Source organism: Triturus cristatus, chromosome 7 (genome assembly GCF_964204655.1).
Source record: "Triturus cristatus chromosome 7, aTriCri1.1, whole genome shotgun sequence".
NCBI lineage: Eukaryota > Metazoa > Chordata > Amphibia > Caudata > Salamandridae > Triturus > Triturus cristatus.
Genome location: NC_140590.1, coordinates 1,692,101,754 through 1,692,212,200, shown reverse-complemented (window position 1 = coordinate 1,692,212,200; position 110,447 = coordinate 1,692,101,754). Strand labels below are relative to the sequence as shown.

The window sequence follows — 110,447 nt, the reverse complement described above, 5'->3', positions numbered from 1 at the left end:
GGGGAGGGCAGGGCCCCTCCCTCTGCTTTGAAGCACTCGCTCTTCGTGCCTACGCCCCCAGCGCTCCAGACAAGTGTGCCGCTCACAGCCCTACTGCCATCACCAGCCACGACACCAGCGAAGCCAGAGGCTGTGGTCCACTGCCCTGGCAACAAGCATTGGCACCTGCAAATTCATAAAGCAGGCCCTACACCTGTCCCCTGGCTGCAAGGGGAGACGGAACTCTGCCCTCGGTGGGTTGTGGAAGGAGGCCTCCAGTCATATATCACCTAGGGAAGACACCAGAAGCTTGGAGTCCCCGCAGCTGCCCTAGCACAGCAAACACTGAAGTATCACCCTAGTGGTCTGAGCAGTTGAGCCACAGGTCTAGTGACGACCGCACATACGCACGTGCTCTAGAAGGAAGTAGCATGCAGAACCCGGATGGGGCGGGTACCCCAGTGCCGATCCAGCAAGCCCCGCAGACTGCGCAACAGCAAGCCCCACAACTGGCTCAACAGTATGCCCCGCAGCCGCCAGGCCACACTACTGCAGCGCCCCTGCCACCCTTCAGCGAGTTGGCCGACCCTGCCACGGCTGCATCAAGATGGAAATCGTGAATCGGCCGCATAGATCATTACATAGGGATGAGGGAAACAGATGGAAGAGTAAAAAGATCCCTACTGATATGCTATGGGGACGGTGAGCTCTAGGACCTGTTCGAAACCCTTCCCAACACCGGGGCAGATGACAACTATGATGCAGCGGTGGCAGCTCTCAATAGACATTTTGACTCTCAGATCAACTCTGATTTCGAGAGGTTCAAACTCCGCCAGGCGAGACAAGGAGAGACTGAGTCGATAGATGTCTTCTATGCACGATTGAAGTGCATAGAAGCGGAAACTGGCACGTTCCTGTACGGATCCTGACCGGAGGGAAGAGATTAGAGTGCAGATCATCCAGGGCTACAAGTCAGTGACTCTGCGCCACCTCATACTCAGGCAACCCGGAATCACCCTGGACGAGATCCTGGTGCTCGCAAGATCTCATGAGTTGTCAAATGCTCAAACAGATGAGATGGAAGCAGCCCTCCACCGTCACCCAAACACAGCAGGCTCACCGCCGCCGCCTGTGATCAAAGAGGAGAGAATAGACGCCCTTCAGAGACGACCATCAGCACCTCGTGGGACGGGGAGACCGTCGTGCAGCAGCACATGTGGCAACTTTGGCCTTGAGCACTCCCCATCAGGACACTGTTTTACAAGGGGAAAGCCCTGTTCACGGTGCAGAAAACTAAATCACGTTGTGAAGGTGTACCGCAGCGAGAGAACTGGAACCTCCACCCCGGGATAGTGAGGGGCATCGGCGGCCATGAAGCAGCTATCGTTAGATGAGCCGCAGGAACAGACGGACACCGCCCTGCCAGGATTCGGACAGGGAGCAGACAAAAATGACGTCTTCATAGTTTCCTTCATGAGCCGGGATGGCCTGCGGCACCGGCCCCCACCTATGTGCTCCGTAATGGTGGCGGGGGCCACCGTCCAGGCGCTCATAGACACCGGAGCCTTGGTAAACGTCATGGACAGCGACCAGTATAAGCAGCTATCGCCGCAGCCACCGCTGTCGCCCTCGAAGGCTAAGATATACACCTATGGAGGTACCGAGTCACTTCCCCTGTGAGGGGTCATCGAGGTTGAGGTGGCCACTGAAGGACACTGCCTTCAAACGCAGTTTCACGTCACCGAAGGGAGAAGAGGAACACTTCTCAGCTGTCACACAGCGGAGGATTTGGAGTTGGTGTTATCTGCCAACCAGGTGCACGATCTCCATGGTCATGATATTCTCAAGGACTTCCCCATGCTGTTCAAGGGTCTAGGATGCCTAAAGGAGAAACTTCACACTGCAAATCGACCCCACTGTTAGACCGACTGCGCTCCGGCATCGGAGAGTGCTGTTCCATCTGCGCCCTCAGGTCGAGGAAGAGTTGCGAAAGCTTGAACAGCCTGGGGTGATCGAGAAAGTTTCTAGCCCCACCCCATGGGTATCGCCCCTGGTCCTTGCTCCCAAGTCAAAGCAGCCCGGAGCCATCCAACTGTGTATGGACATGCGGCTCCCTGATCTGGCAGTGAAGCAGAAACGACATCTCACACCTACCATGGATGACAAAGTGGCAGACCTCAACGGAGCCAAGTGGTTCACGAAATTGGACCTCAACGCGGATTACCATTAATTGGAACTACACCCGGAGAGCAGGTACGTCATGACGTTCTCCATGCACGTCGGACTGCGAAGGTACAAGAGGCTGAGTTTCGGGGTGCCGTCAGCCGCTAAGGTGTTTCAAATTGCCATCCGTGAGACACTCTCAGGGCTCCCGGGGGTCATCAACCTGAGCGACAACATCCTGGTGTTCTCCAAAACTCTGGAAGACCATCACGTCCATTTGAGAAGCATGCTCCAGCGGCTAGCTGACAGCTGACTGACCCTCCATCGTGCCAAGTGCTCATTCTATCAGGAGTTAGTGGAATTCTTTGGCTATATCTTTTCACAGAATGGCCTCCTGGTCGACCCCAAGAAGGCTACCTCTATACGCTCTGCTCCGTGGTCGACGTCCCCCACAGAGGTCCGCAGTTTCCCGGGGATGGCCACGTACTGTGGGCGCTTCATCCCCAACTTGGTGTCGCTCTCTGAGCCCCTCAGGAGGCTGATGAAGACCGGTAACTCGTGGGAGTGGACGGGAAAAGAAGATGCAGCCTTCCACGCCATCAAAGGAGCTCTCATGGATAAGACGATCATGGCCTACTTTCAGCCCAACAGACGTACCGAGGTGGTAGTCGACGCCACCTGGTGGGGCTAGGAGCTGTCCTTCTCCAAGAGACATCCGCCAAGGAGTGGGTCCCGGTATCCTACGCCAGTCGAGCCCTGACGGACACCGAGATGCGGTATGCCCAGATTGAAAGGGAGGCACTGGCGATAAAGTGGGCATGTCACCACTTCCATTTGTACCTCTTCGGTCATAAATTTCGAGTGGTGACCGATCACAAGCCTCTAATACCTCTCTTTGCAGGCACAGCCCGGCTAGCACCTCCCCACATCGAGAGATGGGCAGTCCAGTTGCAAGCTTACCAGTTCAAAGTGGTGTTTCATCCCGGTGTCAAAAACCCCACCAACTTCCTGTCGCGACATCCTGTCAGGACTGCTCCGGCCGGGCAGTCTCCTGATGAAGAACACACCAAGGAATTTGTGAGGATGGTGTCTCAAGAGGCGTGCCCAATAGCGCTCACGTTGGATGAAGTAGGGAATGCCACTAGAAACGATGAAAGCCTGGCTAAAGTGGTCGACGCTGCTCGAACGCAGTTGGCAGCTCTTCCTGGATGAGTCCAGAGGTCTGCGAGAAGAGGAAAAAATGACGTGCCAACACCTCTGGAGAGTTCGAAGCGAGCTAAGTGAAGGATCGCATGGAGTTGTTTTATGAGTGTCCACGATAGTGATTCCTAGAAGCCTGCAGGAGAGAGTCGTTGACCTTGCGCACACAGAACATCAGGGGATTGCTAAAACGAAGGCATGTCTCCGCAGCAAGGTGTGGTTTCCCGGCATGGACACCCTGTTACAAGACACCATTTGCACCTGTCACTCATGCAACATCACCAGCAGCGACCCAAGTCCTCACCCCGTCATATCGTAAGACCCGTGCCATGACCCATGGACTCAAGTCAGCATCGACTTTGGGTCGTTTCCGGATGGGCGGAGCACACTTGTCCTCGTTGACTCTCACTCAAAATTCCCAGTCGTGGAGATAATGGAGTCCACTGCTTTTCCTCAGGTCAATACCGCCCAAGGTAAGATCCTCGCGATGATGGGGCTTCCGACAGAGGTTCGGTCAGATAATGGGCCTCCCTTCCAGGGCAGAGATTTTCAACAGTACCTGATGTCTCATGGTATCAAGCACCGGAAGATCACGCCGCAGTGGCCCCAGGCTAACGGCGAGGTAGACCGTTTTATGCAGACCTTGAACAGGGCCCTGCGGATTGTAGTAGAGAAGGGTGAGGATGCAGGGCAGTGCCTGCATTAGTTTCTGAGAGCCTATCGTCAAACACCTCACTGTATGACCCAGTGTGCCCCATCGCACCTGCTATTCCGGAGGGCTCCCAAGGATTCTATTCCCTCTGACTCATCGTGGCGTCCCGCGGATCTGGGTCCAGCAGATGCGCAGGCCAGGAGGGAGGTTACCAATGAAAAGGCGAGCCAGGTGCGATGAGCACAGGTGATGGACGTCCGAGTGGGAGACCATGACATAATGAAGGACCGACATCTCGGTTGGAAATATCGCACTCCATATGAACTGGAGGTATGGGGAGTCACGGAGGTGAAAGGAACCATGGTTTCCGCTAGATGTGGGCATCGCACTGTTGCCAGGAATGTTTCCTGGTTCAAGAAAGTGGAAGGTGAAGGCATCGCTGAGAGTGAGAGAATCATTGAGGAAGAAGCGGCATCACCGGGCACCCCAGTGAGGAATGCTGACGACATCTCAGGGAGTCCGGAGGGGATCGTACCCCCAGCTGGAGAATCACCAACAAGCATCATGAACCCGCCATCGAATGCAGAAGACACGGCTGGGACAGGGAATGTTACCACCTCCCAGAGCCAGAAGTATGGTCTCCGGCCAAACACAGCTCCCAGTCAGAGACTCCGAGACTTTGTATGTTGTGTGCCCAAATAAGCCAAGCAGAGACTATGCACCTTTGCATCTAAAGGAAAGGAGGGATGTAGTGATGGAGCCACCCGGCCCGCATTATACATAGTTGCTATAACAGGCATCCGGAGGGCGGGCACGCCCAATGGAATAAATAAAAGGGCGCATGACCGCACGGGGTGTTGGCCCATACTACAGCAGTGAGTTGTGGTGTCGCATTATTTATATCCAGTAATAAAGGCCTACCTTGTATTCCTGTGTGTCGGCCTGGCCAAGGTCGATCACCACAATAAAGTATGAAATATATAACTACAAGCTCCACAATGCAATGGGAAGCCAGAAAGCGAGGAAGGACTATTATGGATGCTAGTTTTTGGGCTGACGTCTTTGCTACCTAGTAGCTGGTGTCTACACGCTGCTTTAGATGTTCCTTTACAACACTATCGTCCAGGTACTAAATCACTATGCTTTATGAATCCTTAATCACTTATGAATTTGCAATGCTTGAGTGACTTTTCTTATAGGTTGAAATCTGAAACGTTGAAACTTGCAATCAGCGAAAGCGGGACATGTCCTGGTAGTGACAAACAGCCATATTGGTTTCTCACTGCTGTAAGGCTGCCCTCTCATAGGAACGCATTGGGGATTCCCTGATAAGTGTTTCAGTGGTAATTCCTGATATGAGAGGAGCAGCGTGGTCAAGTTTGGCATGGTTGGAATAGTAATAATAAATGCTGCGCAATAGCGTGTGCAGATTTATTATCACTATTATAGAAATGCCACTTTTAGTTGGCATTTCTGTGTGCTATGTGTCTACCTGCCTGATCTGTATTGCATGTCTGGCTCTGGAGGGACAGGGGCTGGTGAGGTGTGTTTGGCTCCAGGGAGGGCAGGGTGAGTCAGCGCTAGGCTGAATAGGGGATCTGCATTTGGAGTAGTGGGAGGAGTAGTCCCCTGACCCTGAATAGGTCTGGGCCTGCCTGGGTGAATGCTGGCTCCGCCCCCTTTGGAGTGTCTGATGACTGAGCCCCTACCTGACAAAGGGGAAGAGGAGCCCTGTAAACAAAGTGCTCCAATACCCCCCCGAACCAGTTGGGACTGGTTGCCCCAGACCTGTGCCAGGGCAGAACAAGGGAAAATCTTGTATATATACTGGGGATGTGACCCATGTTGTTGTGCTTCCTTGTGCTTTTGGGGACTTGCTGCTGCTGGGCTCCAGGAGGTACCGCCACATGGGACTACCTCCCTGCTGGAGGGCCCTGTGTGCTGGCCTGCCTGGGCCCAGCCTTGTGCCCCTGAAACTTTGCCTAAGTGCCTTGTACGCGCTATATCTCTCCCAGGATGGGGAGAGTGATGGGGCTATCCACCCTGAGCTGGGACATATTCCAAGGGAATCCCGACGTGGGGATTCCCCTGCATCTCTCCTCAGAGTGGGAGCCCACCCTGCATTGGTGTGCCTTCCAGGAAAGGCAGGAGCCTACCCCGCATTGTGCGCTCCTTGGGAAGTGGGAGCCTACACCGCATTAGTATCCTTTAAGCAAAAGACACACAATTGATGGATGGAATGCAGAACAAATCAAAACATTCACCCCCAGTCAAGAGATCTGGGTTAAATCCATCATTCTTTTGCTCACCATGCCACCACAGATTAGACCTGGCCATATGCAAATCAGTCTTGACCCTGTGCCTCATGGGAACAGTACAGCCCGAACTGCCAAACCAGGTCCTCCCTGGACCGGAAACAAGCATCCTAGGACCAGTTTCGGGGTTTCACCCTTCTTCAGCCAGGATAGCTTGATTCCAGTGGCACAGTGAGCCCAGGACCCACGTCTGGGCATGCCTGGTGCACTTAGGGTGAGAAAGCAAAAGACATACAATTAATGGACGGAATGCAGAACAAATCAAAATATTCACCCCCAGTCAAGAGATCTGGGTTAAGTCCATCATTCTTTTGCTCACCATGCCACCCCAGATTAGACCTGGCCACATGCAAATCAGTCTTGTCCCTGTGCCTCATGGGAACAGTCCAGCCCGAACTGCCAAACCAGGTCCTCCCTGGACCGGAAATAAGCATCCTAGGACCGGTTTCGGGGTTTCACCCCTCTTCAGCCAGAACAGCTTGATTCCAGTGGCACAGTGAGGCCAGGACCCACGTCTGGGCATACCTGGCGCACTTAGGGTAAACTGTTGTTTTTGCATTTGTGTCCTTTAAAGCGGGAGCCCACCCCGCACTTGTAAGACTGGAGAGGCGGAAGCCTACCCCGTGTTTGTACTGGAGCCGCCGAGAAGAAGAGCCACCACAGCCGCAAAGCGACCCGCAAGCCAGGCAAGATCTGCCTGGTTGTGGGCGGAGCCTCACGCAGCTGAAAAGGGAGTCACGCCAAAGCAGGAAGTCGGGCGACGGAAGCCTGACCCAGGGCATGCTTTGGGCCGAAGAGACCCAAGGCGGGAGCCCACCCGGAGCTGGTGGATGCCCGAGATCGACAGAGATACCGCTCCGTGCTGCGGGACCCCGTGTGCCTATATCTGGAGGCGGAGCCCCGCAAGAGTGTCCCACGTGGTCGGCAGCGTGGTTACCTGGCCAAGAAGAAAACCGTAGGAGTCCCATTAGAGCCCTGGTGAGTGGGGGCCTACGGGGCACTGTTAGTGCCGAGTGCGGGCACAAGGAGGAGCCCGGTGAACGGGGCTTCCCAGGCACGTTGGTGCGGGTTCTTTGTCTTTCCAGCTGCATCGCTGAGCGCAGGCAGCTGCAACATTGAGCCATTTCGCTTTAGTCCCGGAGGGGGGCTAAAGAGGCACAGTTGTGCCAGGGCTAATTCTGCACAGCTGGCCCGCCTGGTGGAGGGCAACTGCAACTTGGGGGACAGTTCTTTATGGTGATAAGGAAGGGGTGAGACACGCCCCATGCCCCAAGCACATTGTGCACAGTGGGTTTTGCTGCATTGGCAGCCAAGGGGCCAGTGGAAGGTCCCAGTTACGCCCTGACATTTTGGACCAAGGGCATTTGAGCCACAGATGAAGGCCAATTGGCCTGGGGTCAGTGTTGGTAGTGCACAAAGCCCTAATGTGATGCCTACAGAAGTTATATAATGTGTTTATGTTTATGAGATTTGTGCTTAATCTGTTTATGCCTACTGTGATGCAGACATAATGCGTTTATGTTGCTAGATATAATACTGAGGTCTTTATTGTACCAGTAGTTACTGGTGGTCTTTTATTTTTACTACTTGTGCTTGTGATAGTTCTGACAGTGGCCCGATTGGCCGTGTCATGTATATAATCCCCTGTGAATATTACCTAGTGCCAGTTGACACTGTTTATGTGTGATTATGATTCTAATGTGTTGTGGATAATTCAAAGGCTATTTTTTATATAGCCTTGTGTGGAGTTTCTTTTGTGGTGTACCTAGTGTGTTGCTGTTGTGTGTGTGTGTTGCACAAACGCTTTACACATTGCTTCTGGGATAAGCCTGACTGCTCGTGCCCAGCTACCAAGGGCATGAGCAGGTGTTATCTTCAGCGTGTAACTCCCTTGCCCTGACTAGAGTGGTGGGTTCTGCCTGGCTTAGGCTCAAGTCGTAGCCAACCAGAAATCCCATTTCTAACAATGCCTCACTGGATATCCTGCGACTTTCAGTAAGCAAGACAGACTTCTGACCCTCTTCCAGCCTGCAGTGCTGTAGCCAGTGAATACTACGGGATAAGATGCTCATTGAAAGGCTAGCAATAAGGATATGAAGAGGCGGGTGTGCCTAGATGTCCCATAAGGGGCAGTTAGGAAAAGGGTTTCATCATTCCTGAAGAGATCCAGTGGTGGGACAGTCAAGTCTTGCTGAACCTTTGTTAAGACTGACCAGTTCTCAAGATCGTACTACCATAATATTGAGTTTGTTTGTTGACTTCCAAAAATATTAACTCCAGAGTATCGGCTGGCACTACATTGCCAAAGTAACTATATTTTGATATAGATTTACAATTCTTAACTCCACATCTACCTACCATGACAATATCTATAAAGTTTCAGGGACTCGTTCACAACGGGTCTCGGCACTTGTGATGGAGGCCCTGCAGTCGTAAGGAAGTCTTCGCGCCCGGGTCGGAATCTCAGCGATGAGATGCTTCTGAAAATGTAGCTGTTAACTCAATCGTAAGTGTTTCTTTTCTGGAGGGACAGGTTACTTTCTTTTGTTTCAGTGTTGTTAGCAACAAGATGCCTCTCAAGGTGGGTGTTGTACTTTATAATTGCCAAGTTCATTCATTCAAATCCACCATGCATAATCGGAGAACTATGTTTGCCGTGCTGCACCAAATTAATACCAACACCCAGGCAGCAGCATTACCACTCGACACCACTAAGGTATTTGATTCACTGGAATGTAGTAATTTGATGACATTGCTGGTCACATGAGTATTCATCCACAGTTTCTGGTACTACTAAGGTTGTTGTACACATTCCAATTGGCGAGACTCTATATAAACCGCGGGCTGTTCCCATCATTTGAGATAGCATGGAGAACCTGGCAGGAGTACGCCCTCTCAGGCGCTCTGTTTGTGCTGGCGATGGAGCCCCTAGCTGCCAAGCTGGGGCAGCATCATGAGAGTTCTGCGCTGCGAGTCCGTGATCTACCCCTATTACTAGTGATGTATGTGGATGATCTTACTCTATTTGTCAGGGACCCATACATCAATCTTGACCCTATTTTAAGGGAGTTTTTCAGAATCAGCCGTCTCCCCAGATTGACAATAAACTGGCACAAATCTTCACTTATCCTGCTGACGAAGAGTACCACTAGAGTCACTTTGGAAAACCCCCGGAGTATTTTGATCAAATACTTGGGGATTTGGATCAACCAATGATATGTAGGAAATCCTGGCCCTGAATTATGGTAAATCAGTTATCTCCATGGAAGAACGGATTGATTGCTGGCTAACCTGCTGTTGTCTATGGTTGGCAAAATCAACCTCAACAGAATGGTGGTATTTTCGAAGCACCTATACTACTTTGTAAATATCCAAATTAAGCTGAAAAGCTGCTTTTTGTACATTGGCCTTTCTCTTAATTAGTCTCATAAGGGTAGGCTGGAAGCGAAGGTAAGCCTGGGACATCCTCATCCTGCCGTACCACAGTGGAGGGTTCACCCAAACCAATATGGAGCTATATTATCTACATGCCCAAACACACTATGTGGATTTTTGCTTTCACCCCCCAAACGTACATGGCTCACCTAGATGTTGAAAATGGTGTTGCATCCCCTACGCCCCTACAGACCAGACTATGGGAGAAGAGGCTGACTATTAGTGGGGAAACCCTGGCTTTCAAATGCAGATTGGGAAGGGGTGAGAAGAAAGTCTAACACAACACCACTGTACACCCCTCTTGCCCCACTGGTCAGGTACCCACTTTTCCCTGCTATGTCTGAAAGGTTGGCACAGGCTCAGTTGCGGAAACTCATCCTCAAGATATGGGGCAACCTGTATCCTCAGGGCATGTTTCTTACTCTGGAGTGCCTCTGATAGCACTCTCAAATTACCCCCCTGGACACACTTCTATATTACAGACAGAAGGCCGCAACCAAATAAATGAAGCCTATTGTCAAGAGCAGAAGTGAGTACATTGAAGGATGAAGAAGTGGGAGTCAGGTGACATCCAGACTTGTTCAAGGAACATAGTGCCAAGGTAGAGGAAGAAACTGACCCCTCGGAATATTTCCAGTCATCTCAAAGTTCAGAGGAGTTTTTCTCCTTAGATTCGGGGGAGGAAGAGCAACAAGATCCAGGTGCCTCACAACCCCAAGTTAAGAACTTGAGTGTAAGTACCAAAAAATACATGAGACTAGCAGGACAGCCTTGAGCCAAAACAAAGTAGTATCCCTGAAGGAATCGGGCCTGAAGCCTGGTGATTGCCAAACACTGCATTCGGGCTATTGTCGGCATCAACTAAAGACTTTGGAGTTGAGACCACTCAAAAATACATGTATTAAACCAGCTCAATCACTGGGCAAGCTTCTGAAGCAGAACGTTGCACCAGCACTGAAGTCAGGCTCAGCATGGAGAACACCATTGATGTCGAGGCCTCACTCGCCTTAGAAAACACCACTGGTATCAAAAGAACAGTTGGCGCAGAGAGTACCCTCAAAGTGGTCAATATTATCAGTTCTAGGTTCTTTCCACTTCTCCAAAGGTCTTCATCAAGTGCCTAGCAGTGGTTGCTACCCACTTAAGAAGAGGGAACATATATGTTTTCCCATATCTCGACAACTGGCTACACAAGTTTGCAACAGCCAGCTGTGCCTCCAGCACACACAGGCAACTATCTCACTTCTTCACAATCTGAGTTTCACCACAATTCAAAAAAGGTTCCATTTGCAACCCCTGCAAAATCAGCCCTACCTAGCCTACACAACCCCCCAAAGGGTGGCAGCTTTTGGGCAGCTTGTACCTCTTTTTCAGACACAATGTCAACTCACAGTCGAGACAGGTATGCGCCTTCTGGGAATGATGGCCTCATGCATAGCTATTGTATCACAAGCCAGATTACACATGCGTCGCCTACAGCAGTGCCTCTAAGCACAATGGTCACAAGCAGACGGTCCAGCTTTGTCGGTTTCACAAGTCTCTGGGTGGGGGACACCATAAGACACTCTTAATCCTTCTCTGACCAATGGAGTAAACACTGCCAGGCCCAGGCTTAGCTCATTTAGTAGTAGTTTGTAGTATCCTCAGGTCATGTTAATATGTCCCCCTTCATCCTGTACCTAGCTGCTCAGCCAGTGTGAGTGCTCCGCGTAGAATGTTAGTGTGAGTGGAATGCTTGGGTGCCTGTGTGTGTGAGAGACAGTTGGGAAGATGGGCTGAGCAGCTAGGAGGCTGCTCCTGGTGGGGCTTGTTCTAGCTTGCTGTAACTACTACCTATAGACTTAATAAGCTACATAAAATCATCTCGGCTACGTCTACTTCATCACCTGAACATGTGGGACCACCCACTACATAGTTCCTTTTTGTCTTACTACAAACAGTTAATGCACAAAAGCCTGGTTACAGTTGAAATATAAACATTTTTAACCTGTAAGGGAAAGTCACACCTCAAAGCAGGCAAGAAACCCACAGAACTTTGACAACTAAGTGGGTAAAAAAGTGAAATGAATCATGAAAGTGCTTCACGTAAACTACTCCAGGGGAGCTGCTGGTAGGTATTCACCAGTTAGCTCACAGTGTCATCATCAGCACTTTCATGATACAAAAGGAAACGCTACCAAATTCCCAACTGTGTGTCATTTAAAGAAAAAGGTGCATCAAGAGAAGAAATATCAAACCACTACTTGAAACCTACACATCCCCGTTATACAAAGGAGGCTAACAGTGCTCTCCTATAAGCTTAAAATTGAGCTACAGAAAACACATTACTCTTATTTTAATTTTTAGTGTCCATACTTGTTTAAAACCACAATCTCATGTTTAGACCATTTTAACCTGAACAGCCAACATGTTTCATTGCCAGTGACTTTGTGGCAATTTCATCAGGGCACGAGGACCCAATTCCACCTCAGGAATGCACCGTACCAGGTAGTTGCCTGGTGGAATCCTACCAGCAAGCCACCAATAAAAATCACAGGAGACCCACAACCAGGTCCCAAACACCACCGGGCCAAGCGTCCACACCAATTCCGCACCTATTCAGCACCCTTTCATGCACCGCCCTGACTGCCGGACATGAGGTGAAGAGCTGCTTTCTTCCTGGAGAACCCTGGCACATGGTGGTGAGCGCTTCTGGGGTTTTGCTGCCTGTCTTCCAGTGAGGACACTACTATGAGGAAAAGGCGCACCAATAGGGTAGACATGCCTAAGACGGCTGATTTGGAGTCGGTGCTGGAGACTGCATCCGGTTCCAGTCACCTATTTAGGCCGATCCTGGGGTGAGTACCACAAAGGGGTGGATGAGCTGCATTTGCTAAACCATGGTGCGGTTTGTGTCTTGTGCCTTCCTCTATCCTTGGTGATGTGCAGCCCTGTGCTACTTGCGTAATGGTGAAACATGCCAGCAAACATAAGTATTTGGAGGTCTCTTCCTCCTCAGTTTCCTCTTCTTCTTTGCCTTTACCACCTAGGTCAAAATGCTGCAGGGAAGGCGAGGATGCCAGACTGCGGTGCCTGATTCAGGAGACCTTGCAAGAGATGGGCAGTGGGGGCAAGCCCAAAGATTCTTTCCCAGTTCAGGCCTCTCATTCCTCAGATTCAGGGGTGGAAAGTCTGGGGGGCGGAGGAGCATAAAGGCAAATATATTGACAGAGTTTGTAAAGAAAAAAAAGAAAAGAAAAGAAAAGGAAAAAATGAGATATCAATGATTACGCGGGTATTGCACCAGAAAGTGGTTGTTACTATGATATTAGGTGTCATTCCCGGTTATTACTGCACTAACATTTTCTCTGTTTGTGATAAATATCATAGCCTTTCTTTAGTGTATCTACCACTAGTGCTACACTAAGTTATGAGCCCTGAAATTATCTCCCTAGCTTCAAAATGCCCATTGTATTAATGAGTCATTTACGCTCTTTTAATATTATTATGAACTTTAGATCAATTTATTTATTCAATCGCAATTTTTAATGTTTGGATTTTTAACTTGACTGATTTTATTATAAGCACTTACTGTACTTAGATTGTAGCATTTTATGGAAGGATAACTGCTTTTTTACTGTACGTTGTCTTTTATGATCTTAACTGATCGAAATAAAGATTAATTGATTGATTGACAAGGATATGTTGCCTGAACTGTTAAAACATGTGAAGTCCAATATGGTGTTTCCTGATGAGGAGGTTCCAGGCACTTTTCAGGGATCCCTGCTTCGCCAGTTCCAGAGTACGGCCACAGTGGATGTTCCTGTCCATCCTTACATCTATGAAGTGTTGAAGCGGGAATGGAAGGACCTAATAGGCTTATGCTTCCTCGCTTCAAGGTTAAGTTGTACCCTGCTCAGGATATGGCCATGAATACATTTGTGGCCTATCTGGTGGGGAGGATGTTGCTGACTAAGGAGGCTATTATGAAGGTTTCAGTCCACAAAAAAGTGGATGCTTCCCTTAGTAAAGTGTACTCGGCGCTCATTTGGCTTGGCGTGCTGGCATTTATGGGACATATGTTGCTCAATTCTTAATTTCAGATGTCAAAGCCCTATATTGGTCCCTGGGTGACACTTCTGACTGCTCTGGGCTGTTGGAACACAACAGGTGCCAGGTTGAGTTTCTTTCCGATGTGTCCTTTGATGTGGTGCAGGCCTCGCCCCCTGTTTCGTGGGGCTTGTGTAGCAGCTAGCCACAATCTGGTTTTGAAGGACTGAAAAACGTATTCTACCCATAAGGCCTCAGCCCTGAGGTTGTCTTTCCAGGGGAGTTTGATGTTTGGCGGGGAATTGGAGGGTAAATTGCACAAGCTTTTTAAGAAGAAGAAGCAATCATCTTACCCACTACCAGCAGTTCCTATGATTTTGCATTCAAGGAGATCACTATCAGTTTCATGTCCGGTCCTTTCGCCTTCGGTCTGCCCGAGGATTTACAACAAAGTAGTGGCTCAGTTGGTGGCTTCTTTACATCTCCAGGGCATTCAACTGTATCCCTCATTAGACAAATGGCTGATCTATGCTCCCAGGAGTGACTTCTGCTCTTTCAGCAAGTGGATTGTTCGGACCTGTCGAGATATGGTTTCCAGCTGAACCATACCAAGAGTCAACGGATCCCTTCTCAGGAAATGACATTTATAGGGGCCAGATTTCGCACTGACCTGAACACTCCATTTTTAAATGGACGGAAAATAAAGAGTGTGGAATGACCCATGTGTTCTTGGCACTGATTTTTCCACCTCGGAGGCCAGGGGTCACAAAGGCAGCACCAGGGGTTGCAAAGGACATGCCAGTGGTCACAGCTACGAATCCTGGTAAACCTTAAATGACATCCATGGGTTTTAACTGTGGAACTTCAGTCTCTGCCAATCTGGCCCTGTCAAAGCACACATAATATAGATGGCCCAGTGGTGTGAGTACGTAAGAAAGTAGTACACGTGCATAGAACACTTAAAGACAGAAGTCCTTGAAGGCATTTGGGTACCTACCCAAAGCTTTGGGGTTATTCAAGTAAAATAGTTGACTATTGGGTTGGATGGTAAAGACTGTGTCTATTATGTACTGGAGTCAGTGACATTTAAGGCCTTTTCAATTTGGCATAAACATTTGACAGTGATCCTTCGTCATCTACTTTAAACCACTGGAGTAAGGCACAAGGCACCAGATGTGCAAAGCATTTTCGTAGTCGCAAACGGTCCAAATCAGAGTTTGAGGCCACATAAAACGTTTTATGAAATGTACTAAACCCATTTTAGGGGTCTGTACCTTTTTCCATCTCCTAAAGTGGTTTTAGAACTGGATAAAGAATCGCTATTAGGAAGGGAATGTTGTAGGTGGTCCTTCCAAATAGCAATTCCAATCCATATGTATCAATCTTTTATATGCCGTGCATAAGTTATAAACCACTAAAAAGTAAATGACCCCCAAGTTGTGGTGTGTTAGACCTATCAGCTTTTGGTGTGGTCTCCTTCCAAGTGTTTTGCATTTTCCCCTCCTGGTTGCTGGAATTCGTTTTTGTTGGCCTCTTGGACTCTGTGCACTTTACCCGTGTTAACCATTGCTAAAGTGCTTGTGCTCACCCCCTAAACATGGTAAAATTGGTTTACACCCAATTGGCACATTTAATTTGCTTATAAGTCCCTAGTAGAGTAGCACTCCATTTACCTTGGGCCTGTAAATTAAATGCTACTAGTGGCTCTGCGCACCTATTGTTCCACCCACTTAATTAGCCCTTTAAATTATGACTCAGTCCTGCCATTGCAGCCTGTGTGCAGTTTTCATTTTCCAATTCGACTTTGCAAAATAAACCCTTTGCCAAGCCTAAATATTCCTTTCTAATACATATAAGACACCCCTAAGATATGCCGTAAACAGATCTTAGGGCAGGGTGCAGTGTATTAAAAAAGTTGGACATGTACTTTTAAGTTTTACATTCCCTGGTAGGGAAAAACACACAAATTAAATGTTCACTTCTGCAAGGCCTACCTCTCCCAAAGTTTAACAAATGGTTACTGTATTACATTTAATAAGTCACAACTTTTGTTTGGTAACAGGTAGCAATGTCATGTTTGGTCTATAATGAATTGTAATTTAAAATCCTCTTTAATGGTAAAGTCAGATTTGAAGTCACAATTCTGAAACTGCCACTTTTAGAAAGTTGGTATTTTCTTGTCATAACCATTTCACACATGCAGCCTACGTCCGGGGTCACAGGATTAGGTTTAGTTGGCAGTTGGTCTTTTTGTATTTCTCCCAAACAGTGAGACAAAGGTGGACTATGTTTTGGCAGGATGGCCATCTTGTCAGAATGGGAGGGGCAGAGCTGCTCGCTGCCCCACTTACATTTCAAAAGAGTTGCCTCAGCACACTCACAAAGAAACTGACCCCAGGCTTTTGTCATACCAGACATTTTGTGACCTGGGCAGGGAGGAAGGAAATTACAGAACCAACTATGGGGGGGAACTCCAGACATTTCTCCCACTTCAAAGATGGCAACAGGCATACAATTAGGACTCTCAGACCCACTCTTCAGTTCACTTCTGGACCTATGGAGGACACTCAGAATGACTGCCTTGTAATTCAAAGGTCTGCTCTGCTACTTTAGACCTGCCTTGCAGCTTGAACCCAGGACTACCAGAGTGACTACAATGGCTAGTTGGCTGGTTTCCTGTTCAAGATAAAGGGACTCATAAAGCTCCAACAACTTGAACCCTGCACCTGGACCTTCTTCTGAATTGATTCCTACCCTCCAAGTGGTGCCCACCCAGTCCTTGACACTTGAAAGCGGTGCAAAAGGAGCCCAAACAGCATAAGACGAAAACAGAAAAATTCCAGTCAAAAAGTGCTCTCAGAACTGACAAGAGACCAGGACCTATCTGCAGCTCCCAAGGTGCATCACCAGTCAACCTGACTCTGCGGTAACTCCCACTATGGTCTTCTCTGCAGCAGCAAATCCTGTTCAGTGGCTCCTCTTCAAAAGAGTATCTGGCCTTGCGGAGTCTTCTTGGTTACAGCCTGTAGCATCATCTCGCTGAAGATTTACAACTTTAAAAAAGAGACAAAGCACCAAAATAGAAATCATCACTGCGACTTTGTCCAGCGCCTCCCTGAAGTCGGTGCCTCCTCCTCAGACATCATTAGCTGCCTTCCCCCTCTGAACTTTACCTTCTCAGACATTTGTCTTCAAATTTTCATCTAGGTCCGAAGGTAAGTCAAGACCGGGCCCAATCACTTCTTGTATTCAAACCATGCTCCATTGTGGTTGGCCATAACTTTCGAATTTGTCCTGGTCTCACGCAACTAGATGTCTGCGGTTGCAACTTTGATCTTTTAGGCATTTTTTTCACTAAAAAGTTTAAAAATCCATTGCTCCAGTTCTATTGATTGGATTTTTCTTGTTTTGATCTCAAATGATTTATTACATTTTATTCTAGTCTTCTACATTGGAGATTCCACTCCACACCCAAAGAGTACACCGCAGGGCGGAGATTCATGCCCGAGTGCGGATGTAAAGATACTACTCGTAACTTACCTCTGTGAATACCGAAAGTCGGGCCTTTTCACTTTGTGTGTATTATTGGGGAGTCGACAGTGGTCTACAGGACCACTTCCAACTATCAAACAATTATTTTTAAAAATACAACTTTTCTTTTTTAAATGCAGTCCCTTTTCTTTTAAGGAAAATAGGCTTTATTTTTTTTAAAAAAGTACTTTACTGAAAGATAACTACAGACATGTTGATCTGCTGATAACCATCTCAGTGATTACCTTCAATCGGAGTGAGTCACAATTTGTGACTGACCAAATCTGAATATTCCAAACCAACCTATTTGTACATAGGTCATTCACAAACTTATTCAATGGTCATAAAAATATGTGTCCCACCAAATTCTAATGTCAAGTGGATGTGTTGTTGTGAGTGGTCTGACATACACCTGTTTTGTGATTCCTGTTTAAGTTAACCTATTATTCCGGGCATAGAGGACCGCACTAGACTGTATAATTTTTGAAGCAGTTGTTGGGTTGAGGTAAATACCTCCTGACTTCGGTCCTACTAAAAGAAGTGAAGAGTGCCCCGATAGCCAGATTCTTGTTGTATGAATAGTTGATGGGTGGAGGGTGATCTGGCTTGAAATTGTCCCTCTATAGCTCCTTGTTGTTTAGGCAAAGTAGATATTTAGTCAAGAGAAAACTAGCCCTGTAGCCGCGGGTTCTTACAGTCTTATATCCATTTACCGTAAGAGTTGCAATGTGCCAATGTTTCATTTTCTGATGAGTAGGTGGTCATGTTCTTGTAGTAGTTGAGTGAGATGCTTACCTCAGTTATCCATTGGGATTGTTTTGCAGCTCTTTCTGCTGGACCACTGATAATAATGGCCTCAGCATCAAAAGAGGACTGTACTCTTGACTGATGACTGTCCAATGCATAAGTGTTATCTGAGGTAAGATTATTTTCCAGGGGTTCAGTGTGTTTTTTGAGAGACCTGGAATTGGTCTATGTTTCTCTGTATAGTTTTTATCTAAATATATTTTATTTTCAGAAGTAGTGTAGTAATAACTTGTTTCAGTGGATCTGGAATGATTCCCTGTGTCAAAGATGAATTTGAAGTGCTCAACAGGCAGGGCGTGAAAGAATAATACAGGGAAGCAATCAGCAAGGAGCACTGCCAAGTGCCACATTGGTGGTTTCAAATGTGCAAGTAAAGGCATCAATCGACCCATAGTTATAGGGCAAATACGAATTTAGGAGTGAGGTGTGAGATCCTGGTTTGCTGATCTGGGCATATGTTTTCAAGGGTTGACCTGGGAAAATAGGAAGCATCATTATATTTAGTAATGCCTCAATGGTGCCCCTAATTTTCAATATTCGTTTAGGAAAAGCTGTAGTCGTCCTATCACAGGACACTTGAATGCCGACCAACTTAGGATTTGAAGCCTTCAGATTCTAAAGGGCTTCACAATTCAGAACATTTCGTTTGAGGAATTTTTGCTGAGAAAGTTGATTCACTTGAATGCAAGGTGTGGTGGAAGTGACCTTTTGACCATTGATAAAATCAATCCCCTTCTCGCTGGTGCAGGGAAAGAGGACTGGCAACATGCAAATTAAAGAAATGTCAGCCATGTTTGCTTTCCTACACCTGTCTCTTGACCCCTAAGAACGAAAGTAGGAAGTAAGGTGCCAGAGATGAAGAGCAAGCCCAGGGGAGCAAGTGCCAGCCCAAGCTATCCCTATTTGAAGCCCATGTGCCCACTGGGTAAGATTTAGCAACATACAAAATACACATAAGAAAGACAAAATTGTGTTTGAAACCTCTATCATGATGAAATACGTGTTCTCTCACCTAATAACTTATAATTCACCAGTGTCATCTCTTACCTTATCAGAAGCTGGTCTTCTGCACCTATTTACCTAGGACAAGCATCCCATCCCAATGCACTTTGTAACTTGTTATAGAGTCTGTGACGTCACAGCAAAGGCTGGCGAAGAACTATTGACAGCTTTCTGTGATTGGCTGATCCACAGTCAAGACCTAAAGAAGAAGCCAACGTTAACTGCTGGTGGATACACGAGTGACAGCAAACCTCGTATTTCAGAATGTGTTATTTATTGTTGCAATAGCAATTTTCGTGTTAACTTTAGAGGCAAGGACACTCAACATAAAAGAATGTCAAGCACCAATAAATCTTGGCTTAAGTGCTTCCCTAGCAGCGGGAATGAGGAATCTGGCGGTGCAGAACTACAAAGCAAGATATTACCTGGCTGCAAGGATTTAGCACAATTGCTGGGGCTTCCCCTTTTCTTAAAATGAATATCTGATTTTTTTTGCAGAAGCAGGGACTGAGGAAGTTGGGAGGGTTTCTCGCCTTGGGAAAGCCTCAGGCGATGCTGGCATAGCTTCTCTTCCAAATATGGAATCTGAAGTGGCTGGAAACTGGGTAGAGTGCGCTAATGCAGAATACCTTTATTTGCCCAGGGGTTGGATACTACTCCGTCAGTGGAATCAGAGGACTGGAGGTGCCCCCTTCATCACCTCCTCAATCCAGTGCTTGTAGTTGTTAACCTTGGTAGAGAAGCCGTAGCCACGGCCGCATTCGATACCCCAGGACTCAATCCCTGTGGCGACCCAACGTTCTGCTTCCTGGTCCCAGACAGTGAAGGCTCCTCCGTTGTCACCCTGGCACGAGTCCTTATTCTTCTTCCTCTTATCCGGTGGGAAGCCTGCACAGAACATGTTGTCAGAGAACACCGGGGGTTGACCGTCTACTTTCTTCCCTTTGAGGAAATCCTTGCACTTGTCATTCCTAGCTACTGGAAGTTTGACATATCTTAGGTGGCTAGGTAGTGTATTGTTCTCAGTGGTACCAAATCCACTGACATAGCCCAGGTGGCCATCTTCATAAAAAGCCTGGCTGTTGTTCTTCCAGGGCAGACAGATGGGCATGATGTCAGCACTCATGGTCACACTTTTGCTCAGCTTGATCAGGGCAATGTCATTATCAAAGTTGTGCTGTACAGGGATAAATTTAGGGTGAAAGAATACGCTTTCTACAGGGTATGGGCCCAGATCAATCTGCTTGTACACATCAATATCGCCCATGAAGACGTTCACATCAGTCACATCGCTCACTTCTTTCTCTTTATCATTGTCCCCTTTGAAGACTAGCACATGAGCAGCGGTGAGAATCCAGCGGTCGCTGATCAATGCACCAGCACCTGGGCCTTTTGTGGTCAGATACACCTGCCAAGGAAAATTTCCAGCCTTTGCTTTGTCCCCGCCAATAATTTTCCCGGTGTGCTCCACAGGGTGCTTCGGGTTCCCACACACTATAAAATAAGGAGAAATACATTATCTTTCCCAGCTCCCTTCCAGTCTGTTCCAGTATGTCTGTCTTCTCTCATCACCCAGACAGGATTCAGGCTGGTGGAATGAGCACAACTCAAGAATGCAAAACATGACATCTCCTCCTCCTTTCTCTTTGTCTCCGTCTCCCACTCTGTCTCCATCTCACTCTTTTAGTATCTATTTGCGTCTCTCTCTCGCTCTATCTCTTTGCCGACATTCCTACACAACGCATTCAAGTATTTACAGTCATCATCACAATGGAGCCTACTTGACCTCTTGTTTCCCTTGACAGGTCTGTCTTTGCCTCTCCTGGCTCTTTCTAAATTCAGGTATTATTTCTGTCACCACTCCTTACATGCCTCTCCCCCCCGGAATTAAGGTCCCAGTATGCATGTATCCAATATCTGTATAACGCAAACAGAGCCAAAAGGCTGCAGATTGCTGAACAGGGTGAAGGCAAGAAATACAGTCATTGAGTGTTTGAGAAGAAGTTGGGTTCTGAGAGTGGAGGTGGACTCTTGCTTCAAAGGGATATAAAGGTCTTTGCAGAAGTGTGCTCTCAGCTCTTTCCTGAATCGGAGCAGAGGGGGACGCATTCCTGATAGCTACAGGCCTGCCTTTTCAGATCCAGGGTGCACTGACTGTTACCTTGATGAGATGTATATATTTCTATGCATGCATGTATGTATGTTTGTATGTATGTGGTTTCTGTAGAGCAGAAGCGTAGCTGAAAGGTATTGGATAACTGTACATGGTGATGAAGAGAAAGTTTCATGTAAACCTGTAATGAAATGAGAATCCAATTTACAAAATTTTTGAGAAAAAAATAGTAAATGTGCACCAAACACAAGTTCAAGAAAATATGATAAGATAAGAGAATCTTTAGTTACTGCATCGTAAAAGCATGCAGAAATACTGTAGCTTAATCATTATCATTCACATAAATAATATAGGCTGTGATTTACTAAATTGACATTTATTATATTAAGTGCTAGAATTTTAAAATGGTGAAGGACGTGGCCCTCTAGGGCCACGCGGGTACTTATGACCACCTGCTATGCCTTCCCAAATGAAGAGTCGGTCAGACAGTAGAGAATACAAACAAGCATGTATTACTGTTACTCTGGAGAGAAGCCCGTCATAACCTGCACCCTGAGATGGCTGGAGAGGGTCTAACTCCCCAACATTCATTAATAGAAGATTAAACCTTCAGGAGACTTCGGCCACGCCCCTGGTGGAAAAGTACTGGTCTGGGCCGGACACGAATAAAGAAGGCACAGAAAAATGAGCTAACACCTTCCCGATGGGCACGCTATCAGCGGCCCAAGGTCACTGTGCCGAGTCTCATCGCCTCTTAACGTGGGAGCAGGACTACATGTATACAATGGAATGCAGAGCAAAATAATCATACTGTTAGCAAGTCGAGTTGCAGTCTTGAACATGAACAGAATATATAACGAGATGCAATGTTCTGCTGAGGCAAGCAATTCTGAATTCTAAGGCCTAACATGAGTACTGGCAGTCTTATAGGCATTGCGAAAAACACAATGGAGTCACACTGGCTAATGGGCCCTCCATACTGCGAGGAATACTGGATGGGCTACTGAATGCGAGCATCAATACATGTAATTTAGCCACACACTGCTAATCTAAAACGGCACGGCAGAGGCATCATAGGAAAGGAAATTTTAAACCTAACAATGGTGAACCCTCACATTATAATGTTTACCTCTAACCATTCTTTATTTTCAATTATAAGTATGCATAGCTTATTTGAATTAAGCAAACATTAATATTTTAATTGAATTTAATGGTGAAAGTACAAAAAATTATATTTTTATGTATGTAGACGTGTGCACCATAATAACTAAAGAAAAATAGATGCTACACAGTCCTAATTAATCATGCATTCGTGAAACTTTAAGAGATTCAATGTTATACGTATCCTAATGTAATGCATATAAAATGGTTTCTTTATACTTTTATTAAAAATGTATTTACACATTAGTGCTTTCAATGTTGTAATGCATCATAGTGACACGTTATTTGTAATCTTACTAAGTGATTTTAAATGCATGACTTATACGAGAATCATGACATCTTGATCATTTCTATGAATGTTTGCTTAATAGACATGTATATTTTAAGTTATATTAGCTGAAATCCAATATAGGCCTGACTGCGTGAGTAAAGTTTCTTGACTTGTTGAATCCACTACTCGTGAGAGAATTCCTCAATCTAACAAATACCATGAAACTGTTTTTTCTGAGTTCTCATGTACTGTACACAATATGTTGCGTGGGAAACTGTCCTCTTGAACTCGCTTATATGCTTTGCTAAAGGAGCATTGTTTCTACATTTCGCACACTGGATTGCTTAAGGACTGAGTGATGGTACCACCTATTTCTCTACATTTTCAATCAATCAATCAATCATGGCATTTATATCGCGCACTACTCACCCGGAAGGGTCTCAAGGCGCTTGGGGAGGGGGGGGTCTGCTACTGCTCGAACAGCCAGGTCTTGAGCTGTTTCCTGAAGGCGAGGTGGTCCCGGGTCAGCCGCAGGTGGACCGGTAGGGAGTTCCATGTCTTTGCCACCTGGTAAGAGAAGGATCTTCCTCCGGCGGTGGCTCTCTGGAAGCGGGGGACGACGGCGAGGGCGAGGTTCGCGGATCGTAGCTGGCGGGTGGGCGAGTAGAAGGTCAGGCGGTCGTTGAGGTACCTTGGGCCCAGGTCGTGGAGGGATTTGTGTGCGTGGGTGAGGAGTCTGAACGTGATCCTTTTGTTGACCGGGAGCCAGTGCAGGTCTCTGAGGTGGCTCGAGATGTGGCTGCGTCGAGGGATGTCCAGGATGAGTCGGGCGGAGGCGTTCTGGATGCGCTGGAGTCTCTTCTGTAGCTTGGCTGTTGTTCCGGCGTAGAGGGTGTTTCCATAGTCCAGTCGGCTGGTGACGAGGGCCTGGGTGACTGTTTTCCTCGTCTCGGTCGGAATCCATTGGAAGATCTTGCGGAGCATGCGGAGTGTGAGGAAACAGGATGAGGAGACGGCGTTGACTTGTCTGGTCATCGAAAGAGTGGAGTCCAGGATGAAGCCCAGGTTGCGTGCGTGGTCCGTTGGTTTGGGTGCGGTGCCTAGGGCCGGGGGCCACCAGGAGTCGTCCCACGCGGAGGGTGATGGTCCCAGGATCAGGACTTCTGTCTTGTCCGTGTTCAGCTTTAGGCGGCTGTCTTTCATCCATTCGGCGACGTCTTTCATCCCTTCGTGGAGGTTTGCTTTGGCGGTGTCGGGGTCTCTGGTGAGGGAGAGGATCAGCTGGGTGTCGTCGGCGTAGGAGATGATGTTCAGGTTGTGTTGGCGAGCGATGGCCGCTAGAGGTTTCATGTAGATGTTGAAGAGCGTAGGGCTGAGCGATGATCCTTGCGGGACGCCACAGATGATCGTGGTGGCCTCCGAGCGGTAAGGAGGCAGACGTACTCTCTGTGTTCTTCCGGAGAGGTATGAGGTGATCCAGTCTAGGGCCTTCCCTTGGATGCCGGTGTCGTGGAGGCGTTGTACTAGGGTGCGGTGACAGACAGTATCAAATGCAGCGGAGAGGTCTAGGAGGATGAGTGCTGCTGTTTCGCCGTTGTCGAGCAGGGCACGGATGTCGTCGGTGGCTGCGATGAGAGCGGTCTCGGTGCTGTGGTTGGTTCTGAATCCGGACTGTGACGGGTCGAGGGATCCGTTCGTCTCGAGGAAGGCGGCCAGTTGCTTGTTGACGACCTTTTCGATGACTTTGGCCGGGAAGGGAAGGAGCGAGATGGGGCGGAAGTTCTTGAGGTCGGTCGGGTCCGCTGTTGGTTTCTTCAGTAGGGCGCTGAGTTCGGCGTGCTTCCAGCTCTCCGGGAAGGTTGCTGTGTTGAAGGAGGCGTTGATGATGTCTCGGAGGTGGGGTGCGATGGTGGGGGCCACTTTGTTGAAGACGTGGTGAGGGCACGGGTCGGTCGGGGATCCGGAGTGGATGGTGTTCATGATGCGAGTCGTGTCTTCAGGGGTCACCTCGGTCCATGTCCGGAGGATGGTGGCTGGGTGCGTGGGTTCGATCGGTGGGTGCGGGGGGTGAACGCCGAAGCTGTTGTGGATGTCGGCGACCTTGTGGTGGAAGTACGAAGCGAGGGAGTCGCAGAGGTCCTGTGAGGGGGCGATGTCGTTGTTGCCGGTGATGGGGTTGGAGAATTCCTTGACGATGTTGAAGAGCTCCTTGCTGTCATGGGCGTTCTTGTCCAGTCGTTCCTTCAGAGATTTCTTCTTGGTGGTGCGGATGAGCTGGTGGTGTCTGCGGGTGGCGAGTTTGAGGGCGGTCATGTTGTCGGCGGTCTTGTCGAGGAGCCAGGTCTTCTCCAGGGTGCGGCAGGCCTTCTTGGAGTCTTTGAGTTCGTCGGTGAACCAGGGGGCTTTCTTGCTTCTCGGCCTGATGAGTGGGTCCTTCAGTGGGGCGAGGTTGTCGGCGCTAGTGGACAGCCACTGTGTGAGGTTGCAGGCTGCTGTGTTAGGGTCCGGTGTACTGCCAGGGGGGTTCTGGCTGAGGGAGGTGGTGAGCTGGTCGGCGGTGATCTTGCTCCAGTTTCTGTGTGGAACCTGCTTCGGGTGGTGGTGGGCCGTGTTCTTAGCGAAGCTGAAGTGGACGCAGCTGTGGTCGGTCCAGTGGAGTGCGGTGGAGCGACTGAAGGAGACGTACTTGCTGGAGGAGAAGATAGGATCGAGCGTGTGTCCGGCTTGGTGCGTGGGGGTGTTGACCAGTTGCTTCAGACCGAGGTTGGCCAGGTTGTCCAGCAGGGTGGTGGAGTTGCGGTCGTTGTTGTTCTCCAGGTGGAAGTTGAGGTCCCCAAGGAGGATGTAGTCGGTGGAGTGGAGGGCGTGTGGGCTGATGAAGTCCGTGATGTCATCGCAGAACTGTGCCCGCGGTCCCGGGGGTCGGTAGATGAGGGTGCCTCTGAGGGTCGTCTGGGGGTCGATGTGGACCTGGAAGTGGAGGTATTCGGCAGCGCCGAATGTGTCGATGGACGCAGCCGAGATGCGAATGGTGCTCTTGTGTACGATGGCGATGCCTCCTCCGGTCTGGGTGATGCGGTCTCTCCTGATGATCGTGTAGCCGTCCGGGATGGCTATGGCGATGTCGGGGGATGAGGAGGCGTTCATCCAGGTTTCCGTGAGGAAGGCGACGTCTGGGGATGCGGTGTCGAGGAGGTTCCAGAGCTCAACGGTGTGTCTGTGGACGGAGCGGGTGTTGAGTAGGATGCACTTCAGGTGGTTGCTGCTTCCGGTGCTGCTGGTGGGTGCGGTGCAGGATCGGAGGCAGGAGAAGTTGCAGGAGCGGCAGACGAAGGGTCCATGGGTGCGTCGAGGGGTCGCTTGGTAGCATCCGGGGGTCCGGGCGGTGTTGAGTGCGATGAGCGTGGCGAAGTCGTAGGTCCTGCGGGGGGGCTGGCGGGCGCGGGGGCCAGGGGGTCTGGCGCTGGGCGCGGTCCAGGCGCGGACGGGCGCAGACGGGCTTACCTTTGGCGCACCTTCGGCGCTCAGTCGGCGCTCCCTCTGCGCGCGTCCGCTGTGCGGTCGCGGAGGGGGCGTCATAAGTAGGAGCCCGGAGGGAGGGTCAGCAGGGAGGCGGGAGGCTGGGTAGCCAATGGGCAGTGAGGGGAGGCGGGACTGCGGGGACCGGAACAGGGAAGCGGGAGGAGGGGAAAGAGTGACCGGGGCAGTGGCGGCGGAAACGGCGAAAATAAAGAAAATCAAGCAGGCAGCGAGCGGAGGCCGGTACCTGTGAGCGGCGGAAGGAGGTAAGTGGCGCCAACGGAGGTCGCAGTGGGTGTAAGGCAGCGGCAGGCGTAGGCAGCGGCAGGCGTAGGCAGCAGCAGGGGAGAGGAGCGACCGCCTGTGGGTCACAGGGGGTCACACTGACCAGCGCGGTGAGGATCCCTAAGTAGGAGCCCGGAGGGAGGGTCAGCAGGGAGGCGGGAGGCTGGGTAGCCAATGGGCAGTGAGGGGAGGCGGGACTGCGGGGACCGGAACAGGGAAGCGGGAGGAGGGGAAAGAGTGACCGGGGCAGTGGCGGCGGAAACGGCGAAAATAAAGAAAATCAAGCAGGCAGCGAGCGGAGGCCGGTACCTGTGAGCGGCGGAAGGAGGTAAGTGGCGCCAACGGAGGTCACAGTGGGTGTAAGGCAGCGGCAGGCGTAGGCAGCGGCAGGCGTAGGCAGCAGCAGGGGAGAGGAGCGACCGCCTGTGGGTCACAGGGGGGTCACACTGACCAGCGCGGTGAGGATCCCTAAGTAGGAGCCCGGAGGGAGGGTCAGCAGGGAGGCGGGAGGCTGGGTAGCCAATGGGCAGTGAGGGGAGGCGGGACTGCGGGGACCGGAACAGGGAAGCGGGAGGAGGGGAAAGAGTGACCGGGGCAGTGGCGGCGGAAACGGCGAAAATAAAGAAAATCAAGCAGGCAGCGAGCGGAGGCCGGTACCTGTGAGCGGCGGAAGGAGGTAAGTGGCGCCAACGGAGGTCGCAGTGGGTGTAAGGCAGCGGCAGGCGTAGGCAGCGGCAGGCGTAGGCAGCAGCAGGGGAGAGGAGCGACCGCCTGTGGGTCTTCTTATGTCGCCTGACGCTCATCCTATATGAGCTGACCAATGGACTGAGTGGTCTGATCAATGAGGTGACTCCCGGAGGTGTCACCCCCGAAAACCTAAGGATATATTATTGCCTGTTTGAACGGACAGGCTGCTGTCATTCCTCTCTTGCTGGCTGTCTGATGCACGGACACACACAAGCCCGTTGATGGTGATGGATGGGCTGCTGGGAGACTTTGTGGAACTTCCAAGGCAACTTGGCCTGCCTGATGCAGACTCACCTGGATTCCTTTCTGATCTGACGCATGCACTATATGCGCATTGTGGTCTCTTCCATCACTGCGACTGCTTGAACTGATCTACTCTATGACTCTTCTTGAACTCTTGAGCTTTGGTATTCTTGGAATCTGATCTAATTGTCCTATAACCTGATGCTAATTTACTGATCCATTTATTCTGCTCAAATTCTGATAAACTAAACTAAACTACTGTATTGACTCAGTTATCATGACTTACTGCATCCAAAAATGAATGTATTTTCTTAATTTGGGTTTATCAATGATCCAATTTAATACTATAATTTTGCATAGCTTTATCTGAGCTTCGGGTGTGTATGATTTTGGCTCGCCTATGTTTCTTCAGGAGATTTGTGCTTGCAGTGATAACTTTATATCTCTATAGCATTGTTCTGATAGTAATACATATGAGTCTGATTTCAAGTTTGTAGTACAGCCATCAAATTCCTGGTCCTCAGTGGATCACTGTTGAGACTCCTTATATGCTACCCCTCTTGGCACAGAACAAGGTCCATCGGAGGACCAAGAAAGAGGGTGGTAGAAACAAGTAGAAGTCAAAGTTTCAAATTGGGCCCAGGAACGCTACAACAATGGTAAAAGGCAGGGATCCTAATAGCTGCGGGAATATCATTCCAGGTCCTGGGTGCATCAATGGGCAATGCCTTTCTCAGCTCCTCATACTCTGTGTTAACTAATATCCCCTCATCGTAAGTCAACACTCACCTGGTAGACACTGCGGGATGCCTTCAGAGCCATGGCTGTCCTTCCAGCGACCCTCTGCGGTGCAGGTATATTGGCCTGTGGAAAGGAGAAAAGGCCAGTGGTAGAGATGAATGTTAGATATTCTGTAGATACATAGACAGACACACAGATGCCTGAGCCCAATCTGATTTAAGCACCTGAGCAAATTAAATTCTGAAAGTAAAAGTATCAACAATATGAGGTTTTCTCAGCCTATCTCTGTGAACTCGTCTAATCCTTCCTGTGATGCAGTGCAAGACTGTCTGACCCTAAAACACAATGCCTGCACCCTTGTCACTGAGCCAGCAAACACAAGTCCGTCTGCCCATGCACACTTCTCTTTATTATTAGGAGAACTTAGAGGCGTCAAGCTTTCTAGCTGATATGGCCACTTTAGGCTAAAATAAAATTAATTCTGGGCCTACACACTCAGCCGGTCATACACTGGATATAATACTCTCCACCTCTCCTCATATTGTTGCTGATCCTGCCTGCCCACTAGTATGGTCAGATCATTTTATGATTCCATTTAAAATCCAGAGCAATTACAGACCCTTACTGACGGGACGTTCTGTGAGGGTCCCCAAAGACGTTGGAACAGAGTTACACCTGATTCTTTCGAAAAAATGGACGTTCCCCCTGCTTTTAATGAGCTTATGGATAGCTCTACAAAACTTAAGATTTTTAATACAACCTTGAGTGAGGTGATAGATAGGTTGGCGCCTATGACACACCAGCTCCTCAACTCCAGGGGAAAAAAAGTGGAGAATGATACACTGATGATCTACGCAGTGAAAAATCCAGGTGCAAATACTTCGAAAAATCTTGGCGTAAATTCCAGCTGGAGACAGATAAATTAAAATTCAAACTGGCCCTTACTATCATAAGAATCTGAAAGAGGCACGTAAATGCCATTATATAGCCAAACTTGACCAGGCAGGCAACTCATCAAAAGATCTTTATAGAATTCTTATAGCCCTTACCCATCCTACAACATGTGTACAGCTGATCACCCCCTCTCAGGGCTTATGTGATAATCTAGCCACATATTTAGACGACAAAATCAATTTGATTTATAAACAATTTCCCCAAAATATGGACCAGGTGCTACCTATTAAATCTGAATTAGCACCGAGATTGAGCTCAGGAGATGGTCTGAAACAGTTTAAACATATTGATGTTTCACAAGTGGAAGCCATGCTAAAAAAGGCTAAACCTGGATCTCCTTTGGATACTATGCCTGCCTATAAGGTTGCCCTTCTAGCCCCTTCTTTGGCTGCTTCCCATTGCTGAGATCTTAAACTCCTCACTATATGAAGGCAGTGTGCCTTTAGATTGGAAGGCCGTTCAAGTACTACCCATTAAGAAGAAAGATCAAGTGTCCCATTTTGCTTCTTCCATTAATGGGCAAGATGGCGGCGAGCCATGTTAACACGCAGTTAATGGATTACTTTGAGACTAACGGCATCCTTGATTCTTCACAGTTCGGGTTTAGATCCAACTACTCCACTGAGACAACCCTCATTGGGGTTACGGACTATATTAAAATGGCCTTAGATGATAACAAAGGAGTGATATTGGTCCTGTTGGACCAAACCGCAGCCTTTGACACGGTCTCTCATCAGAAATTGATATTTTGGCTGAGAGAGGCCGGTCTGCAGGAGCTGGCGCTTAAATGGCTTGTTAGTGTTTTTGGACCAGCGCACGCAAACTGTCAATATGGGCCCTTACCGATCATGAACTATGAAGCTTAGTAAGGGGGTGCCCAGGGCTCTTGCTTGAGCCCGACCTTATTTAATATCTATGTGGCCCCCCTTGCTAAAGTCATCCGAAAGTACGGCTTCATGCCATTCTCTTATGCAGATGACAATCAATTACTCCTATCCTTTGATAAGGATATGGAGGTAGTCGATCAGCGTTTTGTTAAGGGCATGTCTGCCACAGCTGATTGGAGGACTGAACATTTTTTGCAGTTAAATGCGGCAAAAACCGAAATATTGTTGTTTGGTCCTGCGCTTACCTCCTGGTCTCCTGCATGGTGGCCGACAGTGCTAGGACCCGCCCCCTCTCCTACCTTGGTGGCAAAAAATCTAGGGGTCCGGCTGGATGCACGCCTATCAATGAAAGACCAAATAATGACTCCTGCCGGGACCTGTTATCATACCCTGAGCCTTTTGCGCAGAGTGTTCATTTGGCTACCCCTCGCAGTATATAGAACCCTAGTTCAGGCTCTGATTATAGGTCACCTCGACTATTCTAATGACTTACTGGCCTCTGCGAATGAGGCCCTTTTTAGTAGATTACAGATCGTTCAAAATGTGGCCGCACGCTTAGTCCTTAATAAACCACCTCGTACCACCCCTGGGCCATTATTGAAGTCTCTTCATTGGCTACCTATTAAAGCTTAAAGTTTAAGCTTTGCTGCTTTGCTCACAGAGCTGTTTTGGCAAATGCCCGAGTTATATGGCGGAAAAGTTTAAATTGTATTGCCCGAACCGCTGTCTTAGATCGGAAGGCAAAGGGCTGCTGGCGGTCCCTCGTTTTAAGAAAATTGTGAACTGGAGGCAAAACAGTTGCCTTCCTGGCCCCAAAACATTGGAATTCCCTGCCAGAGGAGCTTCGTAAATGTTCTAGCTTCATGCGCTTCAGAAAACTTCTGAAGACGGAATTATTCAAGGCTTGAGTATCGAAATATGTGCCAGTCTGCTCTGTTTTCTATGCTAGCGCGGAGATACCCCTGCGGGGGTGATTCCTGCGCTTTACAAATTCCCTACATACATACTTACATGCCCTCTGTGATTCAGTGAGCATCTATCTGTCTTTTGGCTCTCGGGTATCTGAGATTGACTGTGAATTAAGGCACTCCTGGCTGGAGGGGAATGAACAATCTTCTGTTAGTTAAAGGATATTTGCCTCCAAATCAACCCTTGCTTGTGTGAGTTAGTGCATGGAAGAGGAAGAAGACAAGAAGGAAGAAGAAGAGGAGAAGGAGGAGGAGGAGTTGGAAGAAGAAGGAGAAGGAGAAGAAGAAGAAGAAAAAGAAGAAGAAGAAGAGGAGGACTTCTACAAATAGTGAGGTGGGTTGCCACTAAAAATGGGAACACTATCATTCTCATTTACCAGAAGAGGAAAGTTTTGAGAGCTTCCCTAAAATTAGAATGACATAAGATAACGTTCAGACTTCTGTCAATGCATTCCAAAGCTTTTGACCACAACTAGAAGCAAGCAACCTATGTCCAGCCCTTGTTCTTTGGATTCTAGGAGTCAAAAAGAGGAACACGTTTTCAAAGTGTCAGCTGCATGTTCAGCTGTGCTTAGGGAAGGAAGCTGATAGGGGAGAGGATTCCATGTCATAAAAGACTCTATGCATGTCGGCATGTAAACTTAAATGTAATCCTCTTTTTAAAACTGAGCCAGTGCAAGGTATTCTGAGCTGCAGCAATGAGATACCTTTCCTCTGGCCTGGGACCGATCAAACAGTGTGATTCTGAACTCGATGTAGTTGAGAAAAGGACTCTCAAGAAGACCACCTACAGCAGACGGCAATAGTTAAGGTTAGATAAGATAAAAGAGGTGACAGCTTACCCACGTGCATTTGGGTAGAAACCTCAGGTCCCTGTTCTGAATGTATAATTAGGTAGAAACAGGAAGAGTTCACGCCCTTAATCTGCAGCACCACAAATAATAGAGGATCCAAAAAGACTCGCAGGGATTATGCTGACTTGGCAGGGACTGGCATAATGCCTACATCAGCTGGCCAAAGATCTGTTACCAATCTTTCTGGGTTCTTAACAGCCAGCAGTAGCTCTGTCTTGCTTGCATTTAACATAAGAAGTTTGCTATGGCTTGTGTTGAACTGCTAGAAGAAATCTTGGTAGTTGCATTGTAAACACCAGTAAATCGGGATCCAATCCAAGAATTATTTGGGTGTCGTTAGTCTAGGACAAGGCAGAACAAGCGTGGGATTTGATTTGGGTCATCAGTGTTTGAATAGATATGTTAAAAAAATAGGCAAAAGGAAACAGCCATGTGGGACCCGACAAAAAATGTGTTGCACTTGCAACTGATAGGTAGGCACAGCCACCACTTTGGGTACAGCTCGTAAGAAAAGAAGTCAGCCATTACAGGACTTTCTCCTTTTTACCACACTTGTTCGTAAAATCTCATGGTCGACTGTATCGAAAGCTTTGACTGCCAGACCGATAAACGGCAGAGCAGTAGAATCTCCTTGATCGATAATAGATCACATTTCCTTTGAGCAACGGTAACTTCTGTGTCTCTGTCTAATTTAAAGCCTAGATGCCATGGATGTAATAGCTCACTTTCTTTTTGCCAGTTGGCTCTTTCCTCATAACCTGTTCAGTAATTTTGCCCAGAAATTGTAATAAGGTAATCGGGCAATAGTTTCTACATTGCTGCTGTCCAAATTGTCCTTCTTTTGTAGGAGCTTTAGGCTCCCTTTCTTCCATTCCTCTAGAGCAGAAATGGGTACCAAAGATAGGTAAATTCACCTATCATTAGTAACTATGCAATGTGGCAAGACTGTAAAAAAAAAAAAGGAGTGCAGCTGCCCTTCGGGCCACCATATTTGGCTTTCTTATACAAAAGTTTTGATATCCTCCAATTCAGCGACATTAAAGGAAGACCAGTGGGGGCAAGTCACAAGGCCCCCTGTAGAGGTTCCTTCTTCAGTTTGTGGAATATGAATGTTATATTATCCCTTCACAGATCTTTTGAACCTTCATATCAAAATGATTTGCTACAGCATCAAAACATTTGAGGGATCTAAATAGTTCTTTGGTTGGACTTGAAGAGGACTTGATCATTTCTCAATAATTTAAAGTACTGTGGTTTGGCCTAAAAAACATCTCAAAGTGCATGTGAAACACTGTACCTGATTAAAGTGTGGGGTGTGTAAGTTTTCTACTTCACTATAGATGTCAATAAATAAAATGTGAACATGCCACTGAAGTTACTCCAAGATGAATTTCCTTTCTAACTTTACTTTCCAGCGGTATTTACAAATTTCTCTCCTTTAAATGAGATGTAGCCATGAAGGGAAGACATTCCTGTATGTGGTTTTTTTCTAGTGTGTCTTTCTTGACTGTCTATACTCACTTAATTGAAAGGTGAGTGACGGCTGACATTTTACAAGCTTAACATGTATACAGAACATTGCAAATTGATAGTAAAGTGGAAGTTTCCATTTAAGCATTTGAAGGGGAAAACCAGTTTATGTTTGTCTAAGGGAAGGGTCACTTCATGATGACTCCCCCGTCCCCAAACAGGTCAAGGGGTGGCTGCTGGTGTCCCAATATAATACAACGGAGGTGGGATAGGGTTTTAGGAGGGCATACAGAAGGTGAACTTAGACTGCTGCCTTAGGGGAGGAGTCAAATTACAACCCACCTGTGGATACAATCACCCCATGCCTGAAGCCTCTCCCCCTCCCTTTTAGACTCATCCTCACTATATCTGTCATAAAAGCAAGAAACAGGTGGCAGTGGTGAAATGGACCGAGATTTTCAATCGAGGAAGTAATTTTCAATTGAGGAAACAGTGCATTGTGTCTTTGATCTAAGGATTGCAGAGGCTGAATTAGGTCAGCCCAAGAAGAAATAGCCAAAAAATTGATTATCAAAGAGAAAACCTATCACCACAACCCTATTTAATTGGTGGCATGTTTGCAGAATTGTGTTGTTTTTTAAAGCTTTTCACCACTTTTTTACCGTTTTGCTTAAAATGTCCAATAAAAGTCAGTGAATGGGGTTCCAGCAGATGTTGAGCAAGATGGCTGCCTAAACATGGAAAATTATTTCAAAATACTTAATATGTGCATGGGTTGCTCAAACTAATATTAGAAATGGACAGGGAGGAAATCCTAGTTGAAATCTAGGCTACACAATAGGGCATACTGAGAGTTTGAGAGCCACACCTTAGCTCACTGCGTCCACTGTACATCACTGCTACAGCTTCAGTGCATGCCTGAAAATGAACCAGCTGCAAAGCTAACAAGTGGTTAAAACCATTCACAACTTTACCAAGTCCAGACTGAAACCATCAGCATTTCAACATGGGCCCTAAATCAGGAGTATACTTTTCCCTGTGTGTACAGTGATCCACCTCCACCACTGAAAACAAGTCCACCAGCTCCTCACGTTACAGATTGCAGATCATCTCTGGAAACAAAATAAGTGATGAACTGCTGTACTTGCTGTAGCACAACAATTGAAGGGGCCACTAAAATTCTGGTCTGCAATACCAGTCAGGGGTGTATGGGGACATCTGGGGTGACACATTAACAAAGAACTGAATGCGGAAGAGGCCATTGAGCCTTGTCATCTATACACATTTGACGAATCGCGTGCCACTAACTGATGTTCATAGCAATCAGAAAAAGCGATTTTTTTATTGATATGACCGACCATGAAATTAGATCATTTTAATTACTATTGGAACAGAGTAGAGCGTCTGTCAGCTGTTTTGGAGAAGAACTTTGGGCTTTTCCCTTCACACCTGAAAAGAACCCTCAACAAAAATACACTCAAACTCACTGATGACAAAAACCAGAAAGAGAAAATCACATTTAGTTGGTGCAATCCAGTGTTGTCATTTCATACTAGGACCCAACTCTACTCAGTGGAGGCTGCCGCTAATAAAAACTGGCTGGGCAGTGGGGGTGGGTGTATGGGGGAGATGCAATAAAATTTTAAAAATCTCTACCCTGCCTTCCTCTGTTCTCTTCCGTTCCTGACTACTGGCAGCAACCAGGCTCCCAGACTCCCCTAAACCTATCTGACAATGCTGTCATGATTGGTCTGAGCGGCCTGGCCGCTCAGACAGTGCCTGGGAGCCTGGGACTGCTCTCTACCTGGCTGTGCAACACAGCCGGGGGAGGAAATGCTAAGTGTGCATGACGCTTTGGCCGTCCTACGACACCCGGCCAAACCGTCATGCGCACTTATGGTGCCCACCACTCCTCCACCTGCTGAGAGCCCAGCATGCCCTAAACTTGTGCAGTACTCATAAATAAAATATTAATATTGTGTTATTATCATATTATTTTTCCTTTTTGCACTGATCAGACAGCAGTGGGTCAACACTCCTCCACCTTAAAGTAGGAGCTGTCGCTGACTGTACTAGAGGGGTAACAGAGAGGACTGAGATCGGAGCTACAATAATGCTGTTCATAACAACGCGCTGGTGATAAAAGTTACTACAGATTTTTTTTAAATATTGGAAAATTTGTCAAAATCCCAAATTAGGAGTTTGACAGGCGGTGCACTCCATCAAAAAATCAGTAGAGCACCATGTTCTCGAAAATCACAGTTCCCCGGCTCTGTTTAGAGTGGGGACAGACTTTCCCACATCAGTTTTTCCTATTCTGTACCACAAGGAATCACCTTCTGGTTCCAAAAAGGAAACAAAAATAATAAACCCCCACATGTTGAAAAAAAATCCCAGTGTTTTGGGCCATTAGTTTTTGATCATTCAATAACAGCTTCCAACTTTAGGAGTTTGTTTTTGGAAAACAAAAAACTTTGATGTGAGAGCGCCTTAAACATAGCCTTCAACAGAGCCAGGGCACGGTGACAGGGTAGATCAGAGGAGTTTGATCAGAGAACTCCCCCTGCTTGGAGGAGAGGCATGAATATAACATTTATAAAAATAATCTGACTGTACTACAACAGGTGAGTGTATCCAGCTGCTCGCCGAGCAGAACAGAGTACAACCCACCAAACTTTAAATGAGTACCATATTCTAAATCTTTAAATGAGTAGCAAATCCTAAATATTTGACATGTGATTTATGATAAAGTTTCCATTCCCCCGCATTTACATACAATTCATAAACTTTCCCTCCTCCCTGCTGCGTGGGTCTGTGTGACCGCCCCCCCCCCTTCCCCCCTTCTGCTTGGGGTTTGGGTAACAATCATTATTGGGGGAACTTTGAAACCAGTTCGTATTTTGAGCTGTTGAATTCTAAAATTGTATAGCATAACGCCCATCAGGATTTTTATTAGCCTCTCGAGCTTTCAGATAATTTTCTTGAATTTCATTATTCTACTGGCCACTATGTGTCCAAAGTTAACCAGAGATATCTTTGCCCTAGAGTCACTTACCGTCCCCACTCCGTGCCACCATTCGGTAGTACGGCTCATTACACTCGTATTTAATCACCGCTCTGTACGTGCTGACGTCAGGTGGTGTCTGATACTTGTACACTCCATTGGTCAACTCCCGAGGCGTCATGCAGCTCACGACTAAAAGGCAAAAGGGTTTGTTAGTCTAGGCCTGTGCCTTCTGATTTCACAACATCAGCAAAACAGAGCACAGCGACATTCATAGCATATTAGAATAGTATAATATTTGTAATATCAATGAAACCTAAGCTTTGATTTGCAGTGAGTAGATTCATATGTCATATTCAGTTTGTTCATAACATTTGTCAATTTTGAATGTGTTTTTGATTATTGGTAGTGAATTGGGAAACATAGAGGGCAAGATTCACAAAGGTAAACTAAGACGAAAGTCTAACTTTATGACTTTCGGTATTCACAAACAGCATTTACGAGTAGTAAAGTTAGACATATGTCTCAGTTAAACTTATGTTTTGGGCGTAAGTTTAACTGAGAGCAAAAAGTTAAAACTTAAGACCAAAACATAAGTTTATCTGAGACGAAAGTCTAACTTTACTACTTGTAAATGCCCTTTGTGAATACCGAAAGTCGTAAAGCTGGACTTTCGTCTCAGTTTACCCTTGTGAATTGGGCCTATTGTTTTTCGTTGCATTAACTACAATTTGACATATGGTGTTAATACAAAACAGTATGAGGTCGTCAACATAAAGAGTATGAGTTGGTTTTATAATGTGATAAGTGCCATTATAGCCAAGTCTTGTCTAAACCCATCACATGGTGTAATCTTTTCACTCATTGAATGCGCCCTGTATTGTCCAGCATACAAGCAATGTGTAAAAAGGTAGAAGAAATTAAAACTTTTTCCAACTTAATACCTGCCTCAAGAAGAAAGCCTTGTTCAACAGTTTTAGTGGGTGGATTTAATGTATGGAATTCTGTGAAGTGTAAACATCAATGCTGCATTTTGTTAGGTAAAGTCGACTTTAAAAGAAATGATGTCGTTTTTTGAATAGAGGAGTCCATACCTTCTTCCGCGCAGGTCCTGTTGTCTCCCTTCAGGAAGTATCCAACGTCACATGAGCACGAGAAGCCTCCTGGGTAATTGTGGCAGAATTGACCACACCGACCATTCCTAAAGGCGCACTCATCTACATCTACAGTGGTGGGAATACAATAAACCTCAGGAGTTAAGAGGAAGGCATCAGGGAATGGGAAGCTGACAGCTTAGGAGTAGGATGACGTCATAGTATGGCATCAAAGAAGCTAGCCGGTGCTATTAATGCATCATAGACATGACATGAGAGGCAGGCATGGTTGCCACGCACACAGTTCTAATAAAAATCTATAGCGCTAACATTCTATATGACAGAACAAGCATAAAGTGTCAATGGCTGCTGTGCTGCTGGGATAGGCGCTGTGGAATTCACAGCATTTAAAATGGAGCACCCTACAGTAGAACAACAATGATGTGACTTCAATCTTACTAGTTTTGGTCATACATGTTTGAAATGTTCTGCTTGAAAAATGAGAAGAAAGGTGTGTAACCAATGTGACAATTGCTTTAAAACGTAGTGAAAACTCTACTTGATTGTGCAAGAAAAACATTTTACTGACTCCAGAAAGCTTGCACGTTTATGACAACTTAGATATGAACAAATAATGTCCTTGCTTCCACAAATTCAGTCTACTGCATAGGGAAGGAAAGGACTCTGAAATAGGTTTGTTCTGCAGCATTGCTCCAGTGCTGGCACATTTTGAGCTAGGTTAGCGCTCTAGTTCTTTATTAGAAATCTTTGTCGACAATAATACTCTTAAAGTACACTTTAGAATTTGCCCAGTCCTTAAGCATTGACAGCAAGTGTTAATTGTTAACCAGCTTAAAGGTATTCATTTTAGGGGCATCAGACTGATGAAAGGCTGTGACAACCACTCGAAGTGAAACGTGTCCACCATATTACAAAATCTCTACTACCAGACGTATTCATTCACTGAGCTCAAAGGGGTCCTTACATGGCACGAGTGTGGAATTTATCAGAATCTGTCAGATGTGTAATCTATTAGAATAGATAGAAGTTGAATAATTGATGTTAAAAGCTGATGCCATTGAGGAATTAATGGAACATAAAATTGTTGAAGAAAATGAAGAATAACATAGGAGTCAGAAAGCAACACTATTGATTATATGGTGAGGTGTCAATCTCAATGCCACATCATAGGAGCTCCACACAATACCTAATATACGAATCTCAAAATAGGAGTTGTACCGACTGCTGTGTAGTGAGCAGAGAAACCTCCCATGTGTTCTCGCTGTTGGTTGCTTGAATGGAAAATCACTTTCATTGTATTGGAAGAAGAGAAGAAGACCATAGGAGCCTGGATGTCTTGCCCAGTGGGTACATTGTGCTTGCCGCAGAGGATGATAGATGGGTTCCATCCATCCATCACCTGTAGGAAGAGAGAAAGATGGTGATGGTCTTCCTATAGAAACCTCTATCTGTTGGAGACACCGATACACGCCTCCTCAATGTCGCTACTTATAGATGTCATTTCTTCTGTAGAATTTATTTCTGATTAGAAAAGAAAAGATCTTGCCGTAGCCACAGTGTGTTTGTCCCTTTAAAAATTATTCTTGTTTTACCAACACTGGTCTGATAATATTATCTCTCCACTGCAAGGAATGTAGAGGTGATTGGCATCTTCTTTATAGAAGGAAATGGAGAAGGTTTTAAATGAGAATTAAAAGGGCTAATATGATTGCTTAATTGGAGGAGATCATTATGAGGGAAGGCATTAGGAGAAGGATCTTCTTGAGGGCAGTTGTGATTAGACAGTCACCGCAATAGATACACCTGGATGAGTCTTCGGGACACATGGCAGTGACCTTGCAATGCCTGATTTCAGGTATTCTGAAGACAGTGGCAGGAAACAGAAATATAGAAGGAGGGGATAAGGAGAATATTCATATACGGATCTACTTAAACTGGAGATAGGGCAACAGTTCTGGAAAGGAGACAGATATGCATATAAAATTACTGGAAAAGGGGAAAGTTCTGGAAGTAGATCACCTTGATGGAATTATGAGGGGAATCATTTGGCAGAGGAGAACTCTAATAGAGGGGATAGGCAGAATGTTCTGATAAAAGGGCACATTGACAGGGAATCGATTATGGAATGGAACCACCTTGACGTAAGGGATAGATCGAAGGAATGGAAGAGGAGAGAATGGAGAGATGGTCTTCATAAAATCACCTTTACAAAGCCTTGGCACACATCCTCATTTCTACCGATATCAAAGTAAGTGAAGTGGAGTTTGATCTGGTAGCCGTGTGCCACATTTAGGTGCCACGTCTGGTTGCATGATGGGCTCTCAGAGCACTTCTGGTTGATTAGGTATGAGATCTTTCCAATTTTAGTCTGTGGCTTTATGTTCACTGCCTTGCTGGGGCTGTGCAGCAGAAAAAGTAAAACCCTGAAAAAGAAACATTACATGAAGCTTCAAGGGGAAATTTGAGCACACTGAAAACATAATAACAATAATTTGGTATTCCATCCACCCATGAATCTGCACATTTACCTAATTATCAGTTCACTCATCTGACTTGCTGTCCATTTATTCATCTGTCCGTCTCCCGTGTATCCATCCATCCATCCATCCATCCAGGCATGTGTGCTAAGAGATTGAGGTAACCCTGCTTAGGAGTCTGTCCAGAAGGAGCCCAGAAGGAATGTCTGCCTCAGGCATCTGCTTTGATGCTGTGAGGTATGGTGATGGAGGTATCCCACCAACTACAAGAGACTGCTAGCAGGAGCTGTCAACATGAGAGCAGAAGTTGTTCCCCGCAGAGCTGTGCTGCTCATCCACTTATTTATGTAACAGAGAATTTTCTCATCTAAATGACCGTCAGTTGCTTCAAGCCAGATTACGTTCATCCATCCATCCATTTCTTCACTCATCTCCTGTCCTCAGTTTTAAATGGTGCACACTCTCACTAACCTGATTTAATTTGAGGAAGAGCCACCAGAGGGTCCACCACCTGTGAGAAGATGCAAACCTTGTTCTGTTCACTCTTGTTTTCCCACAGGATTTGATCCTAGCTTCCACATTGTTCAATCTGAAGGTGGAGTCCCAGAGCATCTTAGTGGAGCAATCACCACTCCCAATTGCACCTCCTGTCACACTCCCCACATTGCTTCATGCACATGTATTGTGCCGCACTGCACCATGTTTGGAGAACTTCTTCTAAATTCATGCACCTAATCCAACATCTCACCCCTCTGAAAATGCCCCAGGAACTTATTAACAAGCACTGGCATAGCCAATAGGTCTCGCCTTTGGGACTTTATAAGTGTTTAGCCATGAAACAGTTGATGTTGTTGCACCAAGTATATTGTGCTGCGTAACTAAACACTTATAAGGTCCCAAAGGCGAGATCTATTGGCTATGCCAATGCTTATTTTATTTGGGTTTAGCTACGTTGTATTGCAGGCTTTATTCCCCAGCCGCTGTATTTTTACTACATTTAAGGCACAGAAATTTTGGGGGACTAATTCTTCAGAAAGAGAACGCTGTGTGTCTCATCTACAAGAAACAATACTTTGGGATAAGTAGTGGCTGGCACATTATACTTTACTATTATTTTTTGGACAGAGTATATTGGGTAGTTTGGGACAAGGGGACATTGTGTAAGCATTTCTGGCAGCTCTTATTGGGAACATGAGGAGTAAAATAAAATATATATCTTCCCACATTATTGCAGAGCACTGTTTCTGCAGCACCATAATGTTTTCTGAAGAAATTTTCTGTGATGGGAGAAAATTATTTCTACTTCGCAGCCAGTGATTCTGCAGAGCAGAACATCCATCCAAGGACTGACCTGCATGCTACGTACTACTCCATTTATAGCGCCTCTTCTTTAAGAAGCTCCCGCTGCAGTAAATGGTGTCTGTGAAGCGCTTTGCAAAGCGTCGGAACCCTTTACTGGATGAACATTATATCATGTGTACCTTTTGTAACTTACCTGGTTCTATTGTAAAACGCTCTGACACCTTTGGGTAAAGTTTGCGCTATATAAAACTGCATTCAATAAATGAATAAAATGGGCAGATGCCTCGTAGGGCACTAGGGGGAAGGGGGGGGTTATAGGGCGACAGTGTACTTGGAGACCATTTGAGCTTTTTGATGAGCTTTTTGATGAATTCAAGGAGAAATGGACAGTGCTGTGGGCAGTATGCGCTATCAGGGCACCTCGTGTGCGCAGTGACTTACAGCCTGGCGTAGCTGCGCTAACCTTCCGGAATTCGAACCCTTCTGGGAAACTTACAGAACAACACAGTTTAAAAAACATGAAAATACTCTGCAACCATGGAAAGCATCCTTCCTCCTTAGAACTCTCAAACTGTATTTGCAATACTGGTCAATAAATACAATACTTCGTTGTTTTCTTTTTTTGTAGTTTTTTTCTATATAGTGCGAACTGGACCCGAAGATATCGGGGCGCTCTATGCGATCACCAGTTGCATTGCAGACAGACACATTCATTTTAGGCATGGAGAGATTTGTCCAGATTTACAGGAGGTTGAGCCTCCCGCCGAGACCGAAACCAGTTCCTCAGCTTCACAGTCGGCCACTCTAGCCGTTACGCCACTATTAATAGGCTCTGCCAGTGACACTAGAAACTAGTGCGGGAAACTATCCGCAAGTGCTTCGAGCTGACATTCGTCATTAGGAGGAGCTGCATTAGTTGGAAATTGAAAAAAGGTACACCCACTGCCCACCTACTAAAAAGAATAATAGCGCAGAGTTCACTACTGATTTCACTTCTTGGTATAGAAAGCGGAAACAGACACAACAACAACCAAACCGCTCACAAAGACATTGGTACACGCAAACACACCCGCACGCACACACACACACACGTACGTTCTACTAGAAAGTCGTATACCTAAATATATTGAAGTACAGGGCCCACATAGATATACATACAAGGCATAACTATGGCAAAGACATAGGCAAACGCACAGTCAGAGAGGCACTAAAGGCACACACAGTCAACCACGAATAAAGACCCATACGCAGGCAAACAGGTGAGGGCACAGGCCTCCAATCTTCACTTCCCCGGAAGCACCAGAAAGCTAGAATTACTCCAGCATAAATATTAATGGGCCTGGGGATATCAACTCACTGTACCAGGTGCGGACAGTAATACTCCTAATTACAGTAAAAACTAGAACTGCCATCTTAAAAAGTAATACTGTACTGTGTCAGTGCTTGGAGATCATTCAAGGGGACTTCCCAGACAAGTATAGAGACTGCCCCAGGCCAGTAGCCCATCGCTTCAGTCTGCCACCAGATTACTTTGTCAGACAGGCTTCACATTACAAGATACATTCAGACAAATGTATAGCAGGCCAGGGCGTGTGACCAGCACTCCAAGAAGTTCGGAAGTTTAAGGGATAGATATTTGTTTTATACCCACGTAATGGAAGCATGAGCAGTCACAGAGGAGAGAGTTTGCATTTTTATGGCGATTGCAGGGTTCGGACAGAACCACTGAAGGCATCACGTTTCCTAGGCAGGTCGGCGTTTAAAGACTTTACCCACCTCCATAGCTGTGTGGTAGGAGTGCTGGAGCCAAAGTGTGAAATTCTACCGGGCCATGTTCAGCATGCGCACCCCAGACTCTGAGCACATCTCCTGCACGTGCTTCAAGGGCACGCGGCCTGACCGTGCACTAACCCTCGCTGCCATGGGAGCAAACCTCCACCCTTAACTCCAAGTCACTTCAAAAACGCCTCGCAGATTGTTTTGGCGTTTTGTGCAGTGTAAAATGTACCTCACAGCTGCCCATCTCAGCTTTTAGAGACCACGCAAAGATACAGCAATGGGAACAGAAGCGTCTGAAAATATAATGTATTTAAATCTTTTTTTTGTTTTTATACAGCACAGTTGAGACTTTTGCCAAGTATTTTAAGTGCTCTGTATATTTGAGAAATATCTAAAAAATCCTTCCATCTTCAACATACCAAGGTCAAGAGAAACATTTAAGTGGTAAGATGTATGCAGTAGGTCATGCTCGTTTACAAATGATGTCAGTCACACACGGCAAGAGCTCTAAACCAGCAGCGCGAGAACATTCAATAACAAACGCGCGCACCACAGCGAGACATCGGTTTTGCATTATCACGCATGCATCTGTGCACGATAATTGAAAAAAGATGTGGCCCGTACGGGTAACCGCAAGCAATAGGCCGTGGGTGGAGATAAGGCGGGACATGCACCCGCCTTTGCCCAATTGCGTGCTGTCTTTCTTAGAAAGACACACGCAAAGCCCAATAGCCTGTGAGAAAAACAAAAACAAAAACACACGCACGAGCGTGTGGTGAGCTTTCTGAAGCCCCTTACTAAAAGTCTTGCAGCGAATGCGCGCTGCTTTAGGCTCGACCTAAAAAGGAGAGAGTATAGGGACTGGAGAAGGGCACACTGTGATAAAGAGAAGAGGGGTGTGGGAGGCTGGCTTGGAAAACACGGAGAAAGAGATTGCTCTTAAAAGAAGGAAGAGAGGAGGCAGTGAGAGAGGAAGGGAAGAAAGCTAAACCTTGTGGAGGAAAAGATTCAAGAAAATAGGGAGTAGGGAGAGAGTTAGAGTGATTGTAGGAATGTGGAGCTATGGGAAGGAAAAGATTCGGAATCAAGTTTGAGAGAGGTAGAAGGGATATACACTGAAATACAGGAAAAGACTCTACAGAGGAAGAGTGAGAAAGATGGATAAAAAAAAGGGACTGTAAAGGGAGGGGATAAATAAATGTGAGAAAAGAAATACAGTGGACAAATAGGGAAGACGATGCCTTGGAGAGAGAAAAAGAGGGCTGTTGCAAAAGGAGGAGAAGAAGAAAGAGAATAATGCTGTAGAGAGAGCATGGGAATAAAAAAGAGGGCTGACGAAAAAGAACCAAAGGGGTAGAAACACCCTGGGAAAATGGAGGAGGAATGGAGAGAGAGTAGAAATAGGAGAAGAGATAAGAGAGCCATGCTGGAGTGGAATGAGAGAGATTGTGTAGATGTTAGGCAGAAACACCGAGAGGAAGAGAATGAACATTGAGGCAGTGGAGAGATTGTAGAAAGATAAAAGATGATTGGATGGAACAGGAGAAAGAGAGACACTTGAGAGGTGGTGCAGAAGATAAAGGGACTGGCATGATAGGGAATGAGTGAGACACCGACAGGGGAAGAAGGAAGGAATAGAGACACTGCAAAGACCTGAAGTGGGGCAGAGGAAACACACAAGCTGGAGAGAATGACAAAAGAAAGTGGATAGTGGGGGATAATAATGGCGATGAGAGTGAGGGACCCGAGAATCATGGGACAAGAGAGTACCTGGGTGAAAATACACAAAGAACCAGAGAGCATGATGAGCAAGAGACAAAAGAGGAACTTGGATAAGAAAAGAGATCTACGATGCTCTGTTGAGAAAGAGGAGAAGAACAAGGTAACCGAAATACAAAGGGAGAAACAGACTGAATTGCCTTGGAGAGAAGAGAGGGAAAATGAAGCATAGAGAACAAGAGAGTGCAGATAAGCGAATGGCAGCCCATACTGACAAAAGGAACAGTAGAGAAGTGAATATAAAATGTTACTAAGCACACATTACAAGAGAAAATAACAAGAAACCACACTACAAACAAAAGAGGGAGCAATTCAGGGAAAAGAAAAACTATACTGGTTGGGCTATGGGGAACTCTGGGAAAGAGAGAGGGAGCTTTGATGAACGACAGCACATTCTATAAGTAAGTGAGCACTGGGGATAGACTGCATTAAGTACAAAAGAGAAGAAGCAATGATGACATTGAAGAACTGGAAGGCTGCACGGAGGGACTACTCTAAGGACATGAAAGGCTACACTGATGAGAGGCAGAGAGGTATAAGAAAGGACATACTAAATAAAAAAAGAGCAACATCATTGAGGGAAGTAGTAAACGGCACAGGGAACAACAGAGTAGGACTACTTAGGAGAAGGGTAGAGTGATCATTGAGGACAACAAAGGCAAAGATTGAGACAACAGAAGATACACTAAAAAACAGCGCTGATCCTTCTATGTTTTTTAAGTAGAACTTAAGACATTTTGGGGAGACATTTACTGTTTGGCAATGTTGGTCCACAGCACATTAGTAGGGTGGTTTAATTTATCAATGTGTATGTTGGGCAAGAAGCAGTCTAGAGTGTGCTTGTGTTTGGGAGATGTCCCTAACTGTGACTGGTGATAATCCAGAATGTGGCATGTTGGATATGGGATGTACTTCGGTGCTCAGTCAGGCTGGATAGGAGCCATAATGTGTGTTGTGGAGCAGGAGAAAATGCTCTGTGTAGATGTGACCTTCGGTGTAGGAACTAATCCAGAGTGTGCTTGCTGAACCTTAAATAATGGTCACTCAACCCTAGTACTACATTTATGTTTACTCCTAATTTTACAAGAGCCACATATTTCATAGATAATTGGACGCTTACAGGAAGGAGGTACTCAAATTGTGTGCGTCATGTGTAATAATTTAACACTTTTGGGTTGTTACTAGACAATCATGTTGCAGTCACAGGGGTAGCTTACGGCATAAACAGTATTGCATGGGCGCAAGCACTTGCTTGAGTTTGTTAAAAAGTGCCACTTGCAGAGTAACACATCTGACATTGAAAGGTCACCTCCCTCCCATATCTCTTTCTCTGAGAATGGAAATGTCGCGCGTGAGTGAACTGACGACTTGGCAGCTGCTAGTGGTGATGCGGTATTTCTGTTGACAGGGATGTGGAGGTGGTTGAAATGAGCGGGATTAAGGTAACACTGTTGCAAATATTGACTGGATTGAGGTGCTCTGGGATACTGGTGTACTGGTTTTGGTGATAATCACTGAGGTATTGTTTCTTATTGTTACTGACAGTGCTGTGGGTGTGATTACAATTGGGGTGAGTAGGATAACAATGTTGCTGTCTGTAACTGCATGAGGGTTGGAGGTGCTGTTTGTTGACTAGGGTCCACCAACACTGGTGACTGGGGGCTGTAATGAAGGTGAAGGTGAAGGAATTATTGGACCTTGTAGCAGATGACTGAAGGGACTCTGCACTAGCTTGGATAGATATTTCGTGGCTGACAGTAGTGTGGGTGATTGAAATCAGAGTGAGTAGGATAATACTGTTCCTGATGGTGGTTTTATGAGGCAGGTTTGCAGGTGTTGTTTGTTTAAAAGGGTCCACAAACACCGGTGACTCAGGGCTAAACTGACACTGACACTGAAGATGAAGGAAATGGTGAGCCTGAAGCTGATGACTGAAGGAGCCCTGCACTAGTTGGAACTGAGGTAATGCTGCTGACATTGGTGTGGGTGTGATTAAAATCAGGATGAGTAGGATAACACTGTTCCTCATGGTGACTTTATGAGTGGGTGTTTGAGCTGCTGTTTGTTAAAAAGGGTCCAACACTGGTTACTGGGGGCTGCACTGATCCGAAAGATGACCTGGAGCTGATGCCTGGCTCTAGTGGCGACTGGTTTTGGTGCCAACACTGACGGTCACTGCGACAGAGAGGGACGGGGGAGCTCAGGAATGGTGTTGTTTAGTTAAGATTGATTGGTTACATCGGGTACGCCGGCGCTGATGGGAACCACGTGCACACATGGAGCATATTTACACTTGTGGTGACTGAGTGCACGTCTGGCGCTGTGGAAATCTGAGGGGGTGCAGTACTATAAATACTTGAACTTTAAAAGAGGAACGAACTCCAGCCTCTTTTTTTCTTTTTATATAAAAGATCCCCACCGACGGACTCTCACAGCGACTATTTCGTAATTCGTGGTTCCAGTCATAGGTAGTAAGACTGAAGCAGGAAATCCCTGTGTAATGAGACAAAAAACCTCGCGCAGCAGCAGGGGGAGGGGGCCTGCGCGATTCACTTGCGGGAGCGAGCGGCTGGCGCCGTGATAATTGATAACATATGGCGCCAGCCGCTCACTCCCACAAGTGAATCTCCAGACGTGCACACGTTGCCATTGAAGGCAATGGAATGCGTGCACGTTTTTGGCTGAAAAGCCGAAGCGATCGCTAAAGGTCTTTTTGCCTATGCAGCGCATGAGCGCTGCGTAGGCGAGACCTAAAAAAGGAGGTCCTTCTGCCTACATCAGAGGTTGCTCCAGTGCACTACAATATGCCGAAGACACCCAGATTTCCATGAAAATCTTCTCCATCAATCCAAATTCAGAACCTGTAAACCAAACCTCCATGAAACCCCAGATTGATCCTACACTAAAAATCATGATATCAGCTTTCACGTTGTAACAAATCTAAACACATTACTAAACCAAAGTGACCTTTCTGTGGTACAAATGTTAGTGAGTTCCGGTTTAGACGAGGATTAATGAAGAGTTAATGGGTTCTCACTGATATCCTTGATGTTCCTTCAGGCAGTGCTTTCTTCTGCTGCCAGACTCATCACTGTGAAGAACGAACTTGATCTGATCACTGCAGTGCAGAATGCTCCACACTATCTTTAGATATCAGTAAAAATTAATTTCAAATTGGTCTGACTCATCTTCAAGGCAATTTGTGTTCAGTATCTGACCCATCAATCAAGATCTCAGGAGGAAAGAAATCCTAAATACCATAGAAAACCTAAGATGAGAATCTAGAAAATACAACTCAACTACAATTTGGCTGCCTCCTCCACTGTGTTCTTGTGCAGTTACTGCATAATGGAACATACTTTATAAAGGCTCCACTATCAAAAAAGACCATCTATGTAATTAATCCTAGCTGCCATCTAAATTGAGATCACTGGAGTAAGTTACAAACATATTCAAACCAAAATATTATCAGACAGAAATATTGTATCATACATATTGTGTACAAAACATCATCCCACTGGGGATTGGAATATAAAATCTAAACCCAGTAGAGTGAGATTTTTCAAACAGTTTTTAGAACATAATATTCCTGCCAGGCAATATTTTGCTAACAATATGCAGCATGAAGCTGATCGTTTGAAAGTCTTAAGCAACACTGGATCTAAATAACTAGCACAATTGTTAATTTTGCCCAACTTCCTGTCATGTTTGTCTCCGCAGGACAGCATTGCTTACTAGTCTTCCCAGCCTTCCAACTTTAGGTTTGCAAATCCACAGAAAAGAGAGCTTAGTGCCCGATGTACAATGGGCACGCTAGTTTTGCGCAGTGCCCTAAATTTTGTGATGTGACTAAAGTACTAATCACTCAGATGACAAAACACATATTTGCAAAAGGTTGTAAAACCTCCAGCCTCATAAATATTCATGAAGCATTTGGTGACCCTATCTGCATGCATACAAACAAAGTGATGGAAGCCTGTACGTGATAGCAGACCTACGTCCATGTATTGGAATTCCTTCTTGTTGAAGGAAAAATATCTGGGCAATCATGTTTTGGTCCTCTGGACCACTATATGCTTCCTACGAGATAGCAAGACAAGATTTCCAAAGGCAGCTATCACCCGTGGACAGCCACTCCTTTGTGAATCGCTGGCAAATCAGCTACCACCTCAACTCGGGGGTTGGTAATTCATCAATTATACACACCGCTTCAATACAAAGGGGGTATGTCTTTCACGACCTCTCCTCTTTTCAATTCATATCAGGTCACAAAAGTAATTTTCAGATTTCAAAACAGTTTTAGTACATTGCACAAGGGTATTTTGTAGTCCCATACCTTTTTTCGTGAAGCACATGCTTTGCAGCTAAGTTCTCTATGGTTGGTATTACAGAAAGAATACTAGCATCAATCCTATGGGCAGACAGCAATATTTATTATTATTAATGCAAAATAAAATAAACAAACTGAGGTCCCTGTGAGCAGTGTGGACTCACATTTGCTACCTTTATAATTTTGGTGGGACAATCAAGAAGAGCTATTTCTGATGGAAATATAGATATGAGTAAAACAAAGGCATTTTATTATTTATCAGCACAAACAATGCATACACAAACATACAAAAATACAACTCAATACTTAAAATATTTAGAAGTAATTTTTTTATAGAAGGTAATAAAACAGAGAATCTTTTACTTTTAAAATGCATTTTTGAGGAATGTAGAATGAAATACGGAGTTTCTGGTCCCATTAAACTGAGGGCATAGAAATAGATCATTATTTAAAGATGTTTTTCCTTAATATTGAGTCAAAAGTGCTGTTAGTCATTATGGCATGTATATCATGTCATATCTTATTGCAGGTATGTTGTTATTTTTCTTTAATTTGTAATCTTATTGTTTTTAATCTCAACTTTATAAGTATTGTTGTATATAATGTTGTTTATCTGCGCATTTGTTTTTTGTTAAGTAGCCAAATGTTTAAAAATCTATTTATTTTAATTACGTGTCATTTCAAAGTTTTTGTATTTGTCTTAATGTTAGCTTTAATTCATAATTTGTTTTTTCAAATGTAATATATTTTGGTTTATTTTATTGTGCATATATTAAATATGAATGTTTTATAGTGTATTTTGTCTTATTAACTGTTTATAACTTTTAAAAATATGTTCAATTTCCATGTTTTTAGTTTTTTAGTTGTCCACAATTTTTGTTATAGCTTTGGAATTAATAATTTAATGCTTTTGAAAAAAATGAAGAAAAAAAATATGTGAATTTTTTTAGTCAGGTTTTGAAACATACTTTACTTGTTTAGTTATTAAATATTATGATGTCCAAATTGTTGCTTTTGTGCTTTTGTTTAGGAATAAAAAAAAAATTATGTCAATATTTTTTATATTTATTGCCCATTTATTTGTTTTAATGTATCCTTATGCAAAGTATTTTGTAAGTAGATATCACTCAGATGTTCCTAATTATAGGACATTGGGTCAATTTTAAATGCAAATAGTACATTTTAACTTCCTCTAAAATTCACGACTTTACCCAATGTGTTCTGGAGTATGAATACTAAAGGTAAGCTCGCACTCCCAAAAGTCCAACATTTTCCCGATGAACTAAAGTGTGGAGGGTGAACCGTAAATCTAACCTCTATCAAAATCCATTACTTTCCCCAATTTGGTTATGTTTGTAGTGGGAACAGAAAATCTAGCCTTCTCACTGCAACGTTTAATGCTTTCCTCAAACTGGTTAAGCTTGGATTGGGAATAGTGAATCTGCGCCCCCAAAGTCCAACACTTTCCTCAACATAGTTAAGTTGGGAGCAAAAATAGTAAATTTAACCCACCCCCAAGACTGGAGCTGCAATAGCAAATCAAAACCTCCCAACAGCGGAGGGTGGTAATTTTAGTAGGGAAGAGGCGAGTGGGCCACACACATAACTACTCACTAACTCACACCCATGCATTCACAAATGTGCACACACGGCCGTTCACAACACTCACACACAATAAATTCATGCATACATAGACCAAACATTCAAACACATAAAACGTACCTGTGCTGCAGCTCCTGCAGAGGGAGATCTTGGAAGTCTCAGGAGGGTTACGACTGCTGCCTCTTCTCATTGGCAGACATTTGATCAACCAATGAGAGAAGACAGCAGTCCCTCACTTGTCACAGTGTGGGATGGGGTCAATGAGACAGCTGGCCCCATCCCACTCTGTGACAAGGTGTCACTGATTGACACTCGGCCCTGGGCACTTCAGGGCTTAAAACTGTAGCACCAGTTACAAGGCAATCAGTTATTCTCCCCCTCCTCACAAGGGAGAAGGGCCCAGAGGCACTTTTGCCAGGCTGAGGAGTACAGGGCTGTGACATCCTCATCCTAGTAAAGTTCAGCTCGGGCAGCCAGGCACCTGCGCATTTACCGCATGTCTAGCTCCTGGCTGCCTGACCTGAACAAGAAGAGTTTCTACTAGGCTGACCTTTGCTCAGCCTGACAGACACTCTTCTTTTCGGAAAAAAGGTGGGAGTGTAGCAACTCTGCCCGTACAGACAGACCACGGCAGCCTTCCAAAGTGCAAAACCTTTCCCAATGTGGTTACATTTGGAGTAGGCACCAAGTCCAACACCTTCTATAATGTAATCAAGTGTGTACTGAAAATAGTCAATTAACCCCCTCCCAGCCAACATTTGGAACAGTAATAGCAAATTAATATTTCCCAAAGTGCAAGATTTGAACCAATGTTTTCCCATTGCAGTGTGAATTGTAAATCTACTCCACCCCTGTCCTCCAATGTCCAACACATTCCCCAATGCAGTTTAGTTTGGAGCAGGCATAGAAAATTTAACACCTCATAAGTCTTATATTTTCTCCTTTTCTTTACAATCAACCCCCCAATATTCCAAAATTCCACAGTGTGGGTGAGTTTGGAAATGGATTAGTAAATCTGATTCCACCAAAGTCCAAAACGTTCCCATATCTGGTTATGTTTTGAGAGGGAATGGAAAACCTAATCTATCCAAAGTCCAAAACTTTCCCCAATGTGTAAGTTTGGAATGGGAATTCCAAATCTAGAACCCCCAAAGTACACCACTTTTCCCTATGTGGTCAAGTTTCCAGTCCAAATATTTATTCACCTCCTCCAAAAGACCAATACTTCCTCACTGTGGTGACGTTTGAAGTGGGAATCATATATCTTATCTGAGCAAAGTCCAACACTTTCCCCAGTGTGTTAAAGTGTGGAGTGCGAATATTAAATTGACCCCCCCCCCCGCACCCCAAAGTCTAACACTTTCCACAGTGTGGTTAGGTTTGGAGTAGGAAAGGTACATCTATCCCCTCAAAGTCAACTCTTTCCCCAGTGTGTTTAAGTTCAATTAGGGAATGGTAAATCTAACCTCCCATAGTCCAACACTATCCCCCACATGATTTTTAAGTTTGGAGTAGGAATAGTATATTTAACATCTCAAAAGTCTAAAACTTTCTCCAATGAGGTTATGGTTGGAGCTAAAATAATAAATCAAAACCTCAAAAAGTGTAGCACTCTCCCCTATGTAGTTAGATTTGGAGTGTGAAAGATAAATCTAACCCCAGCAGCTTCCAACCAGTTTTCCCCAGTGTTGGCAACTTTTGAGTGTGAATAGTAGATCTAGTTTGCCCCCACCAGAATCCAACACTTTATCCAATGTAGTTAAGTTTGGTGGTTGGTTGGTATAGTAACCCAAAGTACAACACATTCCTTAATAGGGCTAAGTTTAGAGTAGGAATGGTGAGAGAAAGGAGTGCTCTCTCCTAAAACTGTTATGTTTGACTTGGTAATCCCAAATTGGCAAAGACTTTACTCCCTTATAAATCCCTAGTATATGTTACCAGGATAACCGGGGTATTGGTGGTAAAGGGGTCCCCAGGTCTGAAGCACATTTTTGTGCCACCCTGGGTGACCCATGCAAACTATTGACAGCAAGCCTACCATTGTAGACTGTAGGAGCAGTGTAAACTGCTCAAACTCAACTGTGCCCTTACCATTTAATACATGTCAGGCACCCATAAGGAAGATATCCTCAACCCAGGGGGCAGGGTGCATTATATTAAAGGTGTGACACATATGTTCAAGCTATATGTCCCTATAGTGGTGTTCCCTATGGGAAACTACTGTAGGTGTTAGCGGTTCATAGGATAACACGGCTGCCAACTGGGCACTCTCAAGATTGGCGGCTCCATTATGGTACCACTAAAATATGTCATATTTGGTATAACAAAACATGCCTTGTCACCCCTGACATGATTCTTGTGCCCTGGGTGACGTGGCATGCACCCAGGTGGCACCTTAGAGGTTGCCCACCTGGTTGCCTCCCTCAGCTTTACTGTCCTCTTTACTGGCTGACCAGACGGAGCTTCCCCATGCGTGCTGCTGCCAAGACAGGATTCTGATCCCCTGTCAGGCAGTGTGATCACTCCAGGAGTCAGAAACAAAGGATTGGGCGGGAAGGGGGTCCCAACCCCCTCCTCCCAAGTAGGCTATTAAAGTAGCGCAACAATGCATGAGCTTCAAAGGATGCACCTCCTCTGATATGCATCAGGGCTGACTCCCTTTGGAGAAAACAGTGCTCCCTCTGTCCCAGGCACATTTGCTCCTGGGCAAGGTGGGAAATTAGATATGCAGTAGGTGTACACCCCCAGGAAGGCTGGCCACACCTCTATGATGGTCACCTAAAATCAAATTCTGCCGTCTTTAGGGGGGCAGAAATAGTGGGGCTGGGTGGAAAAAGTGATCTACACCACCGGTTGTGGTCACCTCAGGGGCGCATTCGCTACAGGGCCTAGCTGCCCATTGGCTACCAGCTCCCACACCCCTGCTCCCCTGAATCTAGGATTTAAGGGACAATCTTGACACCACAACCTCATATCTGAACAACGTGCATCAAGGAAGGACCAAGAGAAGACCAAAGCAAAAGAGGGATACATTGTTCCTGTGGCAACAGAATTGGAACAGAGTGAACGACCCTCGTCCTGGGCTAAAACTCATCACTCCTGATGTGAGGGAACCCTATGGAAGCCAGAAGCACACATAGTCTCACCTGGGCTAGTAGCACTATTTCTCTACAAACTGTAGGTAAAAACACTCACCGGATCCAAAGAATCACTGGCCATCGGGCCCTGCATGAGATCAGCCAAATCCTGGTGGTCGAGTGCATTGTGGGAGGTGTAGTCTTGCCTGCCCAGAAGTCTTAGGCAGCTTTGTCACTGCCCCGGATCCAGTGAAGTTCCAGAATCTTTTCGCTGTGCTTCACCCTGCCAAGGCATATTTGTCACCAGTTTGGCAACCGACCCCTTTGCTCAATGCTGCATCAAGAGGGAACTCCAACCATTATGTGACTGACTCTCCGTTGTTAGCTTGGCAATATAACCCCTTGCCAAGCCCTAAACCCCCCTTTTATTGCTTGTAGGTCACCCTAAAGTAGGGAAGATATAACTCATAGGTCGGGTGCTTTGTAATTAAAAGGTTGGACATGTACTTTTAAGTTTTACATGTCCTGGTACTGAAAAACTGTGAGGCTCATATATCCCATGGGATAACATTGGGTTGCCAACTTTTGATTGAGGTCAGATAAGCATTTTATTTGTGGTAAATATGACATTGTAATAAAAAATCCTCTTTAAGGGTAAAGTGGGATTTCAAATTACAATTTTGAAAATGCCACTTTATGAAAGTTGACATTTTCCTGCAGCCTTCCCTGGGTCATATGATTGGAAGGGACTGACAGACTTTTGCAAATTCCTCCCAGACAGTCACATAATAGAGGGACTAGGTGTGCCTTAATGGACCATCTGCAACCCAGTAGGCCGGGTTTTTACATCACACAAAGAGCTTATCAACACTGTATTGTTCCTAGCACCCAGCTTGGAGCCATGGCAGGGGGGCTTCAGGAAATTAAATAACTTTAAAGATAAACCTCTAGAAACTTCTCCCAACTTCAAAGAAGGGCCCCCCCATATATACTATTCACTTCACTTTCTGGACAAGTAGTAGGACTCTCAGAGGGCTGCATGCTGATGTGGTCTACTGTTTTCTCCACCAGAATGCTTTGCTGCATCTGGAAGCACTGCTTTGCTGCCTGGCGCCTGCCTTGAACACTCAGAATCTAGCTATGTTGTTTGAGCCCTGCATCTTCAACGGAACCCAGGCCTACCTGAGTGACTTCAAGGGCTAGGTTGCTTGCCTCCTTTTCAGAGCCACAGAGACATAAAAGGCTCCCAACATCTTGAGCCTGCACCTGGACCAAGCATGAGTGAGTCCTGAACCCCCAAGTGGTGTCCTACCAGTCTTGGACCCTTGGTTGTGGTAATAAAGGTGACCAGATAGCAAAAATCAAAAACTTGGACCTAGTAAATATTTCACTAAAAACTGTTCTGAGACCGGGACCAACCTGCTCATGGATCGGCCCAAGGTGCATCACCAGTCGGCCTGACTTCGCAGCTGCTCCTGCCATGTTCTTCTATGCAGCAGCAAATCCTGTTCGGGTTTCACCAAAGGGGTAGCCGCCCTCCTGGCACTGTCTTCGGCCACAGCCTCCTGTCTTGCCCCACTGGAGATTTCCAAACATAGAAATCTTCACCCCTGCTTTGTATTGCATCTTCCCCACAATGACCCTCCTTCCTCGGACACTGCCTGCATCCTTGCCCCGCTGCACTTTAACTTTTCAGAACATTTTTATTGAAAATTCTTCTAAGTTGGAAGGCAAGCAATGACCTTACCCAATCTACTTCTTGTATCCAACCTGCACTCCATCGCGGTGGGACATATTTTTTTTACTTTGACAGGGTCTTGTATGACTAGATGTCCACGGTTGACGCGTTGGTCTGTTAAGCCCCTGTTTTTACTGAAAGGTTTAAAAATTCATAACTCAGGTTTTACTGATTGCATTTTTGTTGTTTAGGTGTCAAATCATTTATTAAAATGTACTCTATTTTTCTAAATGTGAGTGTTGTGTTTGTTTATTACTGTTTGCTTGTTTCATAAACAACTTTACACATTGCCTCTAAGTTAAGCCTGACTGCTGTTTGTGCCAAGCTAACCAGTATTAGGCACAGGTTAATTTAGTGACTTTTTGTGGTTCACCCTGCCAAGGATTGTGGATGTTCCTTGACAAGCACTCACACCCCAGCCAACCAACAACACAATTTCTCATATTTCCCAATGTGATTAAATTCCGAGTGGGAACAGTTCATCTAACACAACCAAATTCCAACACTTTCCCCAATGTGATTAAGTTTGGAATGGAAATAGCTAATCTAACTTCCCAAGTTCCATCACTTTCCTTAATGTAAGTTTGGAGTAAGTAAAGTAAATGTAAACCTTCTTAAGTTGAACATTTCCCCCAATGTGTTTAGGTTTGGAGTAGGAATAATAGATCCAAACCCCAGTGATCACAAAAAAAAGACATTATTCAATTTAGGGGCCCTCTTCCTCCGTAGTGGTGTAAGTCTGCAAATATTGTCTAAGTGGCTCCCATATATCATTAGGTCTAGATGTGGCCGGCAGCTCCTCCGCATAAAGTGCAAGAGTTTCTTTACAGTAAATTAAGTCTGCAATCCAATTTTTGAGCTGGGGACCCGGCCACCCCTCCCGAGACATGGCAACACGCCGTTTGGCCAGCAACAGGGCAATACGCACAAACCTGCCCATCACCCCTTTCACGTGAGGCACATAGCAAAGCAAACAAGTGACTGGTGTACATTGCAGCTTAGCCCCTGTCATCTTGTGTATATGACTGAGAATCTCTTTCCAGAATGTAAACAACCCAGCACAGTTCCATGCAAGGTGACAGAAATCTGCGTCACCGTGTCCACATCTTTTACACCTCGCGGAGTCACGGAGCCCCATCTTATACAATTTACGGGGAGTGTAGTACACTTGACGAAGAAATTTTATATGAATAATACGTAAGTTACCGTTAGGTAGAAGTTTACCTGTCAAGGCACATATTTGTTCCCATTCCTTTACCGTTAGTGGGACCTCCAACGCAGCATTCCAGCGTTCTAGGCTACGATCTTCCCCCCTCTGCACCTCCTCCTGAAGAGCTGTATACAGCTTTGTGATTAATTTCTTCTTTGTGGCTGCGACTAGTAGCTGCTGTAGAGAAAGGAGAGTCTGCGGCTCTGCCGGAAACACCGGGTGGTGACGTTGCAAAGCCCTCCTAAGACGATATATAGTGTATGTAAATAGAGGCGTTGGGTTGGTGATGAAGTCCAGCGTGCACAAGCCCCCTGAATACAAATCTTGCATATGTGTTAGTCCCACATCTTTTAGCGCCCTGATTGGGCCTGTTTCCCGCATCACCGACAGAGCCGCATGCCCCGCCAGCAGCAACGCTGGTGCATATAGAGGAAGCTTTCCCGTTATCCAGCCCAGTGTCTGCCACGCACCCACCGTCACATCAATTGTATTAATTTCTTGTTTCGGTGTGCTCCTGTGGACATGGGTGAGTATCCCCGAGAGTGGTATAGGGTATGCGTCCCCGTCCTCCACTGCTACATGCGGGCTAAATTCATGTGGCCTGAACCAATAGTAGGCGTATTGCGCCTGTGCACAGAGGTAATAAAGAAATAGATCAGGTGCCCTAAATCCGCCATTTGCATACGGAAGCGTCAGTATGGTCCAGCTAATTCTCACCTGCTTCCCTCCCCATAGCAACCTTAAAAGTTGTGTTTTAACTTTGGCAAAGAAATGACTGGCTAGTCTGATAGGAATGTTACAGAATAAATACAAGAAGCGAGGCAATACCACCATTTTAACCACCGCAACCCGATCCGCCAAAGATAAAGGAAGATGTAACCACCTTTCCACCTGTTCCTCCAACTGATGTAGAGCTCCCCCGTAATTATCTCTTATGACTATCTCTGGATCCCGATGCACCCAGACACCCAAGTATTTGATAGGTTCGGTCGTCCAAATCAGTGGAAATTCTAAGGAAGGGGGGGGGGAACGCGTGCATACCGTTAATGGGAGTATTACTGATTTTTGCCAGTTAATAGAGAGTCCAGAGAAGAGAACAAATCTGATGCATTCCCGCAGCACTGTGGAAAGGTAGGTCTGTGGTTCCCGTATAAAGAGGACCATATCATCCGCATACAGAGAAATCCCAACCGGCCTTTGATTAAAATTGAGTGCTGCCTTTCTATGGCGTTGACGGAGAATACAAGCGAGCGGTTCGAGCATAAGAGCAAATAACAGAGGCGACAGCGGGCACCCCTGTCTAGTGCCTCTGTCCACCCTAAAAGGAGCCGACGTGAGGCCACCCACTCTCGCCCTCGCCAATATGTCAGTATATAATAGTTGCAGCCAGCGTAAAAAGACATTGGGAAGGCCCATTCTCTTTAAAATATAGGACATGTATCCCCATTCAATGGAGTCGAAGGCCTTTGCTGCATCAAGCATGAGTGCCACGGCTTGGAGATCGGGATTTAAAATATGATAGATGGCAAATATTGTACGGAGGTTATTGGAGGTGGAACGACTCAGCACGAAGCCAGATTGATCCGGTAATACCATGATCGGGAGTAGTGGTTGCAGCCTAGTGGCCAGTATTTTTGCTAGTATTTTAGCATCAAGGTTTATTAACGATATGGGGCGGTATGATTCACATAACGTCGGATCTTTATCCTTTTTTAATAAAGTGATAATATGTGCCTGTCTGAGTGATGGCAGCAGTATCCCTGAGTCGTGGGCTTCCGCATATACCTCCAGCAAGAACGGGGAGATAATATCCGCATACTGTTTATAGAATTCGGAAGTCAGCCCATCCGGGCCAGGGGCCTTGCCATTGGGAAGTAATTTGATGGCTTCCTTAATATCAGACTCCCCGATAGGTTGGCCTAGATATTCCCGGTGGCCGTCCGCAAGCCACACACAGGCCACCTCCTCTAGATATTCGGACAGAGCAGCTTCATCACATGTGCCACGAGAAGTATAGAGCTCGCCGTAGAACAGTCTGAATTGTTCCACAATGTCCCTTGGTTGATAGTGCTCTTCCCCATTTCCATCTACTATTTTATGAATATGATGGTGGTGATCCTGAAATCGCAGCGTCTCAGCAAGCCTTTTGCCAGGGCGTCCAACCTCATTATAAGCCCTAGCCACATGGCGCTTCGATCTAAATCTTATCTCTGTGTCCGCCATCGCATCATATTCTTTCAGTAAGGTGTGGAGCCTATCAAGAGGAGCAGAAGCCGGGTTTGTGCAATATTGCGCTTCAAGGGCAGTGAGTTGTGTTTCAAGCTTCGCCAGCTGACCCCTGCGATCCTTCAAGATTCCCGAAGTGGTGCTTATACAAACCCCACGAATTGTGACTTTGAATGCCTCCCACAAAATTGCTGGACTGTCCACAGTCTCCTCGTTTAGTTCCAAATATTGCTTGATCGCACGTCTAAGTGTGTCCTCATAAATGGGGTCTAATAATGCCTCTGCTCTAAATCTCCAAGTGAAAGGGAAGTGCGTGTTGGTCGGTATTTGGACTTCAAGAAGTACAGGATTATGATCTGAGAGCGTACGAGGTAGATTATATACCTCCGTTACCCATCCACTAGCGTCCTCATTCAATAGCCAATAGTCCAATCGGGACCAGCTGTGATGCGCAGGTGTTACATGCGTGCCCGTTCTAATTGTTGCATGGCATAGTCGCCAGACATCGACCAAACCCATCTCTGCCATAGCATCCCGCACACACTGCGCAATTTTAATCGTAAGCGATCCGTGAGGGTTGGATTTATCCAAGGACGGATCAAGGTGTGTATTAAAATCTCCTCCCCATAAAATCGCGGCATCTGGCCACGTTCGAAGCACTCCCAGCAACTGCACATAAGTATCTGGCTCATCCTTCACTGGGCCATAGACATTGATGATTGTAATCAGTGTATTCCCCAGTCTGCCCTGCATTAGTGCCCAACGACCTTCACTGTCAGTTTGTGTCCGTGTTGGAGTAAATGGTAAGACTTTTTTTTATCAAAATAAGAACACCCCTGGCGTATGTTGAAAATGAAGAAGCAGCCCTGTGCCCCGCCCACCTGCATGCAATACTGTTCTCTCTCTGCTTGGACAAATGTGTTTCTTGTAACAAGGCAATATGAATCTTGTGTCTATCTAGGTATGCCAATACTTGCCTAACTTTCTTAGGGGTATTGAGCCCTCGAATATTTCATGTGATACAGTTGTACCTCTCACCCATAACCACAGGTACATTGCGCTAGTCTGCATACAAGTACTGTTAACTGCAAACACCATAAGAGCCAATAATGATCTGTGTCTGTCTCAATTACGTGCAAAAGAACGACCCCCCCAACTGATACAACACCCCTCTCCCACCCCCCACCCACTTTGGCAATCCCAATTCGCCAAAGACAGTCCCTACAATAGCCTCCCCACCCAACAACAAAATGAGGAACTCCTAAAACAGGACGGGGTATACCCATAGAGGGGGAACGCGGTGTCGCACATCATACTCCCCCTGTTAGAGGGAGTGGGCCGCCACCAGCAGTGCAGCCATTGCTAGTACACCCCCCCCCGCACCCGGAACCAACATATAGCCTTCACCACCACGCTCACATCCAGAACGGTCAGATATTTTCCCCTCAACAACAGTGATTCTAATTATCAGCGTACTTCTCCGCCCCAAAGAACACATCATTCAGAGGTGAGATCGGCAGCAGCCCCTCCCAGCATGAGCCCATCAAAAAGAGATCCCTCAGCAGAGGCAATCAACCTTAGACAACCCTCATATGGACGAACATCCTACCACTGCCACCCCGAGCAACTTGTCCAGTGTGTGAAACTCAGGCCCAAACAATGTGACAATTAGCAAACAGGCAGACAATTACATCACCCGTATCTTGTTAACGAAAAACAGTTTCAACAACATAGCACTAATATACAGTATTACTAGTCAATGTCTGAAGTGTGATCGGGTCTTTTGTTCTTTCGTCTCAGGGTTTTCGCATAGTCCATAGCCAGTTTCGGATTATTAAAGATTTTTGCCGCATTGTCCACGCCAATACGCAGGCGCGCGGGGTACAACATGGCGTAAGGCACCTGTTCCTGCAGCAACACTTTCTTTACCCCTTGGAACTCTTTTCTTGCCGCTTGAACCGAAGCTGTAAAATCCGGGTAGAACGAGAGTTCACTCCCTTGAAACTGAACCTTCCCCTTCTGGCGGGCCACACGCAGTACCGTGTCACGATCACAAAAGTTCAGAAGACGTGCAATAATGGGCCGGGGCGGCGCGCCCGGAGGCGGACGCACCGCCAGAGATCTATGAGCACGCTCAACCACCAGCAAATTGGACAGAGTATCCGGCCCACACATATCCCAAAATGGAGCCTCGACGTATTCCTCTAGCCGGCCTACATTTGTGGACTCCGGCAGCCCAAGTATGCTCACATTATTGCGCCGCGAGCGCGCTTTAATATCCTCGTTCTTGTCCTTAATGATCGCCAGTATCTTTTCAATATCCGATGTCTTAGCGGTCACCTGCCTCAAGCCATCCTCGGTGTCTGAGATTCTTTGTTCGGCTTCACCCAGACGGACCCCTTGTTTATCCAATTTAGCTGAGATAGTGTCCATGCGACCGTTAAGCGCTTCAATCTTACCGTCTATGGACTGCAGGCTGGACTGAATCGCCGCCAGGGTCTTCTCCAAAGCAGAGGGGGCTTGCTCCGGTGTGTCCAGTTCTGAGTCCGACGCCACAGGCTGCGTGGGCTTGCCAGATTTACGCGACTCAAAGTGTAGTCGAGGCTGATTTTTGTCAGGCTTCCCCATTGTATTAGATGTAGTAGTCCTCCAGTATGGAGGGTCCCCCAGTTGAGGACAATATTCAGAGTCAGCTGTCGTACAGTGTAACCAAGCCCACGACTCTGCAGCAGGGCGCTAGAGCGCCAGATCCCAATGCCAATCTCCGTGGAAGCGCAGGTGCGGGGCGGCACCGCCAAAAGGGCACACTTACACGGTCACCTCCGACAATTTCGCGCACGTCATTGGACTCAGCAATTCCGCACCACCTGGCCAAAGCCGGAGTACTGCATCCGAAGAGGAGGGTCACTCACCACTGGTCAACAAGCTCGCAGTTTCTCTCCACACAGCCGCAAATAAGTCCCACACAGCCAAGCAGCGGCATCCAGGGCTGCCACTATACACCGTAGCTCCAGCGCCGAGGCCAGGACAAGCAGAGCCACGATGGGACCCCTCAGCAGGAGCAGACAGCAGCTAATATCCAGCAGGCAGTGGCAGCTGCACCAGGCCGCACCACGAGGCCTCAGGCACTCCTCACTCCAACTGGGCAACACCGGGGTGCACTTCAGGGGCAGAGAGGAAAACGAGACAGTCAAGTGCCCCAGGGGGAGTGCCACGCCGCTCCACTAACGTGCACCACGCCAAATCAGCCTCCAGAGTGTCCTCCTGCCATGCGCGGCCCAGCGCAGCACCTCGAGCCGGCCGCTTACGTGCGACGCGCCCCCGGAGGCAGACCCAGAGGCAGCCGTCAGCTCGCGTACCTCCAGACACCACAGCAGATCGGCTCTCCGGCCGCGGCCGCCGCCCCCGGGGGTCCCGCCGCGCTCACTGAAGGATCGAGGCCGGCGTAGGAGCGCAGGATGGCCCAGCTCACCATCAACATCCCTCCCGTCTCCGTGCCTCCGCCATCTCCCACGCGACCTCAACACACGTCGCGGTTCAGGGCTGAGGGGCAGCGTCGTCCAGCTGGAACCGAGGTAGGGGACCACGCCGAGGTCAGAGCAGCTGGTCCACAGTTCCGGGCACTTGGGAGGCCACAGCAAGGCAGGATAGTCGCAGGATATTATCGGCGGCCGGCAGAGCTGCACTACGGTGCTGCCATCTTGCCGCGCGCCAGACCACGCCCCCTTCCCCCATATTGTTACATTTGTAGTAGGAATAGTAAATTTCACCAATCCATAGTCTTTCACATGTATGGCAAAGTCTGGAGCAGCAATAGTAATTCAAATCCTCCCAAAGTGCAGCACCTTCCACAGTGTAGTTATGTGTTGAGAAGGAACAACATGAAAATCACCTGCGGAGTCCCACAGGGTTCATCACTGAGCCCCACCCTCTTCAACATCTACATGGCCCCCCTCGCAGCTATCGCCCATCAACACGGCCTCAACATCGTATCCTATGCCAACTACATCCAGCTCATCCTCTCCCTCACCAAGACCCCAACACTGCCAAACTCAACTTTCAGAAAAGAATGCAAGATGTCGCAGTCTGGATGACCAACAGCTGCCTGAAGCTCTACGCCAAGAAGACAGAAGTCCTCGTCCTCGGTACCACCCCTTCTGCATGGGACAGAACCTGGTGGCCGACTGCCCTTGGAAGCCCACCTACCACCTCAGACCACGCCAAGAACCTCGGCATCGTACTCGACTCATCACTCACCATGAACCGACAGGTCACCTCCAGCTGCTTCAACACCCTCCGCATCCTCCACAAGACCTTCAAGTGGATTACCCTGAGTCAAGGAAGACAGTCACCCACACACTCATCACCAGCAGACTGGACTATGGAAATGCATTCTACGCCAGCATCAACAAGTCCCTACTCCGCAAACTCCAGACAATACAGAACACCGCAGCCAGACTCGTCCTCAGAATCCCCCAACACAAACACATCAGCCAACACCTATGAAGTCTCCACTGGCTCCCCGTGGAGAAAAGAGTCACGTTCAAAATCCTCACTCATGCCTACAAATAACTACACAACAACGGACCCAAATACCTCAACGACAGAATCAACTTTCACATACCCAAAAGAAACATCCGATCTTCCAACCTCGCACTGGCCGAACCCCGCGCATCCGCAGCGCCAAGGCAGGTGGAAGATCCTTCTCTCACATTGCAGCCAAGACCTGGAACAAGCTACCAGTAGACATCAGACGTGCCCCCTCCCTGAACACCTTCAGGAAGACCCTCAAGACCTGGCTCTTCAGCTAAACAGATCTGCGGACCCTCCTCAGCACCTTGAGACCCTCACGGGTGAGTAGCGCGCTTACAATTCCCTGATTGATTGATTGAACAGTAAATGTAAGCTGTCAAAGTCCAACACTTTTCCCAATTTGGTGAAGTTTGAAGTGGGAATAGTAAATCTAACCTAATCAAACTTCAACACTTTCGCCAATGTGTGAAGTTAGAGTGGGAATAGTTCATCTGGAACCCCAGAAAGTCTTACATTTCTCCAATGTGGTTAGGTTTGGAACTAGATTAGTTAATTTAACTCTCCAAACATCCACCACTTACCCAATGTGGTTAAGTCTTGAGTGGAGATAGTACATCTGGACACTCCAAAGTCCAACACCTCCAAGTTCAGTTTGAGGTGAGAACAGTAGATGTTATCACCTTCACACAGTCCAGCAATTGCCCCGATTTATTTAGGTTCAGAGTAGGCATAGTATATGTAACCCCTGCACAGCCCAACCCTTTCCAGGTGTGGTTACGTTTGGAGTTGGAATAGTAAATCTAACTCTCCCTGAGCACCAAATCCCACACTTTCCCCAAAGTGGTTATGTTTGGAACAGCAATGGTAAACCAAGATATCCCAAAATGCTAATTTTACCCAATGTTTCCACATTTGAAGTGGAAATAGTAAACTTAGCAAAGTCTAATACTTTCCTAGTCTGGATAAAAGTAGAGTGTGAAGAGTAAATTTAGCTTCCCCTGAAAAGCCTAACACATTCCCCAATGTGATTAAGGGTCTGATTACAATGCCGATCAGATGTCAAAAGAGAAAAAGGGGGCCCTGTTGGGGGCCTCCAAGTCACCTTGCATCTGCCTTTTCATGGTGAGTTAAACACCATGAAACGCCATGAAAGGGCCGGTGGAAAGGGACAGTGCCTGAGCGGTGCTTGATCCTGTCGAATGCGGCTGTCTTTCCCCCAACAGTCGTGATCCAACCGCCTGCATCATAATGCTGTGGTCGGATCAGATGGACTGGATGGCAGTGGGACCACCACTGACGGTCAGATGGTGGCGGTCCCGCTGCCATCATAATCAGGCCGTAAATTTGGAGTTGGAAAGGCAAATCTAGCCCCTCATCAAAGTCCAACACTTTCCCCAATATGGTTAAGCTCAAAGTGGGAATAGTAAATCTAAGCTCCCAAAATCTGACACTTTCACCAATTTGGGGGCCTATTACGATGTCCGCCCGCCACCGTAACGGAGCCCGGGACCGCTCGCCAATGCTGCGGTGGTCCCGCAATGCACATTAGGATGCACCCGCCACCCTGGTGGGCGCATCTTGTGTCTTTTCCATTGCGGATGGATCTGCTGGCTGCAGACCTGTCCGCAATGGAAAAGGACTGTGCACGGCACTGTCATGCACTACATGGCAGTGCATGGCAATGAGGGGGGTACCATAGGTACCCCCCCATGTTCACCCCCCACATCCCCTTCACCCTCGGGGCCCGCAACGAGCCCCCAATGCAAGGACCGTATGCCTTTCCATGGCGGCAATGCCGCCGTTGAAAGGCCATTGACCGCCAGCATCCTAATATGGATGGCAGTGTCTCGCAGACACTGCCACCATATGCAGACACTTTTTCCGCCGGTCGACGAGTTGACTGGCGGAAAAGCGGTGGACGGTCTTTCCGTCGGTCGCGGACCCCCCAGCCATCCTAATGTGGCAGGGGTTAATTCTAGTGAGGACGGCGGGTGGATCGCCCCGGCCGGGCCGGCGGTGACTACCGTCGGCCCAGAGGGGGCGATCTGCCCGCCATCCTAATGGGCCCCTTGGTTAGGCTTACGGAAGGCATAGTAAATGTAACCTCTCTAAAAACCAACACTTTTCCCAAAGTATTTAAGATTGAAATTGGAATACTAAATCTAGTTCAAATTCCACCACTTTCATCAACGTGGTTAGGTTTCGAGTGGTAATAACCTAACTTAAGTCCAACACTTTCTCCAATGTGATGAAGTTTGGAGCAGCAATAGTAAATTAAACCATTCCAAAGTGCAACATTTTAAACAATGTCTCCATGTTTGGACTGGGAATAGTAAATATTATCTTGCCACTCTCCTTTCCACAAACCCAAAACTTCTTCCAATGTTTGTTCAAGTTTGGAGTGGGAATAGTTGATCGAACTGCCCAAGGTAAAACACTTTCCACAAAGTGGGTTGTGGTTGGATGTTTGGAGTGGGAATGGCACATCTACCTCCACTCCCTCCCCCCAAAGGGTAACATTTGGAAAGTTAATACTAAATCCTGGCCCAGAATGTCTTATACTTTCCCAAATGTGTTTATGTTTGGATTGACAATAGTAAATTTAACCCCACCTAATTCCAACACTTTCGACATCATGGTTAAGTTTGGAGTTGCAATAATAAATCAAAACCTCCCAAAGTGCAACATTTTAACAACGATTTCCACGCTCGGAATAGGAATGGTAAATCTAACCCCACCAAAGCCCAACATGTTGCAATGGGAATAATAAATATACCCCTCTCCTGACAAGTCCAACAGTTACTCTAATCTAGCTAAATTTAGAGTGGGATTATTTAATGAAATTTACCAAAACAATGCTTAGCTTGTTTAGATTAGACTTAAAACTCTTTATTTTTTATTTATTAAATATAGAAAGTTAAACTTACAAAACATTTGAATGTTTGAAGTCATAAAAAATATATTTAGTTGCATATACATTTTTGTTGACTGGCTATGCCTAGCTACATGCATATTGCAGTTAACATTTTTTAACACAAAGTTGTTATATTTGCAATTTTATATATTTATTTCTATACTTTTTGATATATTGAGATACTGAAAAGAAATTATTGTAAGTAATTTTTAAAACAGTTTTTACATATATTTGCAATTTTTATGAAATTTCGTACATTTTTTGAGAACATATTTGTAATGTGCATCTATTTATTGTATTCACTTGTACAGTAAGAATGTCTTATCTTCCATTCCATTATTCTTCCATTCTTTACCACTTCCTTTATTTTGTAGTCTGTTTTCATTTTTTTGGGACTCCAGTGCCTGCAGGTTAGCAATTCTGTGTTGCTGTTCTCCGGTAAGGGTAAGTTTAATTCACATCAATTTTTATAGTCACTATCTGTGGGGGTGGGTGGCAGCTTGTTAGTTAGGCCAGTATATGCATGTAAAGGTGATTTTGTTTGGGTTATAGTTAACGTGGGCCTTAGTGTAATTGTTTGAGGTGCATGCAGTAGACCTAATTTCATTGTATTGTGTAAGTATTTTTTGTAGGAAGTATGTTATATTTGTATCTATTTTAGGTACTCTGAAGAGTGTGTTAGTATTTAGGTGGTATATGTTATTTGAGGGTAGGACTTTTGTGCTTACTTTTACAGCTGTTTTTATTGACTTAAAACTTCTATTTTTTCGATATATACATGTTTGATTTTCTACATGGGAAAATAGTTTTTAACCAACTATTTATGTTATTTCTCCTTATTTTTTGTGATTTTCCTGAAGTGTTTTTTCTATTTGTAGTTTTTTTGGGTTTTGGTGGGCTTTACCAGGTTTTATAAGATTATATTTAATGTAATATATGTTTTATTTGTATTTTTGCATTTTTCTTGGCTGTATTATGTATACATTTGTGATGGGTTATGTGTTGTTTTGGATGTCTTATAGCCTACAGAGAAATTCAGTATTTATTGTTGTCTTCACATTTTTTTTATTCTATTATGTTTGTTTATATTATGCTATTTTGTAATTCAGTGCAAAATGATTTTGTTATACTGCGCACTGTTTTTGATTTGTGTTTACTCAATATTTATTTTAGCTGTGTAATTTGGAAAAGCTATTTTTTTGATTATAATGTTTTTGAGGCATTCTGAAATTGTTTCTATTTGTTTTATTATTGTCTTCAGAGTAACAAAATATTTAATCATGTATTAATTGTTCTAAAACATTTATCTTTATTTGTTTATTTAGTTTCAAATCAAATCTACTTTAATTCAATGTCTGAATATTTTTTTTAGTAGTATTCTAGTTACTGCCAAGCCATGTCTTCGCTGGATCGAATCAAGCATCCTAGGACCGGTTTCGTCCATAATCTTGTGTGTTTCGCTGTTTGCGCTATGTGGGAAGGGTATGCCCAGACGTGGGTCCCGTTCTCACGACGCCACTAGAGTCAAGAGATCCTGGCTGAAGAGGGGTGAAACCCTGAAACCGGTCCTAGGATTCTTGATTCCGGTCCAGGGAAGACATGGCTTGGCAGATCGGGCTGGACTGTTCCCATGAGGCACAGGGTCAAGACTGATTTGCATATGGCCATGTCTGAACTGGGGTGGCGTGGTGAGCAAAATAACAGTGGATTAAACCCAGATCTGTGACTGGGGGTGAATGTTTTGCCAATGTGCAACATTCCGTCCATCATCTTGTGTGTTTTACATATATTAAAGTGACATTTGTGTCATTGTGTTGTTCAGGTGTAGTGTAAATTTGTATAAACAGTGGTGGCCATGTTTTAAATGTGTGTTCCATCATCCCTATGAGGGATTGTGTTAGGATTAGTAATTATTGTGAGTTGCTTAGTCAACAATTCCTTTATCAATGTTTTCATTAGCATGCAGCCATTTTCAAAAGTATTGGTCTTTCTATTTCCTCAGATGTTCCAATTGTTCTTGGTGTTTCTCTAGTAATTCTACCTGTTCAGCAGATTAGCCTTTTTAGATTTTCTATGAGAGGGAGTTGCCTAGTAACTTCCTTTTTAGGATAGTTCCTCTTAGCTCTCATGAGCTTGTGCTCACTTCTCTTCCAGTTGGATGTTCCTAACTTGAATTTCAGTGACATTTGGAAAGTGATTGTTTGGATATGTGTGTGTGTGTGCTTGTGTCTGCGCGATTGAACATATATATATATATGTATATGTATATATATATATATATATATATATATATATATATATATATTCTCCATCAAACGCCTCTAGCTGTCAGGACGCACTCCCAGCCGATTTCACCATTCGGTTTTTTATTTTCAGCAACCAGCAGCTTCATTCCAGTGTAAATAGCGCCGACGCGTTTCAAGGCATCTCGCCTCTTCTTCTCGGGCAATCTCAGGTGAATTCACAGAAGGCTCTGCATGCCGTTTATAGTTCCGCCCATTGGGCGTTGCTAAGTGCCTTATTCATGTTCAGAGGCATGCTGGGAAGGGTAGTCCATTCCGTTGAGTAATTATTCCCTCAGTGGCATGCAGAGCCTTCTGTGAATTCACCCGAGATTGCCCGAGAAGAAGAGGCGAGATGCCTTGAAACGCGTCGGCACTATTTACACTGGAATGAAGCTGCTGGTTGCTGAAAATAAAAAACCGAATGGTGAAATCGGCTGGGAGTGCGTCCTGAAAGCTAGAGGCGTTTGATGGAGAACATGCACACGGAAGCCTCTTCCGCGCAGGACAGCAACATCCCACAATGTTGGTGAGGCTGCGGCAGAGAACTGATCCATGCCGTGAATGCAGCGCAGCCGATTTAGCACAATCAAACCAGCGCCAACTCCAGATTCCTACTATAGGATGTTAAAAAGTCGCAAACTGATGCCACAGAACCCACTGAGGGAATAATTACTCAACGGAATGGACTACCCTTCCCAGCATGCCTCTGAACATGAATAAGGCACTTAGCAACGCTCAATGGGCGGAACTATAAACGGCATGCAGAGCCTTCTGTGAATTCACCTGAGATTGCCCGAGAAGAAGAGGCGAGATGCCTTGAAACGCGTCGGCACTATTTACACTGGAATGAAGCTGCTGGTTGCTGAAAATAAAAAACCGAATGGTGAAATCGGCTGGGAGTGCGTCCTGACAGCTAGAGGCGTTTGATGGAGAACATGCACGCGGAAGCCTCTTCCGCGCAGGACAGCAACATCCCACAATGTTGGTGAGGCTGCGGCAGAGAACTGATCCATGCCGTGAATGCAGCGCAGCCGATTTAGCACAATCAAACCAGCGCCAACTCCAGATTCCTACTATAGGATGTTAAAAAGTCGCAAACTGATGCCACAGAACCCACTGAGGGAATAATTACTCAACGGAATGGACTACCCTTCCCAGCATGCCTCTGAACATGAATAAGGCACTTAGCAACGCCCAATGGGCGGAACTATAAACGGCATGCAGAGCCTTCTGTGAATTCACCTGAGATTGCCCGAGAAGAAGAGGCGAGATGCCTTGAAACGCGTCGGCACTATTTACACTGGAATGAAGCTGCTGGTTGCTGAAAATAATAAACCGAATGGTGAAATCGGCTGGGAGTGCGTCCTGACAGCTAGAGGCGTTTGATGGAGAACATGCACTCGGAAGCCTCTTCCGCGCAGGATAGCAACATCCCACAATGTTGGTGAGGCTGCGGCAGAGAACTGATCCATGCCGTGAATGCAGCGCAGCCGATTTAGCACAATCAAACCAGCGCCAACTCCAGAATCCTACTATAGGATGTTAAAAAGTCGCAAACTGATGCCACAGAACCCACTGAGGGAATAATTACTCAACGGAATGGACTACCCTTCCCAGCATGCCTCTGAACATGAATAAGGCACTTAGCAACGCCCAATGGGCGGAACTATAAACGGCATGCAGAGCCTTCTGTGAATTCACCTGAGATTGCCCGAGAAGAAGAGGCAAGATGCCTTGAAACGCGTCGGCACTATTTACACTGGAATGAAGCTGCTGGTTGCTGAAAATAAAAAACCGAATGGTGAAATCGGCTGGGAGTGCGTCCTGACAGCTAGAGGCGTTTGATGGAGAACATGCACGCGGAAGCCTCTTCCGCGCAGGACAGCAACATCCCACAATGTTGGTGAGGCTGCGGCAGAGAACTGATCCATGCCGTGAATGCAGCGCAGCCGATTTAGCACAATCAAACCAGCGCCAACTCCAGATTCCTACTATAGGATGTTAAAAAGTCGCAAACTGATGCCACAGAACCCACTGAGGGAATAATTACTCAACGGAATGGACTACCCTTCCCAGCATGCCTCTGAACATGAATAAGGCACTTAGCAACGCCCAATGGGCGGAACTATAAACGGCATGCAGAGCCTTCTGTGAATTCACCTGAGATTGCCCGAGAAGAAGAGGCGAGATGCCTTGAAACGCGTCGGCACTATTTACACTGGAATGAAGCTGCTGGTTGCTGAAAATAAAAAACCGAATGGTGAAATCGGCTGGGAGTGCGTCCTGACAGCTAGAGGCGTTTGATGGAGAATATATATATATATATATATATATATGCCAACTGGGGTGTAAACAACATGACAGCAGCTCGCATTTCATTGAGTCTAGACTACAGCCACTATTGCAGGGTCTCCAATGTAGGCTTACAGATACAGCTAGGCAGGAGGAGATCTCTTAACTGGACAGGTGTTTCTCCACCAGGGAAGCAGAGACCACAGCCACAAATTACCTAGTAGGTTGCAGCTAGTCTCCAGTGTCTAAATTAATCTCTATGTCTTTAAATAAGTAGTGCAAATACAACATTGATGGACAGAATGCAGAACAATGTCATACATTCACCCCAGTACAGAGATCTGGGCCTAAATCTATCGTTTTTTTGCTCACCATGCCATTCCAGTTTGAACCCAGCCATATGCAAATCAGTCTTGACCCTGTGCCTCATGGGAACAGTCCAGCCCGAACTGCCAAGCCAGGTTCTCCCTGGAAAGGAACCAAGCATCCTAGGACCGGTTTCGGGGTTTCACCCCTCTTCAGCCAGGATAGCTTGATTCCAGTGGCATGGAGAGCACGGGACTCACGTCTGAGCATACCCGTCCCACTCGGGGTGACAAATGCAAAAACAACATTGATGGACAGAATGCAGAACAATGTCATACATTCACCCCAGTACAGAGATCTGGGCCTAAATCCATCGTTTTTTTGCTAACTGGGATGGGTATGCCCAGACGTGGGTCCCGTGCTCACTACGCCACTGGAGTCAAGCTATCCTGGCTGATGACGGCTGATAGCCAGAAACCGGTCCTAGGATGCTTGATTCCGGTCCAGGGAAGACATGGCTTGGCAGTTCGGGCTGGACTGTTCCCATGAGGCACAGGGTCAAGACTGATTTGCATATGGCCATGTCTGAACTGGGGTGGCAGAGTGGGCTAAAGAACGGTGATGGATCAAGCCCAGATCTGTTGACTGGGTGTGAGTGTTTGATTGGTTCTGATGCTCCGTCCATCACCACCCCCTTTTGTACCGCTGTGTTCGCCATAAGTTGGCAGGGTATGCTCAGACGTGAGTCTCTTGTTCACTTTGCCACTGGATTCAAGCAAGCCTGGCTGAAGACGGCTGAAATGCCAGAAACCGGTCCTAGGAAGCTTGTTTCCGGTCCAGGGAAGGCATGGCTTGGCAGTTCGGGCTGGACTGTTCCCATGAGGCACAGGGTCAGACTGATTTGCATATGGCCATGTCTGAACTGGGGTGGCAGAGTGGGCTAAAGAACGATGGATTTAACCCAGATCTCTTGACTGGGGGAGAATGTCTGCATTGTCAGCATTCCGTCCATCATTTGTTTATTGTAACGTTTAAATAAGTAGTATCATAAGATTACCTCCTGTACCTTCTAAAATTTGACAATGCCTTAATTGGATCATCGCTTGTATTTTATGGCCTTGAGACAGAATTAAAATCTTACAGCTTAAGGGAGACAGGTTGCAACAGGAATGACAATATTATATAGGACACAGTCCAATGTATAAAATAAAAAGGGACCGGGGTAATTTTTCTTACATATATCCTTAGCAGTAAGTTTCATTCTCAGTTTCTCTAAATAAAATTGGCGTTGGTCTCTAACCAGGACAATCTTTACATTTGTGGTAGTATTTTAATGTGAACTGACAACAAGATATTTACTAAGAATCATACATCAATATATTTATATTGTTTGACAATCTGTAATGGGGCATTCTTTAAAGGTCAGGTAAATTCTGAATTATAGCCATAGGATTTTGAAAATGTGACCACCTTAGTTTTGTTTGCAATATATACCTTAAGGTTAATGTTGCTTTAACATGACAAAGTGCCAAGTGTTTATTAAATTCCCATGGGCTCAAATCCAAATGGATTGGATCATCAGCATATAATGACACATGGAAATTGTTAAGAAACTGGGGCCTTATTTAGAGTTTGACAGACTGTATAATTGTTCACAAATGTGGCAACCTTCTGTATTTCAAGAGTGTTATAGCTATAGTACTTCTGGAGGGCAGGATATCCAACACATTTTGATGAAGTATCATATCTGCCAAATACAAATAAGGCACCGAGTGTCTGAATGCATTAACATTCGCAAATATAGTATGAGAGTTCAAAAACATGTACAAAACTGGCTTTTCCCATTGAACATTTTCATGTTAACTATCTGGTTTGGACCATGGTTTAATTATTACAATAAAACTGTGTGATTGTCTCTATCTGGCGGCTTGGTAAGCTAGTTTTTGATAAAAGTACTACACATATCAGCAGTGACGTCTAGAAAGGATTTTTAGAGTGGGCGCACAAAGAGGAAGAGGCTGAGACAGTCTTGAAGGTCATGCTCCCAATTGGATTGACGGCAGGTGTAGTCATTATTGGGCCTACAGCAATCATGCAGGTTCGGCCCTCATCTCGTCAATGACATTCAGGCAGTTGATAACCATGTCCAGGCCGACAGCAATCACACATTTGCAGACCTCGTCCAGACTAATAGCAATCATGCAGTTGCCGCCCTTATCTGAGCCAACAGCAATCACACAGTTGCGGCCCGATTGGGCCTTCGATGATTACAATTTAGCAGTTCCTGCCAGGAGCCAAGATGAGAGACCAAGGAGTGCGGGGAGATGGGTAATGGACAGGCACATAGAACATCCCTTGATTATTCTTAAGCAGTCCTCTCTTTCTCTCCCTGGAAGTCCTAGGAGGTGTGGTTGTCCTTCCTCTTGCTGAACAGTCTGCTTTCCTCGAGGACCAGGCCAACACCTTGTCTCTCTCATTAGTCAGGCAAGCAGGCAACTATGTGCCCCAGGGCAGGTCCATAGCTCCTCCTGTACAATGTGTATACTTTAGGGATGTCCCCTCACTTCTGGGATAGTGGCTGTCAGGCAGACACCATCCCTGGTTGTACAGCAGATCTTTGAGCACTCTGTTGGACACTCCATTACCTTGATCATAAAGGACTTGGAATTGGAATACAGTGTGGCCGTTTAGTCCCACTTTTATTCACAACATCTGGACAGGGGATGTGGATCTAATATTACTAATTGTAGAACCGGTTTGGTATGGTTCTCCTTCCAAGTGCTCTTCCGAGTCTGTTCTCCAGCTAACACCTTTGTGTAGAGTGAAGTTTCATGAGAAGGTAGCGCTGGTGCCTTCTCCAACCTGCAGCACCCACAACATAGGTGCAAAGAGGTGTGAGGTTTCTGCACCTAGCAGTTATCAGCTCAACTGAAGATGTAATCAGGGATAGACAAAAGGACATGCCTCATCCAGACATTTCCACAACTCTCACAATAGAATGTGCATTCCAATCCCTCAACCCAACTGTCCACCAAATGCCAGTGTTAAGGGAGACTACTTAGCAGCTTTTTTCAAACCAAAAGCCTTCATAGAATTTCTAGAGATGGCCTCCACCCTCCTCTCTTCAGTGGTCCTCTAGCTAGCTGTAGGCATGCAGGTAATACAATTCCATTGTCTGGGAGTAAATTTGCCCTCCTCCATGTTGTGCTTGTTCAGGCCAAGGACATTCAAAATGAATCCCATTGGCCTCCATTAATTTGGTGACGTCATTCATCTTCGATGTGTTACACTCACGATACAAACACACACACATGCTTGACACACACAAAGGATATCAGCACAAACGTTTTGAAGTAGACATAAAAGCAGAACTTTACACAGGTGGGCTAGTAGGCCTCACCCCAGTGACACAGATGAAAAGGTCTGGTCACATTCTGGAAACCTCTTAAATTCTGGATGTTGCCACCACTTTGAGCTCTATACTTAAAACTGGAACAGTATCCCACTGCACAGTGAGTGCACTCCTCCAGGTCAATGAGACGTTCAGGACCTTACATAGTGATGGGCAGGCCTGGGGATCTGCTTAAAGGTGTGACACCAGGTGAAAGTAAAAAACAGGATACTTATCACTAGAAGGATGGGCTACAGATTTTCTTGTTGACAACAAGCATATCGTTATAGAGAAGGAAAACACACTCATGATATTGTATCTTAAATGCAGGCACATTTACCATGCAAACTAGAGTGAGGCTGGGTTTATTTAGTACTGCTTAATTGTGTATTCAGTATGCCCTAGCATTAAGATTTCCACAATTGAAAGTAATTATATATTTTTTTTAAATAATATTTTACAAATGTTTAAGTTCATACACTTTATTGAAATATTTTAATATGAATTATTAAGAAATGAGTATTTGTTTAAATATTGTTTTTTTACATTAAAATATACATATTTATATATTTAACTATTTTAAATAGTGTCATTGTGTCTAACATTCTTTCCTATGGGGTTTTATTTAAGTCCCTACCTTCATTGGTTTCTATGGAAGGCTATTACAGTAATAGCGGTTGGCCATCAGTGGTGCTGGACTAACTCACGCTCTAATCTGGAGTAATTTAATACTGTTTTGTGTCCCTTTTAACTGTAGTAAATTTAGAAGGGCAGTATGTAAATAGCAACAGGTGTACTCTTTTGTTGGAGGGTGTATGTCCCTCACCAAACACCGCTGTAAATCACTACTTCTCCATCCCAAGCCTCTCCCATTTTGAAGAAAGTAAGCCCATTTTCCAGCCAGTACCCCAGTTTCTCTCATGTTTACTACTATGGGCCCGATTCTGATGCGGTTAGGAAAGCATTCCCACCCAGGGCCCGATTACGATGCGGTTAGGAAGGCCTCCTAATGGCATTTGCTCCTTCCAAATCGGATCTGGAACGTGTCTTCCCGACCGAGGGCCAGATTACGATGCGGTTAGGAACATGGGCTCCTATAGAAGTCAATGGGAGTCCAACCAAATCGTATCTGGAAGCAACCAGATGCATCATACTCGGTCGGTCCGACTCTCCCAATCCGAGTCAGTCAGGAACCATTTACAAACCAATTAGATCGGGAAGATTTCCTAACCGCATTAGAATCAGGCCCTAAATAGTAATCGTACATGTTTGAGGATCTCCTGACAGAATAAAAGGAAAGATGGAGGATTTCCACTTTGTTTGTGAATAGCATTTTGTATAACTTTAGTAGTTTTGTTGTAGTGCTGCTAATCATACTACAAAATTCAGTTCATGAATAGAGTTTCAGGTGTGTTACTTTAATTAGGTCAATGGAAGCAAAACAGGACAACAACACCCAGAATGCGGTATTATATCACATGAAATTCGATTCATGGAAACAGTACCTGTGGGGGCACAGTGGGAAGTGGTCACCCTATTCTGGGGTATGATGTCATTGTCATATTTTAGGAAATGTGAAAAAGCTTGGCTAGTGCAAACAACTTGTAATAGTTAATGTGTAACTTAAGGTAACACCATCAAGTTAATTTACATGGAAAATATGCATTTTCCATAAAATTCAGCGTGCCGCCTAGACCCATTAAAGCCTTTGCTGGACATTGTCATGTTAGAATCATGATGAATGTTGCAGCATTAGACACACACACAATAATCAACATGGTGTGTTTTGCCGACCTAGTCCCACTCTAACCCTAGCCAGATTCACAAAGGAGAGTTTGGAATCAGGATTTATAAGGCAATATCTACTCCCTGTGGCTTCTTCTTCCCTTTGTAGTAAATTTCCAAATGTTATGGGATGCACAAAAAAACTGAAATCTACAACAGTCTTAGATTTTCAATAGGTCACCTATTGTGATAAATGTACTACTCTGGATTTCCAAGTGGTTGTACAGTCTGCATGAGAAAATCATGCGAAAACGTGCCTTTGCATAACTAAATTTTTGTTTTCTTTTCTCCAGTTCCCCCAATTAAGATACACAATTCCCTCCCCGCCCCCTCCTTCCCCGCCCTCCAATTAAATATGGGGACGTTTCCACTCTTTTCCCGCCTTAAGCAGCAATTGCTGCCCATGTCTGTGTTGTGCAGAAAACTACCTGCAAAAATGGTTTGAATATCTGATTGTGAGGGTACCTGCAGCATATGGCATCCTACTTGCTGCATGGTCCAATAAAAACACTCCATGTCCATGATTTAGCGTAAAAGGCCATTTATTAGGACATGGTTGCATACACTTAATTTGAACTTTAATAATTATATAAACAATAACTTAAAACTTTGTAAATATGACACTCCCACACCTCCCATAATCACTCACATCAACTTTCATCCCCCAGCCCTCATGCCTTGTTTCATACTTCCCTCTTCCACTCGCCAAGCTCTTCCCACATATCTAGACTCTCCTTCATTTGACTAGCAAACACCCTCCACTGAAACTCTTTTCTTGCTCGACGAAGTCCTGCGCAACGTCTTTTGTCACCTGTGCTCCCTTCTCCCCCAGAGGGGTTGGATATGCCCGCATGTGACTCTCCACCCCCCAAGATACCGCCTATGCCCCGCAACCTGTCCTAAAATGGCAACCACGCTATGTTACCTTCCCCACCATCCCATATTCATGTAGTGTGGGTGGGTGGACACAAAGTATTCTTTTAAAAACTCCTAACCGCCCGGCAGTGCTCAAAGTCAGGAAGAGGCCGGACACGCCCTTCCTGAACCTTATATATCCCTAACACTAGCCGGCCCCTTCCCCAAAGCAACCTATCCCACTCGCTTACTGTTGCTGCACAAAGCACCCCAGGGGAATACTAGTCTGCAACTGTACTTTCCGCAAGGGGCACAATATTTACTGTGGTGTAAAATATGACACACTCAGGTATTTTCTACTGCCAGAAGTGCACACTATGATCCTAGAAATCCACAAATCTGCTTGTCTGCACATTTAAGTTACACAAGTCTGCAAAAACGTTGTGCCACGTGCCCCCTGCTCTAGGTTGCCCTTACTCACCACACCAAGAACATGTTGTGTATCAGGAACTGCCGGTGACGGATGGCTGTTGGGGGCGCAGGCAGAGACTGACGGGTCTGTGAGGAGGTGACCACTGACCTCCAGTGTAATGACCACAAAAAGGATGAACCGGTGGGTGAGAAGGAAGATCTGTAATGTTTAACCTGGAGGGAGGAGAAGGGTGTGCAGTCCAAATGAGGAAACAAAGAAGTGAAAGTGATTCCTGCAGTTTTCCAGCTCCACACATAAAGGGACACGACACATAAATCTTTTCACTATTGGACAAAGTGAAGCAAATCCATTTTGCACCATTTTTGCTGCTTCAAAAAGTAGCAGTGGGCACACAATATTTTTGCAAAAATTTTGCACCAGGTATAAAATTAAAGGTACTGGCTTTGCGCTATTTTTGCTACATTGCATAATAAGTATTGTACTTAGAATTTAGGATACCATGACATGGCCGCAAGGCGCTCTCATTAACTTGGCATCCCAGGGTGACAGGGTGCCAGATGTATTTTGACCAATCTGTGAAAAATGACACCACTTACATTTCAAACTAACTCAACATCTGATTGTGTAAGCAACAAAATATTCTAAACTATTTTTCTTCGTTTTTACTGAAGTTATTTTACTTGATGTCAAATTATTCATGATAATTAGTTTTTTAAATAGCATTTAGTACCACCATTGTTACTATCTCTAGGAACTGTCAATAGCAAGTACCCATATTAAAGTAATTTTCGACGTCGGAAGGAGAAAATGGTGATTTGTTCTTGCGGTGATTCAAATGGATGACCTGCAGAAGATCACACTAGATGTCAGCAACAAACACTTACCCCATGGAGCCGTGTTGCGGTCTCACCACAATAGTCGATAATTCTCTTCCATGGTTTTAAATTCCATTTCTCTTTCTCTCATGTGACAAACTTTTTTTCTGCGATATGGACTGGAGCAAAATCTGTTCGATTTTACACAGGCAGCAGTATCAGTCAGGGCCGGACTTGGAACAGAAAGCAGCCCTGGCAAATTTTTCCAGACCAGCCCCCGTCCTGGCAAATGTTTCCAGACCAGCCCCTGTCAAGCGCATAGCGAGCGAGCCAGAGCACTCCTAGGGGGATTTGGGGGGATTTTTCCCCCAAGCAAATTTTGGAAAAAACAGACCAAAATGGTGCATTTTACAGCACATTTTTCATTACCTATTTAATTGTATTAACTTTCAAAGCACAGTAAATAGTAGATGATGACCTTAAAGTGCACCAGGTTACCCAGTCATATGTACCCATAGACATTCTTACAGAGAGTACCAAAGATAGACACAAGAGTAGTGAATCAGAGAGCACAAAGTATAAGTGAAACCAGCTCCCATACAGTGTGTAGTGAGCAAGCGCAGTGAGCGACCACTACTATGGGGAGTTTGGGGGGGGGTTCTCCTCCCCCCAAAAATTTGGAGACATCATCCTCCCGTCATGGACTGCGCTAAGCTAGGGTCGTAAAAAATGGATACCACTTGTGCCAACCTAAACCTCGAGCATCCAAAATAAACTTCCCTGACTTCACTAACTACTCAGACTAACACACACACAGCTTCCTACTGCCACACTTGTCTAGCCAAAACAAACTGCAGACTTTGAAATGGACTAGGGCAATTTAAAGCCAAGTTAATTTGTAAAAATATTGCCATTGTAAGAAATCATAAGCTCGCTCCTCTTTTCCTCTGCACTTTTAGTTTTTGAGAATATATTCTTCAATAGAGTCCTAGTTTCGAATAGCCATGTTCAATTAATGTATCTTTCTATATCTTAAAACAAAAGATCATATGGAAAAATGTGGCCTTATATGTACCTTAGGGACACAGGACTTCTCTTTCATGATTTATTAGAAGTTCTGTCATGCTACGCTACCTGTAAGAACAAACTTTGCAGACCAGAAGAATAACATTCACCTAACTAGACTCCAGTGCACTGTACACGCCATTTGGTTCTACCGGCCCACACTAATTTAAAGCAACCTTCAATTTGATAACTCCCCAACAACAGCTGATTATTTTGTATTGTATTATTTTTTAGCATTTATATAGTGCTTCATGGTCCTATGTGGGCTGACATTTTTGGGTGTGTAGTCTGCTTCACGGGGGTGCACGGTTAGCAGAGTGCTGCATTTATTGTGATTATATATGGAAAGCGTATTGGTGTTGTGTGTGAGTGAACAGAAAGGTGCTTTATCTAGTCTTAGGCCAGCGCGCCTCGTAGTGTGATGAGGAGGAGGCATGAGAGATCGGTGCACTAGTTATAGTTCGGAGTACAACATAAGCAGGCAGGGGGGGCTATGTACGCCAAAAAAGGGCATTTTCAGAGAAGTCGCAATAATTCAATATGTCAACATGAACAAAACAGAGATGCACTTACATTCCTGATGAAAGTAAAGACCTGAAGGTCTATATCAAAAATATTACTGATTTGCATGAAGAATTAGTACCACTTGAAACTGGGAGTTTATGGACTAAAATAGCTAATAAGATGATAGCTGTTAAGGATTTTATTACAAAAATAGGTAGTACTATTATAGGTAGAATATTGTTTCCTTTGTCTTGTATAATTGTGGCTTTACTGATACTAAGATTAGTGTGTGTGTGTTGTAAAAACAGGAGAGGGAAAGAGAAATTGAAAAATGAAAAGAAAAATAAGAATTCGAAAAATTCGAAAAGAGAACCAGAAGAGATTGAATTAGAAGAATTGAGGGAGAGTGTTTATTTAGAGACAAAGAGAGATGATGAAAGAGTGACTGGTGTGTAATTTTGTGTAAGGGGAAAAGACATTTCTGATTTCTCCTAAAATGGGACTAAAATTTTCACTAATTTTTTTTTTTTGGGTTTATTTGGTGATAAAATCACCAAAGGGGGGATTGCTGGAGCAGAGTTTTCTTTTAGAAAGTTCTGGAGCTTTTGAAGCTCTGGCATGTCTATGCGTTTTATTAATTTATTAATAATTAACAATTAATTATTTGTCTTGTGCAAGTGTGTTTTACTAATCAACAGGGTCAGAAGAAGATAGAGAGGGACAGATTGCGGAAGACCCCCGAGGAGGTGTAGGGAACATTGATGAGGAGCTAGGTGAAGGGACAAGTAGACAGCAAGAAGATTGCGTGTCGGAGACCCGAGGAGGGACAGAAGTAGGGAAGTCTCAAATAGTGGTGAAAGAATCTGTGGAAGAAAAGAAAACTGCTAAGAAACGAAAACAAGAGGCAATTGAAACAGAATCGGATGATGAAAATGAACAGACAGAGGGTCGAGTTCTGAGAAAGAGAACTTCGATTGGAGAAAGGAGTGTTGAAAAAGTGAAGCCGAAAAAGGTTGTGAAAGGAGATCGTTGGCCTAACAACCAAGTTAAAAGGGTGAAATACAGAATAATAAGAGCAAATTCATCAAAAGCTGAACAAGTGAATGAAGTATCAAGTCAAACTTCGAGAGCTGAGGAAGAAGAATTAAAGAAATCAAAAGAACCAGAAGAAGTCAAAAGAGTGAGAAAACCTAACCAAAAGTATAGGTCGCCGGAATGGACGTATGTGACACTGCCTGAAGGTGAAGAGGTGGAAAGTCAAGGAAATCCAGAGGAGACCGTACGAAGAGTGGTTGAGAAAGATACTGGTGAAATCCTGAAAGTACTCTTGACTGACATTGGAGAAGAGTCAGATACTGAGGATTTGAAAGTTGGAGATCTGATACAATTTGATGTTGAAGAAATTGGAGTGAAAAATGATGAGTATCCAAACTGAGTAAAAGAAGGATTCACTTGGTATAAGTGAACGGAAAGATCTTTGAAGAAGCTGAAGAGTTTGGAACAAACGTTGAAGATTTGAAAAGTTCTAATTTCAGTAGTGGAGTAGTAGAAGTTAAAACAGAAAATGGCTAACATAGAGAATAATCAAAATAGATGTGCCTTCTTTAAAAGGTGGTGCAAGATGTGCTGCTGTTGTACTGGATTATTAATGCTTCTATGGGGTGTTTTAGTTTTATTAGTTACTTTTAAGGTTGAATTTGGGATGGACACAGAAAACATGACTAATATAGAGAAGAATTCACAAAAAGTAGTTCCAATTAGAAGTAGTAGTTACATACACAAAGATAGGTCAATTAATAATTTTTCTAGTAATGTTTTTTCAAAACTGTTATATGAATATGTGAAGACAATGGAAGTGAGGGATTGCTATGTCTGCATGCAGTTACCTGCATCCGTTTCAGAGGGTGTTACTTATCACCATTTGCCAGCTACATATGGTATTTCTTGTAGTATTTTAAGTAGTGTTTTTTATTTGTTAGGGAAAATAGATTATAAAATGTCTAACAGAGATAGTATTTTTGGGCACTTGCCAATGAATAAAGAGCTGAATCCAGCTAAAGAAGCTAACACTTTTGGTGAGATTTTTATTGAAGAAAAGGGACTAACATTAGATTACATTTTTAAGAATAATTTAACTTGCAGTCTGAAAGAAGAGGAGAAAGCTTTCCTGGATATGGTAGAGGAAAGGAGAGTGAACATGCATGAGAAAGCGGGAAAATATGAAGTGAGTGAGACAATTTGGGACATTGAGATGGGAAAAGAGTTGAAAAATGGGGCTAGTCCAACTTTAGCTCTAGATGCACCGCAGAAGGGTAAACTATGCATTACCAGAAGGAAATCCCAATATGATACATATTTCGTGGGGACTAGTGAGTGCCATGATACATACTTCGTTGCGACAGGTTGGGGTTTCAGAGGTGGAGAAGATACAATTTTTCCAGGAGTGTACTATGTGTGTGGGAACAAGGCTTATTACAAGTTGCCTGACCATTGGTATGGCACGTGTTATGTGGGCCTGGTTTTTCCTAAGATTTTTCATACAGATAAAATAAGAGATGTAGAAGATATTAACTTATTAACACGTTTTAAGAGAGAAACTTGGTCTGAAATTGTGGGTGATATTTTCGGGGTTTTGATTCCGGCAGTGGGAATTTCTTTGAATGCTTATGGAATTCGGAAACTGTCCACAGTGGTTGATCGCTTATCGACAAATACCGCAGGAGGGTTTCTTTTGGTAAATACGGAATTAAGTGCCGTACGTGCCATGTCTATGCAAAATCGACTTGCCCTTGATATTCTTTTGGCCAAGGAGGGTGGAGTCTGTGGAATTTTGAAAGTTCAACATTGTTGCACTTACATTCCTGATGAAAGTAAAGACCTGAAGGTCTATATCAAAAGTATTACTGATTTGCATGAAGAATTAGTACCACTTGAAACTGGGAGTTCATGGACTAAACTAGCTAATAAGATGATAGCTGTTAAGGATTTTATTACAAAAATAGGTAGTACTATTATAGGTAGAATATTGTTTCCTTTGTCTTGTATAATTGTTGCTTTACTGATACTAAGATTAGTGTGTGTGTGTTGTAAAAACAGGAGAGGGAAAGAGAAATTGAAAAATGAAAAGAAAAATAAGAATTCGAAAAATTCGAAAAGAGAACCAGAAGAGATTGAATTAGAAGAATTGAGGGAGAGTGTTTATTTAGAGACAAAGAGAGATGATGAAAGAGTGACTGGTGTGTAATTTTGTGTAAGGGGAAAAGACATTTCTGATTTCTCCTAAAATGGGACTAAATTTTCACTAATTTTTTTTTGGGTTTATTTGGTGATAAAATCACCAAAGGGGGGATTGCTGGAGCAGAGTTTTCTTTTAGAAAATTCTGGAGCTTTTGAAGCTCTGGCATGTCTATGCGTTTTATTAATTTATTAATAATTAACAACTAATTATTTGTCTTGTGCAAGTGTGTTTTACTAATCAACCTATTTGTCCTAACACAAGAGAAAGTTACACGAGGGTTAGCTTATTTTTGCTGTTTCTGTATTTACAATAACGTGCAAGTTTTCATGTTTAAACGTTGCTGTGTGCTATTTATTTTGAGCACAAAACGCTGTCTGAATTAATGCTTTTTATGTCGCAAAAGGTAGATAAATGCATACACATGAGGGTATTAGTGGGGTTTACACTGTTTAATCATTATGCTGTAGTAACGTTTATTTTGTCTCTTTAATTAAAGATGGTCTATTGTGGCCTATGAAGGCCTTAAACGAGCTGAGAATATTTTGAAGCCTGGCTGTGGTATGGCTTATTCTGTGATGTGGCAAGGGAGACCCCTGCTGGAGAAAGGTCGAAGACAACTGACCGTGGTCCTTATTGTGAATTTCCATGAGGACATCAGCAGTTTGGAGGATCTCCAAAAGAAATGATTCGTCCTTGGCGGACAAAGGAGCTTCTGAAATGAACAATGTGCCGTAGCCCGGTTGCCGAGGGAAGTGAACAAGTTGGATACTTTAATAGTTTCTGTTTCTTGGTTCCTGTTCCGTAGTTCACGTCTTGTGACTTTTCCTGAGCGGAGATTTTCAGATGTAGCAATGTTACATCTCTTCCTTCTCGTTCTGCTCAGTGATACAGTTTAACTTGCCAATTTTATGTGTGTTTCTATTGTATTTTCTATTATAAAAACTGTTAGCTTAGGGAGGGCTTTGCCACTTGCCATTTTTACCTTCGCCGCGTGAACTTGCATTGCTGAGGATCGATGCTGAGGGACTTCGTCTTGAAAATTTCTCGAGAGACTTGTCCTGACCCGTTCTGACACTTAGTTAGAATAGGTAACTATGAGAAATGATTTATTTTGATTTACTTTGACTAATTTTAGATAAAGCAATATAACTTTTAAACATGGTGTTGAATATTCTTTCTTGTCAATTATTGTGTACATTTTTGATCATTGTTGTATAGATTGTATAGAGTATGATTAAGGACAACCACTATAATCAGGTCCTATCGCTTAGATATAGATGCAGGGTGGTTTAGGAGTTTTCTTCCCACAGGTTTATTGCTGGTAGAGTATTTGAGCGTATGTTAGTGAAATGGGCCCTAGCGTATGATGAATGTATGTGCGTGTAACTGTGAGATTACTCTATCCGTGGTAGTGGGCATATTTTTGATACCCTGATCTCTATCACTGTCAAATGAAGAAAATGATACCAAATGGTAGAAAAGAATGGGAGTTGATAGCATGAGGGGGGGTGACCTCACACCTTTTTTTAACGGCAAGGATACTGCCCATTGCTGTACAATGCACCTCATGAGCGGGATGTATGACGTTACAACGCATGCTGTTACAACGCATGCTGTTACAACGAAAGTTTTACAACGCGAGTGCATTGACAACGCAGGACATTACAACGCAAGTCTTTACATCGACTTGCACTAGATGGCGTGCTAACATTAAAAAAGTGTAATTTACTATTCCAGCTCCAGTCCACGTAACAGTAGGGAAGGTGTTGGGATAGTAAACTACACTATTTTTAATGTTAGCACGCCAACTAGTGCAAGTCGATGTAAAGACTTGCGTTGTAATGTCCTGCGTTGTCAATGCACTCGCATTGTAACAGTTTCGTTGTAATGGTAGTACGTTGTAAAAGTTGCGTTGTAAAGGTTGTTCCCCCATGAGCGACTAGTCAGGTTTACCAACCAGAGCAAAAACGACACGATCTTTACAAGGCCCATCCACATTACAGCCTAAGTGTACTCTGCAATATAAGAGGGAAAGATTTTGACAAACAGGCACTGACCTACAGAAAACCCAGTGGTAACTATCAAGTCTATGAATATCAAAAACAGTGACTCTACCCATCATTAATGAACAATAACCCTTTGAACAGACATCAATGTCAGGATTGTAACCATTGTTTCAAAAAGCTTCAACAACACCAATACTGACAACAAATGTTAAATTTGTTTTGGAAGGAATCAAATCTGCATGAACTAAAATCGTATTCCCTAGATCCACAAACCTTCTCAAAGTATGAAGCTCAGTGGCCAATAGTTCATTGCCCGAAAGAATAAGAAAATACAGTTGATATTTTTATTGTCCTACTGAATGGCGGGCCTCACTTGACAATTTTGCTTTTTTTCTGCCTCCAAACTGATGGAAGGGGCTGGCCTCCGCAGGCAAGTGTCAACTAGCAGTCCCTTGACCATATGTTCAAACCAATGTGATTCAGAAACATAATTTTTCACACTCTCACGTATTTAAAAATTTTTTTTACCATTTATTGTTTATCAAACATATTATACATCACCATTAAAAACTCAATCTGTTCTAGTCCCTACTTAACATTAATCAAAGCAGAGAAAATAATTCCAACAATATATTCAATTTGAGCAAAAACGAAGCTAAAAACAGCTAAAAATGTCATTTGATTTTACAAAATAATCCAAAAATACAGACAGAACAATTTGTTACATTACACACACCTCGTTATGAGCCAGCATAACTGAGAAAACACAACAACACAAGACAATACACTTTGTCGTATATTCACACATCCAAACCCCTACTGGACATTAACCGCTTGTGGGATGTTTTGAGTTCTTTATCCCTATAAGCATGTATCCGTTTCTGTGGATTGTGTGTTTTCCATAAGCGTCGACGCGTTTCGATAGGCTATGTTGTATGCCACTATCTTCCTCAAGACCTTAGATAGATGTTTTCTCTGTATTCTGTATTCTGCGCTTCTTTCCTGTTTACAGAAAGAGACATTGTTATATATTTGTTTAGAAAGGACCCATTTCCCTAGAGACTGTAGCTTTATTGACTCTGTTGGGATTAGCCATATGGGAAACTATGCCCTGGTGTCCATATTATGCTGGACGCTATTTGTTTCTGTATAGCGCCGGTATTTTAGGTCCTATTTGCCTCACGACTGATCCTAGGGATTGCCTACAGTTATACACCTTTTACCTAGTATAGGGGTTATTAGTCAGAGAGTTCATTGTCTACTTACGTAATTAATGTTGTTTCTTATGCCCACATTATTCTTGTAATTCAAACTTCATCAGTTTTTTACTTTCTTAGATGATGTCCGGGATCAGGCCTGTATAAAATTCTTCGTATGCCTTCCACCCCGTGTTCTGAAAGTGGGAAATAAAAAGAGATCTATCTACTTCTCTGTCTCCTACTTTGAATTTCACCCTCCTTGCTACCACATCCATTTTTGTACTGTATAATTGATTCAGCAATGGTACATAATATCCTCTATGAATTGCGTTTAGGAAAAGATCTAATGCATTCCTACCTTTGTTATGTTGCACTATTCTTCCCTCGCGTTGTCTGTGGTATATTAATAATCCTCAACTGTAGTTGCGTGAGGCTTATAGACGAGACCGTTGTAGATAAATGGTTCCTCGTATTATGGGTCCCCTATAGCCTAAAATAAAGGAATTGAAAGGGTTACTCTCCCTCTTGTTAGTCTATTGCCCAATCTCTCTATGGTACGGAATGTATTCCGGCCCGATATCTCTCCGCTTTTCATCTCACCTTAATCACGCCGTTAGTTGCACGAACGCGGGGTAACGTCTTGATTCTGCTTACATTGTTTTACCTCCCAGCCTTTCTTTATTTCCTCACCATTATACCATGTGACCCGTGTCGGCCAATGCCGAATCGTTGTTTATAACGTCTAGTTCCTCCTGTATGTTAGATGCAGTGCTATTGGTTGATCGTTTGTTTTTTGTTTTTTATGCGTGTAACTTTATTGTTTTACTTACTCGCGTGATTTTCGCACATAATTCCGTTGTGAACTATGTTTTATAATACTCCTACTGCTAATTATTGCAATTCATCGTTTGGGCTAACATTAAATCGATATTCTTCACATCTTACTCTTACATGTGGAGTCCCTTGGTTACCATATATGAACTCCTGCCCATATCTCTCTTCTTTTTTTGTGTCTGTATTGCCTATATCTCTTCAATCCTTTACATTTTGTGCACGCATAATGCTACCGTCTGTTTTTATAATGGTGCACATGCCCAAAGTTGTTTTTAAGGGATCTTCTATATAGATAATTCTGGTACTCTAGCTTTATTTATAGTTTTATTAAGAGTAGGACCACTTTTTATTATTAAATGCTTCAGTTGGAAAAAACTATTTTAACTGCCTGTTCGTTGCTAGCTATGTTAACGGTGATGACTGACACTATGTGCCTGACTATGATTTGAGGAGCATCATTTATCTAGAAATGATGCTCATCCAGTCTTCTTTTGAGTTCAGGCCTCTGTCCACCGTGTTAAGGTGACACATGAACCACTGTTCTCGTTGTTTCCTTTTGGTGTCTAAGTCCGCAGGCAAGTGTCATGCCCCCTCCGCATCTGTCCCCTGCCTACAGGAAGAGTAGGGCTGTGATACCAGACTAGTGTAGCCAAAATATCTTCTATCAGAAATAGTGGCTTAAATATTGTTTTCAAAAACATTGATCCATTGGAGTTATTAATAGAAAATCTTCACCAAATGGGACAATATTTTCGTACATTATTTTTAGGGTACAATACTTAATTCTCACTATATTTTTTCCATAATATTCTGACATAAGATAAAAGCTTCTACAGCTTTTTTTTTATATACTACAGTATATTGCTTGCCTTTTCTCCAGTGACCAATGAAGCACACGCTCATCCTGTTCAGAGCTACAGTATATTTACTATTTCTGAGGCACAGTAAATTCTTCAAAGGAATTCGGAAGGGCAGGTTTTAAGTTTGAGTTGAGTACATTTAAAGAAACTACTTTACATAGTATGAGGTTCTTCTGTATCTGTGGCTTGGTTCGAACCCTCCCTGCCCAATGTTGAACACTCACGTGAAACGCTATGTCTCTATATATATTAAACAGACTATGGGGCAGCCTGGGTAGGAGTCTTGCGCGTGGATGCAGCAACAACTCCACCGGGTGAGTAAATCGCTTTTAGGTCTCGCCTGACCCAGCGCATGCGCTGGTCTGGCGAGACTTATTGAGAGGGCTCCAAACAGTGCTACCTGGCCAGCCTAGAGCTACAGTGCATGTGCGCGGGCGCGCGCGCTTGACGCAATTACTTTCACTTTCACAGCCGCTTTGATGTTTGATCGCGATTGCGATCACTTTCGCGGCCGCACGGCCGCTTGGCATAGCCAATAGGTCTCGCTTTTGGGACCTTATAAGTATTTAGTTATGCAACTGTTGCATGGCTAAACACTTATAAGGTCCCAAAGGCGAGACTTATTGGCTATGCCAATGCTTGTTTGGGTGGCAGGCAGGTAAATAAATCAATAGTTGACAGACAACCTACCTGGTTGCAGTGCACTCTTCTTCTGCTGCATAGTCACTTTACCGTATCCATGGACATGGTGTCTTGATTGCTATGTCCACAGACAGCGTGAACTGACAAAAACATGACAGGGTGGCACTGCAGCAGGCAAAGCAACTGGAGACACCTGCGGCAAGCATACAAGAAAAAAAATACTACCTCTCTCAGTACTTGTGCTGCTCGAGGCCTGGATTTCTTTGGATTTTGGGACTTGAAGTTTTGGTTTTTAATGCAATAATGAAGTCTACAAGTCCCAGAATTCAAAGGCAAAACCTGGGTTGGAGAGACTGGAGAAAAATATGAAAGGTTAGACGTGCCCCTGTGATTCGTAACGGAATCTCCTGTGAGACTCGCCAAGGCGCCAGCCCTGGGTATGTCATTAGGGATGAACGGTGGGTGAGTTTCAGACAGGCCTAACTCAAGCCAGAAATGTTTCCCGGGTCCACGAGAGAGTAGCTCGTCCACCCACCCCCTCTACCCGGAAGTGATGCAGCACGCCAGACCCTTGAGGGTCCTAACCACTGGGAGGCTGCCTCCTGTGCCTCTTGTGGCACTAAGGGGGCCGCCCTCTTAGCGGGTCTCCTTCGTGGACCCCGGGCAGCCGGCAGTCATTAGGGATGAACGGTGGGTGAGTTTCAGACAGGCCTAACTCAAGTCAGAAATGTTTCCCGGGTCCACGAGAGGGTAGCTCATCCAGTCCAGCTTTTTGTCTTTATATTCTGGGGTTTCTAGTCTTGTTTGTCCAGATGCTAAATCAATACACCAAGTCCCAGAATGCAATAAATAAACTGGATTGAGTGCGCGAGTCTCGCATTGAACCCAGTGATCCGAGAGATCTGAATTTAACTGTTTAGTTCCAGTGACATCATGGGGTAAAATCCTGTAACCCGAGACCCCTGTAACCTTAAAGTTCAATTGTTCCATTTAGGGCGCAAGTCAACGAGCTTCCCTGAATGGAGAGTTTGAGGCCATCCTTTCTGGAAGGATCAGCACACTGTCAGTGCATAATGGGATTTGCTCTTATAATACTCCATTGTAATATGGCCAGAGATGTTTGACGCAACATGTGTTCTTGGACTAAATGGCCTCGACTGCAGTAGCGCAAGTGTGTGACCGGATTATTAATCTGGCTTTACATAAATGCAGTCAGTAATTTACGCATTCAGCTTGTCTCCGTTGGTGCACGTCTCATATTTGTAGAACCAGACCTATTGACCAAGTGGAAAACCCATGGGGCTTAATTATGAGAGTCCCGCGTCACTTTGACACCACGTAAAGTGGTACATGCGTGATGCAGCGCTCTCATAAAGCCTTCTGAAGCCATGCAAAGCCACCCCACATGGCTTTGAGTGGCCTCATAAATCATGTGAAAGGCACCGAAGCGCAAAACACTGCGTTGCCTTACTCTGCGCCGGGGAGGTGTTCCATGGGTTTACCCACACAACGCCAATGGAATTTGTCGCTGCCCCAGATTTATAAAGTGATGTAAACCTGGGGAAGCGTCAAATCCGTGTGCCTTCCGAGGTGAGGCGTAAGGAGGATAAATATGTTAATGTTCCTCGTTTTTTCCTCTTTCCACGCACACATAGAAAGAGGAATCACCTTCATAGGATTCTTTTTGTGTAGGGAGGTGCCGCTGCAACGGAGGCACCCTTGCACCATGGCGACACCAGCCCAGGCAGGAAGGACAGGAATGCACCGTATTGCTTAAATACAGTGCATTCCTGCCCATCCATTTTGGCGTAGGACAGCTCAGCCAGCTGCCTGGCTGCGCTGTCCTATGCCAGCGGCCCTGATCTGCACAGGAACGCAAGACTCGTCAATGAGCACCGAAAAGCTGAGGACGGGGCTTCCAAGCTATGAATACCTTTAATGCCTGCATATATCGCAGCCTTGCGTAATGCACATATCGCAAAAGCAGGGTGTTGTACCCTGCACATAGAGGCACTGGTAGCCATGTTGTATATTTCAAGTCTTCTTTAATGGCTCCATGTCAGGGTAGTATCAGTCATAGTTCAGACAGCTCTAGTCAGGTACCAGCCATGTACCAGCCCCACCAGGAGCAGCCTGCCTAGCTGCTCAGCCCATCTCCGACTGTCACCATTCATCCACACAGGCACCGGGCATTCCACGCACCACAGTCACACCAACATTCCGTCACCATCTCTCACTCTGGCTGAGCAGCTAGGAGGACCTAGGCTGATTACATACAAATGTAATACTAAGGATATAACACAGGGCCTCTGGAATCTAGCAAGTTTGCAGCCACTGTGTTTTCTGCAGAAATAAGGATTTGCCATTTTGGCCAAATAATCCATCATCTACTGCAAAACTTTCCAATTTAAAAAATAGTTTTTAGCTCAAATGGACCAAAAGTTAGTAAAAAGACAGCAACACGTTACACGCTGCTGCACATTGGACGGCCCCATTCAAAGGTTAACTGGTCACCTTTTATTTGCTTATTGCTGTATTTAGGTTTAATGGCCTTAAGCTTTTGCCGAGACAATGTGTAAAAAATGGCAAACTAATGGAGTAACACAATAATGAAATATGCTGCTTTACGGCCCATAATTGACAAATTCCTGCTGCATAATTTAGTCAAAACTACCACATAATTTGGACCTCCACTGCCACATAATTTCAATGACCATGCTCAAAAGCCTTGATTCGGAGCGTATATCTCGGTATTGCATTCTGTGCATACATGAGAGGTTCATAAACTTAGTATATCAGAGGCAAAGGCCTCTACCTGAGGCTTCCATATTGTACATATATCTTAGGCTTTGTGCATATATCTAAAGGGTCCCTGTTGTGCACATAACGGATGCAAACATACTGAGCATCTTTTTGAATTTTCTATACTTGCATATAATTGAGGTGTGTATACTGTGCAACTGCTAAAGCTGTGACTACTGTGCATTTATCCGCGCTAGGCTCCAATATGTGTGCGTTACATATACTTTTATTTTACTAAATGTGCATTTTACACACATATGTTTTACAATGCTGCCATCTGCGGATATAAATGTAAAAATCCCCTCCATTGCAAAAATAAGCTTTTTGTTCCTGTCCTCCATTTTGGGTCCACAGCACCCAAGTTGGGACTATGAACCCTACAACAGAGTTCACTAACCCTTATCAAAATTAATAATTACTCTGTGATAAGGAACCACAGTTAATAGCAAATCAAACATTTGGGATCACCACACTTTCTATTTTCCTCCCCTACTTAAAGCTTGATGTGCAAAGCAAAAAGTGAACATGCTAAAGCTTTACCAAATGCCGTGCAAATTCGAGAAATGGTATCAAAGTTATTAGTAACCAAACACCTCATTTAACTGTGCCCCCATCATTCACCAATCCTCACACAGCAAACACCAAACGTAAACATTTGTGAAATTTTGTGCAAACTCATCAGACAGCGCTAAAACTATAGACAAGTAAACAAACACCTTTCCCACTGTCAAGATATCACTGTAATTTAATCTCTTCATTTAAAAAAAATTGTTTTTATTAGTTTCAAAACGAAAGTATTCGGGCATATACAGGATACAAATTCTAACAGGTGCCCATCTGTCAACAGTATGCTCTGATCACTCCCATATACAAGTTATATATCCGTGGTCTACACTCTATTTGCTCCGGTCTACCAAATCAGAGAACCATACTGGCCCCCGAACTGCTATAATAATAACGGGCAGCAAGCAATGAGGGCCATAAGAGTGGCACCTGGGCCGCGCGCTATAAGAAATAAAACATAAATAACCCCCCGCCCTCTTACTCCCTCCCTCCCCGGCGTGTCACACAGAGCAGAAGGCTATATGAACAGAAGGGTGTGGCACATCAGTCCGCTATACAGATATCATACATTGCATACCAGGAAATTCTGCAGCAACAAAGGTAAGTGCAGTCGGGGATACAATAGGTTCAGTTAGACAGGCACAGAACATACAGTCATCAGGGCAAAACCGCCAGGATCGCCAGCCAAAGACTCCACCTCAGAGTCAGCCTCCGGAGCTTTCAATAACACGACTAATGCTTCCCAAGCCCTCGCAGCCGCCAAAGCTTTTTCGCTGCGTGCGCGGCTAGCAGTCTGTAACCTAACAGTGCCCTCACATTCCGCCCATTTAAGAAAAACAGTTCTCCACCTCCGAACGTTTGGTCCTCGCTTGGACTTCCAATGTGCCGTAATGTCTCTTTTGGCCAATAGAAGGCCCAGAACCAAAAACTTGCTAGTAATCTTTTTCTTGGAGGTGTGGGGGAACCAGTGCAGCAAGCAAGGGCCTATAGCGGGCTCAATCTCTCGCTCGGTAACGTCGCACAACCGCGCCACCACCTCCTCCCAATACGTCCCAAGCTGGGGACAGTCCCACATCATGTGACGGAAATCCACACCCTCTGTGTTGCATTGCGGGCAGAGTGCTGTGGTCATATCGAAATGTTTGTTAATCTTCGCCGGGGTAAGATAAGCCCTATGCAATTTAAAAAATGGTACCCGCTGAAAATGTGCATTTCTAGTACTTTTCCACGCCCGTTCAACCAGCTCGGCCCACAACTTCTCAGGGATCTCAACGCCTAAGTCCTCCTCCCACTTCTGCTTCAGCACCAGCAATGGAGTCCGCATCTCATGCGTCATTCGCCGATATAGACAGGTAACTGCCTTAAAGGTTCCTGCCGCTAATACTACGTCCTGGCAAGCTATGGAGGTCTGCGGCTCAGAAAGCCCTTCTCTCCCGTGCTTTTGGATGGCCGATACAAGGGCCGAATGAAGCAGATAGTCCCCGCGAGGCAGCTCGTGTTTATCCCGCAATGCATCGAAAGGCAAGAGGGCATTATCTTCATATAGGTCCCCTATTGTGGTCAGACCCCTCTCCCCCCCCAATCAGTCAGCGCCGCCCAGTTGCCACCGTGTGGTAAAGCCGAGCACATGGCCAAAGGGATCTCAGGCGTAATTTAATCTCTCCATGCCTACTTTCAGTCAAGGTTTGATGTAATTTCTTTCATCGGCTCGTCTTTCTGAAGAGCAAAGTATGCATGGGGCGTTAAAATAGAAAATGTCATTTTCATGTCCCCACCGCCCCTTTTTTTCTGGCCCTTGTTTGACAGATCTGCACAAAATTTGCCATGTTGAGCTATGGTGGTTGAACATTTTTTATTGGAGTGTTTTTTGCAGATTTTTAGAACCGTGCCAAAGTTATTTAGAAAACAAAAAATGTCCTTCCAATAGAACCAGTGACCTAACCATAACAACACAGGCTCAATCGCTGCCTCTGTAATATACATGTGTGTGCATGTGAGCATGTGTGTGTGCATGCACTTGTGCGTGTGGGTACATGTGTGTATCATGTACGCTTGTTGAATTTAAATGTGATTTACACTGGACTCAGCAACAGACAAGGCTTGTGAATCCCTACAGATTCGCTCTGGTGCAGGCTGTGTAAATTGTGTAAATTGTAGCACATGGATGGCTTTCACAACTTTTCGGAATGTGAGGATACTGAGAGGCTTAGTGGGGCGAGTTTAGTTTCCTACTTGAGTGCAGGGCTTTCTGAAACCCCTTTGTACTTAGTTGTATTTTGATAAGTTAAACAAAAAAGAATAACATTTTGGATATGATGTTTTTATAAGATTACAAAATAAAAAGAAAACTGCTATGCTATTCATGTGATGAATTATAATTTTTCCATTAGTTTTGATGCTTAAACTTGTCTGAAAATCTATAAAAACAAGGTTTGTGAAACAGAAATCGAGAGAGTAATTTATGTTATCAGAGTGTTTAGTGCGTTTAGTTATCCAGAGGAAATGCAGAGTTGAAAGGACATTCGGACCTTGACATGGGAGTCCTGAATCCCTGCAATTTATTGTGAATAAAGAAGAAGTATTTCTAATTACCAAATTCTGCCTAGTTCCTGGGACTGGAGAGATTATTTTACATAAATAGACAATTCACCTACCAGGAAAGAGAAATAAGGTAGTGACATCTAACACATCAAAGAAAAATCAGAAATAGGGTGCCATGTAGAGTGGTGTAGATGATGGTTTGCTGGTGTGGGCATGTATGTTATGGACCATGTACTAAATCATTATGCTTAAAGAATATGGGCCAGATGTAGGTAATCCACAAATACCGATTCTTAATACCGAATTTTACCGATTCGGTATTAAGAAATCGGTATTTCTTATGTAGGTAATACCTACCCATTCATTCCTATGGGCCTCCAATGAATCTAAAGCCATTCTGTATTAACGATTCGGTATTACCGAAACAGTAATACCGGGAGGTATTTCAAGGGTGCCAGGGTGTCCAAAGGACACCCTGTTGCACCCCTGAAATGTGCCTGTGTGCACATGTGGCGCACATTAGGGCATGGATGTGTACCACATGACACTTAAAAGAAAATTCAAAAGTGAATTTTTAAAGGAATTCGTTAATTACCATCAACTTGAAGTTGGTGGTAATTAACAAATTCTTAACCCCTTGTGTGCCCATGACGAGCTGGACTCGTCATGGAGCACAGTCGCGCTGTGCCCATGACGAGTCCAGCTCGTCATGAGGCATTCCCTGGGGAATCCCTCTGGTGCGGGCACCAGAGGGATTCCCTTTAATTAAAAATAGCCTGGGGGGGGCGTGGCTTGGACGCTGCTCAAGATGGCCGCCTGAGTCCGGGGCTCCGCCGCACCGGGATGATCTCTCCTACCTCACGTTGGTTTATGCGATGGTTCCCCACGCTCTCTGCCGGTTCTTGGAGTCGGAACATGAGGAGCGCATGGTGAGCCTGAAATGAGCGCTCGGTGACTTTTAAAAGCTTCGCTTTTATCCCGTTTTGTATGCGCCTCATAGCGGCCGCCATTTTGTTTTCGGCGCGATGATTTGCATGCAGCTTTACTTCCCCTCATGAGCATGGAATTTCAGAATGCGACCACGCTAGACCAATGCATAATTCCTCACTTTTTTTTTTTTTTTATTTAACCCTTTATAGCCAACTTTCAAAGGAGTCTTTATTGACAAGGGTGCACAGTTTTTATTCTTTCCTCAGTTTATGTGCGGATTGAGGATTACTGTCAGATGCTGTTTGGCGTCACTTTGTTTTCCTGCTTCAACTCCTTCGGAGGCCTTGGTTCTTCTTCGTGGCAGGTGGAGGTGGCTGTGAGGGCCTTGGGTGGATCGGTGTGACCCCGTTAAGTGCCTATTAAATTTCTTGTGACGACGCTGCGCACTCCTCTGAGGTGCGATATTTGTGAGGATTTGTTTGGAGGGTACCTATGGGCAAGCTACGCAACCCGAAGTTTGTTTTTGTACCCTCAAAGGGCTCTTCCACGGCTCCTCCTTCCTCCTCCTCATCAGTTGATCCTTCTTCCAGTCCTACGGATCCAATGGCGGCAGCGTCGTCCAGTCGTCCTCCCTTGTCACAGCCAGCCTCCAGTAAGTCCTCTTCTTCTGCAACGTCAACCAAGCGCTTAAAACAGGACTCTCCTCCTCCGGATCAACCATCACTCCCTATCTCCATGGAGTTAATTCTTGAGGAAATACGGGCTTTGCGTCCGTTTGTTGAGGAAACCAATAACAAGATGCAGCTTTTTGAAGAGAGATGGTCAACTATGGACAACAGAGTGTCGGTGGTGGAACATCAGGTCTCGGAGATCCAATCTCACTCTCAGCGTATCACCTCGCTGGAGAAATCTGTTCTTGCTCTTCAGCAACATACTGAGGATTTAGAAAACAGATATAGGAGGAATAACCTGCGCATTTATGGTCTGCCGGAGTCTTTGGAGAGTGATGACCCCGTCTCGTTCTTCTCCTCTTCCCTCCCGAAACTTCTGGATATGCCTCCTACCACCTCTCTTAGTATCCAAAGGACTCACAGACTTGGTCCTCGTTTATCAACTGCAACTAAGCCTCGAGGAGTCATCATTCTCTTTCTGAAGTTCACAGACCTACTCCTTGTCCTCTCTGCGGCTAGAGCCAAGCGCCAAGTTTCCTGGTTGGGCCAGAGGGTCTTCCTTGCTCAGGATGTTTCCAATGCTACTGCAGCAAGAAGAAAAGAGTTTTTGAACCTTCGTACACCTCTACGCTCTCTTGGTGCCAGATTCGGTTTATTCCATCCTTGTACCTTCAAAGTTACTCATCAGAATAAGACTTGGACTTTTCAAGATCCTGCGGAACTTAAAAACTTTATTCACATACAGTCCAACGCTGGCATGGATACCTCCACTTCTACCAGTGGTTGAATGCTCCCTCTCCTTTTTTTTTTTCTTCCAGGTCGTTCCTGATAATGTTTCTGCATTGCCTTGGTCTATTATGCGGTTGGTTTTCCTCATTCTGTGTTATTCTTAAGAGTTTTGATATGATGTTTCTCATTGCCTCTTATTAACTTTGCTGGTTACTCTCTTTTAAGCAGTCTTTGTCTTTCCCATTTTTATTATTGCCCACAATTCTTGGCTGTTTGCATTCCATTATTTATGCATTTATCTATGTGTCCCTTTTTCTTATCAGCGTTTTTTACTCTCGTGTTTGTTTTCCTTACCCAGATCGACTAAAGTATTCCCCTCTTCCCTCATGTGAGTCGTGTTTCTCATTCCATCCTGGTGCGGTCCGGAGTGTCCTCCTGGTTTTGGGAGGCCATTCTTGTCTTGTTGCGTCTTCCACTGCCCCGATATCCTCTCCATGTTCCCTTCAGGTATGTTATTTTCAGTCGTCCTTTTTGGATTTGTACTGTCTCTTCTTGTATTTTTCTCTCTTTACCTTTCCCCTCTCTTCCTTTCTTTATTCTTGCATTCTTTATTCTTCGTTTCCCTTACCTTGCTTCAGCTTTCTTTTCTTGTCTCTATTCTTTTCTACTTCTACTTTTTACAAATGTTTTGTTTTTTACCCGTTGCTGTAGGTATTGTTCCTGATAATGTTATTCAGTGTTTAAGTTCAGAGTAATTTCCTGGAATGTAAAAGGTTTTATTAACCCTATCAAACGTCAGAGAATCCTTTCCCACCTTGCTTCTTATAACCCTGACATAGTTCTCTTACAAGAGACGCATCTTTCGGAGGCTGAGTCTCTCAAATTAAAGCGTGGATGGGTGGGTACGGTTCTATTTTCTCCTTCTACCAACAAGAAGAATGGTGTGGTTATTTTGTGTCATAAAAAGCTAGTATGTAAAGTTTTAGTACAAGAGTCGGATTCTGACGGTAGATGGATACTAGCTAAATTGTCAATTAATTCTATCCCTTTAACTGTGTTTAATGTTTATGGCCCTACACAACCTGATTTACTTTTCTGGCCTTCAGTTACTAGCAAATGTATTCAATATAAAGATGACCTCTTCATTCTAGGTGGCGATTGTAATCAGTTTGTGGACCCCTTTCTTGATCGTAAGTCAAGTGTTCGTTTCATACCTCACAAACCCCACAAACAATTTCTCGACACTATTTCTCAAGCATGTCTCACTGACTCTTGGAGGCCTTCGCATCCTGACACACTTGATTACTCCTTTTTCTCTCCTCCTCACTCCTCTTTCTCTCGTCTTGATTATATTTTTCTTTCTCTTTCCTTGTCGCAAAACTTGCTGTCGTCTTCTATCGAACCTATACTTATCTCTGACCATGCTCCTATTGTAACGGATCTTGACCTTTTTTCCCCTCCTCCCAGATCCTCTCGTTGGCGCTTTAACAATTCTCTCCTTACTGATCCCTTTTTCTCCTCTTCCTTCCGCTCTTTTGCTACTGATTTCTTTCTATTAAATGATGTTTCTAACATTTCGCCTCATCTTCTCTGGGACTCCTTTAAGGCTACCGCTCGCGGATTTGTTATTGATTTTGTTTCCAAGAAAAAGAAACGTTTTCTCCAGAAACAGAGGGATATATTAGCCCATATTAAGTCTCTGGAGCACCAGTTCTACTCTTCCCCTAATAATTCCGTTCCTCCGGAACTTATTCGTGCCAAACTAGATTTTAACAAATCAACTACCGATAATGCCTCGTCAATGCTTCTTCGTAGTAGTGCCCGATTTTATGGTGGGCGTAACAAAACAGGGAAGCTTTTAGCCAATTATCTTAAATCGCGCAAAGAACGTTCATCCATTGATTCCATTTACTCTTCTGATAATACTTTATTGCATAAAGCTCAGGATATTCTTGAACAATTTCAATTATTTTATCGTACTCTTTATACACCTGAGTCTTCTCCCTCTCCCTCTCTTGTCCAAGCTTACCTAGACAAACTTCCTAAGCCCTCGACGTCTCACCTTAATATCCCGGACCTGGAAGTTGACCTTTCTTTACATGAGCTCTCTGCGGCGTTGACTATTCTTACCAAGGGTAAAACTCCAGGTCCTGACGGCTTTTCAGTTGAATTTTATTTTCATTTTTCTGACCTTTTACTTCCCAAACTCCTATCTCTTTTTCAATCGTTTTATTTATCGGGTAGAGCGGAAGGTACGTTTCAAGAAGCCACCATCTGTCTTATTCCTAAAGACGGTCGCGACCCCAAATTTTGTAAGAACTACCGCCCGATTTCTTTAGTGAATGTTGACTATAAGCTGTTTGCTAAAGTATTGGCTTTTGTTGGACAGGCCACACGAAGGGCTGGCTCCCTCCCCGCATGACAGGGCCCCAGCCCAGGCCCACCAGGCGTGACCCACGAGAATCACCCGCACCCCGTCTCCCGACGGAATTCCTGCCCTCGGACCTCCATGTATCACGGACCCAAGCCACCCCCGGCTCCCCCGGCCTGGTCAAGCCGCCATCTTGGGCCCTGCGCCACGAGGCCGCATGGCCTCCATCCGACCCTAACCCTGGGCCTGGCCGGCCCCGACATCCCGGCACCACCATCCACCCAGGAGGTGAGCGGACCACTTGGCAGGTCAATGGGAGAACGAAGCGCCAAGGACTCTCCCCCGCCAGGTGCCGATCGCCTCCAGCTCCCCCAGGCGCTGGCTCCACCCCCTGCTGGGTGTCTGGACACCTTCATCCCGGACCCTCCGACCTCCAAGTGCGAGGGTCCGGACATCAAAGGGCGCCTGCCCTATAACTGGGGCAGCTCCGGAGCAGGGAGGCAGTTGTATCCTGGAGTCGAGAGACACCGAGAGAACTCAGCCTTGACGGACTACTGGCGCTGCCGTAGCCCTACCTTGCGAACTATCATCCTGCCTGCTGGCGCTGCCGCGGCCTTCTGCAACATCCATCCTCGTCGGGACCTGCTGGCGCTGCCGCGGACCGTTGTAACGACCACCTTCACCGGGACCTGCTGGCGCTGCCGCGGACCGTACCTCGACCATCTTCACCGGGACCTGCTGGCGCTGCCGCGGACCGTGTATCGACCATCTCCACCGGGACCTGCTGGCGCTGCCGCGGCCCGTACCAGCTAAACCACCAAGCTCGAGGATTGTGAGCTAATCACCATATCATCCGAACTACCAGACTGGTAAACAGACTGTCCCGCTACCCCTTTTCCTACCTTGAGAGACTTAATCGAGGGGACCCCTGAGTCCAGACCTCCTTGTACCATTTCATCGTACCTTAAGAAGTGCATATAAAGAACGCTAAATCTTATCCTTGTGTGGTATCTGTCTGTGGGGGGGAAGTTATTTGTCTGTACGATCGCTGGAGACGGCTCTCCCCGGAGACCTCTCCCCTTGTCCTCGGCTGACCCTCCCGGTCCGTCTAACATTGGTGGCCAGCGGCGCGATCCGAATCAACGCGTAATCGTACAGAGAGTAGCTCACCCCACGACAAAACCACGATGTCAGCCAAAGATAGCGGTTCCACTGAAAAGTTCCAAATGGATAAGTTGGAAGAATATAGCCACCGCGAACTTAAACAATTCTGCATGGAACTAGGCATTGCTACCACCGGCCTGAGTACCAAAGATGATTTGAAGCACGCCCTTGAGTCGTGGACAGAAACTGGGATCGCCGGACCCTCCGACCAAAACAGTGTCGCACCAGAGGGGAACGCCACGGCTCCCGAGGAGCGGGGAACGGGCCTCTCGCAGGAGGAGATCCAGGAAAGAGAAAGAACCAGACTACACGAATTGGAAATGGCACGACTCAAGATGGACGGTGAACTCAAGTTAGCCGAGCAGAAAATAAATCTAGAGCATCTGCGGCTCCGAGAAGAGCGAGAAGAAAAGCAAAGACAGAGAGAGCTGGAGGAAAAAAGAATAACACTCGAACACGAGCGCAAACTGGCGGAAATAGAACTTCGGAAACAGAATAAAGAACCGGGGATGCCTGAGCGACCGCACACCCCGGGGGCAACCGAGAAAAAAGTCCACATCCCCAAGGATGTTGTCCGAGAGTATGTTCGAGAAGACGACATACAACAGTGGTTCAAAGCCTACGAGATCGCCATGACCTCCCACCGGATCGACCGGAGTGATTGGGGAGCCGGACTATGGGGGAGGTTCGTCAACGAAGGCCGCGATGCCCTGTTGCAGCTCCCAGATCACCAAATGTCGTCCTACGACCACATGAAGGCTGCCCTCCTCACCCGCTACGGCCTCACACCCGAGATGTACCGCCAGAGGTTCAGAGATTGCACCCGGATCCCGGGTACAACTTGGGTGGAGTACGTCAACTATTTCAGCCGAGCCTTCGAGGGTTGGATCAAGGGGAGCCAGGTAACAACCTACGAACAACTCTTTAACCTTATGGTATGGGAACACCTGTCGAACAACTGTTTCGTCGAGCTCAGGCAGCACCTCCTCGACAGTAAACTGACTGACCCCCGGCAGCTCGCCGCTGAGGCTGATCGATGGGAAAGCACCCGAGTGGGCCGGAGAGGACCACACGAGCAAAACCGAAGCAACCAAGGCCAGCACCGTCCCCGGGGAGGAGGAGGAGGCCAGGGGCGAGGGAGAGACAGCCCCCCGGCAACAACCGTGACCAGCACCCCGCCCCGACCGGCCGGGGCAACCCCCCGATGCGTCCTGGGTTCCGAGCCAACGTCACGTGCCACCGATGCCAGCGAGTCGGCCACTACGCCAATGACCCGAGCTGCCCGCAGAACCAAACGCCCAAGCCCCGCCAGGTGGCTGCCGCCGCCCTGGGGGAAGAACGACTATCAGAGGAGCAGGAAGAGTATGAGCCGGCCCAGCAAGAGTGGGAACCGGCCGCCATGGTTCTAGCGTGTCTAGGGGGAAAAGACATGGTCCCGCGGGCTCCCCTACCCGCCAACACCAGGAAATACGGTCAGTGGGTGACCATTAATGGGCATCGGGCCGAGGCATTACGTGACACAGGCGCCAGTGTGACGGCCGTCCGCTGTCACCTGGTGAAGCCCGAGCAGATCCTGCCGAACATTCTCTGCCCCGTCCGCTCAGCCGACAACTCCGAAAGTCTGTGTCAAATGGCCTGCGTCCCCTTCGAATGTGGAGGGGTCTCCGGCCTGTTGAAGGTGACGGTCCGGGATGATGCCCCCGTGGACTGCCTCCTGGGGAATGACCTTGAGAGTTCCCCGTGGGCCACCGTCGAGAGAAGAGAGCACCTGGGGATGCTGGGCCTCCCGGACTGGGCCTGCGTAACCACCCGGTCCATGGCCGCCCGTGCCGTCCCCCGATCCGAAGAACCGGAATGGCCAGCACCTCCACCCCCGGTCGCCCCAGTAGAAGACAACGACGAGGCCAACCCCCCGGAACCAACGATCGAAGGGGACACGCAACCCCAGGACTTACCCGGCCTGGCTCAATGGCGTCAAGAAGGGGGGCCCACCCAGGAACAGTTCCGCCAGGAGCAAAAGACCTGCCCCTCCCTCGAGGGACTCCGCCAACAAGCCAGCGCCCAGAGCGCAGGGGACTCCACCGGAACTCACTGGGTCTACTGGGATAACGACCTGCTATACAGCGAACAAAGAATCGCGGAGCTAGGGGCCGGTTGAGTACTAGTGGTACCTCTCCGCTTCAGAGACTTTCTGCTCAACCTGGCCCACGATGTACCCCTGGCTGGACACCTGGGCCAGGACAAAACTTACAGTCGCCTAGTAACCCACTTTTTCTGGCCGAAGATGAGGAACGACGTCCTGAACCACTGCCGGTCCTGCCCCACGTGCCAAGCCAGCGGGAAGAGTGGCCGTAAGCTGAAAGCCCCTCTACAACCCTTCCCAGTGGTCACTACCCCGTTCGAGAGGGTAGGGATAGACATTGTGGGGCCCCTGGACCCCCGCACGGCGCAAGGACACAGGTTCATCCTAGTACTGGTGGACCACGCTACCCGCTACCCCGAGGCGGTGCCCCTACGAACTGTGACCGCTCCGGTGGTTGGCCGGGCCCTAATGGGGATCTTCTCCCGGGTGGGCTTCCCCCGAGAAGTCGTCAGCGACCGAGGGACGAACTTCATCTCCAAATACATGAAGTCCCTCTGGCAACAGTGCGGGGTCACCTACAGATTCACGACCCCCTATCACCCCCAAGGGAATGGACTAGTGGAGCGATTCAACCGCACTCTCAAGGGGATGATTGGGGGATTGGAAGAGCCCCTCCGTCGCCAGTGGGATGTACTACTCCCGTGCCTCCTCTTCGCCTACCGGGAAGTTCCCCAGAAATCCCTCGGTTTTAGCCCTTTCGAACTCCTGTACGGGCACCCTGTGCGAGGGCCCCTCAGCCTAGTCAAAGAAGGTTGGGAGATGGCCCCCCTAAAGACCCCTCCAGACGTCTTCAAGTACCTCCTGGCCCTACGCAACCAGACTCGGCGCTTCAGGGAGATGGCCAAGGCGAACCTCGAGGCCAGCCAGGAAGACATGAAGAGGTGGTATGATCACAATGCCTCCTCCGTCGAGTTCGAACCTGGTCAACAAGTGTGGGTGATGTCCCCCACCGAACCATGTGCCTTGCAAGATAAGTGGACAGGGCCCTTCAAAGTGGTCGAGCGCAAAAGCCCCGTCACTTACCTCATCGACATGGGGACCCCCCGGAACCCCCTTCGGGTCCTCCACACCAACAGACTCAAACCACACTTTGTGCGCTCAGAACTTAGCCTCCTGATGGCTACGGACAGTGGGGCAGAGGAAGACTCCGAACCCCTCCCGGATCTACTGAAGGCTCAGGAGAACGACGGTTCCGTGGACGGGGTCCGGATCTCCGATGCCCTCACCCCAGAGCAACGCCAGGGCTGCCGGGACCTCCTGCTGCGGTTCGCTACACTGTTCTCCCTCACCCCCGGGGTCACCCCTTGGTGCTTGCACGACGTGGACACCGGGGACAGTCCCCCTATCCGACACCGGGCCTATCGCGTACCAGATCGGGAACGGGCTTGCATACAAGAAGAAGTAGCCAGAATGCTCACGATCGGGGTCATCGAGCCCTCGGACAGTCCCTGGGCCAGCCCGGTTGTATTGGTACCCAAAGCCGCTGCCCCCGGCACCACCCCTGAACTGAGATTCTGCGTCGACTACCGGGGCTTGAACGCTGTCACCCGGACCGACGCTCATCCTATCCCCCGGGCGGACGAACTGATCGACCGGCTGGGGGCCGCCCGCTACCTCAGTATCTTCGACCTAACAGCGGGCTACTGGCAGATCGGCCTCACACCCCGGGCTCAGGAACGATCGGCCTTCTCTACCCCCGATGGCCACTACCACTTCAAGGTCATGCCCTTCGGCATGAAGAACGCCCCCGCCACGTTTCAACGTCTTGTAAACCAGGTCTTGGCGGGGCTCGAAGAGTTCAGCGCGGCCTACCTGGACGATATCGCTGTATACAGCCGCCACTGGTCCGACCACCTCCTCCACCTCCACGAGGTCCTACAGGCCCTCCAGCGGGCCGGCCTCACGATTAAGGCCGGCAAATGCCAAATTGGTCAAGGGTCCGTGACCTACCTTGGGCACCAGGTGGGAAGCGGGCTGGTGGCCCCGCTGCAACTTAAAATTGCTGCCATCCAGTCCTGGCAGCCCCCCGTCACCCAGACCGAGGTCCGAGCCTTCTTGGGGCTCACCGGCTACTACCGGCGGTTCGTGAGGGACTACGGCAGCATTGTGGGGCCCCTTACGGGTCTCACGTCCAAAAACCAACCGAAGCGGATTAACTGGACCCCCGATTGTCAAGCGGCCTTCGAAAAGCTGAAGGCCGCCCTGTGCACCGCCCCTGTACTCCAGGCCCCCGATTACAGTCGGGAATTCGTGGTCCAGACAGACGCCTCCGACCACGGCATCGGGGCGGTTCTTTCCCAAGTGAACCCCGAAGGTCATGACCAGCCGGTGGCCTTCATCAGCCGACGTCTCCTGGCCCGAGAACAGCGCTGGAGCACAATCGAGAGGGAGGCCTTCGCAGTGGTGTGGGCCCTCAAAAAGCTCCGGCCCTATCTCTTCGGTACCCACTTCCGGGTACAAACCGACCATCGACCCCTGCAGTGGCTGATGCAGATGCGGGGGGAGAACCCAAAACTATTGCGCTGGTCCATCTCCCTGCAGGGAATGCACTTCACCGTGGAGCACCGACCGGGCCAAGACCACGCCAACGCGGATGGCCGGTCACGCTTTTTCCGCCTCGACGAGGAGAGTCCCCAAGGAGATGGGTGACTCTCCCCGCCTTCAGCTGGGGGGGACGCATGTTGGACAGGCCACACGAAGGGCTGGCTCCCTCCCCGCATGACAGGGCCCCAGCCCAGGCCCACCAGGCGTGACCCACGAGAATCACCCGCACCCCGTCTCCCGACGGAATTCCTGCCCTCGGACCTCCATGTATCACGGACCCAAGCCACCCCCGGCTCCCCCGGCCGGGTCAAGCCGCCATCTTGGGCCCTGCGCCACGAGGCCGCATGGCCTCCATCCGACCCTAACCCTGGGCCTGGCCGGCCCCGACATCCCGGCACCACCATCCACCCAGGAGCTGAGCGGACCACTTGGCAGGTCAATGGGAGAACGAAGCGCCAAGGACTCTCCCCCGCCAGGTGCCGATCGCCTCCAGCTCCCCCAGGCGCTGGCTCCACCCCCTGCTGGGTGTCTGGACACCTTCATCCCGGACCCTCCGACCTCCAAGTGCGAGGGTCCGGACATCAAAGGGCGCCTGCCCTATAACTGGGGCAGCTCCGGAGCAGGGAGGCAGTTGTATCCTGGAGTCGAGAGACACCGAGAGAACTCAGCCTTGACGGACTACTGGCGCTGCCGTAGCCCTACCTTGCGAACTATCATCCTGCCTGCTGGCGCTGCCGCGGCCTTCTGCAACATCCATCCTCGTCGGGACCTGCTGGCGCTGCCGCGGACCGTTGTAACGACCACCTTCACCGGGACCTGCTGGCGCTGCCGCGGACCGTACCTCGACCATCTTCACCGGGACCTGCTGGCGCTGCCGCGGACCGTGTATCGACCATCTCCACCGGGACCTGCTGGCGCTGCCGCGGCCCGTACCAGCTAAACCACCAAGCTCGAGGATTGTGAGCTAATCACCATATCATCCGAACTACCAGACTGGTAAACAGACTGTCCCGCTACCCCTTTTCCTACCTTGAGAGACTTAATCGAGGGGACCCCTGAGTCCAGACCTCCTTGTACCATTTCATCGTACCTTAAGAAGTGCATATAAAGAACGCTAAATCTTATCCTTGTGTGGTATCTGTCTGTGGGGGGGAAGTTATTTGTCTGTACGATCGCTGGAGACGGCTCTCCCCGGAGACCTCTCCCCTTGTCCTCGGCCGACCCTCCCGGTCCGTCTAACAGCTTTACGCTTAGATCCCTTAATGCCCCATCTCATAGGTAAGGAGCAGTGTGGCTTTGTGAAAGGTCGGTTGACCTCTGATAATTCTCGCCTCTTCCTTAATGTACTAAATAAAGTCCCATCTCTCTCTATTCCCTTAGCGGCTATTTCTGTTGACGCAGAGAAAGCCTTTGATAGAGTTGACTGGTCTTTCTTATTTGCCTCACTGCGCTGGCATGGTTTCGGTCCTCGCTTCATCTCTCTTATTTCCTTGTTGTACTCTGCCCCTAAAGCTTCAGTTCTGGTTAATGGTCAAGTTTCTTCATATTTCCCTCTTCAGCGAGGGGTTCGTCAAGGTTGCCCTTTATCTCCCTTGCTTTTTGTTCTTGCCCTTGAGCCTTTTCTGTCTTCTATCCGTAACAATAATGCCATCACTGGTTTTCCCTATGGTGACAATCAATTGAAACTCTCTGCATATGCATATGATATTCTTCTCTTCATTTCTACTCCAGAAACGTCCATTCCCCCTCTACTGTCTGAATTCGAGTCTTTCTCTCAGGACTCAGGTTATAAAATCAATTCGGATAAAACTGAAATTCTTCCCCTTACGAAATTTTGCACTCCTCACGCCTTTTCCCCTACTGGCTTTGCTTGGAATGGCTCCAAAATTAAATATTTAGGAGTATGGTTTTCTAACTCTATTTCTTCTTCAATTGCTCTTCATATGTCAGCGGTTTTGTCCCGCATTGAACGATTATTCTCCTTGATACAGATCAGGGTATCAGAAATATGCCCACTACCACAGATAGAGTAATTTCACAGTTACACGCACATACATTCATCATACGCTAGGGCCCATTTCACTAACATACGCTCCAATACTCTACCAGCAGCAAACCTGTGGGAAGAAACTCCTAAAGCACCCTGCATCTATATCTAGGCGATAGGACCAGTTTAGTGGCTGTCTAACATAATATAAACAATCTATAAACAGTAATCAATAAGTCTTCAATAAACGACAAGAAAAGAAACAACCAACACCATGTTTAAAAGTTATATTGCTTTATCTAAAATTAGTCAAAAATAAAATCAGAATAAATCATTTCTCATAATTACCTATTCTAACTAGTGTCAGAACGGGTCAGGACCAGTCTCTTGGTAAAGTCTTTCAGGATAAGGTCCTCAGCATCAGTCCTCAGCAACGCAAGTTCACGCAGCGAGGCGACGAAAGAAGAAGTGCGGGGAGAGCCCTCCCTAAGCTAACATTTTATAATGCAAAATACAATGAAAACCCACATGAATTAATTGTATCACTGAGCAGAACGAGAAGGAAGGGATGTATCTTAGCAACATCCTGAAATCTCCGCTCAAGAAAAGTCATAATACGCAATCCTCGGAAAAGGAATCAAGTTTTGTAACTGTTGAAATTCACTTCCCTCGGCAAACCAGCCTCTGCGCAGAGTTCTTTCTGAGGCTCCATTGTTCACCAAGGACGAACATTTCTTTTGGAGATCCTCCAAACTTGCTGATGTCCTCCCGGAAACTTCCATATAAGGACTACCGTCAGTTTTTCTGTTAACTGAACTCCAGCAGGGGTCTCCCTTGTTACACCATAGATTTCGCCTGCACCACAGCTCAGCCAGGCTTCAAATTATTCTCAGTTATTTTCATAAAGGCCTCCATAGACCACAATAGACCATATTTAATTAAAGAGACAAAATAAAGATTACTACATCATAATGATTTAGACAGTGTTAACCCCACTAACACCCTTATGTGTATGCATTTATCTAGCTTTGCGACATATAGAGCATTAATTCAGACAGCGTTTTGTGCTCAAAATAAATAGCACACAGCAACGTTTAAACATGAAAACTTGCACGTTATTGTGAATACATAAACAGCACATACATGCTAACCCTCGTGTAACCTTCTCTTGTTTTAGGACAAACAGGTTGATTAATAAAAAACACTTGCACAAGACAAATAATTAGTTGTTAATTATTAATAAATTAATAAAACGCATAGACATGCCAGAGCTTCAAAAGCCCCAGAATTTTCTAACAGAAAACTCTGCTCCAGCAATCCCCCCTTTGGTGATTTTATCACCAAATAAACCCAAAAAAAAAATTAGTGAAAATTTAGTCCCATTTTAGGAGAAATCAGAAATGTCTTTTCCCCTTACACAACATTAAACACCAGTCACTCTTTCATCATCTCTCTTAGTCTCTAAATAAACACTCTCCCTTAATTCTTCTAATTCAATCTCTTCTGGTTCTCTTTTCGAATTTTTCAAATTCTTATTTTTCTTTTTATTTTTCAATTTCTCTTTCCCTCTCCTGTTTTTACAACACACACACACTAATCTCAGTATCAGCACAGCAACAATTATACAAGACAAGGGAAACAATATTCTACCTACGATAGTACTACCTATTCTTGCAATAAAATCCTTAACAGCTATCATCTTATTAGCTAGTTTAGTCCATAAACTCCCAGTTTCAAGTGGTACTAAATCTTCATGCAAATCAGTAATATTTTTGATATAGACCTTCAGGTCTTTACTTTCATCAGGAATGTAAGTGCAACAATGTTGAACTTTCAAAATTCCACAAACTCCACCCTCCTTAGCCAAAAGAATATCAAGGGCAAGTCGATTCTGCATTGACATGGCACGTACGGCACTTAATTCCGTATTTACCAAAAGAAATCCTCCTGCGGTATTTGTCGATAAACGATCAACCACTGTGGACAATTTCCGAATTCCATAAGCATTTAAAGAAATTCCCACTGCTGGAATCAAAACCCCAAAAATATCACCCACAATTTCAGACCAAGTTTCTCTCTTAAAACGTTTTAATAGGTTAATATCTTCTACATCACTTATTTTATCTGTATGAAAAATCTTAGGAAAAACCAAACCCACATAACATGTGCCATACCAATGGTCAGGCAACTTGTAATAAGCCTTGTTCCCACACACATAGTACACTCCTGGAAAAATAGTATCTTCTCCACCTCTGAAACCCCAACCAGTCGCAACAAAGTATGTATCATGACACTCACTAGTCCCCACAAAATACGTATCATATTGGGATTTCCTTCTGGTAATGCATAGTTTACCCTTCTGCGGTGCATCTAGAGCCAAAGTTGGACTAGCCCCATTTCTCAATTCTTTTCCCATTTCAATATCCCAAATTGTCTCACTCACTTCATATTTCCCTGCTTTCTCATGCATGTTCACTCTCCTTTCCTCTACCATATCTAGGAAAGCTTTCTCCTCTTCTTTCAAACTACAAGTTAAATTATTCTTAAAAATGTAATCTAATGTTAGTCCTTTTTCTTCAATAAAAATTTCACCAAAAGTGTTAGCTTCTTTAGCTGGATTCAGTTCTTTGTTCATTGGCAAATGCCCAAAAATACTATCTCTGTTAGACATCTTATAATCTATTTTCCCTAACAAATAAAAAACACTACTTAAAATACTACAAGAAATACCATATGTAGCCGGTAAATGATGATAAGTAACACCCTCCGAAACGGATGCAGGTAACTGCATGCAGACATAGCAATCCCTCACTTCCATTGTCTTCACATATTCATATAACAGTTTAGAAAAAGCATTACTAGAAAAATTGTTAATTGACCTGTCTTTGTGTATGTAACTATTTCTAATTGGAACTACTTTTTGTGAATTCTTCTCTATATTAGTCATATTCTCTGTATCCATCCCAAATTCAACCTTAAAAGTAACCAATAAAACTAAAACACCCCATAGAAGCATTAATATTCCAGTACAACAGCAGCACATCTTGCACCATCTTTTAAAGAAGGCACATCTATTTTG

The 110,447-nt window shown here is 45.8% G+C and overlaps 1 protein-coding gene across 1 annotated transcript; it reads right to left on the bottom strand.

Annotated features, from left to right (window-relative positions):
- Positions 1-19,370: 19,370 nt before the first annotated feature.
- On the bottom strand, positions 19,371-77,932 carry LOC146812774 (complement C1r subcomponent-like). The gene is made up of 7 exons (XM_085614618.1): positions 77,808-77,932; positions 39,649-39,868; positions 38,664-38,844; positions 37,425-37,553; positions 36,382-36,522; positions 28,242-28,316; positions 19,371-20,607 (listed from the first exon to the last, which is right to left on the bottom strand). The coding sequence occupies exons 1-7, from the start codon at positions 77,819-77,821 to the stop codon at positions 19,784-19,786; spliced, it is 1,584 nt and encodes a 527-aa protein (XP_085470744.1). The 5' UTR covers positions 77,822-77,932; the 3' UTR covers positions 19,371-19,783.
- Positions 77,933-110,447: the final 32,515 nt, after the last annotated feature.

Coding starts and splice junctions, on each gene's coding strand:
- LOC146812774 (XM_085614618.1), bottom strand. Junction 36,523..37,424: donor CAGGACCTGCGCGGAAGAAG/GTATGGACTCCT, acceptor TTTGCCTTTTAG/TCGTGAGCTGCATGACGCCT. Junction 28,317..36,381: donor GGTGGCACGGAGTGGGGACG/GTAAGTGACTCT, acceptor TCCTTTCCACAG/GCCAATATACCTGCACCGCA.